The 138,880-nt window shown below is 39.6% G+C and overlaps 2 protein-coding genes across 4 annotated transcripts; both read right to left on the bottom strand.

Annotated features, from left to right (window-relative positions):
- Positions 1 to 716: 716 nt before the first annotated feature.
- PHKA2 (phosphorylase kinase regulatory subunit alpha 2) lies at positions 717 to 44,284 on the bottom strand. Of its 3 annotated transcripts, XM_049834835.1 has the most exons (32): positions 44,190 to 44,284; positions 40,604 to 40,762; positions 39,202 to 39,249; positions 38,553 to 38,721; positions 37,619 to 37,701; positions 36,767 to 36,847; positions 33,795 to 33,893; positions 33,320 to 33,466; positions 33,033 to 33,086; positions 32,358 to 32,480; positions 30,249 to 30,344; positions 28,730 to 28,837; positions 27,946 to 28,024; positions 25,732 to 25,866; positions 24,242 to 24,351; positions 21,381 to 21,525; positions 20,854 to 20,932; positions 19,404 to 19,567; positions 18,583 to 18,756; positions 17,390 to 17,478; positions 16,114 to 16,247; positions 14,440 to 14,596; positions 12,922 to 13,001; positions 12,595 to 12,673; positions 12,340 to 12,469; positions 10,546 to 10,647; positions 9,783 to 9,901; positions 7,199 to 7,246; positions 5,140 to 5,307; positions 3,477 to 3,530; positions 1,909 to 2,109; positions 717 to 1,387 (listed from the first exon to the last, which is right to left on the bottom strand). In XM_049834835.1, the coding sequence occupies exons 1-32, from the start codon at positions 44,265 to 44,267 to the stop codon at positions 1,214 to 1,216; spliced, it is 3,666 nt and encodes a 1,221-aa protein (XP_049690792.1). In that variant the 5' UTR covers positions 44,268 to 44,284; the 3' UTR covers positions 717 to 1,213. The 3 variants fall into 3 exon arrangements, with proteins under 3 accessions (XP_049690792.1, XP_049690794.1, XP_049690795.1); XM_049834837.1 differs by lacking the exon at positions 7,199 to 7,246; XM_049834838.1 differs by lacking the exon at positions 32,358 to 32,480.
- Positions 44,285 to 46,287: 2,003 nt separating this feature from the next.
- ADGRG2 (adhesion G protein-coupled receptor G2) lies at positions 46,288 to 105,475 on the bottom strand. The gene is made up of 28 exons (XM_049834833.1): positions 105,319 to 105,475; positions 93,390 to 93,508; positions 87,910 to 88,527; positions 77,686 to 77,727; positions 77,236 to 77,274; positions 74,722 to 74,754; positions 73,735 to 73,776; positions 71,808 to 71,864; positions 70,493 to 70,560; positions 68,359 to 68,432; positions 67,274 to 67,313; positions 67,107 to 67,141; positions 65,617 to 65,699; positions 64,879 to 64,939; positions 63,647 to 64,383; positions 62,636 to 62,834; positions 62,077 to 62,233; positions 59,816 to 59,965; positions 59,468 to 59,590; positions 58,260 to 58,305; positions 58,051 to 58,154; positions 57,353 to 57,477; positions 56,221 to 56,489; positions 55,325 to 55,424; positions 54,737 to 55,011; positions 53,886 to 53,987; positions 52,991 to 53,143; positions 46,288 to 48,151 (listed from the first exon to the last, which is right to left on the bottom strand). The coding sequence occupies exons 2-28, from the start codon at positions 93,505 to 93,507 to the stop codon at positions 47,967 to 47,969; spliced, it is 4,035 nt and encodes a 1,344-aa protein (XP_049690790.1). The 5' UTR covers position 93,508; positions 105,319 to 105,475; the 3' UTR covers positions 46,288 to 47,966.
- Between the last annotated feature and the right edge of the window lie 33,405 nt (positions 105,476 to 138,880).

Genomic DNA, 138,880 nt, shown 5'->3' with positions numbered 1-138,880 from the left:
GTTGGCAAAACCAGCAGCACCAGCGCAAAGGAAACCACAGCTGACACCTGGGGTACCTTCCAGAGGTAGCCTACCTCTATTTTCAGTTTAAATGGCTACCCAGCCATTTCCCTGCAGTACACACCTATTCTCCTTGCAGCAGCTGGGAGCAGCTACAGAAACGGGTTTCCAGTGGAAAGATTCAAGGTGCAGGCACTAAGCTGGGAGCTGTCTGAAGGGAGGCTTCCAGGCAGCCCATTCCTAACAACATGTGACAAATGTGTCTTCAAAAAAAAAAAAAAAAAAAAAAAAAAAAAGAAAAAAGGAAAAGGAAAAAAAAAAAGTTAAAGAAAAACATCAAAGCCTTCCATAAACTCACACGGTACTGGAAGGGTGACAATTACACAGTACTTAACTCTGAGGCTATTTGCAAGGGAAAGGATCGGAAGACTTGGAAAGGGTGCTCTGGTGGAAGAGGTCGATCTTGCTCCATTCAGAGGAAAGGATTACAGGCATAAAACTGTCTATCACCCTGAGGAAGCTGGAGTCTTGAGATTTTTGCCTCCAAAGCCCTGGGGAGGCAGGGAAGGAAGCTATTTTGTTCAGATTAAAGACAGATGCAGCTTCCTGAGGGAGGCTATCCTCTCAAATTAGTGGATATTGTATGACATTTGTCTCTAGTGGCATTAGCCCTGCACTGACTAGGTGCGAATGAGATGAGAATCAGGATAAACATGTATGAGAAATATCACCTGGTTATTTCAAGTTATTCCTATTCCTCTAATTTACATTTCCCTGGATGTCTCACACTGTGCATTAGTGATTCACAATGATACACATTCACACACAGCAGGAGAAAAATTAATGAATTCCATCACTTCCCTTATTTGGGAGGCTTTATGTCTGAGATACAGCTCCCTTGTTTTATTATGCCTTTTGATCTCCACAGAGTAATCTGTTTTCCCCTTGGCAGAACTGTATAATTCTTGCTAATTTAATATGAATTACATTTACGCACTTTGGGCAGAATAAGCCTCATTATTTGTTATTGCTCACACAGTCTTAAAACCAAACCAAACTCCACCTACCTGTGCCCCACATGCACGTAGCATGACTACTGTAAAATGCTGAGGTAGTGCACAGCACACATACATGCAGCAACTAAACAAGAGGTTCATGACAGGGAAATCGGGAGAAAGAGCTTCTGAGCCTTCCCTCCTGCATGAGGCATCGCTTATTGCATTGCACAGCCTGTGCTAGGCAGGAAATCATGTAAATAAATAATTATGGCTTTTGTTAGGTACGTCATGGTGCCATAGGCCCCACTTGGAGCACTGTCATAAAAAAAGTGGCAAATTCCTGTGGCTACGTCTTTCTCCAAGATACTACCAGTAGCTCCGAATGATTTCTGAAAAGACACAAAGAAAGAAATAGGGAAAGTTAGGTGTGCATGCTTATTTATTGGAAAAACCCCGCCACGTTATGCTTTTGCATTTGTGCTGAATACTGAAGCCAGTTCTCCTTTTCCTCATGAAAACCTTAATCAGGATTATCATAGGACCCACATGACTTAGTTGGATCAGTGCAAGTAAATGAGGAACATATGAATTCACAGATGTTTGTCCTTTGGGACGGGCGGGTGGGATTACTCAAATATTAGTAATTCTAATGCCTCGGTAAAGCAAAACTTCACTTCAGTCTACCCGCTTACTTCAGAGCTTGTTAGCCACTACAATTTTATTCCCTTTAGATCTCTCGCAATTCTTAGATTAGTTTTCCAAATATATTTCCAGAAGATACTCAAGTGATTTGGTCTGTCTTTGTAGGGGAAAGAATAAGGATAAGATCAAGATCATCACACATATTAAAAAAGGAGCAGGGCACCATTTTCAAATGTGGAAGCTTCCCACCACTGCCCTTTGAACTCACCAGCTCCTGCAGAAACAGGTCATTGGCCATGTGCACGATTCGATCCACATGGATGATGCCCCCGATGCTGTTCACCTCGATGTCAGAGAGGAATGTGAGAACGAGAATAGCTTCCACCAAGAGCTGCCTGTACTCAGGCTGGGGTACGTGGTTCAGCACCGACTCCACGTGCACAGCAAACTTGATTTCGCACGGGGTCATCTGGCAAGTTTGAGTGGAAATGGAGACAAAAACTGACACATCCAAAAGACTAGTTCCCCACATCCTGCAAGCACTTACACATATGCTCCTCTCTGTACGTGGGGGTAGACTGACTGAAGCGAACAAAATGCTTGCGCAGCTTTAGCACTTACAGAAACTTTCTGTGTAGCTAGGCCCTGATCCTGCAAACAGTTACACAACTTCCAGAAGACCGCTCCAGCCCTGCAACCCATCACACACACATTTTGGTTACATACAGGACTGCTGATGCTTAGCTGACAAATTAACTCTTTGCTTCTTATGGTGCAGTCTCACACACTCTGCCTTTTAAGTATCTTTCTGGCATCGCAGTTAGTTGCAAAGCCAAAATTACTGTCAAGTTTTAAAAATAACCACCTTCTTAGAGTGAATGCTTTTCCACACAGGAGATATAGCTATTTTGTTTGTAGAGCAGCCTAATTTGCACTGGCATAGTTCTGTGGATGTTATGTGAAAGGCTGCTTCCTTGGGAGGTTTGCACTTAACTTTGTTTGAGTCCTTTTAACAGCAAAATTAGACACTGTCTAGGTCTGACAGGCTAAAAATATAAGCCTGTTTATCTACACAATAGGAAAAAATAAAGCTTTCTATTCTGAAAACAAAAGGTTTAAATTTGGCAGAAGATTCCAGCTCTTCTCTTCAGCTGCTGCCACCATCCCTCAGGAGAGAAGGAAGCCAGAGACAAATCTGAAGGCACCAGACAGGAAAACAGACTCAGGCACACAAGCAACTCTCTTGTGCTGATGCATTACTGTTCAGGAGAGTTTGTTTTATAGATGTGAATTCAAAACTTGTCAGAGTGCCTAAAGACAGAGTGGCAATCCAGCTAAGGAAAAAAAAAATTAAGGAAAAGTTATGGATTTAAAGAGTCAAAGCTTTGGTTAGAAACAATCATCCTTAATTGGTATTTACTTTTGAGACTGTGACGCCAAAATACACTGGCTGCTGTTGCAGCATACTAAAAATATAAGTAGCAAGCAACACGTCTGCTTTATTCCAACAAGGCCGTACTTTCTTCTCACCCTGCCTGAAGGACTTCCATCAACCACCCTCTGTCAAGCGCTGCTCCGTGGGTGCGTGGGGTCAGTGAAGGTGTGCAGAGGGCAAGCTCGGCAAAGGGGAAACCCTGCCACAAACCTGCGCCCAGGCCTGCCTGGCAGGAACTCATCCGCACAGCCCCAGGGAAGCTGGTGGAGGTGCTGGGGGAAGGTCCAGATCTTCTACCCTTCTTAAAATGAAGGATCTGCAACAGCAGCCCCGCTGCATCGTACACTGTCAAACCAAACATTCAATCATGGGGCTAGAAAATTGTTGGCATTTTACTGTACCTCTCTGGTGGTTGAAGAAGGAAGGACATACCCATCAATGGACAGACCATGGCACTGAAACAACAACATATTGACAATAAACAGAAATTACAATTCTTGCAAGTAAATCTGAGGGTTCGCTGTTCTAAGCCAATATATAACAACTTTCAGTTAAAAAACCCCAAACAAACACAAAACACACACCACCACCACCGCCCCCCCCAAACAAAACCAACAAAACCTGTTGAAAATATTACTTCACCTTTGCTGAATAAGTTATTATATAACCTGGCAAATGTTAGAAATAGCCTGACATGACACGTAGAGAGTGTGCTGTGTTTCAGTCCAGCTACGGAAGGTGAGGAAAGTACTTAAGAGAGCCACTACAGCAAGAGGCACACAAAGGAGGAAAACAAATCAATGAGCACATTCTGTGGGAAAGCATGTAGAAATAACAGATAACGCAAAAGTACAACAGACCATAGAAGCGAGAACCTTTATTTTTCATTTTTGCTAAAACAACATTTAGTTAAGTGTTTCAGATCCAGGGCACCACAACTCAAGGATGTCAACATGTTGCAGTGCTTGGACGTCGGCCACCAGCAGTGGGGGAGAGGTAGTGTTACAAATACCAAGTGGTATACACGAAAAGAGTGACAAAACCTAAATGGTAAGAAGGCAGGCTAAGGAATGACACATCTAGGTACCTGAGGTACAAAAATGCACCAAGAAGAGAGAGATTTTACAAGTAGTCCAAAGAGAGTTTAAGAATGAAACGTTGAAGACAACTTAAATAAGCACAATTGATTTTAATTGCCAGAAAAACCCATTCAAATACTCTCAGCTATTACGTTAGGTCAGGACAGAAGTGACACTCACTCTACTGAAAGATCCCATTAATAAATAGCCACAAGGTCACATATGACTCGTTTTGGCTGACATCAACACTAACAGCTTCAGTGTAAGTGATTTTAGAAGGACAACCAAAATCAACCTAAGCTGGTGATGCACATTTTTCCCAACTGTGAAGGCATGAACAGCTCAGTGCTGCAAGGTGTCGAATGCTGGCTTTCGTCCAGCAAAGCAGAAGAATAGGTGCATAATCACTTTGAAATGAGTAAAAATTCATAAATCCCCTCTCCTCCTTCCTGGAGAGCTGCTTCAAACACATTTCCATACCCCTGATCTCCAAGGTGCTGGCAAGGACTTACTTTTCACATAAAAACAAACCAAAAAAATGTTTAGAATGCCATAAAGCTCAGAAGAGCCAGCATTTGAAGACATTTTGGAAGAGTCAGTGCAGTTTCCCACTTCATTCCTCACAGACCTTCTGAACTGAAGTACATGAACATGCCCTGCCTCACAGTGCCCCACAGCAGCACTGACCACAACCTGCATTAGGCCACGGGTGATGCAGAATGGACAGCGATGGAACAGAATTGTTCAGCTGAAATTCAGCGCCGATGGTTTCAGAGAAAAATACACTTTCAAACAAACACGTGAACTTGTATTAATGGAGCCCTTTTATGTTCACGAGACACACTCCTACTAATGACTCTAGTTTCCACCAGTCTTCCAGCTGAAGAGAACTTCAACTCCCAGTGACACACCACCACTGGACCACCACCTCCCCAAGTTACTGCACAGCTTTCTTGCTTCCTGCCCTCCACAGCTGTCAACTTACCTTCTGAAGGATTTTCCAGACTTTCTCATAGAAGCCAACAGGGACTCTGTTAATAGCACCATCAAGCCTCCTTCTGCGCAGCCACTGTCCTTTTCGGTCACCCCAGCTGGTGTCTCCACTGGAGCCAGTTGGAGAAGTACTAGTGGGAGACGATGGAGTACTGCCCTTCTGTAAGAAACATTAAAGCCTTGGTTAGTTGCTTTCTACCACCCCAAGTGCTACTCCTGGTGAATACATCGTTCTGTTACAATGCTACCTCAGAACCAGCGGAAAAATACAGGCCATGATGTCATACAAGATGATGGAGCAGGATTGATCCCTTTCTCTCCACCTTCAGTTCTCCAGTACAATCATTTCTCACAAAACAGGCAAGCAGTTCAACAGGGCGTAACCAAGTAAACTTCACCGCTCAGTTCAACACAAGGCTTGACTATTTTAACAAGCAGGAGTTGACTGCGAGGGCAGTGTCACTGGTGTGCAAGATGGTGGGATTTGCAGGTAGGTCTGGGCTTAGTATCATAAGAGAGCCAAATGGCCCGTGACTCCAGCAAGAGAGGTCCTCCATGCAGAAAGCTCCATTAAAGTAAGTAGATTAAAAATTGACTTCACATGGTCATGTAATCATCATGCCTGCCTCTCTGTAAGTATCAGTCATCTTTCCTTTATTGTCACTACTGCTCTATTATTTTATTCTACCAGACTTGGAGACTAGAGTAGGCAGCAAATCATCTTCAAAGTTGTGGCGCTACCACCAAATTCTCATTTCCATTTCCATGCATGCAGCCTGCCTACTGTTTGCACTCCCAAAGATCATGTGCTCTTCTGTTTTCTTGTTCCTTTTTGCACACCTATTACTTTCAACCCAGAAAGGACTACACTGACAGCCCCATCTCAAATCCTATCATCTCTGAATAAGAAACCGCCTGAGCAAATACTGGGGAAGGAGGAAAACAAGACCAAAAATTGTACATTTGCAAAGGGTAGGCTCACTGATTCTACACAACCAAGCTCTGCAAAAAGACCAGCAAATGAAAACAGTCCATTTCCACTCCTACTGGTATCAGTGAGGCATAGGTGGTGTTCCCTTGATGTTTTGACACTTGCTATTCCTTTCCACTGCACGCTGACCAAGACAGACAGAACTTCCTCCATCCTGTTGAGCAGAGCTAGGGGATGCAGGTCAGCAGGAAGGTCGGTGCCAAAGTAGAGAAATCCATCTGCATACGATAATTAATCTGGCTACTTGGGTGGTTCAGAGAAGCAAAGATCTCATTGAACAATTCTGTGCACTTGACTCAAACCCACAATTGAGGCCTGCCTTGCTGCGCTGCTATGTGGAAGGAGAGAGGCAACAGCAAACTGGCAGTTGTCAGGCCAGGCCACAGGGCTCATGGTGCTCTGCAGTTGTGTATTTAGGACACCTGGGAGGTGTGCCATCCCAGCAAGCCTGCAGATGCGGAGAACCATGAAACACAACTGCCAGTTCAAAGTGCACATGTAGCTGCAAACTTTCCACATCTTCATGACAGATCTGGAGCCTCAGACTTACTTTAAATTGTTGAGGTTTCTGTTGGTAAACTATTTAAACAATTATCTTCCTCCTTAACAGCAAGAGCTTAAGAAGAGCTACAGTTCTCTGCCTTGAAAGAAGGTGACTGCTTGAGGAGAGACCCATGACCATAAAGTCCCTGTCTCAGCAACCTGAAGCTATTCTGAGTTCATGACTATCCAGGGACTGCCAACGTTTATCAATGCTACATTACTTTTAAATACTGATGACACCTGTAACATAATCTACCATCATGTAGCTAAATCTGCTATAGTGCTTTATCTACAACTACTTAAGCTTCAGAAGAACTAAGTGGATCTAAATGCGAGACTCAGCTTCTATTAAAAGATTACTAATCAGAATTGGTTGCCAATGAAGATGAGTAAGACAAAGAGGTAGGGTTTGAAACAAGTTTTTACACAGAAGTCACAGGAGGTGTCTAGAGCTAAGACATGCACACACACACACACAGGTTGAAGAGCAGGTGCAGGGCTGCAGACGGTGTTTTACCATGGAAGTGAACATGCTGCTGGACATGGAGTGGCTCTCATGAAAGAACTACAAAAGAAAAACAGACACCAACACGTCAGACAGACAGCCATGACAGAACAGGGCGCAAACACAGTCAAGTAACTTGTCCATGCGAAGGCAAGAAACATGGAATAAGCTCAGGTACTCGGGGGGAAAACTGCAACAGCCCCTGGCCTCTTGCAGTGCTGCACTTCAGCTGACCTGGGGGCAGCTGCTGCCGATTCCCAGGGTCAGCACGAGGCAGACCCCACCATACCAGGAGCCTATTTGGCAGCCACAAGCTGCTCGCGCCATCCACTGAGCTCCAAGCATCACCAACACAAACTGCCACAGTTTAAAATGCATGCAAAAGCTTCCCTGTGACTCAGGGCTGCGAAAAACCCCAAGCTCCCCACTTCCATTCCCCATTTGTTGCAACATCAGCAGCTTCTCTTTGCATGAGAAGGTCACCTTGCTGCAGAAAGTCTGTGGGCTGCCAACTGGGTGGGCAGTGCTAAACAAACAGCTGCAAGGCAAAATTTTTGCTGAAATGTGGATGAAGCACCTCAGACTTACAGCACTTTTCTCTAACTGTCCACCCCAAGCCATGCCTCCTAATTAAGTGTTCATGGTTCAGACCAGGCAAAAGCTTGATGTTCAGACTCAAGAAACGACATCAGCAAATGAGGAAGCTGCAGTTGCTCAACGGCTGAACACTGGTGCAAAGAGATGTTAGTACAAGTACTTGAAATGTTCCTTGTAACACAAAGATGATCCCCCCGCAAATGACATTGAATTAGTATCTAGTGAATTATTCAGAGAATGCAGCGAGATGCAGCAGGAAGCAGCACCAATGGCAAGGTGGAGGGAACAAAAATAAAACCAGCCAAGTCCTTCTCTGTGAAAAATACCAAGTTTCCACCTAATGCAAAAGCAGTGCAGGAAATAACACTTCCAACCTCAACAGAAGTCCAAGTGTTTCAGGTCAGGCCCACCTCTGTACTTAAAATAACGCTGCCACCTAGTGCCTAGTCCCTCTCCTTTCCTGGAAGGGTCCTGAAGCCAGCCACCCACCACACCTCGGGCTGAACCCCAAAGTTGCGTCAGGGCAGTGGAAAGCAGCTATCAGCACCTTCAGAGGCACAGCCACACCACGAGGCTCAGCCAGGATGATGCTTTGGCAGTGGCATGGCTCAAACACGGCAAGCAGGTCTCATGAGATGGACGCCATGCGTTTCACAGGTGCCTTTGCTTCCCTGCCTGATCGTGTCCTATGAAGGATCATTAACTGATCCTTACTGTCGTCTTCAAATGCTCCACATCAAGACCATGCAGAAACGCCACTCCTTTCTGAAGGCTTACTCAGCAAATCTGGCTCACACAATCAAAGGAAAACATCAAATGCTTCCTTAGAAACTTACAGAAATGGCCTCAGATTAAATGAAACAGGTTTGCTTGTTAAGAAGGTCTTTAAAAAACAGGTTTCTAATATAGAATCATAACATGGTTTGCGTTGGAAGCGACCTTTAAAGATCATCTAGTCTGTGACATGGGCAGGAACACCTTCCACTAGACCAGGTTGCTCAAAGCCCCGTCCAACCTGGCCTTGAACACTGCCAGGGATGGGGCATCCACCACTTCTCTGGACAACTTGTTCCAGTGGCTCACCATCCACATCGTAAAAAATTTCTTCCTCATGTCTAACCTAAACCCACCCTCTTTCAGTTGAAAACCATTGCCCCTTGTCCTGTCACTACAGGCCTTGGTAAAAAGCACCTCTACATCTTTCTCATAAGAACCTTTATATATTGAAAGGCTCCAATAAGGTCTCTGTGGAGCCTTCTCTTCTCCAGGCTGAATAACCCAGCCTGAAAAATATAGAACCATTCTTATAAATGTATTTTATTTGACTACTACCTTCCTATTTATCTAGAGCAAAAGAAAATTACTAATAATGACACAAAATAGAGAAACAAAAACCATAACAAAACCATCAGTCACATTCATTCAGAATATATTGGTTGTTTTCTGTGATATCTCTCCACGTACCCAGTTACTGTGTAATTTAAAGTACTTTGAACTTACATACATATATGCATACATACATACATACATATATATACATATATATATATATATTCTAGCAGCAATCATCCTCCATCCCTGAAGAAACAAAACAGGAAGAAAACAAACCAAGATTTCTTTTCCCAGTGTACCTTTTCCAAAAGGCATGTGGACCACTTCAGCAATTTGGGCAGAGTACAAGAATGAACAATTTACATGAAAGCTTCACTTTGTACAGCTGACTTCTCCTTAGCTAAAGATGATAAAAGAGCTGTTTTAAAGTTGCTGCCATGAATGCATTAGAGATTGTTCCAAGTTCTTCTATATTCAGCATGTGAAACAAGAATAAAAAAGGAAACACATTTTTGGAGGAAACATCGCCTTGCTGCCTTCTATTTAGTGACCAGCTTTAAATCAAAGGATCTTTGGAAACTTCTGTCATTTACCAAGAATAAAACCTAACATAACACAGTTCTGGAACAGCTGGATTTTCTGATTAGTATTGACAGAAAACCCTCACCTGCTTCATCTCACTCTTCAATTTAGTAATACCACTTCTTTCTGTTTTCGTTGCTCCAGAATGCCCCATTTCATGAATAGAAATCGCAGGGCTAGATGAAGAGGAATCTACAGGTCGCACTAAAGGAAGCAAATGGACATTTTTTAAATTCTAGGGGTAGAAAAACAGGCAAAATTGTATCTAGAAGTTGAAGATAGACACATATCCTCTCAGAATTGAACAATGCTCTTGGTGACAGCATCCTTTCAAATCACGTCAATAGTTCAAGCCTGACTGCATCAAGTAAGGGGCCTAGATCTGTACTTAGATATCGGGGCCTGATTTTCCAACACACTGAGCAATCATAGCTTTAAAAAGAGGTCAGGGGTGCCATGAGTCTGTGAGGGCCTAAGAATAAATGCAGGAGACAGTTGACGTGCCAGTTGGGAATATCTGGGCATCACAGACATGGTCCTTGAAGGCAGGTTAGATATGACCTTTTTATGATTTTCATTCTGGTCACATAAAATTTCTTCATTTTAAAAGTTTGCCTTCATATCACTGAAAACTTGATACAATCTTATTTCAATGCAGGACAGTTTCCATTATATTTGTTTTGTTTATTCCACAGCAGACATACACATGTACTGGCCACCCATGATTAATACATCACCTATAGCTCTAATTTACATGCTGAGAGAGCAGATTCCTACTTACAAGACAATCTAACTTGGTATTTGTAGTTCTCACTTAACATATAAAAGTAACCAAGTGGACAACTTACAGCTTCTTTCCACTCCAAACTCTTTTCCACTGAGAATATGGTGTAGGAGATTTTTCATATCAAAGGGGCTTAGATTCATCAAACTCTCCGAAGCTTCTTCACCTAGTTAAAAAAAAAAAAAAAAAGACAAACATCACTATAGGTGGCTTTATAGCTTTATTCCTAAGTAAGCTGCTGATGAATGAAGTTCAGTCACATTTACCTTTGTGGCTAATGCTTCCTTGAAAAAAATACGTAGAGTCACATTTCAAAGAAAATACGTTTCAGGACTAAACAACAAACACTGCATGGAAATAACACTATGTGCATTAGTGAATATTATGCTGTAGCTTGTGCAAAATCTTACTGAAGCTGATGATGAGAAAGCAGTTGCTCCTTTGTAAAGCAAGATCACTTGGAAAGGCATTACAGCCATCTCCCAACAGCACCTAGATCTAAATTACAGAGCCAGAGTTATTACATAAAGAAATGCATGCATGTGGAAGGCTTGTGTTTTATTTGATTAAAGGGTCATGCTTGTAAGTGAGAGGGAGAAAAAGCACATACGTACACAGGAGCACACGTGTGCACAGACAAGTCTCCCATAGGAGAACATGGAAAAGGCAGCAGTGAAGCCAAGGGCAGTGTACAAAGCAGCTGTCGTTTAAGGCTAAGGAATTACAAAAGGGACCCCAGGAAAGACAGGCTTTGCACTGTGAACAAAGCAGCTTCTGCTATTCAGCTACAGGTTTGGGGGAAACAGGGCGTTTTGTACACTCTTCACAGAGAAAGAGAATTATCCCATAAAATTACTTCATTCCTTTTGTCAACTTCTCCTAAGGAAGAAACTTGCTACCCCACACTGGCAACTAACCACTGAAGTTAGAAAGCAGCAGTGTCCGAAGTGGGCTCCATCTAACCAACTACCAGGGACCCTCCTCTGCACTCCACAAGCGAGAAAACTGGGGAGACCAGAAAATATGCTTCCACAAAGTCATCCTCCTTTAGGACATGCTAGGGCATTAGAAATGGTAACAAGAGCTGAGTTCCACATAAAATGGAACAAAAATATGGCCCAGATCATGCTCCTAAGTATCAGCATTTGACTATATGGTTGTCACATTAACTTGATTACTTTTCATGACTGCTCCTTCTTAGACTTCTAATACCTTTCAATAGGGAAAATTCTTCAGATCTCTCTTCAGTCATGATTTCCCTTTAGTTTCGCTTTTCTCTTCCAAAATGAGTTTTAAAGTATTTTTGCCTTGCACCACTTGTTACTTACTTCTTGGGTTTTTGTAGGACATATGCAACATCTTGGGGGCCTGTAAGAATTTTTACTCACCTCCTGGCAAAACAACATATCACTAGCTGAAATCTAAACAGCAAATACTTTTCAACTAAGCACATTCGAGGGGAGAAGGCTTATACATCACAAGTTACTTTGAATAAAAACTACAGATCTACAAATTAAAGCTCAAATATTCAGAAGAAACCTAGGGTCCTAATTCTCATTGATGTTAGTGGCATTAGGTCCCTAAATACACACACGTGCAATTTGATGACCTGGACCTCAAACACTTACTGAAAGTCAGGGGACTTACTTATTTAAAATCCACTCCAGTTTGAATAACTGGGAGATGGGGGGACAGGAATCTTTTGTTAAGTCAAAAAGGGAAGTTATTTTCAAAGTTTGTAACTGCGTGCTGAATGAAGAAGTTAATAAAAGGATTTAACACATATAAATGAAAAATCAACCACTGAGGTGAAGCAGAAATAATGTCATAAGTACCCTTATCATAAAATTGCTCTTACCTGAGCATTTCAGACTTCGAGCCAGCTCAGTGGCCATCACCTGAATTATCAGACCAATGCGGAGCCTGAGCATCTCCACAAAAAGACTAGGCTGTGACCGGACGTACATCGCCAAGTACATAATTATTTCCTGTAAGGACAAATCCGTAAGGGCACCCATTCAGAGTGGGTCCTCTTGGCTTTCCCAGTCACAGAGCAAACACTGGTGCCACACTGGGCACCACTGAAAGAAACTGTCTTATGCATGCTGTATACCTGTGTCAGGACTGCAATACTGATGTCTTGGCCGCTGGCTTCATAAATAAGATCTGTGAGCTCCTCAGGCGGTAGTGGGCTGCAAGAAGGCACACCACAGTTAGCAGTGACTCAGGCACCTGCGATTAACCTCTTGAACAAGCACTGGAACCAAGCCACCCAGAAATATCTTTGTACCACAAAGGCACCTACGATTCTGCCTGGGTGGCTGCAATTCCTTCTGAAGGTAAGGAATAAATTTTAAAACCAGATAATAGCAGCAGAACAGTACTGGCAAGAACATGAAGGGCAGGCTGCTTCTGTAACCGAGGCAGAGCTCCAACTTACGTGGTAATAATTTTCTCGCGGGGTTCTGGTGGCAGGCCCACTGTAAGTTGCTTGTGGTGTGACAGAAGGTCTGTGCATGCCTATCACAATGGGACAGAAAGCAAGAGACCTTTCTCTGAGTCATGTGGAAGTGATACAGCTTTTAATTCCTGAAAATGAAGCATTTCTTTAGCAATATTTAAGTGCATTTCTATTAACTATGAGACATGCAGAGCCAGCAGAATGCTGTTAACTAGTTGCCAGTTGTTAATTGAGGTCAACAGGGCTATGAGAGTCTGTCGAGGCTGAAAGCCTGCTTTTCACTCAGTGAAATCAGCAGCATAATGATTAGGGACTCCAGTGGGGCTGGCAGATCAATAAAGGACTTTATCCTTCATCATAAGATAAAAGTTTGTTCTTTATGCAAGACAACAAACATTTTTAATCATTGAAAAACTTGGCAGTATTAGCTTAAAGAAGTCCTGCATACTAATATATCTCTTAAAAGAAACAAACACCAAACATACTGCATCACATTCCTGAATTAGGCACCTTGATACATTCTGAAATAGGTGCTTCCCCCAGTACCACAGCATTTACCCACAGCATTTACTCTTTTATATCAACCTTTAAAAGTGGGTGTTCAGTTGACCTGTTTTAGCATCCTGAATCAAAGACCTCACAGAGCAATGTTCCTCTGATTTTGAAGAGCCTATCTTCCTTCCCTTAATGTGGAACAAACCAGATCATCTCTACTCTCTTCCTCCCCAATTCTTTGTCGGTACCTTCTCAATTTAATACACAGGGCTTTCTTTGAGCATGTCTGTACTGCTCATCCATCGTATCTTGAGGATGGAAAAGGTTATGTGCTTAATGTAGTACCATGGAAGGCGATTATCACAAATTGCTCCCTGCAGATATGACTGTCACTAAATTAGGGCATCCTAGGTGTGACAGTCAAAGCTTTGAAAATGGCCACAAATTAGAGAAAGAGCTCTTCAGAAATACACAGGGATAAGTAGGAAATTAAACAAATACTTTAGAGTACTTGAGAGGAAACATTTTCGTAATGTTCAAAAATCAAATCTGTACCCTTACAGGAGATCTTTCTTGTTACCAATGGGACGGAAGTCAGCAGAACATGTTTTTGCATCATTGCTAGCACCTTGACGTACTGGTGCTCCAAAAGTGTTCATGCTATCACAATAGCAATAGACCATTACCAATGACAACTACAGCTTTCAAAGCACATAATTAAGCTTCTCTGATTAACAGAGATGAAATGAAGCCTTCACATTTATAGCGTGACATTCTCAGTCCATGCCAATATTAGCACAGTTTGCAGCACAGATGAAAGGTAAAGGTGTCATAATAAGATTTTAGATCAGAAAAGCAACCAATGTTTACTGAAAAATGCTCCACTATGTATGTTGGGAAGTAAGACCAGAAGAAGGGCAAGCACAAGCCTCAGCAGCAAACTGGTAGTTTTATCTCTGTTTCCAGACAGGAAACTGAACCAACACTATTTGTATTTCATACCTCAGCCAGGACTTCCACTCTCTTTTTGAGCATGCCGGAAATATAACGGATTAAGCCCCATTCTTGATTGAGGCCTGCCTTTCTGTAGAGCTCATTGAGTAGGCAATGAACAGTGACACCGTACTGTCCATCCAGCTCTGTGTCCCAGTCAGCACCTCTGCCAGAAAAGTCACATAAGGTAACTGTCATCAGGTAAAATGCCACACTGCTTAACCTTACCACACAATAAGCAGCCTGATTTTGATTGCATTGCTCATTTTGGTGACAGAATTAAGTAGTACATGGGACATGTGGGCCTTCACCAGGCATTGGTTATACATGGACAAAACCCTCTTGATACCAGGAACTTTCATATTAATTTAAGCACTCAGCCACAAGCCTGTGACTTCAAAGCAACCACCCAAAGGGTTTCCCACCAGACTTTAAACTGAGCGTTCACGCAGAGAGTCTGCTGGAGGAACGCTCCATGCAGTGCTTTTTCAGAACAGAATTCAGCAACATCTTCAGTACTGCTGAAGACTGCACCTGTTTTTCAAATGCCTCAGAGAACCCTTAAGTTTTTTTGCCCTGCCTCTTTCTTAGCTATTAACTAAGCTTCCACGCTACTTATGCCATTACTGAAAAATCAAAGGAGATTTCTGTTCCTCTCCTGGTTTTGAAATTCACTGCATTATGGCTTCTCTTTGACAATGTTTTAAAGCATCACAGAATGACCTTTCAACTCCTGCTGGAGGGGCAGAGTCCGCCACAAGTCCACCTGCCTGCCCAACAGAGACTCCCATGGTGAAACAAGTGCAGAACAGGAAATTAAGGGAGTTATGTGTAGTTAAACAACAAAATGGTATTTTTTCAGGATTTCCTTTGCTCTTTAAGAGAGGCTGCTAAACATTTTGCTTGGGAAATCAAGAAGATCAAAGAAGAGGTCTTCACAGGAGAAAGACTAAAATAAACAAAAATACAATCTTTGTAGCAGTTAGAAAGTCCATCTTTGATTAACACATGCTTGCACCCAAAGCCAACTTCCTGACAGGTTCCAGCAGTATTCTCCTGCACAGGAAAAAAAGCCCAGTAAATGCACTCCAGAAGGTGATTCCTTTGGTTTGTATTTGCATTTGCTCCCATGAAACCTATTTAAATAGCAGCTGTTTACTAACCCCAGCAACTGGGGTTAGATTGTTTTGAAGAACGTTTTGAAGAGCACCGAGTTTTAGCCAGTGGTGCACTTGAACATGCACAGGGATTAGAGGAAAAATAGTGACTACTCATTAAAATTGCATTTTGCTTTTAGTTAGAAAACAAGAAGATGAAGTTTCCCTCCGCTTCCCTTCTTGTGTATAAAAATCATGCCAAATCTTTGTCAACTATTAAGTGCCACAAATATAGCAAGGTGTGGTCTCATTCATGGAAAGGATTTGTGTGTCTCACTTGTGAGCCTTGGAGCCTGTATGTATTCGTAACTGTGTGCCAATCAACTCTGAAATTTGCACAAGAATTTTTTTGTATCCAAATTATTTATGTAATCAAGCTAACTGAAAAAAAGCTTGTTAAAGCACAAAATATCCTAACCTCTCCCCTCAAAACACAACCCTGAACAGTGAAAAGCTTTTGCACAACAATAATCAGATAGTTGTGACCAAACTTAAAGATGCTGAAGTTTATACTCAGACAACTCACTTTAGTATAAGCAAGATATATAAGATATCTGCTTGATCATGGAGCGTTGGACATTCCTTCAGCTGCTCAACAAGCTTCCTGCAATCCAAATCACCGTGAGCATCTTTAGGTAAGTGCAAAACATTTTCACGGTCCTGATAACAAAGATGGATAAAAAAAAAAAATCAACAAAATGGTCTTAAAAAAAGTAGCAGATCAAATTCAAACTGTAACTTCCCACTAAACAATACAACAAACTTGCAACATAACTCTGCACTTGAAATACAGACACATCACACAGTTCTTGCCAGACTACTGCAAACATGAAAAGAAGACTAATCCCAGGAAACACAACACCCAGAATGGAACTTTGTCTCTAGTTTTGGTTCAATCAACAAGGAAAGCCGTTTTTTGGACAAAACAAAGAAATATTTTGTCAAAGAAGGAAACCAAATTATTTGCATGCTTTTCTCATCATTTGCTGTCACTTGTAAAGAGAAAAGCAGAAGGGTACTACATTTTTTTAGCTGAAATAATTCACAGCTTTCTGAGTTCCATCTCTAACCTGTATATATGTGGTGCTTTATGAATGCAGATGTTGCCATGATAAACTTTCCAAGCTTATGAAACTAACATATTAACTAATCAGATGATGCAATCCTGTGGCGAATTCTTGGATGAAGTGTACTTTTGCTTAATAAGCTATTCAGCAATTTATATGGTCCTAAAATACCATTTCCACAAACAGAGCCTGTAGAGCAGAATCCTTCGGGAGGCTGGATACAACCTCCTGCAACCATTCTCAGCTGCTGGTCCCATATACTAAGACAAAACAATTGCCCAGCACAACCCCATCTTCATGCCTTGCAGTGGGATTTGGCTGGCGCCTTAAGGACACCAGTCCTTTCACACACTCCCCTCCTGCCCAGACATTACTGTAAGCAGCATTTCTTGGAGACCATCTCTAAAGGCTGTGAACATCCTGTCCTTCCCTTTGTGTGTTCAGTTAGAACTAAAGACAATGACTTAACTTTTGGCCTTTAAAAATAAGCACCTATTACCTTATTTTCTTTGCACATACAATTAAATACTTTCCACTCGATAATGTTTATTAATTATAATATTTAACCAAAAAACCTTCACCCAGCCAAAAAATAAATTTGAAACCAAGGGAGTAGACAATGGCTTGTCTGTGAAAGAAAATGAGAATCAGCATAGGGTTTGGCTGGGAAACACAGGAAAGGCCATGGTGTTGCATCCTAAAAACACAAACAGCATAAAAATTCCCACAGCTTACCTTTGTCTCAAAGAAATGGGGATTATCAACAAGATTCAAAGACTTCCGGTGCGTGTTTAGAACTTTAGTGGGAAGAGACATAGACACAGCTGGAAAACAAAGCCACCAGAAAAAAAGGAAAAAAAAGAAATGAAAACTGAAAATACCCATATGGAGCAACTGTACTAGGCAAAACCAACAGAAATGCCTCCAAGAGCCAAAATACAGAGGCAACGCTTCTGAGATGCTGTGCATAGAACTCAGAGACAAGCTCACATTCTGAACCTTATCTCCTTGCAGGCTTGCTCCAAGAGCTTCTGAGATCAGCATGTCAAAGGCTCAGGCGCTACACACTCAGATGATACCTCTTACGATGGCCCATGCCTCAGAAATCCTACAGCCCCCCAATGACTTGACTCTGCTAAGCGTTTTAAACATTTTAACAGGATGTATGTGAAGAAAATGGTCTAACTAATGGTAAGACATCATAATTAAAATGATAATAGTAAATACAGGCTAATGCTCTGTTAACTTCATATGTTGAATTCAATAGAGGATCAGATGATGTGGGATGTGAAATATGGGAGAAAAGACTAACAAAAAAGCTTAAGTTATCAATTTACACTGAAGATAAGGGAAGCCTTCCCGTAACCAGGGCATTGAATACTACACACCTACATATAAAACAATGCATATCTTGGAATCTATTTACAAATTCAGTCAAAGCATTATTTTGGTGTAAATCCTCCAGTCTATTAGAAACGTAGCATAATTAGGAATACTGTCCTCCCTCTCTACTCTGTCTGTTCTTACAAATTTAGAAAGTACGTGTACATACTTACGTTCTTCTGGGATTGAAACATTTAATTCCACAACAACTTTATTAAAATAATAAATATTTTGTATAAACAAAGACAAAAAAAATGAATTCGCTGCCTCAGGTTCTAAAATTCTACCCAACTGAGAAGCTGTAGCAGCTTCCATAACATTAACTTTGAATGTTAAGTTTCATAGCAGGTTATTTATGTATACACCAAGACATGGGATACTGTGGGAACACGAGAGTAACAGTTTCACAGTCATTCTTATTTCTTGATAACTACAACATACTCATGCCACTAGTTCTTTTTAAATGGCAAAATTTTGCAATACCTGAACTTATCCAAAAACAGGTTTTCTATTATTATCACTAAATAAATAATAGGGAGAAATACCTGGAACCTCCAAGCCCTTTGTCTTCGCCATTATTGACAGTATCTCTTTCGTGGAATGGTTTGCACTGAACACAGGTGGTTGATTTGCGGTCTTTGAAGTTGGAGGCAGGTATGACTTCAGTGCTGTACTCTGCAGGACATCATTTATATACTGATCCAGCTCATCCTGGCTTTCTAGTGCGACATACATAAAAGAAAAGGTTTATTAAAGGTAAAAATCATAATTTATCAGTGATTTTTTTCAAACATACCACTCTATTCTTGCTTATATAGAAGGGCACACAAAAATAGAAGACTACCATAAGCAAGAGATTTTTTAAGCTGAACAAATTGGAAAGGAAAAAAAAAATAATCTGTTTTTGACACTTTGAAAACAGTTACATTAAGAAGTTGTTCTTCCCTTTGAAAGGAAGCAAAAGGATTTTTATCTTGCTGATATTCCACAGATAATGGTTGGACTCGATGATCTTAAAGGTTTTTTCCAAACTAAATTATTCTATGATTCTATCAGGTCTTCCACACAAGCTCTTGTCTACAACTCGTCAGAGACTCTTCTTCTCTCCAGCCTCTTCCACACACACACACTCATCTGCTGACTCTTCAGACTCAGCTTTACTGCAGCAGTTGCTAGTCAATGCCATACTATGAACATAGAAATAATATGCACAAATTCCCTCTCCAACTTAAGTCATGCAGGTCCTGTCCTCGGACTGATGCATGAGAAACCTGAATGACTGTCAACTGTGCACAACTGTAGGTAAACCCAGGCTCTGCTGATAGAACTTGACAGAGAAAAAAACTGAAGCATGAAAAAACACTACCGCTTTCACAGAAATCTGCTGGATAGCCTCCATATTCACTGTCAGGACTATTACGGCCTTCCTTAGGGTCATCAAACAGTTTTACATCACAGTCTGGATCCAGGAAGCTCAGATATGTATGAAAAGAGGTGGTAAGAAATTCTGATAGCTTGCCTATCTTCACCCTGCAAACAGGAACATGTGCCAAACAGTGTTAACATCCACCATTTTGATACTGATTAATGCTCACTGAGCTTTCAGCGACTCCTCCAAAATTTACAAGACCTACTGTTAAATCCACCTTTGGTAACTACAAAAGAGCAGATACTGATAACTGAGAAAAAAAAAATATAACTCCCTGGGGAGTTGGCCAGGGGACACCGTGGCTCAGGGATTGGCTGGGCACTGGTCAGTGGGTGGTGAGCAATTGTATTTTGCATCACTTGTTTTGCATATTCTATGAATTATTATTTTCCCCTTCTTCTCTGTCTTATTAAACTGTCTTTATCTCAACCCACAAGTTTTACCCCCAACCCTTCTATCCCCCATCCCAGTGGGGTGGGGCGGGGGGAGTGAGGGGTTCAGATAAAGACAGTTTAATAGGACAGAAAAGGAAATTATTATTATTATGTGGTCATCACCTGCTGACCAGTGCCCAGCCAGTCTCTGAGCCACAGTGTCCCCTGGCCAACTCCCCCCAGTTTATATACTGGGCATGACGTCACATGGTATGGAATACCCCTTTGGCCAGTTTGGGTCAGCTGTCCTTGCTCTGTCCCTTCCCAGTTTCTTGTGCCCCTCCAGCCTCCACTGGCAGGGCAGTACAAGAAGCCGAAAAGTCCTTGATTTAATATAAACACTGCTTAGCAACAACTAAAATGTCAGTGTGTTACCAACATTATTCTCATCCTAAATCCAGAACACAGCACTATACCACTTACTAGGAATAAAATTACCTTTATTCCAGCCAAAACCAGGACAAACAGAAAGCACATCAGATTGTCAGAGGAAGGTACTGATTGAGGGTGGGCAAGCAGAAAGGGAGTTACTGTAGCATCATATTAAATTGCTTTTGTATGTAGATAAATGGAACGCATAAGCTTAAGTACTACATGAATTACATGTTTAAAACATGTCCAATAACTGTGAAAGATAATTACTTCTTAAAAACAGAAGCCCAGCCAAGACCAAATTTTTGTATTTCCAGAGGTCTGACATTTGTTTTTCCTTATTCATTAATGGCAGTCAGAGTTGGTACACCTCTTGGGAGACAGATCTTTCACATTGCATCTGAGGTCCAGCTACCATCTCATTGCCACATAATAAAGCTGAAACTTCTCTCTCTGCAGAGTTCCAGTACAAGATCTGTGCACTATCACAAGTTCAAAACTGAGGCTTGTATAGGATTTAATTAAAAAAAAAATAAAAAATAAAAATCATGGAGAGACCCATCTGAGGGTTCTGACATTACCTTGCACCTCCAAAATAACCATCCTCTAATTTTCTTATGGTGGCAAGAACTGCTGGATGAATGTCAGTACCATCATCAACTAAAAAAGAATAATGGAAGAGTTGAAGCTTACCGACATGTTCTTAAATTATCATGTCCAAATAAACTGTATCACTGGGTGTTCTCTACAAAGAAAATTAGACAGATCTAAAACAGAACCCACAACTACTATCAATACTAGCTTATTCAAAAAACCCAAACAAACAAACAAAACCCAACCCACCCGACAAGTTTCAAAGGGTTTTCTATCAAATTTCTTTGGACAGAAATAGTATGGAGACAATGGGGAGATGCAAGGATATAAAGGGGGAGTAAAACCAAAATGAAGTAGTACCAATTCAGCATATACTTGAGAAAGTTACACTGTAGTTTTGGTGTTAAAACTCAGATGTGGAAACAGTCATGCCACCTGCCTCCTCTCAAACCGAGTTCCATCCTACTCCTCTGCAGTAAGCTACTCCGCTTGAAACAGAGAAAATTACGTTTACCAAGCATTGTGTGGGTGATGGGAAATGTCAGAGTTGGTCTCCCTGTCATCCTCCAACAAGAAGTTAGGTAAGCCAGCTCTGTCTTAAGCATCTCCACAATCATCTGATTGTCTAGAGCCAGATAGAAGTGATGCTGGTCAGTAAACTAGAGAACAGAGAAATATGGCATGTGAGTAGCTGTCGGTGCTCTCCTTACGTTTTCCTATTTCCTCCCTTAAATCATTCACCAAAGCCATATGAGCTATTCTTGACCACAAAACAAACTGCATGAATTAATCTAACAAGGCTTGAGACTGTGAAAAAGAAACCCATGCTTGTGCAGAGTCCATTTCCTTACACTTGTACGCTGACCATGAAAGAAGCAAGCCACGCAAAAAAAGCAGACAATCACACCCATGAAGTAGAATCTTCCCAATGATGAAATACAGTAACCTATGATCTGGGAGATGGAAGCACTCTAGAGGTGGAAGAGAAAACTAATGACAGCAACAAAAACAATGATTAGTCTTAAGTGCATGCTGGGGACTGGGAACTAGTAACTGTATGTCTCTTGGGAACAATCTGAAAGTCAAGCAGAATACAGAAAAGCTGGCAGTTACTGTGGAAAAAAGGTACATAAAATGTACAATTGTAAAATGTGCTGTTCCCACTACAGAGGAAAGCCAAGAACCACAGTAAGAGACTATTCTGGATGCTTCAGGAGCTAAAAACCAAAAAAGCTGGACAAACAATAGAAAGTATGTCAAAGCAGCCACAACAAAAGTTAAGGAATCACATAAGTCTTGGGGAGGGGTGGAAAAAGGAGGCTGGGATATAGAATAAACATCAATTAGCAAGACACATAGTGGTCAAGGAGAAAACATCCTGTGAACACATCAGAAGTAATAGAGAAACACAGAAACTGTAGGTCTGTTAATAAAGAAAGAAAGGAGGTAGGAAGAGAGGATACAGACAAGCTGAAGCATTCTATGCTGGTTTTATTGACAGAAGAAAAGTAGTAAATTATGACCTGTAATGTAAAGCGATACGAGTCCAGCCTCAGTATGGGAAGAAAAGGTTAAAGAGCACATAAATTCAAGCTGGAAAAGTCCAGAGAAATTACTTCATAGAACTTAAGGAACTAGCCAAAACAATCCCTGAGCCACTTGCAATTAGTTTTGATAATTCAGGAAGAAGTCCCAGAAATCCAGAGAGAAGCAAACACACAGCCTGTCTTTAAAAAGGAAGAGCCAGGATCACATAGACCAGTCAAGCAAATTTTAGTGCCTGAAAGCACAGGAAAACAAAGCCAGTTTGAGACTGCCAAGATGACTACAAAATGATAAAGCAAGATGGCCCAACAGTCATATCAAAAAACAATCTCAGAAAACAAGTCCAATTTCCTTCTTTGGGGGCAACTAGGTGATAGGTACAAGAAGGTGGCTGACACCTCTCAACTTTTGCAAATTTTCACACTAGTGAGCCAAAGAAAAAACACCCAAGGAGGCAGAGCTGCTTGAAAAATTGTTCTCAAAAGGTAGTTATTAACCATTTTTTTAGAATGAGAGGGTATCTAAAAGGGGTCAGCGTTTGCCCCACACCTCATTGATGTTTTCATTAGATAACAAGATGAAATACAAATGACAAAACCACAAAATTTGTGGACATTAGTCAAGATCAACACAGATGATTTAACAGCTAACATCAGGAAGGTCAAATTAACATTAATTCCAGCCCCCTCAGAAAAAAGTCAGGGGGAAATGTCTGGCTACAAAGTACAACAGAAAATGTTATGGATGTTTTAGTCAAACACGGAATAAACAGGAACTGCCAGTGTGTTGCTAATGCAAAGACAAATGACATTTTGGAATACATTAATACATACTTGATACATGGCAAGATTTCAGCTGGAATATTGGGTCCTACTTACATAGTAAGATATGGACAAAGAGATATTTTGAAAAAAAATCACCACTAAGGAATTTTTCCCTAATTTGCAAAGTCAAAATTGGTGTGGGGGAACAACACAACAAATAATCTGTTATAAAGCTGCTTGTGATCAATTGATATGGGGAAGAATGGGAAGGGATCCACATTTTTTTGCAGCATATCTCATATTGTTTGGATATTATGAAGCACTACAGAAGCCACCTATGAAGTCCACTGAATGTCTTCCACTGGAATTTAAAGACTACATTAGTCAAACATCTATTTAGGAGGGTATGAGCATTCTTTATCCTGCTTCAGTTGCACATGTTTAGAGTAGGTGACCCCTTGGCCTTCTAGTACCAACTGTTAGAATAAGTCTACAGGAACAAGTGAGTTGTATTTCATTAAATGTATAAATAACAGCCATTAATTCTGGCAGGATCCAAACTTTCAGCTACATTGAAAAAGGCACTAAACAGAAAACAAAAGAACATCCCTTTCTCAGCACTATTGATCCTTTCAACAATATAATGAAAAGATTACAACTGAATTGCTTGGGGGTTACAGTACTTGGCACGCTTAGGTGAAACTAAATTTTTCATCAAAGCAATCAGTAGAAAGGTATATTAAGTGACCTATTTCTGGAGAAACTATTTCATTAGTTAGAATGTTGGTTCAGGCAGAGATCAGTAACAACTTTGTACTATTGATTTTCTGTGTTCTCCTAAGCCAGAAGCCAAAGCCAGCAGACTCTGTATGATAGAAGAGAGATTTATCAGCACTCCTACCATGCTGATCATCCAACACTCTGGAAAATCCCACAAAGCAAACCACATCTGCTTTATCAGCCCTGCTCTACCTAAAGTAGAGTGACAGCACATTAAAGCAAAGTGCGTCACTAATGATTAGCCATTAACTAAGCAGCGATTTCCCTGCCAGCTTCACACGCTCACCTGAGGGGTAAAAGCAAATATTTGATTTCTTATCACATACAGCTTGGACGTGCCTAACACTCCAATGTGCCGGTGTGGCCGTCCACTTAATTTCATGTTCTTGTTCCGGCCTGTAAAGAAAAGAGAAAGAATAAAATGTCTCACCTAACATTTCCTGTGTGGTTTTCTACAACAACCATTTTAGACAAGGAGATCTACTTCATTGATATCAGCAAGGCAGAAGACAGATGACAGAGTAAGATGCTACAGACTGGTCCATTGTAGCAACCAGTTCTTCAAAGGTCTGATTAAAAATAAAAATTTTGGCTTCACTGACCATGGGATTGGGTCTTTTAATTATAGTCATTGCTCAGCACCCAAAGCTTCACCACCAAGGACAGGCATATGCCCTTTCAGACACAAGGCCATCAATGTGAAACAGAAAACTGCAGTGCTTTCACTGCAGAACCGTAAAAATTCTTGCCCACAGAAGGCTAAATCCAAATACAAAGTACATCCAAATACAAACACAAATTTTCATTCTTTTCACCAGGCTGATAAGCTCCACTTTTCTCAGTAGAGCTTATTAGCAGATGATCTGCACTGCACCCTTTGTTCTATCTTGACTTCAATCTGTCTGACAAGGAACATGAGCCAAACAACCATGTGCCTGAAAAAATACGACTGTGAACGTTCCCAAAGAAGTCACTGTTAAAAACAATACACCAATGTGTCAAATCATCCTACTCACCCCCCCCCCACTAGTGAGAGAAAGCTATTATGAATTATAATGAAATAAATGTAAGCTTCAGCAAAGCCCTCCAAATGTTTTATTCGTTAAAAGTTCTTTGTGGTAAAGAGACAGATTCTTTCCCAAAAGCAGCACATGCAATTTCCCTTCTCCATATACAGGGCGCACTTTATAAGACTTATTTGAAGGCTTAGCAGCGCAGCTCAGCTCAGGGTTGGAAGGAACATTAGCAAGAACCTGACAGCCCAAAGATGTCCGATAGCAGCACGGCTTCCCTGATTTGGAGCAGAAAACTTCCCAGGCTGTCTGCTGGTAGAATGGCAACCACATTACTGAGCTTCCAGTCTTAAACCAGAAGTACTCTGACTTCTGAAAGGAAAAACATTTGACTTTTTTCTGTGTTTTTCCAGGAATTTTTTCTAAAGCCGATTTCTCTGTGGAATTTTTTCCTGCAGGACAAGAAAAGAATCAGCTCTTGCCTAACTCCAAGGGCACAGGGAAACTTTTATTTTGGCCACCTTTTCTAATGAGGCAATTTTTTTTTTCCCCTGTTGGAGTCCCTTATTTAAGACATAAGTTCTAATTTTGTTAAGCTTCTTTGCACAAATGCATTTTAAATCAAAGAAATTGATTTAAATAAAAGAAATTAGATCAAAGAAATTGAGACAGTGTGAAGCAAGAAAAAACAAACCCCAAAACACCATCCTTAAAAAATACCTTGCACAGCAGTTGAGCAAGGCTTCCATGTTCGAATACCTACCCAGCATGGTGTAGAGGTTACTCAGGATGCGAGCTGGCTGCACTCTGAGCGGATGGATATCAGCGATGCTCTGAACATTGATTCCATGTTCTTGCAAGAGATTCTTAACTTGATTAGATTCTGCCAAAACAGTTACTGCGTAACAGAAAGCAAAAACACTAGTAAGAAGCAATGTTATACTCCTTTTAACTGACTGTCTCTACTGTCACCTCTCAACTAACGCATTTAGTTGACTAAAAAGGCACAAAGACCTCACTTCTTTCTTAACTTATGAGCCCATGAGATCAAAAGGTATACCAAGAGGGCATCAAACAGATTTTGGCTCTCTGCTTCTCAACATGTCTTGCCATCCTTGTCCACTTTGGACCACAGGGTAATTCAAGTTGGAAGGGTCCTCACGAGGTCTCTACTCCAACCTCCTGCTCAAAGCAGGGTCAGCTCTGAGGTTAGACCAGGTTCTCTGGGGCTTTATCAGTTTCTTCCAATTTCTTTCAGTACCACTAGTTTGGATCATGCAGTCTCTGCTAGCAGATGGGGCTTTTCACCCATAAAACAAGGGGAAACACCGATAGAAAATCTTTGTTGTTTTAATACAGCACACTATAACGCCACACCTGAGTCAACGGGGAACAGGTGCTGTTACTTGTAGAGCAATAAATGTTAGAGAGACCGTAAAATGGCAGGGGGGAGGGGGGAGAGAGAGGGGGGGAGCAGAGAAGAGGGAGAAGTCCCCACATCAGTGGAATTTACAATCCATGCCCTAATCCCACCTCTTGTCCTGCTTGAGGTTTTGCCCATGTTAGGTGGCTTACCGGTTTGGGACTAATAATTCAGAATTCTTCTCTGCATTACAAATACTTGTCAAAGAATGCTAAAAATAAGCAAGCATTTCTACTTCTACTAGAAATTAAGTGCTTCAGAATAAGAAAATGCCACCCCCATGAGACACTAACAGGGTGTCAACAAGCACCTGCCCAGGTCACAATACCATTGACAAAGGCTGCTCCTGATAAACGAGCTGGCTGCTTCTCCAGAGCGGTACAGGTCCTTGAAAAGCCTTTAAGCTCTGATCAGATGGTGTTTGCCCTCTGCTGAATTTTCTGATTTTGGCTGTTCCTGCACTGACTAACGAAGCCACTCCCTGCAGCACCCAAAAGACAGCCATAAGTCTGGCTGCCTCACCTCTGCATACAGAGATCCTCCACACTCGTTGGTCCCCGGTTCCTCCGAAAAGGGGCTGCACAGAAACCTAACTAAACCGACCTGTCTCCTGTTGATACAAGATGCTTTACATCTCGTGTTGAGAGAAGAACAGAGTGGCCTTGTTATGCTGACTAGTGGTGGATAAGAAAACCTGTATGTTGCAAAACATATAAGATACTAGAGGAAATTGCTTTTGGGCAACCTTGCAATTTCCTGGGAAGATGAGAACTTTAGGCCCTTTTAGATAATTTAGCTTAAGAGCGTCAATATGGCTTGTGTTAAAAGAATGAAAATCAAGAAAAGACAGATATTAGAGTTACTAATGAACATTCTTTAGTGTCCCACTGCACAGAATCACTAGAAGAGGGTGAACTAGCAGACAAATGAGGAAGACTATCGAAGACCACTGGATGGCCTTGAAGACACCATAGATCTTGAGCACGCCTGCACCAAGGACATTTACCTATGTTAATGGGTTCCTGGAATTCAGATGAATATGTTAGTTACTTCCAGGAAAAATAATGAATACGTACATCCATTTTGTATATAATCACAACTGTTGAAAGAATTGGTGTGCATGACAGGTGGAGCAATCTCCCATGCACCCAGTGCTGCAATAAAGAATGCCTGCTTTCTAAACTTCCAAAATCAAGTCTTAGAGTTTCTGAAGTACCAACTTATGGTAACACTGTCAGTCCTGCTCTTTCTTGCTAGAATCCACCAAGATATTCCTTGTCACTACAAGATTAAGTTTGCCACTCTCCAGTCCCTGACAGGTCTTAAAATTTTAAGAAATACTGTTTAAAAAAAGTTTGTTAAACCTGATCTTCCCTCCTGGAAAAAGGCAGCTAGGCAAACAACCCCTTTCTCCTTCTCACAGTATCATCAAAGCATCTACGTCCCATGCAAAAATCCACATTACTTTTCAACATGTCTTTTTTCTCTCCTGTACATAGGGACTTTGCCATCACATAATCCAATTCACCCGGAATGATCCAAAAACTCCCTCACCTTGTACCACAACATCAGGTTTAAATCCAGTGGAAAATCTCCTGTTTAAGGGATCAATTTCACCTGCAGCAAGAAATCCCTAGAATAAATGCAAAAGAAAGAAAAAAAAAGAAAGGAAGCAAACAAAAATTAAGTAAAAGGCTTCTGATGACATCTAGAAGAAACTTTAACCCATTTTCATATTTTATCAGGACTTAAAGCCTGGTTTATTTACTCCGTCCATTAAGTAGTACATTCAATTAAAAAAAATGGCTGCAATATTTTTTGGAACAACAAGAAAATGGTTATGACTGACAAAATCTGCATGCTCAGATTTCCTATTTTAGAGTTGCAGCAACTGACACAATTTCACTAGGCCAGTGAATTTTTTTGTAGCTCCACAGAGATATTCAGTGGTTCCTTTAACAAGTCCATGGCTAATACGGGACAACTCTGTAGGCATTGTATGCCACAGATCAAGGCGTAGCCTAGTGGAGCTGAAACAGTGCAAAATCCTAGCTCTGGGACAGCCAGGTCAGCCTGGGCATATTCCTTTAGCCTAACCGTATATCCAGCCCATTTGACAACTTATTCAGCTTGATTAGAAACAGACAAACGCGTATCTATATACAAAAAAAACCCCAAACCACTCCTGAAGGCTCAGGCTCACCCCTCCATCGTTCATGTACATGTTTCTACTGGAAAACACATTGTCCCCCGCCTGTCAACCAAATTGTACTTAAAGGTGAAGCCATCTCAAAACAAAATGAAATATAAGCTCACCTATTATACAAGAAACAATTACCTCTGCTAATAGGCAGCTAAGGACATACAATGACTGGCCCCAAAGATGAGGTAACTTTCCCACTGGGACACGATCCACTGAGTGAGGATTTTCATACTCCTCATCGACCTGAAAACAAACACATAAGCAAGAAAAATTACCCTAAAGTTGTGAAGAACAATCAATAACATGGAAGTATTTGAAAAAAATACCATCTATCATCTACCCTTTCTAACCTGCCATTATTACTACATCGAGATCTCTTGATTTTACTTTTAAGGCTGCACGTTTTCTGGGACAAGAACTATGCTTACTTTTCATACGCTGCCCCACCCTTTGAAGCTGGAGGTTGAATGGGGACTCTGCATGCAAGTACAGCTTTGGTGTTAGCACTTCCCCTTTCTTCTCACCACAACTTTGCTGCCTTCCCTCTGGGCAGCTTGTAGGTAATTGTGTGTCTGCTTTCCAACCCCTTGCAAGATGACACTTCACTGATGTCTACCTAGCTTCCTAAAGTAAAGGTGCTTTCCAAAAATGAAGGCTATTCCATCTTTCCTGTGTTAGCAAGAATGGTCAATGGAAAAATTAAGAGTAGACTCATCAGTTTAGAAAAACTGCCTTGGTTTTGCAGTATACAGATCTATTGAGGGCGGAGGAAAAACCCTCCTAGATAACATCTTTACCATAGCCATTTTAAAATTTATAGATGACAGGCAAAATCTACCCTGTTTATTTGGCATGTTCATCAGATCATCATCATCGTATCAAAATTCACAAGAAGGCTCTGAACTCTTACACACTTGTTCCCACTAGGAAGGCAATTTGGAGCTTCCACCCCAGATCTGCGAGCAAGACATCAGCTGTCAACGCTCCCTGCCCAAACTTGGACCAGCCCAGCAGGCTCCACACCCTTAGCAAGTAAGGGCTGTAAAGTCTGGAGTGGGAGAAGTTGGCGGGGAGGGATACAAAGGCACATAGCGTGGAAGAGCACATAAGCTCATCAGCTCATCTGAAGTTCTCAGTCACAATGGGAGAATCAGGTAAACAGTAACAGCAGTGATGGCGGGGGGGGGACCAAACATAACAAGCAAAAAACCCAGCCCAAACCATAATCCATCTGAAACCTGTTTCTCTCTCACATACGAGCTCTGGAGAAGAATGAGCACAATCAATCAATAGACTAGACAGGCAGGGCAGTCCATGCTTTATTTCTTCTGTGAGCTTCAGTTCCTAAGTCAGCATCCACACTTCTTAAATATATGTCTTGCTATAAGGATTTAAAACTTTAGACCTGCTCTAATACTTCTGCAGGCACCCAGATTCCCAAGTAAAAAATGTGACCATCTGGAAGCCTGAAGTTTACCATTTCTCAGCAGGAGCTGTGAGACATCTCTTTAGTTTTCAGATAATGGGCAGTACTCTTTTTTTTATTGCTGGTTTAGATTGATCAGCTACAGGAAAACTAGAAAACTATAAACCCAACATTCATGTTGGCATCTATACTTTGCGTGCTGAACTGGATGCTGCATTTTCACAATACCTTTTCTGGAGGGACTGCATACAGTTCAGGCATTAGAACTATTCCATTCTTCTCTCTAATAAGTATTCCTTCCAGAGCCTCTCTATACTCTTGTACCTGGAAATATTTTTAAAAGACAATGAGAATTCACATTACAGTCAGCAAAACCAAAACAGTAAAGTTCTAGTACTTTTCCAATGAAAGTTCATTTAAAAAAGACAAAGGGGAGGGGCGGGGGGGCGGAAATCATGACTTGCTGATGGAAGATCAGGGTTCAAGTTCTCAGAGACTGTTCCAGCATCTCAGTATTATCAGCCTCAGAGACATGAGCACCCATCTTTCATCTGTAACACACTGCTGCAGTACAAAAATTCTGACATATTCCTATCAAGAAGTCACTGGAACAAATCCTACATGAAATTTGCAACAGATGACAGTGCAGTGACATGCACGTCAGGACTGCCAATATCCACAAAAGCATAAGGTGTATAAATTGTTAGCTTTCTACCATGCACATTTGTCTATGATTTTCTGAATTCTGCTTTGCAGGACTGGTAAATCAGTTTCTCTTAACTGATTCACTTAAAAATTTGCCCCATGGAAAACTTAAAATAGATTTAAACTGTTTAAAAATATCTGAGTTAACTGAGCAGAAAATCTTCTTGTTCTTATGTTGTTAGACAACATATTATGAACAGGAATACCAGACTGGTACAAAACATAGAACATTTAATATTCTTTTTACCAGATCCCTTATTTTGTTCCATTTCTTAACTACCCCATTCCAAGTTTTTACTTACAGGGAAGCTGTTTTCAGGCACTACCAGCACCTGCCTCTGAAATCCTACTTCTGCTATCCCTTTCTGAGTACAGTGGAACTTGTGCAAAATAAGGTACCCACAGGTTCATATTATGGTACACTGATATTTTCAGTATCCTGTCTTTCTCCACTCTTTTTGAGTCCTCAGGGTCCTTATTTTTTCCAACAGTTGCTGCCATTGTCTTCCCCAATTACTGCTGCAAACAAGTGGTTACTAGACACTCACCTGCATGTCTCAGTGACTCATTCAGCTACATTTAAACAGTGGGAACCAAGAGCAATTGCCTGGTCTCACCATACCCTAGCACAGCCTGTCTGCACACCATAAAGGCAACCAGGAACATACCGTCCCAGATAATCTAAGTTCTAGATACTACTTTGTGAAGTGGTATTTTATTGACATGACTGAAATTTCAGTAAACTTCCTGATTTTTCCCCCTCATGAAATAATGCAGTTTCTCTCTCCACCAGACTATTTTTACTGCATTCAGGAAAGCGACTTATATTTCTAGTGTCATTAAGTATTTCACTTGATTTACAACATCTGCTACAGAAGGAGGGCTTTTTGATCAGAAATTCTGTTTTGTTTCTGATGCCATTTTATTTATTAAGGCGTCAAGTTTAGCAATCTCCTGTCCCTCTGCATACTAGGCAATTTTAAATCACATGTATTTACTTCCTTCAAGCCACCAACCTACAGAAGTCCTGGTATGAATACATTTAGTCCCAGCTCCTTGTCGCTCTTTAATTCACCAATACCCTCCAAGTGCCACTATAACCTTTGGAGGGCTACAATCAATTTAGCTCCCCTGACCACTGGATGCTTGACACAGTAAAGGCATGAAGTAACTTAGGGAATTACTGAAAATGGAATGGCTCCTCATAATCCAACCCCAAATCTTCCTGAATGTACAAAAGGACTGAAAGTACTATGAATCTTGTTCTCAGCAGCCAAGCCACAGAGGTCGATGGAAAAAGAAGTTGGTCTTATCCTGAAGTAATTGGGAAAGCGGCATCACAGTTGGTGGCAAGAGAACCAGGCAAATAAACCCCGTTCAGCCCAGTTTCACCACACCAGCTAACGGAGCCACTCAACCTGGTACAGAGGGCAAAGAGGTCCCAGTGTGCACAACGCTGCAGCCTCTACCAACGCCACGAACTCCCCAGAAAGGTGAGATTGGCTGAAGACTACTCCCACCCTGCTGGTGGGGTATCCAACTGATATTCAAAATAAACATGGAGCAAAGCCACAAAATACTACAGGTAAATGGCTTTGCATCTCCATTGAAAGTAATTTCTTCTTTCCTCACCTGAATTTTGTCCTCATTAAATACTCCATCAATTAGCAAGTATGTCCAGAATACCGGCCACTCACATTCAATATTCTCAAAGAGCTTGAGCTCAGCAGGATCATAGTGCAGCCTGCTTGGATCCTAGAAATTCAATCATACTCATTTAGTCACAGTGCTAAATTAGTCACTCGTATTCCAATCATAACAGCAGCCCATTTTATACAAGTGATTAAAACCAAGAAACCAATAAAACCACCAGAAATAGTTCCCACACAGTCTCTTGACTTCTTTTTCACATTGTCTCAAACTCATTTAATCATTCCCTAGACAAATCAACCCTTCCTAGTCTCAGACTCTAGGTGTCACCCAAATAATCTTGGCTCTGCTTCAGTTCAAAGACATTTTGGGACACCTCAGAGACACTGCTTCCGCTTAGGCACTATAAGCCTATTTAAGGGTTAATTTCTTACAGAATTATGAATTAAGTTCTCTCCTTAATAATTGTTTTTCAAACCCTTAGCCTCCTTCAGATAGGTGTCATTTCTAGTGTGGATACTGGGACTACCTTCAAATCCACTAAGATGTCTTAACAGCGATACAGAACTTTGCCCCTTCATGTAAATGAGACCAAAAAAGTCTATAAACAAGAGAAAATTCTTCCTAGTGCCTACTGAAAATATGCATCAGAAGTACCTCTCTGGGTGTCTTGTAACCATCTCGGAGAAAACGACAGCAGCCATAGCGGCCCTGTAAAAACAGACAAAATTACAGAAATCTTCACATGCTGTTCTTCCTCACAGACTAACATCAGCATAAAAGTACATGCTGAGTTTTAAGTGTCACTTAGGGATTTTCCTCCCTCTCTTCCGCACACAGACAAACCAAGTCTGGCAACCCTTGTTTAATCAGGATTTTTGGTTGAGAAAGGGAGGTTCTATTTTCCAAAGGGAAAGAGAAGGAGAAATAAAGGAAATCCTTACCTGCAATTTGGATATGATTTCACTCTTGGTTACATTAACAAGGTTTAGATCCTCCACTGCAAAAGCTGGGTAAGAAATAATAGAGAGAAGGCCAGCATCTATCTCCTTTGACGTGGATGCCCTCGGCAACATGGAGTATAGAATAGACTGAGCAAAGCAGGAACAGAAGAGAGGGATGTAAAACAATTTGCCTACTTCAAGACTATGTCAAGTGCAAATGTAATAGACTATACTATTTGCAAACTGACAGGGAACTCATTGCATAATTATTTTTAACTGAGAATGAGAATGCTTCACACCACTCACTTCCACATGATCTACTAGAAACTGGGTGAACAGCATGGCTGAAGCATGGCAGATGGCTGAAGTCATCCTTATTACGTTAAGTTCTTGGTTCAGTTAACCAATATTTCATTTAAAAACAAAAGGGTGCTGGGGTTTTCCCTAGCAAAGGAAACAGAATGCTAATTTTTACCTGACAGTGTTCTACTTCATCAGGCAGAACATGAATCACCGATTTGTGTCCTCCATGAGCTCCAAAAAGATCTAGTTCATCAATTGCTTCCAAAGCAGCCTTCAAAAAAAAAAACATCAGACAACAATCCCAAATCATTAAATACCTTTTAAGCTAAGTACCTTTACACCCTAGCACCTGCACTTACCCTCTGAAGCAAATTATTTAAGACAGAAGTTTGCTCCACAGATATTTTTTCATCTTTAAAGGGAAGCTTGGCAATATTTTAGAAAAAGTAACTATTTCTGTCTTTCTGCTAGTAGGATACAGGACTGATGTGCTGGTGATCCTTCTTACAATTTAAAGGCAATGCAAAACAATGGGGAGCTGAGCTTCCACTGAGATAATATCTAAATATTAAAGTATTTAGTAATAAATGCTTCTTCTGTCCTATATTCCAAAATAACCCCCATTCAGTGGCCTTTCACTCCTCCTGCCTGAAGGGCTGTTTGAAGAGGAAGACTTGCTCACAGCACCCCAGAATCAGCAGAGGCCAGTGCCCCAAGAAGAAAGCATCGCCGTCTCTCTCACACTATCGCTTCCCAAGGGACAGAGAAACGAGACGTCTGCTCTCTGCACAGCCACCCGAGGCACGCCACACTCCACGTCAGCAGGTGAATCACATCCCACGCCTCTCAGCCGTAACTCATTTGCCTAGTGAAGACATCAGCAGCCCATCCGCTGACTCCATTTGGGCACTCCTACTTTAACCTAGCAGGCTACAAAGCCTGGCTTTGCAGAAGGAGGGTGTGCAGCACCGTGCAGGGAATGCAGCAGGAGGAGAGCAAGGACCGGATACCCGGAGTCAGGCTAGCAGAGCTTTCCCCTGAAACGCAGATTCACAGGGTTGCAGTAGCACCGAACGTTGCTCCGTGCCCATTTTTGTCCTGCAGGTTCACGGTGATGTCAATCTCTGATAAAGGAAGGATCGCACAGTGCCCTTGCCTTATTCTCTATTTTTCTTCTTCCTTCAGAAACATGGGTTTACTGGCTCTGCAGAGCCTCTCTCTAGCTGACAGTCTTAATGGTGAAGATCAACTCAAAGGCACACGCTCTGTGCTGTACTGCTGCCACAGGTAGCCACACAAAGCAGATATGGGAGAGAAATGTTAAGAGGGAGAATTCCAGAGGCAGATTAAAAAAAAATAAAAAATATAACACCTACCTCACCCTCTGCAGCAGGGCCTCCAGCATGCCTCCTGGTCCCCACCCCAAACAGCACTTTTATTGAACCCAGAGCCACAGAGACGCAAAGCTGTGCAGCAAGTCCCACAGGTTGTCCTGACATCAATGCACCCAGAAGTCGTGCAGGGAACGCAGCAACCCACATCAGGCTGTTCAGCACAAAAAAATTCATACTGGACAGCTAAGGAATAATCTTCCCCACAAACGCTGCCCCACCACTGTTCGACTGAACCGTGGCCAAGACCTGCAGTTTCTCCCTCTTGCGGCCACACAAGATCTTGGTAACTAATAAATCCTTCTGAAATGCAACTACACCTTTGACCTTAATGATATTTGTCTTCTGTCAGTCCCCCAGATTCCATGTAAAAAGGCAGCTGTCAATTACACATTTACATTTACAGCCTTCTGAGTGTCATTTAGTATCTCTGTGACCTTGTGCTATGGGGGAAACAGAAATACCCACTTTCTTTTAAGGACGTCTTTACTCATTTTTCTCTCCAAATTATATGTGAGTTATTTCGTAGACTGATATTTTGCTGTTTTCCAGAATTTACATCCAGAGGGACCTTGGCAAGCTAGAGAGATGGGCCCGTGTGAACCTCAGGAAGTTCAACAAGGCCAAGCGCAAGGTCCTGCGCATGGGTCGGGGCAATCCCCAGCACGGATACAGGCTGGATGGAGAATGGATTGAGAGCAGCTCTGCAGAGAAGGACTTGGGGATGCTGGTTGACGAGAAGCTCAACGTGATCCGGCAATGTGCATTTGCAGCCCAGAAAGCCAACATATCCTGGGCTGCATCAAAAGAAGAGTGGCCAGCAGGTTGAGGGAGGGGATTCTCCCCCTCTACTCTGCTCTCAAGACACCCCACCTGCAGTACTGCATTCACCTCTGGGGCCCCCAACATAAGAAGGACATGGACCTGTTGGAGCGAGTTCAGAGGAGGGCTGTGAAGGTGATCAGAGGGCTGGAGCACCTCTCCTGCAAAGACAGGCTGAGAGAGTTGGGATTGTTCAGCCTGGAGAAGAGAAGGCTCCATGGAGACCTTGTAGCAGCCTTCCAGTACCTAAAGGGGGCCTGTGGGAAAGCTGGAGAGGGACTTTTTACAAGTGTCTGTAGTGATAGGACAAGGGGTAATGGCTTTAAACTGAAGAAGGGTAGATTTGGATTAGACATAGGGAAGAAGCTCTTCACTGTGAGGGTGGTGAGGCACTGGCACAGGTTGCCCCGAGAGGCTGTGGATGCCCCATCCCTGGCAGTGTTCAAGGCCAGGTTGGATGGGGCTTTGAGCAGCCTGGGCTAGTGGAAGGTGTCCCCGCCCATGGCAGGGAGGTTGGAACTACATGATCTTTAAGCTCCCTTCCAACCCAAACCGTTCTATGATTCTATGACTTAAGCTTACCATGAAAACATCACATATAATATTGGGGCTACAGGATTAAGATAAAGGGACAGAATATCAGAGGCCACTTTATGAGACTACTCCTCACTTAATCTATCAGATTCATGACTCAATGAATCTGGTACCCTTCTTGCAATCCTTGGAACAACTGTGCTGAAGTCCTTCAATGAAAGCCATCATCACAAGGATTTCACACTGAAAAATACTCACTCACACCCAAACAAAAATTCTTATACAATCAGTTAACTATCGCAATGGCCAAGAAGACTATGCAAAGGAAGCAATCAGGTTTGTCAGAGCCCTTCAGCATGACAGAACAGCCATGAAGGTGTCAGGAAGACATTCTTACTTTGGCCATCCCTACGGAGCTTGCGTTCAGTTCAGGGATGCCCTGGTTTGTCTTATCACCACGTTCCCAAATTCCATAATCCTGCAACAACAACATAATCAAGAAAAAATTGGCATGGTCACATACAAACCCAATGGTTTCCCCCCTCATCCCACAACAAAACCAGAGCCCTGCATGGAATTAGTTTATTTGCCTGGGGGGAAAAATAAAATAAAATAAAAAATTTTAAAAAATAAAAAATTAACAATTAAAAATTTAAAAATTAAAATTTAAAAATTTTAAAAATTAAAAAATTTAAAAACTAAAAATTTAAAAATTAAAAAATTAATTTAAAAAAAATTAATAATAAAAAAAAGGCTCTAAGTCTCCAAAGAGCCCCTTCTCATATTTAAAGAGCAGCACAAAAAAATATACCCCAACAGGATCAGGTCTACAATCATGAATCACTGTCTTCACAGAACACAGAAAGCCCTTTATACTTCTCCCTGTGCATGCCTCTCCCCATGTCCCTTCAACTTGTCACTTTCCAAAAAGCTTGTTAATGCTTTGCTCTTTTTAGAAACATCCACGAGATTTTAATGAGACATCAGGATATACTATTAAGTATCAATAAAGAAAAACTATTATTATGATGGAACAAATATACCTCACCCAGGCAGCCATAAATCCTCCACAGCCCTCCCACCATCTCCAAAGATGCTGCTCGCAATGTAAAGTACTGACAGGTTCTGCTATCTTTCATGGAAAAAGAAGTCTGTATTTTCCTTCTCCATCAATAAATACTTTTCCACCCACATCTGAGCAGCGTTATAGTAGTATGGTGTAAGTTAAGTAGTATAAATAACTACTTACAGCGACTTTGTAAGCAGCTTCTATGTAAAAAACAAGATTCTGAACAAAGGTAACTTCATCGAGGGTGAAGATAATACGTAACCCTGATTAAAAGAAGGGAAGAGAGTAATTATACTGTATCAGAACTGAAATACTTACTCCTCAGTGGGTTTCATGCTTTTGTTTATGTGCTACCAACTACTGCCCACTGAAATCAATGGAAAAACTCAAGCTGATTTCAAGAGATCAAGCAGCAAGCCTCAATACTTGCTGCTGATAAAACAGTTCAAATACCACCAACCCACACCATTTCAAAGAACAACCAAAAACCACCCTTGGGAGGGTGGCATTCAGACACAGTGGGTACAAAGCAGGTAGGTCTGAGCCAGCTCTGGCTCTCAAGAGCAGCGCATCCCAATTCCCACAGCTCCCCACTCCTCCACCTGCTTAGTGCTTTACCGAGGGACCACCAGGCGCCCGCTCTGCAGGGGTCAATGGCAAGGGGCTCTGAGGACAGAAGACCACATAAGGAAACAAATCCTATCCTCACAGGAGCACAGCTGAGAAGAGCACAAAACAAAACAGTGCCAGCAAGAAGAGGAACACAGATGGCACTAGTGGCACCTGACTTGATGTCCCCACTCTCTGAAGAAACCCTGTTGTCCATTAGGATGCCCTGCATTGTTTTCAAACACAAAACTCTTCTCTGACGTGACTCTGAATAGCCCACGTATTTCTATGCCAGCAAACATTAAGGGAATGAACGCTGCCAGTTACTATAAACATGAAACCCTAACTAACCCGCATCTCTTTTCCAGATAAATATTATTTTCTTCTGAGTAACAACTATGTGAAGGTCTTTGTAGTTAGTTACTTTTTTTTTTTCCTTTTTAAAAGATAATCAGAATAGAAAAAGACTGCGACAATAGTCAAAGCTAAAATATATTCTGCTTACCTGAAGCAGTCATCTGTGCCAAGAAGAGCAGGTAAAGCGAAGTTGCATCCACTTGTAGATGCCCCCACTGGTCGTCCCCAACCACTGTGGCACAGGTTGCAGAGTTATACTTGGCATGTAGGCAGTCTTTGGTACTCTGTGTGCGTTTGAACTTCTCTACCTTATCTACCTAAAAAATAAGATCCAGAAATCTCAAATCTGAAACATTTTGGAAGAAATTCTCCAAACTATTTCAAAATTAACAACTTTTCTTAGGTGAGGAGAAACTTGAGGTTTTAATTTTTGTTACCCCACTTCAGTGTGTTTTGATTGATCAGAGCGCTTAAACACAACTCTAACTTTAGGCTCCAGCTAAATCCACATCTCTTTGGGAAAGAATAAGATGAAATTACCTTGTTGAGTTCAGATCTTGGTTACAGGCATGCCTCTTGGTGAAAATCACTTTGCAAAGACAAAACTGAGATTTGCTACGAGCACAATCTCAAAAAGGTGCAAGTTAAGATCAGAGTTTTGCTCAAGAGTTTTTTTTAAAACTCCACACAACACCATCTACATGCATGCAAAAAACTCACTCTACAGAAAAGACACAAGGAATACACACTTCAGATGAAATGCTTTGTAAATGCAACACGTACTAGTTAACTCATACCTGTCTCATCATGCACTGTAGGAGTCCCCGCATCAGCTTCACAACGTTCTGCAGGAACAAAACAGACCAGTGACACTCTCACAGGGCCAGCCTCATCAGCTGTAACAAACAACATTCAAACGTGATAAAGTTCACACCCCCTACTAATAACGTCCTGCCAAAGGTAAAAACATGTGTATTTGCCTGAAATGCTTTACCTGCCTTTTCTTTTAATATATATACTGGTTGCTTTTTATTCCCATGTCCCTATCTAGGAGAACAAATCTTTCCCCAAAGGCCCTCTCTAAACAGTGGAGCAACTCTCTGTTGTTCTTCTATCCAGCTAAGGAAGCAAGAGGAATGCTACATCTTGTAAGATTAATGTTGATGATGATGACTTTTAGAGTGACGGATCCAGGGAACACCGGTAGGTGACTGCAAGACACTGACATGACTGGAAAACTTGTGGAGTTCTTCCCCTCTTTACAACAGAAAGCAGATGACTAAGAAGTGGCCTTTAGTGCATACAAAGAGAAGCTCAAGATTTTGTCGTAAATGAAAAAATCAACCCCATCTTTTTATCCAAAAATTATTATAGCCTCAACATATGATCATGCAAACTGAGTCAAGGTTATTTTGTCACCACAGATCTCCCTGGTTTGAGCAGTACATGTCAGCATCAAATTTGCCTTCAAAACAACAGCAGGGCACCGACACTAAGACTCCCTCACTTCCCAACTAATCCACCTCTACCCTCTCACTTCTGATACCCACTTTCCCAGCTGCAGATTATAGAAATTAACTGTGTGAGTTACCTACCCTTCCAATTCTCCAGCACATAAGTCTTACCGGTTTGGAGATCACTGCCTTGTCTGGTTTGATCAAATGCGTCTATACACCATGTACGAGTTCCGTGAGATGACACAAGTGCACATTTCAAAGACTGCTACTTTAAATAGCATGCTCTTCCTTATGGGGAAGAACGGTCTAGCAGATCAATTGCTACCTGAGGATCCAGGCAACCTAGGCTTGATTTTCTGCTCCATAATACACCTCATGTGGGATCTCAAGGTTTAATCAGAGGCTTGTAAATCTGGGCATAAAATCTCTCAGAAGCCTAATTTTCAATGATCAGCCAACTGATGGAAGTTTGATTCCTATATGTATTTGTTTCATTTATATTTTAATTCAGGTGTCGTCTCTCTGCCACAGTTCTCTAAAACTTGCTTGCCAGAAGGCTGCCAGGAACACTGTACACCCCGTGATGCACAGATACTGATGTGATAGGAACAAGACACATACCCCAAGATGGGAAAACCCTGCCAGATCCTAGACAGAGCAGCAATGCTAACACACCATTTGAAACCACTACCATATGAAAAAAACAAACAGTGTAACTGGATTGCACTGAACTTTGACATACCTGCTCGAGCTCGTAGGCTTTGGCCTTATCCTCATCCCGGTCTGCGTTCTTCCGATAAGCCATCCCCAGCCCCCACACGGCCAGGATGCTGTAGATGTTGTCCCGTACCCAAGCATCCTTATGGTCCTTACTGGCTGAAAGTAGCCCCGTAACTGGATTCTAATCACGGCAGAAGGAATAAAGAACAAACATTACTACCTGAAATCCCATCTTTCCAGGTCAAAGGGTAATAAAACAAAAGAGAGCGCCAAAGATTATTTCACACTGATTGCACACTGCGACTGCTCACAATTTTGCCACAGAAGTGAGGTCCCATCTTTCTTTCCCAAACTCAAGTGAAATGCAAAATTTCTTTGAACACTTAAAGATATAAAGCTTATGCCCTCCAGCTGGGCATCCTCATCCCCACAAGATTATTACCAAAGTCATTGAGTGAAACTTGAAACACCTTGAGGAAACAGGAATTTAAATGTTACACATCTGTAAGGAAAAGAGGGTACCGAGTTAACATTAGAAACTGAGCCTGGGATCTACTCTTCTCTATGCAACTGGTCTGTGGCAGTAAAAATCCTGAGGAAGTAAAAAAACCACTACTTCCCTTCTAGGAAATTAAAAAGGTATTTCTATATTTTTACCTGCTTGGTTTATGACAGCTAAAGCATGAATGCATGCAAAGCCTTTTTATATCCTCCTTTGGAAAATGTACAGAAAGACAAATTCTGATGGTGTTGAAAAGCAGCAGTGTCTGAAAACCAGCACACTGAGTAGTCTCCCACATCCCAAATACTCCATTAATTTTTTCATTGCATCATTAATTCCCATCATTTCATTATCATTCATTTTCAAGACAGTCTCTCTCAACTGTATGTTCTTCACTACCAAAAAAATGAGGGAGAGAGGCAAAAGGTCTATAGAGCTTTCAGTCGAGCCTTTACAGCAAATTTCAGTGAACAAAGAGCAGTTGCCATGGCTGGTGTGACAAGGGGCAAAGATTACAATAGTAAAGGTAAGTAAAACTAAAAAGAATACGTATACCAGTTTCTCATTTCTGCCACACACCAGTTCACTCAATCCCTTCCGTAGTTATTTTTAAGAAAGAAGTTTCAAGGGGGAAGAACTTCAATTACTATTTCCTGGGCTTTGCATGTGACAACTGAACAAGACATGGGTGACAGCCTGACACACACGACTGGGCACAATCAGTGCTATTGTTACGGTTTAAATACAGCTATGTCCAGTGGCTCGCTGAGAGCAGAAACACGTAGTTCTGCTGGAAGTCCCTCAGCACGGTCTTTACAAACCGGGTAACAACAGCAGGAACACCTACTCATCTATTTGCTGGGGAAAGTAGCACAGACGAACCCAAGGAGCTTAAAAAACTTCCTTCTGAACTTGAAAAGTCAAACCAAGAAGTAGCAGAAGAAGAACAAGTACGCAAGCAAAGAAAGTAGACCCTGCTTCCAGCTCAGCGCTGCACCTGCGTGGCAAAAACCAGGACCTCGAAAGGCAGAATGCATATTCACAGTATTTTAAATTTTACTTTGCTTCCCTCCTCCCATGCAGCACAACAAATTTCTACGTACCTGCAGCCCTGGCTTGACAGAGATAACCCTGCTGCCTGAGAAACGATCATTTTGGTTTGTTTTTCCCCACCAAGATGGAAATCCTGGAAAAATGGCCCACGCAAGCCTTTAAAAGACCATTCAGTCCCCAGGGAGGGACCTGCCTACCTTCAAGAGACTGCATTAAACACATCCAACCCTCCTAATTTGCCCAAGTAAGCACTGCATCTCTTCACCAGCTGAGCAGGACATTTTCAATCTATTGCAGTGGAAAACCATAAAGAGTATAGATACAGAAAACAAATCTAGAAACCCGCCTTGCAGTATCTCTCAGAGACTCTTGGGAGATCACCATCCCTCTGCCTTTCTGCTAGCCTGTGACTTGCCTTCCACACACAGAAGAAAACTTATTTATCTCCTTCCCCCACCTCTGAACTCTCCCCAGAATTGAGCACTTAGCAGAAAAGGCAGCACTAAGTCATGAACATGTGTCCAAGCACTGTAAATAGCAATTACAAAATTCCAGGTCACTGGTATAAACTCCCATATTACCATTAAGCTACCCTTTTTATTATTGTTAACTATTAATATCATTAAGGCACAGCTTTCACAGGGCACGTTTGGTCTCTGGCTCTCAGAGGCTCCATCTTGCCTCTAATGGAGGCTGCTACTGGCATCCTCATCCTATAAACATGGAAATCAAGGCAGGCACTGGAAGCCAAAGTGTTTTGTCCAAGGTCATCCCACAGACAAAAGGCAGAGACAGGAGCACAACTCAAAGCACATCCTGCACCCCAGCACAACGAGAGAGCAAAGTCATCTTCTCACACCACTTATACCATGTTCTTGCATTTGTTTCTAATGAGATTACAATAATTAGCACACAAACATTAATTCACAGGCATCTGGACCCCATGCCCACAACAGCAGTCAGTGACAAAAATCTTACCGACCTAAGCGGTTTGGGTCCTAACCTCTTCCTTCACTGCTTTCCAGTTCCTTGTAACTCTCAGCAACTAAGTATATCTGGGACCTTATTTGTGCAAAAACCGCTGTTCTCTCATCTTTATGTACTGGACTGTTTTAACCAACGCACTGCAGAGCACACCGAGTCCTCAGAGCCCACCTGGGTGAAGCGAGCACATCAAGCAGAGTACTATGCTACACGCTTACACATATGTGTTGGCCAAAACCCACATTTTTTTCCCTACCAGCCCTGACATCTTCATAGAACAGTCTGGGTTGGAAGGGAGCTTAAAGATCATGTAGTTCCAACCTCCCTGCCATGGGCGGGGACACCTTCCACTAGCCCAGGCTGCTCAAAGCCCCATCCAACCTGGCCTTGAACACTGCCTGGGATGGGGCATCCACAGCCTCTCGGGGCAACCTGTGCCAGTGCCTCACCACCCTCACAGTGAAGAGCTTCTTCCCTATGTCTAATCCAAATCTACCCTTCTTCAGTTTAAAGCCATTACCCCTTGTCCTAACACTACAGACACTTGTAAAAAGTCCCTCTCCAGCTTTCCCACAGGCCCCCTTTAGGTACTGGCAGGCTGCTACAAGGTCTCCATGGAGCCTTCCCTTCTCCGGGCTGAACAACGCCGACTCCCTCAGCCTGTCCTCAGAGCAGAGGTGCTCCAGCCCTTCGTTCTTCCGAGCAAGCGTCACCCACGTCCGCGCAGGACGCCCGCCCGCAGGCTGAGGCTCGCCGCCTTCTCCACACACCTTCCCGCGCGCGTTTATGTAAGCGGCGAGCGCGCGCCCCCGGGGACCCGCAACCGCCTCAGCCCTCCCCGCGCTCCTCCTCAGGCGGGCGGAGGAGGACGTGCCCAGAGGAGGAGGAGGGGGAGGAAGGAGATCCTTTCTCCCACCGGCCCCTCGTGCAGCCAGGCTGCGGTCAGCGGCCCCGGGCAGCTCCAGCCGCCGCGCCGGAGGTCCGCCCCGCCCCCACCCCTCCTCCCCGGCCCCATCGCGCCGGGCGCCCGCAGCCCCGGCCCGGCGTCCCAGCGGCGGGCTGCCCTCACCTGGTGGCGGAGGATGGTCCGCTGGACCAGGCGGGCGTAGCCGTCCAGCCGTACCCCCGAGTTGCTGCGGCTCCTCATCGCCTCACGGCCGGCCCGCGCGCTCCCGCCTCGGCCGGCCCGGCTGCCAGGCCCGGCCCGCTCCCTCCCAACACCCGCCGCGGCGCGGCGGCAGCCGGAGATGGCGGCGGCTGCAGCGGCCTCCTCTCTCCCTACCCACCCGCCTGCCTGCCTGCCTCCCTCCCGCCGGCCGGCCAGCCCGCCCTCCTTCCCTCCCGCCGGCGGGGCGGAGCGGGGCGGGGCGGACGGCTTCCTCCCTCGGGGCGGCGAGGGCGAGCGGAGCGGGAGCGCGGGGCTGCCGACCCGAGCAGCAAAGGTCAGGCTAAATGGTCAAAAATAAAGGCCATTTTATACATCCTCTTCCTGAGATCGCCAGACAAAACGCAGAAGGGCGGAACATGTGTTGGAAGCCTTTTTTTTCGGCCTTAGGAAATGCCCTTCTGAGATCCCATAGAACGAAAGGCAAAAAAATGCAAAACTTCATCCCAGCCTTGGCTTTCCAACTTAAGAAACAAACAAGATTTAGAGGTGTCTGATGGAAAAGAACCCGCTATTCCCACAGGCACTCCCGAGGGGCGTTAGGCAATGTGCACTTTTGACTCCATTTGCCCTTCCACGAGTCGGGCTTCCACGCTGTAGTTCGTCAACACGGATGGGACAGGAGCCAGCAGGAAGGGAAGTCAGGCAAAGAGAACCAAGACTTAGACACCTGACAGAGACTTAAAAGGAAAAAAAAAAAAAAAAAGACACGTGTGACATACGGTGGCAAAATCTTCAGTGAGTTCCCTCTGTGCTCCTGGGCGACAGAAGAAAAATACCACTAAGAGCGGATGGGTGCTGCAGAGCCGCTGGAGGTGTGGGACTGACTCAGCCTTCAGAAAGGATTTTTTTTTTTCTGTTGTCTTTTTTTCTCTCATGTAAAATTGTAACACTAACAGAGTTAATTTTGTAACTTTTTTTTTTTTTTTGGCTGTGCTTACTTCGTTGGCTGTAACTGATAGCCACAGCTGAGTCTTAAAAGCAGACCGTCTCTTTGTTCAGTGGTGGCCGTCGGACAGCATTTCTGCGCAGCAGGAAGGGGACCAGGCACTGCTCGGAGGTTCAGAACTCCATCAGCCAGAGCCCTGCAGCTGCTGTTCAGCGAAGGCTGCGCAGTCCCAGACCACGGGCCAGTTCACTCTCCCCTAAATTCTGTACGAACTTCCCGCTTCAGGGCACTACTTTTTACAAAGATGGCACAGGCCTAGGGAACAGGTTTGCTGAGCAAGGTAGTGCCAGCTGTACGCAGCATGTTGCTGTTTATCTATGACTAAGCTTAAAACCTCCTTACGGATGTCCCCGAGTTAGCTTTGCAGCCACAACTAGGTGCGCAGAATTTTACTTTGTGCTCTGGGAAGGGGTTCCAGCTTTCACCGAGCTCTGCGCTGCCACGGCTAAACTGCTAGCAGCGCACAGGAGACCAAGGACCAAAAGGATACTACGACACCCAATGTGCAAACGCTTTTTCAGCTAGTTTAATGATGATAATTATTTAGTGAGCTAAAATGATACGCTGCTGTGGGTGCAGAATTTTACTACAGCTTGTGCAAAGTCAGAAAAGACTCCCCACCCCCAGGAATGTATCAAATAAAAACAATAAAAAGAATCCTAACATATGTTAGTATACAAAAAGAAAACCAAAGACTGCAAGCAGGTCAGTGACAGTGGAATATGCATTTTCATAGGGAATTGAACTACTGAAGCCAAACTCGGCTATGTGCTTTTGCTGATAGTGTTCTTTTCGAAAAGCTTCAGCAGACGTGAGGGTCTAATGTCAGGGTTTTCTCTGCTAAAAACCAGATCTGCTAGAACCATGAAGGGTTAAATACGTGGAAGACAATGTAAGGACTAGGTCAGCATTTTCTCCAAGAGGTTACATACTAAGTAAGGCTCATGTAATCTGAAGAATTGTAACACAGCCCTGTGAAACGACACATTTATCGAACAAAGTTATTATATTTTAAGTGTTGTACTTGCTGTAAATTTATTACTTTTTTAACAGTTGAAAATATAAATACAAGAATATTAAATAAATTTACAAGAAACAGTGCAAAGGCAATTAGCCAAATGTTAAAGCATTCACAGAAATGCATTCCGGCTACTAGCATTCCAGTATGGTCTTTTATTAACATGCAGTTAAAACCTTGTGGATAAAGACAACAAATACTTTGAATTCTCACTTTAAAAGCATATTTAGAGTAGTCTTGGACATAGGTGACCAAAAGAACCCATGTGTTGCATGCAGCCCCTTACAGGGTCTGGCACTCCACAGTGCAGCGCCAGTTTGTCCTAGCTCTTGCTCCAGGAGCATCCAACCTTTGCCCAAGAACACAAGGGAAAAAAGTGATGGCCACAGCTGCACACCTGTGTGAGGAAGAAGAGGCACAACCAGGGTTCAGCAAGAATCTTCACAACGTTGTATGGGCTTTCAGCTGTTGTGCATGAAGAGCCAAAATCCAGCCTTTTCAGACAAATACCACAAAGAAAATGGAATTTTCCTTCAGGAATTACTGAGCTAGGGCCTCAGGGTTTGGCTTGCCAACCAAGGGCCAAAGTACAAGCAGAAATACTCATTAGAATAGCTCAAGAGCTGCCCCTTAAAAACCAGCCACACAGTGAAACAAACAGTTTCTCAGCTACTAAATATAGCAGCTAGCATTTATTCTCTGTATTTTTTCTTCAAAAAATAACACTTCTTTATTTTTCTTTATCATTGCAACTGAGAAATGGCAGTGTGTTTCATCTCTGGAACCACCACTCAAGATAAAATAATGACCCTGTTGAAATCAATGGCAAAAGCTCCCACTGATTTACTCAAGCCACAAACATAACTTACTTGTATTTAATAACCTACTGACTACTTTATTTATCACTCCCTCATTCATGGCACTCTACTTTGATGATACCCAGTTTCTATCCCTCTGTGGTGTACTAAGAGGTCGCTAAAGGTTCAAGACTGATAGTGTTTGTATTTACAGGTCTGTACTTAAGTGAATATACTTAAACCACTCTAAGTGACTTTGCTTACTGAACAAATTATCTTCCATATCATTCTATGTTAAAGTTAATTATCTCAATTGAGAAAAATGCAAACTTACAATAAAAGTTAAAACAAAATACCAATTATTTTTCTATACATAGGACTATTTATATTACAGGAAATAAATATAAAAGTATCATTAAGATGCTTAAAGGTTGATATTTTTATGTACATCACTATAGTTTGCTACTACAACATACAAAAAGTTGAAGACGGTGTAGCTTAACATTTTTACAGGTAAAATCATTTGTACGCACAAGTTGTAACTTCCTACATTTATACAATACTACTATGCATTATATCCAGATAAACTTAGTTGTAATGAAAAAAGTCTAAACAAAACTTTCCTTAAAATGTAAAAAACAACCTCAAAAAACCCTCTAATGAAGAATCAAAATGGAAGTGTGCCAGCTGTAATTTGACAACCAAGATATTTTGTCAAAATAGCAGCTTCCTTTTCTTTTTTTTTTCTTTTTTTTTTTTTTTAAATAATTGTCCTTGTCAATCCATTGCATGGCTGCCTTGAAGTTCCAGTACCATATATTAAATAAAATCAGTTCTTGGTCTGCTCACATTATGTAAAACTGTTAAAGTAAATCTCTACTTCACACTGTAAAACAATGTGCTGTTTTAAAAGGAAATCACATTTTCTCAATAAAAGTTAAGCTTCCCCTCTTTGAAGTCCTTCTGAGCGAGATATGGCTTTTTTGGCTGCCTGTATCATCCTTTTCTTGAAATACAAGTTGCTTGCCTGAAAAGTCATGGAGACACACATCACCATTCTGTACACTGAAAGAAACACCATTCTTCTCACTGGAAAGATGGCCTGTTGAAACAAAAAAAGTGCATCCCCTATCAGAAATGTTCAGAATCACGTCTCCCAATGCTTTTTCAGTCACTGCTGAGTTCATGCACTCTTTTCAAACAATTTCAAAATGTGGGTTTTTTTCTGTATGTATTCTGTATGTATTTCTTCTCTTGTGTGAAATCAGTAAGAGATGTGAGAGATGTTAATATATTTATGCACAATAGGATTCCATATTTTAAGCAGTGAAGGTCACAATACTCAGAATGTAGACTTTGACTTGGAATAATTATCACTAGGTAAGATGCAAAATACTTCTCATTCTAGTTTTGCTTTAATAAGGTAAGTTTAAAAGGTTTCTCAGGCTTGCCATGCATCTAAACAAAGTGTTTGAGAAAACAAGGATTTTTTTTTTTTTTTTTTTTTTTTTTTTCCTTTGAAAAGCACCCAACTTGCAGCATTTATTTCTGGAGGACAATCAGAATATGGCCTAGGTCTAGTCATGGGTCTAAGCCATATTTAGACTACAAATCTTACACATTTAGGTGAGTCTACCATGAACATGTGTAATACCACTGCTGATTGAAGCTTATTAATGAAAAGCTCCACAAATGCTCAGTTCACCAGATAGAATCTCCTACCTCTGTGCATCACGTTCTAGATAATTTTGATGAGAACTAGGATCTTTTTATTGAAAGTATTTGTGCAAATGCTTCTGGTTGGATTTTTTTTCTTTCTTTTTTTCTTTCTTTTTTTTGTTTGTTTGGTTTTTTTTTTTGCAAAGCAGTCAAGTTTAAAAGATCTGCCAGGATCCTGATATCTTATGTATAATATGAGTAGGAGTAAATTATAAGGAATACCATAATGGGGAAACCAAAACCACAACTACTGTTTGTTTTGGGAGGGGATCATTTTGTTAAACACTGAGAAATGAGTTCACAAACACAGATGCAGTGCTGTCATTTATACCAGAAACAGAATTAATAAAAGACATAAAACATCCAGGTTTGCTATTTGTGTTAATATTCACAACACTTCATATACAAACATCATCATGATTCAGTAGATTTCAGTAAATCTACTGAAAAGGCACAACAGTGAAGGTAGAAAGTGCTTGTGGTTTATGGTTTTAGGAGGAGGAAAAACACTGGTGAGAAACCTCTAGGCAGTGAAAGATGACTCTATTACAGGGATCAAAATCTGAGCCCCTCTAGTATGCCTGGTCCATCAAATACCTCAAATATCCTGGAGCAGAATTCTGCTTTGGCTCTGTCCTCCCCTTTCACTCTCACTACCTCAAGCTTCTGAACCCTTCCAGAAGGGGCAGGGCCACATTACAGGGTGTTCTTCAAGTATTTATTGTTGGGGTCACCAGAGGGATAAGTATTTGCTGACACCCCTCGCCTGCATTTAATCCCTCCCTCAGAAAGGAATCCGCTGCTTGAGTGACTGGGCTGGACTGCTTTTCTCTATTCTGCTTGGGCCAGGGCCCCCAAGCACACAGGTTTAGTATCGGTCTACCCAAACACTTCCTCTAGAAACTAATCCTTGACTTTAGGCAGACTACATATGCTTCAGCAGTTATTCTACTGATTCAAGCAGATGTCAGCACCAAAGTCTCACTGGCAAACTTTTCTTTGGAATGACAGATGGCACTTTTTAAATAAGATGTGAACGTATTTCTCGCTGATAAAGCCTACTACCAGTTTGAAAATGTAATGCATGTAACTTATTTTAAACACTTCAAGATTGAGTGGGTTTGTGGTGATGGCTGTCAAAAATTACAAATTCCATGCCAAACTACTTAGCTGCCACTGGACACACGAAATGGAAGCAATGGACCAACAGATTATGCAAAACCTCTTAAATATAAAGTCTAATATTTAATTATTAATGTAAAAGGCCATCAAGCACTTAAACAGGCACAAATGTAAACAGGGTAAGATAAGCAGAAGAGAGTCAATCAATTCAAATCAGTTAAAGACTGAAATGACAGAGAATAACCATACTTGCTGACACTGTAATTGTGCATATATAGTTGTTTAACCCCATGCCTGACTACAACTGTTTTATTTTAGAAGAAGCACTCAAAATAGCTGTGCCCTAATGTTAGGGAAAAATCTGAGAGGAAAATAAAGCTATTCTGTGAAAAAATTCAGAAAGGTGGTTTCTGTTCCTCAGTAAGGAAATCTGCAGGTTCAGCCAAGTGATACCTAATGGCAGTTTCCCAAACATGCAAACCTGTAAGAGAAAAACTGAAAACAAGGAAATATTAGTGTGCCATGAAAAGATGAAGTTACACAGTCCAGTAGGCAAGCAAAGCCACAGGCTGTATAGACACACACAAAACCATTAAGTGTTTACAGCTCAGTACATTCATGACATAAGTCTTAATTTCTAGAATGTTTTCTTTTTGGAGCTCATTTTTTTAAATGAAGCCTTGCAACGTTATTTTGAAGTTCTAGCTATGGCAGCAGGGAAATCGCGTACAGCAAATTAGAAGGTCCCATGTCCTAACACCAGTCAACTACCTTTTGGAGGCATTTGCCCAGCTCTTCTGAGATACAACTGCCCCATGTTTGGAAGATTAAGTGTAAGGAATTGCCTCAAAGAGCTTTGCTGGGAGGACCAGCTCTATCCAAGCATAAATTTAGCCTCTTCTTGTGGAAGTCCCAAAGACTCAGAAGAATTATTTAGTCAAATAAACTATGCAGGCAAGGTATCGTACAACCCTTTTGATATGAATGGAGGATGTGGTTCACAAGGTTCACAGCATTCAAAACATATAATAAAATACAAGAAGAGATGAGATGGGTCATCTGAGACATCTGTGTTTGTGAGTGTATAGGAACAAATTTCTATCAAAGTTCTTTCAGCTGCTTTGTCTGAGAAGTTGTTGGCACAGGACATACAGACTCTCACACTGGAAAGTTCTAATTATGTCAATAAACTAGGACAAAACTGGAGCACATCCCACAGAATTGGCATCACTCAATGGTTTAGACCAGCAATTTTGCATCTCATTCTAAAATACTACCCAAATCAACAAAAACTTGTTCCAGAAAGCCACAACAGGACCATTCACTCAGCTGCTACAACAAACAAGTTCAGTAAAACATTTCTGTTATCTTTCTTTCTGTTGAGAAAAGTAGCCAAAATGCTTTTGTAGCTGTGTATAAGCATGTCAAATGATGCAGGGAGAGGTGGCATCTTTCATCAGAATAACTAACATGGCTGGAAAAAAATCCCTACAAGACATGCAAGCTTTTGTGCCTGAAAATTTCTCTCTCTTTGAAAGGTATTACATATACCTAAAAATATTGCCTTGCTTTGTATTTGATGACAGTGAGAGTTACTGGATTCTGGTTCTCAACTGACCTGTTAGGTACAAAGTAAGTTAATTGCATTGTGTGGTATCAAAAAGGAGAGGTTTTATAAAGGAATGACAAAAAAAAAAAGAACTAATTTTAGAAGCTCAAATTGGAAAGCTTTTCAGGACTTGTCCAAATCCCATTTCCTGAAGTGTTGTGGTTTCTTTACAGTATACAGCTAGTACATCCAAATGAACAATAACCTATTAAGGGGGCAGCACATATGAATTCCACAGCTTTTACTCCATACATCTGAGAGAATATCTGCTGAGATTATCCCACTGATTATCTGCTGTGTTCTGACAGCATATGCCAGGAAACGAGGACAACACAGCCTCTGTGAGCGTGCTCTACAACATCATACTAACCAGTTTAGCTGATGGCACAACTTCTTAGCCTCAACTCTTGATCAGTTGGGAAAAATACCTCAGGCACGCAGGAGTAATGTCCTGTAAGTTTTGGTCAACTTAGGCTTTTATACATTACAGATTTGTAAGTTATTTTTCTCGTTGAAGAATTGATTGTCTTTACTGAGAGCTCAAATCAGCAAGAGTGTGAAAAACTAGATTATGTCCACTGAAAAAAATAATTTTTCAGGAAGTACATTCAGTGCAGATTCATATCTAGTTTTCTCAAAAGACAAATAAACCATGCCCATTTGCAAGTGAAATGGATTGGAGTGCTACATGCACCTGCATTTCAACTTCTCAGGAACAGAGCAGAAGGCAACAGTTCAGAGGATAGTACTGTGTTAGAACAGGAAGGATAGAGAATTTTACTTCTGAAGAATTGTTTTCTGCAACAAAGATATATATCTGTTAGGCAAAAACATCCTTAAAAACCCCACAGAGGAAATAAAGAGCTATAGAGAAATTCAGTTTCAATACTTACTCAGTAGCCAACAGTGAGGCAGCCCTCTCAACAGTGCTGTCTTCACTGAGGTGGTTTTATAAGTTACTCTCCATTTTCTCTTACTTCACCTCTCATAAGCAGCTTCCATGTAAGCATTCCATTAATGTTCTTCCTCATATTACCTCCTACATGATTTCTTTCATACTTTCAAGTTATATTATTAACCTAAATTTCTTTCTTCTTCAGGCAATGTTTGTTTTAATAAGGTTTAAAATATGAACTGTTTTAAAACATGCTTGAAGTTTATTGTCATATATTAAGGTGTCAAGAAAAGTGTTAACAGCAGCTACTGGTAAGTAATTGCTCTAGTAATGACTATTACCTGCTATTTGATATATAAATCAAGACAACCCACTGGAACTCTTGAATGAAATGGATATTTTAAAACTTTGTCTATAGTTCCCTAAAACAGATGTGTGGTATTATTTGTGAAGACATCCTGAAATATTCTGACCCTATACTTAGGGGTAATATTTTCTCAGCACTTCACTTTACATTAGCATGAGAGAGCATAGCACTTCTGTTTTAAGACAAGAAAAAAAATAGCTTGAGAAATACTATTTTTCATTATACATACCATTTCCATTCCCGTGCACTGAATAATCATTATTCATTAGCAGAGTTGTAGAGTTAGTGGAGTTACTGTTTGATTGTAAGGAATTGGAAGAACTGGATACTCCTTGATTTACAGTCTGCTTCTTTAAACCATTAGTAGCAGTTCGACTCCAGTCTACAATAGATATATGTCACAGAAAATAGCATAACTCATACAAGCAATATAAAAAAATATAGTTAATAATGCAACTGAATTAAAATAAAAACAAGGCTTTACCCACTGTCCTCACAGTATTCTAGACAGAATGATATTCTCCTAAGAATTTTATGATTCTTGATGTTTGAAATTATTTAAATCTAGTTGCTTTTTCTCATGTCCCTTTTTTAATACAAGCAGCGTCATAGTTTCACGACTGCAGACCAGATCAGAAAAATAACTAAAATACAGTTGATCCTCCAAGTTAAAGTGTATGAAAACTATACAGCTTCATGAGAAGTCAACTACTGAGTAACATAATAACATAAAATCATTTCTAGTTTTCTTGGTTTAAACTATGCTTCACTTTGTTTTTGTGGAAGTTGCTGGTAAAACTACAGCTGATTCAGAAGCTGGAACAAATCTTACAGTTTCTAACTGATAAAAGTCTACTGCAAAGACATGCCTTTATATTGCAGTGGAAGAGATCAACTGCAGTTAATAGCTTAATACAACAGCATGTAAGCATGTAAGAACGGCATCCACTACCACCTTTAAAGAGCATAATTTTGGAGGTTTATTATACCGTGGATAATAAATTAGAACTGCAACTGCAGCAACATGATTTATTGAGGTTTTTTTAAGAAGTATTGCAAAATACTAGGAACTTAACACTGAGTATAAGTATTCAGAAGTAAATAAAAGAGAAATATTCATATACCAGAGTTTTCAGCCAGCCTGAATTTCCCACAACAGAGATATCTTCTCCACTGTTTACGGACATTCTCCTTTGCTACACAATAGAAGATAAAAATGAAGAACCCTGCAAAGCAATAACATTAGAGAATGTTGCAAAATTGACGTTTACTATTTCTTAATGAACGATGTTTTAGTTTTCTTTCATTTCTTTGAAATTTCTAATCAAAGGTAATGACACCCTTCTTTGGTGAAAAAGTTTACAACTCTAAACACTGAAGAGTACTTTTCCCTTACATAGATGAGGGAAAGCATACACACAAATGCAAGAACAACAAATATAACGAAATCCACAAAGTGCATAAATTTTCCTTCTATCAAAAAGGGAAAAGGCCATGCTTAAAAGTTAGACCACTAACTTCTAGATGTTGCAGCCTTGCCCGTCTCAACAGCCCTTTGTTGAATGCCATGCCTCACTCCTAAGCCTTACAGGTAAGTGGAGAAATGATGCAGTTTTCACTACATTAATTGCATTACTATGTGAACACTTACAGCAACTGAGTATTTATAATTGATCTGTTGACTAGAGAAATACAGTCACTTCCAGTGGTGTCTGGTTTGCATATATTTTTAAAGTAACAGTATTTATAGATATGAATACACTATACCAATAAATAGTAGCTAGCTTTCCTGTACCTTACTGTAACATAACTGTAACTTAAGATTGCAGTAAAGCAGTATCATCTCTAACTTAATTAACATATTACAGCATGTATCAGAATTATATCTTTATTGCTGAATCAAGAAGATGCCATTTCCAAATGTTTTGTTCATTATACTGTACACAATGTGCTGTCGCATGAAGGACAAACTTACCTTGCAAAGTGTTGAAAATGGTAAAGAGGTAAGTAAATACCTCATTTACTGTGAAGAAAGCAAATCCCCAAGTAATTCCCAACAAGAATGTGAGGCCAGCAACACTCCTAAGGTCTTGAATACTGGTTTTTCTTTGAGCACCAAGTTGTTTTTTCTTTTTGATACGACAGAGCTGGATCAGCACAACAATGAACATGCTGATATTGATCAGGAATATCAGGCAAAAGTATCCCACAGCAGTAATATAGAAGACAATTCTATTTTTAATCCAGCAGCTAGAACACAAGAACAATCTGTCAACCACTATCAGAAACAGAAATTAAGTAAAATAAACATGAGATAAAGCTGTAGTTTGTTGCACAAACCATTTTTGCTTCTTTAGTAAAATATTTTTTTGGCCAAAGGGTAAGAGCTTTTATATAGGCAATAACCACAAAACGCATGACGTACCATAAAGCTATACTGTTTCAAAGCTCTCCCATTGCTTTCTTCCCTTCCCCACTTTTCCTGTAAAGAAAAGCAATTTCGTACGACCTCCCCCCCTCCTCCCCTCCCCCCCCCCAAAAAAAGCACCTGTCTTTAACTCACAATTCATCAGGTCTATTTATTGAAACCTTTCCAGTGGTTATAAGTCCATAATTGTCTGGTGATACTGCCAACACAATGGACACAACTACTGCTGGTAACCCTAAAAAAGTATAAGCAAACATGTAAGTGAAAATCATGACAAAGACAGTATTATTATGAGGACTTGAAATTATTATATTTTTCTGTGAAATCTACAACTTGTGTCTGAAATTTGTCTGTTGAATTCTAGTTGGCTACTAGCTGTCTGAAAGAATCTAAAAACTGGAGCATTCATACAGCTCAGGAGTGTAACTTGCAAAGAAACAAGAGTTCTTCTCCACAGCTAGCTCCAAATGTTTCTGAATAAGGCAACAAATACCATCCCTCATCAAACCGATTTAAAATATCAAATAGAGGATACCTGATTTTCTTTCTTATGTATTTTAAGAAAACAATTCTATTGATTTTAGTGCCTTCACTCATGTTTACTTAAGTGGCCAGAGAGGATAATCAGGTCCAGAATCTCTTCATCCTTTATCCAGTTAGATCTGTTTTGCTGCTTTTTGTTAGCAACAGTGCCATCCCAGAAATGGAATATATATATTTATTGACATTTATTTTAATAACGCAACTGATGCTATCTGTTATGCGCATTCCAAATTGGTTCTATTGTACTTGCACAAGGAAAATTTATTACCAGTTTGCATTGCAGCAGTCTCAGTTCTGCAGTTAGTGGGGAGTTCCCTACCTCATAAAGGTGGAATACATAAGATCACGTTTACTGATAAGGAATACCTGGTCACTGCAAGATCATAACATTTAATGACTGCTTCACCTTCACTTCTGAACACATTCACTGAAATACTTGCTAAGAGGATTCATCTATTTAGCATCTAAAAGGAAAAAAAAATACATACCCCAACCAACAATGCAAAATTTAAGAATGTATTTCCGTACATAGGTATTAAAGACTTTCACAAGTGCCAGATACATGTGGAAAGCTTCTAGGCCCATCCAGGTGAAAGAAACCAAGAGGAAATAGTGAAGAAATACTGCAACTGCAATGCACAGGCCTCGTGTATCATACAGTGCAATCCATGAGTCAAGGAGGAAAACTAAGTTGAGTAGAAGTAATGCAGAACACAGTTGAATTAGGATTTTGGAAGGGTAGTCTCTCCGGATTTTCCTAAAAAAAAAAGCAAATTAGTGAGATGACATCAGTTGTCCACGGACCCCTAGCTTACTTCCTCTTTTGTATTCCTTAGTGCACAAATGCCAAGAAAAAAAAGTATATATTTTCATTCATATGTCATGCTTCATATATTGCATTTATACATGGAGAGAGTAATTTACAAGAGGTTTCCAAATTAATGGTCTGTATGGATAAAGTTTGTTATAATAAGATTACATCAATACAAACAATAACTTGAATTCTTAGAGTTTAGTACCATTTTTTTTTTTACATTGTATGTTGGACTTCTCCTTGCTACAGTACTTACAAAAAACCAAAACGTGACTGTTCCTTATTGCTAAACTAGATTAGGCTTTTGACTGGGCTTCTAAGGCCTTGATAGCAACAAGTAAGTCCTTGATGACAGGATAATGAATGACAGAATAAAGGTGTGCTGAATAACTTCAAGGAGGATTTCCAAAACATAGTATGGAGGGTTCAATAGTTAAGGCTCAAATGTAAGAAAATGTTCCAACAAACAACAAAGAATACAAATGCATTAAAAATGCTATCATTCTGCACTGCTTTATATACCTTGTATCTTTAACACATTCCTTCACCCTTCTATTACGGTAATACATTACAAAATATTTAAGAGCGCTACTTCTTCACTTCTTACTGCATAGACCCTCATGATTAATTCACTTGTCCACAAGATTAACAATTCTGAAGATTGAATCAACACCTTCTTGGTAAACTGGACAAACTTGTGCATTATTAATGGAGACAGAAGCCATAACTATTGGAAAGGACTGCAGTGAAGAATACAAGCAACCATAATGGAATAATAATGGGAGCTTAGTTGAACAGGTACTTACTCAAAGGCGATGTAGGTCACAAGAGTAATAGAAAGAAAGATTGCAGAGAGACCACAGCCTATATAGGATATAAAAGTCAGTACCAATTCTTGTGTGGGATTCAACGGAGTATTTCCATACAAGTTCTAAAACGGAAACAGAAGTTAATTTCACAGAACATGTTTATTAAATGGAAAAAGAAAAAAAAAACCCCAAATGGACCTTTCCCTCTGCAATTAAAAAAAAGGAAACAGTTCTTTTCATCATGGATCTTATAAAAGGTTAACTGAAAAAAAGAAAAGCCAGTCTAGTGTTGTGAGGAGCAGGGAGTTGGACTTGATGATCCTTTTGGGTCCCTTGCAACTTGAGATATTCTCTGATTCTATGATTCTATTTGTGAAATCCCATTTGATTAAAAAGCTGTTTTAAATTTGATGTATTCTATTTTTTATTTCCTACAATATATACAACTGCCTAAACATAAAAGCTGCAGTTTAATAAGCACTTAAGGAATTTTTTACTCCAGTGGAACTTTTGGGCCCCCATTCAACAAGCAGCTTAAGCATGTGACTGATTGTATGGCTATATGTACTAACACCAAAGTGAACAGGACCCGAGTAGTATTTCATAGGTGGTATCTGCTTCGTGAATATTCATTTGCTTAAGATAACAAGTGTTCTTGAATCAGGTTAAGATTGCATAATTTTTTAAATAATTACCATCAAAACTGCAAAGCTTGTGAGGTGGTTGCATGAACAGACTGTTTCATTTACTCTACTTTCTTTAACTATGCAACCTTCGTATGACCAGCCTCCATGTCCACCTGTTAAAGAAAACAGCTTTGTTATTCATAAAAGCCTTTATTTACATTAACATGAGTTAACATAGCTAAAACAGCATGATACCTTGGGTGATATCAAGTACTTACCATTTTTATTAAAGTCCCAAAAAACACATCTAACTGTTGAATTATCCTGTTTAGGAGGTTAAAAAAAAAAAAAAAAAAAAAAAAAGATGTTTTACTAAACTATGAGTTTATGATCAAGTAATTTATGAATTATCTACCAAATGCAGGCAAGAATAAATACTGTGTACAGCAAATATACCTATTTTACATGAACGCAAGATTAATTTAGGTGCACAGAATGGATTAATATTGCAGTATGCATGTGAAAATAAGCTGAACAAATTTGAAGTCACCATACAGGAACTAGCTCTCATGCTTAAGATTCTGTTCCTGGTAGAACATTATGAATGCTCTTTCATTGTCTTCCCACACTATACAAATCCTTGGGATTTCTCATCCTTCCTGATTTTTTAAGTATCAAGAACGTGACCCATAGAAAACAAAAATTTTTTTCATTTGCAAATATTTAATCACTCTATATTATCATGATGTTAAAGGTTTACATAAAGATTTCACACACACACACAAGAAAATCCTAAAAATAGTAACAGTAATACACTATACTGCTATGAACACTAATATTTCTGAAGTTGTATCTCAAAATTCAGTATTATATCAATACAAGTCAAGACTACACTAAGCCAGCTCTTGAAAAAAGCTTCAGGTACATTAATGGAATCTCTACATTTTTCAGTTTATAGTATCTTAGCATTTTAAATTCTTTTAAGATATGGGATAGAAGATTTTAATCCTTGATGGTCATTTAGGAAAGAGATGCTGTATATGAGCCCTAATACTTCCAGATGGTACAATCCTATGTTTCACTGTAAGGAACAACATTCCCCCTAAGAAAAAAGACTTATATTGCTTTCTGGCCATGTAGCGCCTACAATGTCATGATTGCAGCATCTCTGTAGCAACCCCCACTGTCAAGCTTTCATCTAAGAGTTTTTATTCTTTGGAGTATAAAACAGAAGGGTAGGTAGGAAAGATAAAAACTGGATGGGTAAGTGGTAAAGCAACATTACCTGAAACCATTTGAGAACATAAATTTATACCAGTGATAAATAAGCAAAGATGAGTGATTTTGAAAGTTCAGATGAGATTAAATGTCCACACTAGTAAAGCAGAACCAACCAGTCTGCATTCTTAGTACAGCATTTCTTCTACAACAACTCCAATGGAGGCAACAAAATTGTACTTTAAGTCTGTCAAAATGTAAATCATACCTGATTAGGTTTGATATTCTGTAAAGTGACAGTAACATTTGCCTTTAAGTTGCTAATTGTGAGGTTAGCAACACTTGATGATATAACATTGCTGATTAAAGATGCATTCTTCAGGGACAGATCCTGGAATGACAAAAAAGAATCTGATTTTAAAATGTTAAAGGAAACAATAGTAGAGTACAGCACCCACAAGCTCAGTTATTATGTAAAGAGAACACTGGACAAAAACAATTACTTTTTAAATCAGCAAGTTTTGAAATGTGTTTTGTGGGAAAAAAGTCCATTCATATTTCATTTTGCTCTAGGCTGGAGTTTAAAACACTCATGAACAGAGGATCAAAAAGATACCTGGAACACAGTGGTCTTTTTAAAGAAGTTGAATATAATTCTAGAAGCCACGTCCAACTCTTCAGGGGGTAAATTTGTCAGCAATGATGAAGGAAGTGTAATTGATCCAAGATTATTTAAATCATGAATTGCATTAATGCCTAGAGAGATCTGAAAAATAAATGCAAGCATTATGCTTCATTTCAGTCACTAAAGAAAAATTAAATTATGACTAATTTTCAGTTTGGAACTTTGAAATACATATCGCTGTAATCACTGTCAGGAACTCACTGCTGCTCTCTCATTTCTCTCCTGCTCCAACGAATAAATAGCATCTGCAGGCTGAAAAGGATGCAACTCATTTCAGGTCTGCCTACCATTGAAAATACTCTGGCCTTACCCATTTGCTTACAGCAACACAGTACATCACTGTGGTGTATAATATTGATTTGAAAAAGGTGAAGAGCAACAACCTCCGTAGGTCTATCTAACTTGTAACTATGTAGGGAGATTAACATTTCACAGCATGGAAGCCTGCAAAGGCAAAGAATTTTTATACACCATAGGAAGTATGTCAGAATTCAGAAGAACTGTAAATAGCCATTATTTGTCAATAGGTTTTTAAGTACAGTAGGCTAAGCAGAATCTAAGAACATAAACCCTAACTTTATGATCATCTGGCAAAAATGACAAAAATAAACTGGATAAGGTACAATTGAGATATCTCAAGAGCTTAGTGATCTAACATTAAAAAAAAAATATCTGAACTTTCACCCAGTTTTCTGTGCTGTACTTACAAGACAGAGAGCTTTGTTTAGTACAAAATCTCTAAAATTCTCTTGTTGCACATTAGTCACTTTACATACAATTATCATCGTCTCAGAGTTCCTGAGAGATGTGAAACATCAGCAGAACTGAAGAAAGGAATTATCTGTGTATTCAAAGAATGGCTGTAATAGGAATAACAGTGTGAGCTCCCCACAGTGCCCTAACAATATGGTTTAACTCTTCTGTTTAGACCAGTGGTCTCCAAACTTTTTTGATCATACACCCCCTACAAATTTTTTGAGCATGCAGCTCAAAATATCTATTTACAAGTTATATGCATGTACAACTGTACTAATATATTATGCATGTTATAAATCATACACAAACCCAGACATTTCAAAAAGATGAGATAAAGATTAAACATTTTTTAAAAAATGTATTTTTAATTTATTAATCATATAAAAAAATATTTTCTTCCTGCACCCCAATGGACAGACTGTCATGTACATGCCCTGGGGTACTCACACCCCACTTTGGAGATCACTGGTTTAGTTGGCTGACAAAGAAATCCCAAATCAATTCCACAAAAGCATTCCTGTTGCTCCAGTTTGAACTAGACACTTGTTGAAAATTCTCTGTATTTCACTGCCAGTGCCATGACATTTCCAGAAAGTTATTACTTGGCAAATATCTGTTTTTCAGCACTACCACCTCCTAGTCACCTCACGTGCATGCACTACATATTGCTAAGAAAATAGAAAAGAACTCAAATGTTAACATTCCTTATAATTTTCAGTATCATGGAACAGTTCCAGTACTACTTATGGCTGATGCTACATTAAGCTATTTCCTTCTCTGACAGGATAGAATCTGCCAAGATTTGTCCAGAACTTCCAACTCTCCTTGCTTAAGCCTCCAAGGCTGGTATTGTCCAAATTATTATTTCCTCAACCAGGAGGGAGTTTTTGAGTGAGTCAAAGTGGATCCAAACTTTCTAAGCACTTCTTTCTTGGCAACACCAACTAGTCATGAGTGGCAAATGTATGAATGTCATTATCCAAGCAACATAATAGTTCCTTCCTGGAACCCTCTGCAATTAATCTCCTTCTAACAGATGAAGCCATCTGGCAACACTCCTTGACAAATTTGAGCACTGTCATGGTGGGTGATTAAGTGACTCATGATTCAGGGGTTTTGAGGCAAAGTTATTTCGCCAAGCACTCTGTCCATTCCGGTGTTCTGGCTGTACCATCTCTAACAGCTTATTAGTCAAATGCCAGTTTCTGCTAAGTCTGTTGCTTATTTACGCTTATTTACACAATAGAAAATGAAAGAAAAAACTATGGAGGGCTTCAAAAACAAAGTATTTTTTCTCTGAAACTACATGAACAAAAGAACCTGAAATTCTGACATAAACACAGAAAAAACTCCTGTTACCTATAAATATAAAACCACAAATACTTAAAAATAAATGTTTGAGAATTTGTACATATTTAGTATTATCAGTGTTTAACCTGGAGATCAGCTGAGTCCTGGACAGCAAAAGACATTTGATTGGAGTGGATGCTATTGGTTTTGACAACTGCCAGAGCCAAGGAAGGGGAGGCAAAATCAACAGAGGTTGCTGAAAAGTTCAGTTTTAAGCCAATATAATCCACCAGTTTTATAATTCTGTTAAGAGAAAGAGATACGTAGTATTACCAAGCACATAAACCCAAAATTCTCAGGCAAGTTGTGGTTATGGAGCAGCAATCCAAGTGTACTGTAAAATACAAACCCAAAATTCTCATCAAGTTGTGGTTATGGAGCAGCAATCGACGTGTAGTGTAAAATACATCTGACTCTGCTCACTTACTGTGGTGTTAACACAAAAAAAATACACTATCTTCCACGGCATTATATTATAGTAGAGCTGGTAACGTTAGAATGATACTCCTTCCGTTTTGTGTAAGTACATTAAAGAACAAGAAATATTCTTTTGGATTATGATTATCAAAAAATGAAACTTGCTGAAGCCAATTTATCAGGAGAGTCAATACAACACACCTTTAATCTATTGCCAGAATGACTTACCTGTTAGAAATTCGGGGTGGTAATGGTTGGGAAGCAGTCAGGACTTTGCTAACCTCACTAACCATCCTTTCTACATCTTTTGGCTCTACTGTTCCAGCTGCTAAATCGTTTTCTATTTTGGACACAATTTGCTCAGCTGTGGTGATACTAATGGTGGTATATACAGAAGTTGTGTATGTGGTAGCTGACAGTATCTTTCCTGTGACAAAAGAAAAGTTGTGTCTTTATTTAAACATTGTGTTCAACAAATGAACTAAGCTTTGAGACGCAGAAAAATTAAGCAGTTCTCTTGACCAACAAACCTTATCAGAACTTGTAAGGTCTCTCATTATGTTATGTGAGACAGAATCCCTTTTTCTCCCTATCAGCTACTTTGCAGATAGCAATACCTTAAATCTTATGAAAACATAAAGCAAGGTTTCAAATGGCCAGCATTAATTCCACTTTTTATCGATTACAAAGTTCCTCACATCAGACCATTAGTGATGTTAAATAATCTATTATTTTGGATTTTTAGCCACTGGATGACTGAAAGTCCAATAAAGTCAAGATAAGATCACCAATTTGAAAAGAAGCTTGTGAAGATGCATACAATCTTCATAGGAAAATACATAGCAACTAAGAATATTCCCAATCAATAACAATATTTTAAGGAAGATCCAACACTGATTTGCAATATTTTAAATACTAGCTTAGCAAAAAAAATAGCTACCTGGCTCTGTGACTTAATTTTTTCTGCCAAAGGTACCTGTTGGGAACTTATCACAGTACTTATCTATCACAGTTGTGATAGATAGTTGTAGGGTGAGGTATCACTCATCATGGCCAAAGGCATCAGAATGTATTTTAAAATAAGTATACACCTCGTGAGAATTGTCTCAGGTTTTTCACAGTAATTGGAAGGTCACAGCTCAGACATATAATCTTGTTTAATGAAGTTTAAAAGCAAATTCAGTATATGGCATTCAAATTTAAAAAAAAATTCATAATCATTTTACTTGTCATATTTACCTGTGCTCCCATTAGGCAGGCTACCATGGCCATCAGCAGTAGAATGAGGATGAGAAGCTGAGACAGACTGGTTGATAGGACTAACAGTAGGGGTCAAAGTTATTGTGAAAGGAGTAAGCGGAAAAATAGGTGCTGTAGTAACGTTTTTGTTGCCAGAGATAGGTTGGGTGGAATCTGTAGCAGGATGAATTTGTGCAACAGATTTGGTAGTAGTCTCAAAGGGGGGAATTGCTATTGAAGGTTTGGGGGGAAGCTCAGAAGAGGAAACTGCAGAATGTTTAGTAAAACCTACAGAAGGAGAAATTATTGTAACAGGCTTGCTAAGATATGCGGCATCAGATTTAATTGAGAAAGCAGCATTAGTGACAGATTTTGTTGCAGGCATGGAAATAGTGACAGGTTTATCAGAAGCTATGGAAGAAAAAGTTGCCATGGTAGGTTGAGCAAGAGACTCAGAAGAGGAAAGTGTAGTGGTAACACTGGTAGAAGACACAGAAGTTTCAGTAGCAGATGTGGTAGAACTTTCAGAGAGAAGGTTGGTAGTGGGAGATGGGGAGAGAGTTCCAGAAAAAGAAATTTCTGTGAATGGTGGGATCAGTGGTCTAATTGTGGGGCTTTGTTTGGTAGAAAGCATGGTAGGGGAAATAAAAGTATTAGATTTGGGGGAAGTCTTTTTAGGGAGAGAAGGAGAACGAGGGAACGGAACCCATACAGAATGAGGTGGCACTTGTATAGTACTGTAAAAAAAAAAAAAAAAAAAAGGTATAGAAATGCATGTTAAATTTAACATTGTTTATGTTTTAAAGAAAACAAGTTCTAACAGAGGATATGGACATACTACTCATAATGTATATTTTAAAATCAAATCAGATTGGATGTTTCATGCTCTAGTAATGAATATGAATTCTGTAACATTTTTAGGGTTCTTACATTCTGTTTTGCTTTAGTTGTTGACTAGCAAGCCCATAAATACTACTACTGCCTTTGCTGCCTGTTCTGAGGTGACCTGATGCTGAACACAAAATCTATCTGCATCAGGGGGAAGGTGGGGGGGGGGGTGGGGGGGGGGGGGGGAAGAGGGAGGAATGGGGAGGGAGCTATATAGGAAAATGCCTGTCAGGTTGTTCTTGTGGAGACCTTCCTGGCTATTCCACCGCAACATGGAAGTTGACTGTATTAAGGCATCAGGAAATTTAAGAAATAAGCAAGTCGAATTTTGTATTTATACTTACTACATTTGTAATTCTTCAGCAGTCAAGGAACAATACTTCAGTGATGAACAGCAGCACTGTTCTGAGATGACAAAGAAGCATTAACCTAGTTTATCCTGAAGCATAAAAATTGCTAATACTGTTAAGTAGGATATTCAAATAAGCATGTGTTTTATGTTTTTTAAACAATAATGCATATTGCAAAATTGATTTTGAGTTTTCTTCTGAAATTACATTTGCAAAATAGATCTTGACCAGTCAGAATACTGCAATACCCCCACATTTTTGCTCAATGCCTCACAAGGACAGATTTCTCTTTTTGTTATTGTAAACAAACCAAAAAAGCAAAGCTACATCTTTTGAAACAGAGAGACAAACAGTATGAGTCACCACTCCATACTATCACAATATCACTAAGAAAGCTTGGCTACTTTGTGAACTTTTCAATTCAGATTGCCGTTTCAGTAACACATTTATGTTCTCAAGTAATTTTACACTTAATCCTTTCGAAGTCTGCTTTATTAATGTAGTCAGCAATTTTATACCAAAGGTTTTTTTAAAGATATTTCTATCTTCTGCCTCCCCACCCAAAAGTCAGAAGGCTGCATTTTTGATATATTGATATTATTCAACAAAAAATTATTTTTATCTAAAAATACTTAAAAATCTTTTCTTTTAGCTACTTGGAGGTCACATGTAAACACATGAAATTTAATCTGAAAGGGTAACTGATGAGATTGTGTTTAGAGCATAACTTACTAATTTGGCTTATTTCTGCTTCGTCTGTTAAAGTGCTTATATTCTCTCTCTCAGCCAGCTTCATTATGAAATTGCAGTGTATACTATAATGAGAAGAAAGAGCTTTAGACTCAAGAAACAGATCTGCCTCATTTTTACAACGCATGAAACTAACATCAAATCCTAAGTGAAAGCACATTAGCACAAATGCTAAGTGTGAAAGCACATTCTTCCTAGGCTCTTTCAGATTGGGGGATATTTTTAATGCAGATAAAACACTATGCCAGGCTAAACAGAAGAGTAATACATCAGTTTGTGGCAGCTTATTTTCTCTACAGATACTGTTGATTCTTAAATGGCGTCCTCCCTAATTAACATTAGCCATTAAAGCGTTGATAATTTTGTAAAGATAACAATGTAATCTCCACTGTTACTGTAAAGAGACTCCAGAGAGGAACTAGCAAGTGTCCTAGGCAGCTATGTCAGTGCATATGAAAACTCCGTCACCAGGGGAAGACCAGTGTTCTCTCTCCTGACTTTAGAGAGAACTTAAATGACCTACTTAAGCATGTAACTACATAGTTATGGTTCGATGACCTGAAGCCCTGCCTAAACTAGCAAACCTACAATAATAATTCTTCATGTTCAGCAAACTCAAACACACAGGTGAATGAAAAGGAAACACATAAAAGATGAAGTGAAGCTTCCTTCCAGCTAACAAGAATGAAAACAGTACCCTAACTACTGCCAGTATATGATGTGAAGGTGTGATCTGACTTTCTGTCTATTACTATTTAAGTGTTTTGGACTTTTCTTTCATCCTAACCCAGGCAGATAAACCCCACATTCAAGTATTTGGGAAAATGAAGTTCCACATTTTATTTTAGAATATAGCATTTCCAAACTGATCAGTTTAAAGGACCAGCAATTTAGTGATGAGTAACAATTAAATTAATAGACATTATCTACATTTCAGGGTTTCCAGGATCACCTCTGTGGAGCAGCTGTGCCATTCTGATACCCCATGGCTTCCAAACTCTGAACTGGTTACCTTCTCAGGCTTCCCATACCCTGAGGACAGCTGATTTCCCAAGCTAGAGGACAGCAACTTGGGATGTCTGAAGCAATTCTCTCAAAGACTGCATTGTATTCACAAGCTCTGTAAATTTGATGGTTCCAAATCCCACAGCGTTAGTCACTAAGTTGCTATGTGACTTAGCTAATACAAAGACGCAGATAAATATGGCAGGCAAGCCTGTGCTTCACCAGAAGATTAATGAAAAGCAATACAGTTTGGTTTAAAAAAAACAACAAAACTTAAAAATCACTAATGTGAGGAGAATAATGGGATCAGAATGTCAGCCTACATATATTTCTACAGCCTGTTTCTCAAACTTAACTTCCGAGAAAGTTTGTTTTTTCTTCTGTTACATAGCCATTCATACTTGATAGATCCCAAGACAATATATAAGCTTTTAAATATATGAGCATTTAAAAAATTAACAACAAACCTCTGGTTTTCTGCACTGCATTCCATAACAGAGGACTGTAATGACAAATGAAAATAGAAAAAAGTTGTTTTGTCATGAGAAAACAGGACTGATATTTAGATAATGACATTATCAGAAAGAAGTTGGAAAAAAGTTGTCCAAACAGTAGCAACAAACAGTAATCTTACCTCACTTACTGCTTGCAAGGTTTTGTTGAACTCTGAAATTCTTTAAAATAAAAAGTTACCATTATGGAGGATTTCTAGTTATGTTCCTAAAGACAATTACAACAATATAATGAAAAGAACAAGCAATTACTGAGAAAGAAAAACATTTTTCCAGTTGATCAGTGATTTTTTTAAATTATGCCAGTTCTAATATTGTAAAACCACTTTTCAAAGGATTAAACATTTTAAAAGTTGCCTTTTATTAGTCACTGCACAAACTAAATTTGAACCTCTGTCATCACATATTTTAATATCAATCCACTTATTTAAAAGTTATTTAAAAGAGCAAAAGATAAATCTTAATGTTGCCTTTTGGCAAGCAAGCATTTGGAACAGAATTCTAAATTTATACTCAAAACCACAGAAGTAGAATAAGTAAGAAATACGGATTTCTTCTATAAACAAGACCTGTTGGCCAATTACATCTTTCTGATTTTCAGGGTAAGTTTTGGGAATAGCAATAAATATTCACTCAGTCACACCTCTCCTTACAAAGACTGTGAAAGAAAAAACTACACCAAAATAAAAATATAGATATGACTGCAAGAATATGTATTAAAAAACATGCAGCTGTAAAAGTTCTCTTAGTAATTTCCTATGAGACAGAACGAATCCCTGAAATTACAAAAACCATTTATTCATGAAGAGCAGCAGCCAGACTGGCATTCTCAACAATCCACAACTCATGTCCTCAGGTGGTATTGTTATTACTACTACTACTACTACTATTATTATTAAGATCATCAGCATATAAACAACTAAGCCTTCAGGCCTTGTTGAGCCCCAAGGAAACTGAAGGGCCTAACAGGAAATCAGCAAGTGTACCATTTCTTAAAGCAAACTCCAGTGGTACATAAAACAAAACTAAGACTATTTTAACCAATGTGAACTTTATGTTAAAGAACAGTAACTTACAACTCCTGAAATTTTTAATTTATAAAGTGCAGGAATAATGCAAAGTGAAGAGTCTGCTAACCACATGGAAGGTCTCACGTCATCTTTTTCAAACATAACAAAGATTTCAATCCTTATTAAAAATTACTTACCTCAATTCTTGTGGGGTAGGTGCTGGAATTGCAAGTAATTTTGTTACTTGATTGTTGATGGTTATATTATTAATCTGTTAGAAACAAAGATTCCACAGCTAAGTAAACCCAGTAACTTTTAGCCTCAGAAGAAACATGTTTACTTCACACATTTTAACAGTCTGAAATTCCAAAGATAAGAAGCACATTTTCTCATGACTACACTTCAACGAATATTTACCATGATGCTGTTGTCACAACTTATGGAAGGAATTGGCTCATCTAGTATAAACTGAATAACTGGATCTGATTTGTGAAAGATATGGGCAAGAGGATAGTGACCTCACCATATCTCATGTTGGAAAAAGGGGAATTTGGCTTAGTTTGCAACAAAGACAGCTTAGACCAGACACTGAACAAACTTTCTAACTGTAAGTGGAGCAATGGGACAAGCTCCATAATAGACATAAGTAACAGACAGCATAGAATCCTGGGAGTAAGAAGTCAAAACTGAGGTAAAAGACACGGTAGGAATGATCTAAATATATAAGATCTAGCCTTAGGGCCAGGGGATACACTAAGGTTTATCTAAAGGCCCTTTATAGAACTGCATTCTTCTGGTTGCCACCATTGCCACTTATTTTTACATTTCATGCAAGCAGCAAGCACCATGATGAAAACATCTAACATATATAGTATTGACATTATCTTAGAAATATTCTGCTAAAAAGTAAAAGAGTTTAAGAGACAGGAAACCCATTTTTTCCAGTAGCTGTAGGCATAATGTTAATATGCTAGGACAGTTTCAGCAGGCATTATCACCACTGAAATGCAACACAATGCAGAGGTGGCTTGCTTTTGCCTGAACTCAATGCTCCATGTGTACCCGTGCAGTAGCTCTCTGCAGTGATTTTGCTGACTGCTCTCATGCTTGCAGAGATTGCATGTAAAATCTCAGCCTGAGCGCAGACAGGGATGTGTAGGAGAAAGTTACAAGGTTCTTTACAAGCTAATGATCTTTTTTTTGTACTCCCTTCAGTTTTCCATTTATAATGACTAAACATTCTCATCCTCATAGTATTATCTTGATACTGAATGACCTGTGTGGTCCTTGCTTTGCATGGTATCATTCTCTTAAACCTCTGTTGTGTTGTATAAGTGGACACACTTGTGTCACATAGGCCTATTGCAAAATTAATAACTGATTAACCACATATCAAAAAGCATAGAACAATAACCTATTTATGACAGTGTCAACATGAATTATTCCCAGGATGCAATCCAACTTAATTTATGCCCACACTGTTGCCATCTAATGATGCTCACCTTCTAAACTAAAGTGCCTAAATTAATCTCCAAAGGAATCATAGAATAGTTTAGGTTGGAAAAGACTTTTAAGATCATCCAGTCCAACCATCAACCCAACACCACCATGCCCACTAAACCATGTCCTGAAGTGCCACATCTACATGTATTTTGAACACCTCCAGGGATGGTGATTCCACCACTTCCCTGGGCAGCTTGTTCCAATGCCTGACAACCCTTTCAGGAAAGAAATTGTTCCTAATATCCACCCTAAACCTCCTCTGGAGCAACTTGAGGCCATTTCCTCTCATCCCATCACTTGTTACTTCGGGGAAGAAACCGACTCTCACCTTGCTACAGCCTCCTTTCAGGTAGTTGTAGAGAGCAATAAGGTCTCTCCTCACCCTCCTTTTCTCCAGGCTAAACAACCCCAGTTCCCTCAGCTGCTCCTTGTAAGACTTGTGCTCCAGTCCCTTCACCAGCTTTGTTGCCCTTCTCAAGGAAAATCCTGTATGCCTAAATGTAAATTCTTAATTACGCAGTTCCCCTCTCCAGACTTCCCAGAGCTTCCCCCTCCTTTCAGTGGCTATATAGATAATATAGGCCCTTAATGTAGGAAGTTTACTTAGCTGGAACACTAAAATTTAGGTGCAAAGCAGCTGTTTAAGAGAGAGAGAGAGTAAATCCACCCACTGCAAATATTAACTTGTACTGCAAACTGTATTTGAAATAAAATAGAACTACAGAAAACATAATAAGAATCATGTTAGGGTATCAGTATTTTAAGTGTAGACAAAGAAACTCATTTCAACCTTCCTTACAATAAAGTTTTAAAAGAGAAAACACTTACTATTTCTACATTTAGTGACGTGTTACTTTCTTCACTTGCCTGAAGTTTTACCTTGCCCACATAGAACACTAAAACCAAAAGACAAAAAAGTTAAGAAAATCAACACTAAACCACATGATGTAAAATTATTTGAGAATTTAAAAATTCACTGTCTTGTGTTACAATAGAAGGGAAGTAAGAACACTTATACTAGCTTTTCTGGTAATTCACTATTTTTGCAATTGTTCTTCCACCTCTTCACTTACTATTTCCACAAATGAACTAGTCCAATAGCTTCTTTATTTTCTTTATATTTATTTTTGTTGGCTGTCTCTAAATTCCTTCTAGTCTTTTTTTTTTTTAATCCCAAAACAGAAAAACTGCACTGCACATTACTATTAATACAACCCCAACTCCCACAATAATAAAACATGTGGGTATAGGCAAAGCAATATTCTGAAAATTATTCCCTTGGGGATTAAAGAACTTTCAGGATACCGTAATTCAGAGCATCATTCAACAGTCCTTGATTGCTGGTAGGCCCACTTTGGAGACAAAAGGAACTTCTATGATAATTCTCTTCCTGCAGCCACACATTCAGTGCAGGCTACAGAGAAAGACCCATACAGGAATGCATACATGACATCACCCAAATCACTAGCAATTTACTGTGTCAACCAGCAGGGAAACTGTATAGACAGGGGGTGGGGCAGATATTTATTCTGCCTCTTCCTAATCCATAAAGTACTCAGCACATGGCTACTCAGCAGAAGTGACTTAATTTTCTTAAGTATTCTCACAGAAGCCATTTATCAAAGCATTTTGGAAGGCAGCAATGTATCAACAAAATCTTTTACTATGTTTTTGTTAACGCACATAAAGGGAGTATCACTGCCCTTTCCATTTTCCTTTGTCTGTCTGTTCTGTCACATTATGCTTTTAAAATACATGCAGGCTTTTACAGTAATTCTCCTAAACACTATTTCAACTTCTATTCCTGATACAGAAGTAGGCTCAATATGGCAGGCATTAGCATCTACCATAGCATACTAATTTCTTGTTTTTTCAGGTTTGTAATTCTTATCTGCAACTGTGTATCCTTTGATAAGAAACCAAAGATCAAAACTACAATAGACTAAACACAACTTTTAAATTAAAACCCCCATACTTTATATTAATTTTTTAGAAGTTATACAAAATCTCTCTAAATTTGCAAAAAAAAAAATTATTACTGAGCTAGCTTTTATATAGCAACTAAACATTGCCTCATTACTTAGAATAGAAAATAGTTGTACATGTTTTTTGTAAGAAAAAAAGGAAAAAGAAAACCACTAACCTGAAAAATTACAGACAGGTGTTATGTTGCATAAAATAGTTTCTCCTGCAATAATTTCTTTGGGGAAAAAAAAAATCTAGTGAGTAAAAGAGTTGAACTTGAACCCAGTACTAACAAACATGCATATTTACAATCATTTCAATGTTTTAAATGTAAAGGTCTTCACCTTTTAGAAATAGTTCACATACTGTCTAGGCTTTATTTCCCTAGGGCACTTACCATGACATTTTCCAAGACTTAATATTCAGAGTGAAACATTCTGGTTTTGATTAATTAATTTTGAATAATTTTCTGTAACAGTTTCCACAGAAGACCTACCTACAAGTAGTCTCTATTTTTTCTTTCTTTTTTTTTTTAAATCCAAATAAAACAGAAATCAGCATACCCTAAATAAACTTTTCAAATATCACAGTATTCAGTCACTAAGTAGCACATTATCTGCTTCTGAGGATCCTACTACAGCTACTTAGGATAGCATGAGACTAAAACTCTTCTACCCGATAGAATTCAAACTATGATGATAGCAAATGTATACTCTCTTCTAGTAGAACAAGTCTTTACTTAGTTACAGCAAGCTTTTGGCTGCTCCCATATTTTTAATACTACCTACACTGCACAGAAAGTCTCAAATTAATCCCAATCCCAAATTAAGATGGCTCTGTTGCATAAAATCAAAATAAAGGACCGGAAAGATATTTGCATCCAAGACAAAACTCCTACACTTGTTCATAAAAACAGTGTGGCAGCACAACTTTCCTTACTTAAGCAGATAGATTGGCATCCATTAATGGAAAAACAAATGCTATTTTCTCTGCTGTTATCATTAGCTAGTAGCGAATGAGATGGGAATTTTTTTTACTTTTTTACTTTTTCTGTGGTACAAATATTTGCCTGTTACAGCTTGATGCTTCATCAATTTTATCACCATCAACAAACAGCCATCACAAGGGTACAGATCATGAGCTGGTGGCAGTATTCAAATTATTAGAAAAAAAATATTTTTTCAGACAGCAATTTAGATTTGAATAAATTTGCCTTCCCTTTTGTGTTGGCACTTGTCAGTGAAATAGTTAGGAAAATTGCAGTAGCACTTTTTCTTTTTTTTTTAAACAATTGTTAAAGAAATAACATGTTTATAAATAACTGAACTTGTCCAAATTATTAACTACATAAAAAACCCAACACTTATAAAAACCTAACACAAAATCCAGGAGTGACACAAAGTAAAGAGTAACATCAGCCTCTTTTTCTTTACAGAGTATCTATTTGTGTGCCACCTAGTCTTCCTTATGATCTCTGCATGCCACCAAAACGCACAAAATAGATAAACAGTGTGGAGGATAAAAGAGTGATCAAAAATCACTAATGCTTCCAGCCCCCAAAGATCATCAGATAACATAGCTGCAAACTTCCTGCAGGTCACATTCACACAGTCAAATTACACTAGCCAGTATGGCTCCAAGGCAGTTCCACCACTCACACTAATTCAGTGCAAATACATTCTAATCAGTCTTCCAGGCTCCTACATGGATAATAAAAAAAATTAAATTCAGCCTACTCCTACAGACTAGACCTGCCCAGAGAACATTGTGACTGGCTTCGATCTACTAAAAAGCATGAGAATTTTTTTTTTTTTTAAGTAAACATGGTCCCTGAGATTGTTTTTCTTACATCTTTGTGGTAACCTGCTGCTCTGACTTAGAAAATACCCAAACTCTTCTATAGGTGGCCATCTAGACAAGCATTGCAGAATTAGACCTTCTACCAGACTGGAGATCAATGCGAAGTAAGGCAGACTGCTAATATGACACACCATAATACCATGAAAAAAGATCCTATTAAAAATATTTGGGAGCAGACCTCCTGAACAAACACATACTTAAATTTTGAGGGGCATAAAAGATTAGTGGTGACATATGAATCCTACCTGGTGTTATGGTGGAGTAATAATCAGTGATGTTAAGAGCTTCTGTTACAAAAAAAAAAAAGTTTTAAAATTAAGTTTTCACTTTTTCACTTAAAAAGCCTATGAAATACATGTCACAAAAATAAGTTTCCTAATTTCTACTTCAGACCCTGTCTTCCCAGGAGAAGCGTGAACACATGACCATTTGGGAATTAAGTTACTTTCAGCAAGGGAAATGAAAAAGCAGCATTCGGAGTGAGATCCATCCAATCAAATGTTTATATCCCAATATGAGCCAGTTACCTTAGGGTCCCTATTATTCAGTGGAGAAAGTGGTGCTTTTAAGGTGTGAGTCATTCCCATTTAACCTATTCTACATGGGCACTTCAGCATAAGATGTCCTAAAAATGTGTCTTTCTCTCCACCAACTATGAAAAGTAGCAGGATGTCTAGCTCATATACAGACATGTAGGTATCTGTACTGATGTGGGATGAACCTACTCCTTGTTTTCAAATGCAAACGTCAGGAAAAAAAAGGGGGTAGCAAGTTCTTCTGATGGAGTCTTCACTGATCCTATTTGGCAGCTCACTGCAAGAACATATATCATCTAAGTGTCTTCAAGGAATGGGGTGTACGTTTTAGTTCTGTAAAATACTTTAAACAGTATCAGAAAGTACAGAAAACATTCTATCTACAGATATACCAAAAAACTACGTACTTGTTAAACATAAATATGCCCAGTTTGGGCTTTGGTAAGCAATGTAATATTTTGAATAAAAAAGCAAGGTTAACAGCTCAGTGTCAGCTAAATGCACTTCAAAACCGTACCCATGCAGATTTAAAATACACACTGGACATAAATACAAATTTTAAGTTCACATAAATACAAATTTTAAGTTCACATTTGGACTAAACAAATCCCAGTTATTAAAAAAACAAACAACAAACTTTCATGAATGCAACAAACATCTCCCTTCAGACCTTACTCTCTTCATGGTAATTCTCACCTGCAGTTTGTGTAGTCTCCTCTGAAGTCATATCTAAGGAAGAAAAATTAATAACAGTAAAAACAATAAAAATAAAATAAAAATCTAAAAAATCTAAGAAAATCTAAATCTAACTAAATCTAAATAAGAAAAACATTAATAAAATCTTGCCTGAAGGATTAATAGGATAGATGATAAAAGTAACAATAGAGGATTCTGGCAGGAAAAAAAAAAAAAGACAAAAGAAGTAAAAACTGTATTAATATAGTATTTTATTTCTATGAATTTTGGAGAAAAAGGATCAAGCATGCAAAATGTTGAACAGGAACTGAATATTATTTATCTAAGTTCCATTTTAAGAACAACTGCAGTACTTGTTAATGTTCACATTATTTCAATATAAATATTTGAAATAGTGTTCATATTATTTTAAAAATCTGAGCATCTGAACACAAACAACTGGTAATCGAGTTCCTTCAGATAAGTTCCTTTTACTGATTTCATTCTTTTAGAAGATGCAGATGAATTTGGCATATCCGATAGCAGTAACTGCATAGCCCCAAGGACCTTTTCCTGCATGAAACCACAATACTCATGAGCAGAGATGGCACACTGGCTTTGGCAAACTGTCTCTCTAAAAAAAACTGGTTTTGCCAATAACCATATATAAATAAAACAGTGTGAGGATGCAATTTTTTTCAGCTACATCAAAAAAAAAAAAAGAAAATTACATTAAGACAACAGAAGAAAATTTAAAGATTGCTAAGGAAGGATGTGCTTAGTAAGTATATTTTAGGTGTCAGTGCAGGAATACAAAGTAGTTAGAGGACCACTTTATAGCACTCCAACATGACAACTTAGTGACTTTTTTAAAATGGGCCAGAGCAGCTTCATAACAGAGGAACACTATGCTTTCCAAACTTCTCTACTAAAAGCATCACTGTCATTAGTAGAAGCAATATCCAAAGCATAATAAAGAAAAGTTGGTGGGTCTGCAAAAAGATAGTTGCATATCAAGGAAAAAAAAAAGCAATCTACTTCATTACATGGAAAGGGAGCTTGTCTTTCTGATATATTTATTTCAACTAGACGAGTCATTTTGAGCCTTTTTAAAAGCACCCTCTTAATTCCATACTCGGAATAAAAGCTAAGCATATTTCGTTCTTAAGTAATGTCCTGGTTTCAGCTGGGATAGAGTTAATTTGCTTTTAGTAGCTGGTATAGTGTTACATTTTGGGTTTAGTATGAGAAGGATGTTGATAACACACTGATGTTTTCACTTGTTGCTAAGTAGTGTTTAGACTAAGTCAAGGATTTTTCAGCTTCTCATGCCCAGCCAGCAAGAAGGCTGGAGGGGCACAAGAAGTTGGGAGGGGACACAGCCAGGGCAGTTGACCCAAACTGGCCAAAGGGATATTCTATACCACATGATGTCATGACCAGTATATAAACTGGGAGGAGTTGGCCAGGGAGGCGGATCACTGCTCGGGAACCAACTGGGCATCCATCAGCGAGTGGTGAGCAACTGCATTGTGCGTCACTTGTTTTGTATATTCTAATTGTTTTATTGTTATATTATTATCATCATCATAATTATTATTTTCATTTTCTGTCCTATTAAACTGTCTTCACTCCACCCACGAGTTTGGGTTTTTTTCCAATTCTCTCCCCCATCCCACTGGATGAGGAGGAAGTGAGCGAAGCGGCTGCCTGGTGCTTAGTTGCTGGCTGGGGTTAAACCACAAGTAACAATCCTGAAGACAACTGATTTTCTAAGACAACTAACAAACAGCCAAAATATGAGGAATCAGAGTGAAAACTAAAGTGCTGACTTCATCTGTATTATTTGGCTTGGTATAAACTACAACAAATAGTGAATTGGCTGCAGTGTTAAAGATGAACCATTCGCAGAGAAAGATTGTATCTGGAAAAGAACAAAAGCATGTGTATTTGCATCTGTATTATTTCTTTTCTCCAGAGCACAATATGTCAGTATACATTAAGCAAGAAACCAACTGGCTTTCACACAGCTAATTCTGTGTGTCTACATTCTTTATTTTTTAAAAATGCTTTCATAGATGATGTTCATCACCTCTGGTCCCAGGAGTTACTAGTCTCGCGTGTGTGCATGTGTGTGTGTGCAGTATACCACACTGCATGAAATGATGTATGCACATCTGCTAGGGTGGGAGGAGATGTAAGGGAGCTCTCTCACTACAGTCATCCTCCTCTGCCACCTCGGCAAACTGTTCGCTGTTTAGGTTACTGGGCAAAAGGCTCCTGATCAAGCAACTTGTACCTGCTTCATCCCCAAGCATCACTGCCACAAACCATGAGCGATCCTATGAGGTAAGCCATTTCATTACAAAGCAGAAAGAAGAAATTATTTTTCTCTTAAAAAAATAAGCAATGAAAACATTAAATGTGAGAACTCATTTACATTACAACTTTTCTGCATTACCTCAGATAAAAGCAGATTTACCTAACAGGAAATAAAAAACATTGCAGTATGCAGTAAAGTCCTGATTTTCTTACCAGAAATGGTTGTTGCAGCTGATTCTCTTGAATTTTCAGCTTTTGTTTGAGACATTAAAAAAAAAAGAGGGGAAAAAAAGAACCATAATGAAGTTTCAGACACATACATAACCTCCCTTTTCTTATATTAGCAAAAGTTTACTGCATTCACCAGAAGAGGGCAACACCTGCTTATCAGAAGAAAAATTCCAGGTTGTCCAAAAAGGCAGATGTAACAACCTCTAATTAAAAAAATTACAATTTTAATGAATTCAAATAGAATTCAACTGAAGACAACTTCTTTTCAACAAATACTGGACATTTTGTTAAGAAAACAAAAATCATTGACCCAAGATATGTGCCACACTAGCCTGAAAGCCACATGCCTACCATGAGTGTCTTGCTAATCTTCCTACGACCTTTCTAAAATAGAGAACAATGGGGAAAAAATTACACAGAACACCCATATACCTGTTAGCGGTTTTCTGCCAGGCAACATAGCAGCAGTTTCAACTACAAAGGAAGAAGATTTTTTAGGAGCAGAATTTTTTATATATATTTGTACACACGCATATATACACACACTTTTTTAAACGCAACCATTTTAGATGTGCTACTCACCTCAAGTCAACCTGGTTTGCAAAACTACTTTGCATCCATTGAGAAACACGTGTCAAGTCTTTTTGAAAGCTGAAGTTGCAACTCTATTGAGTTCAACTTTTTACTCAGTTTATCACTTCTACAGTCATGGAAGACACAAATTAGGCTGTGAGCTTTCCCACTGCCCTTCCATTGCCAATGTCTTCAGAAACCCTTTCAGCATGTTTGCTTGAGTGAAAATGAAGTAGACTAAAGAGCAGCAACCAAAATTGTAACAGGCATACACAGCTATGCTTTCATGCAGCTATTTTTGCAAAAATGTAGAAAAGAAATGCTGATGAATTATTCAAGAAGTGAAATTTTATTAACGCAAAGAGAAACAAAGAAATCAAACAAACAAACGAACAAAAAAGCAGGGGGCAGGAGAGTTGGGTAAGACAGGGATGCTTTATTCCATACATATTTACAAATCAATAAGGTATGCTTTGAGAATACCTCTACATCATGATGTGCATATACATCATGTAGATGCTCACATGCCCAAGAGCTGCACCACCAAAGATTATTTAAACAATAAGCAGACAGATCAGGCTGCCAGAAATGAAGTGGTTCAGATGGACCTGGACTGGGAATGAAAAGGTGAGCTATTATTTCTAGCTCAATGGGCCCATGAAACATGTCTCTAAAGACACCTTGGGAGAGATGCAGCATACAGGTGGGCTCTTGATCAAGTTGTGGATGTGACAATTTAAGCTACTGCACAGGCTACCCATGAATGTGAAACGTGTTAATATCAATATGAGGAGGCCCAGCAGATCGATTACATCAGACCACCACTGTGAACCTGCCACCAGGCCAAGTGCTATGTGCTTCCCGTGGCGGAGGCAACTAGGAGTGGCTAGAAATGTACGCTGCAGCCTATGCCACCACCCAAAACATCATCCTGGGCCTTGAAAAACAAGTGGCAACACAGCACGACATACAGTTAAGGCACTGGCACCTACTTCAGCACCCTTGAGAGCTGAGACGCTGGCTGTTGGGGCAAGGAAGAAAAGATACCCTCTTCAAGTCACCGAACCTGGTGGGACACTCTAGCCACAGCCAAGATGCAGGCCCACAGGGTTGCGGAGGAAGAGAGATTCTCTGAATTGCTGGAGCTAGTGGGACAGTTACTACACAGTTGATATCCGGACAGTCCATCACGGCCAAGGTGTTGGCATACTACACTGGTGCGTACTGTACTAACCTCTGCCACATGGCCCATGTGCAGTGGACATCAGCCAGATCTTTGGTTGCTGTAGACCACCTCCACCACTGCTAATTCCCTCAGATAATGGACACTCTCCTTTTTCCATCAATGGTGGTCCACTTGCCTTAGTAGTCTACAAGTAGTACTAGTAGTCTACAAGACCATCCTCAGACTCTGAATCCAGTGATCCAAGTTCAAATCTCTGTGGGACCTCCAGTAACCAACCAGTTGGGGATGACACACAGGAGAGTGCTCTGAGGCAGGAAATTCCTGGGTAGGAAGGTGTGTGGGAGAATTTGGGAAGTTGCCTAGAGCAATTTTCACCTCTGGTGGCCTGGGAGTTTACACATGAACAAGCACGGAATCCTGCTGAAATGGCAGACTGAAGGAAGGATGTCTTGCTTACACCAAAGACACCGAGACTTTGGTGCTGTGTTGGGGCCTGGCCTATGACTACCAGGCCTGTGTCCAACACCCTGGAAGGAGCATGAGCATCTCTGGATCTAAGGACATACAAATGGATGCTGTGGCTAAACCAGAGACACAACCCTAACCATAACAGACACTCCTGCAGTCAAGAGGAAACAACGGAAGTGGGGGTTGACCCAGTTGGTGAAGGAAGCAGCAGCTCCTCTTGAGGGGATGCAGGAGGAAAACTCAGAAGAGGCAGCCTGTTCTGCAGCAGGACAGCCACAAGAATAGGAGGGGGAAGTCACAGAAAACATAAAAGAGGCAGAAACCACCTAGTCCCTATTCCTGAGCGAGCTGCGAGATATGCATAAAGATTACAGCTGCCAGCCAGATAAACAGATTGCTGTCTGGTTGCTCCAATGCTGGGATACTGGGGCCAATGATCAGGAGTAAGAGAGTGCATGAGAGCTTGGCAAGATGTAAAGAAATGTCAGTTCATTTTTCCTGAATGTCATACACTGCATGAAGCTAAAAGCTGCAACTCTGAAATATGGCAGGATGAATACATGGAAATCAGATTAATTGTACTATGTTTAATTTTTTAGGAGTTTTCCTTGAAATTAACTGTTAGTTTTAGTTGATTTGCATCCTGGGTAGAAATTTTCTCATGTAAAAGCAGGGGAGGGGAGGGAGAGAGAGTGCCAATATTCTGAGTAAAATAATACACAACCATTAAGTTAAAAGTATAAGTAAAAAATTATACCTTCATACATATCAGCCTACTGAATGTAAACTATTTCAGTAAAGACAAAATCAAGTTACATCAAACATCTCATTTGAGACAACTAGGATTCTGCCTGCAGAGAAATACAATTGGTCTTTTAAACATCTAGCACTGTATGAACTTCACAGATCATGAAAATTTGACTATAACTTTAAATTTTACAGTCAATCTTCAGGAAAGTTAGGACTTCTCACTACATGGTAAGTCTGGTTAAAATACATGATCCTATAAGGTATGTGTTCTAGAGCTCTTATGTAGAAGTGTTGTTTCTTTAACATTGTACAGTGATTAGGTATTGTGGCACCTGTAAAATTATTTTCTTAATACTTAGTGTGGGTTTACGGAAGACCCTTAAGATACCATAGTGACTTTAAATAATATGCAGAACCGAAGCAGTAGTCAGATAAAACTGTTCTGTATTGTTTAAACAGTAAATAGTTTTTTAAGGTAAATGGGTGAATAAAAATAATTGAGTCAGTTCTACATAAAATAAAGTGGACTTTCGGTTAGAGAAGAAAGTATCCTTCCATATGAGGGCAAACTGGCTTTCCTACCACAGGGAGTGAATTCCATCTCCAAAAATTTACCTGCCACTGGTCTGTCCTAGTAAGAGGTTAGCACCTTGTGCAAAAGCCCTTGTCTCCAACCAAAAGGCCCTGGAGGAAGTTAAATTCTCAGAAGAAACCCACCTTTTGAAGTATGCAGCATCTCACAGAAAAGACCACCACACTGCTGCTTTTACCTACTAAAAAAATAAAAAAAATCTGCCTGGGGAATCTGACCTTAAGGTCTTCTCACATACTCTTGAGGAGTCAGTCTAGCATAGTTACTGTAGACAATCTGCATTTCCCATCCTCCATATCCCTTCAACCTGCTTTGTGAATTTTTGAGAATACAGGTAATATCCTGAGGTAGGTAGGAAAATTGTCCACTAACATGTTTAGTACTGTAGGTTAGTAAGAAGATAGTGAACTCTAAAAATGCCAAATGTTTTTAATAACAAATCCAGCAGTACAGGGAGCAAAATAAGCTGAACACAAGCCATGAATATAGAGCTGGCAAGTGCAGCAAGTGATGATGGCATGCATAATCTCAGGGGCACTTTTTTCTGGACACTAATCTAACCATGACTTCCATTCACATATTCACATGCCTACATGTGAATAGCACATAGCACAATATTCACGTGCCTACAGTTGCTCGAAACAATCTGTGAGAATGAGACTTGTCACTGATAAGGTGCAGCACTAAGTTCACTAACCAAGTCTTTCATCAGAATCACCTTTGCATACAGAAACGGGGAAGGAGGACAGGCTGTCATACTTTAATTTCACTTATGTTTGTCAACCTTCCTCCTCTGCTGTGTTTAAGAATTAGAAAAGAAAGTGAATAAGGTTTATTTGGAGAAGGATTAAAGTCCAATCTAAAACACCCCTAAAGTAAAGGGAGGTAAAATAACTCAAGGTGTGCTAGTTACAAGCTAACAGAAAATTTATTTCCCTTAGGTTGTTTACTATCGATAAGAGCAAGAAAATCCTTACGTATATGAAATTTCATTTTATTTGCTCCATGCATTTTTATTTGCAACACTGTTAGTTTAGGATCATCAAGTCAAAATACCTGATATCCTATTCCAAAACATTTTATATTGCAGTAATAGTTTTCTACATTTTCTCTCACAGAGAACACTCCTGAGGATCCAAACAGCAAAGAAATCGGCAAATAACATTATTCAGTGTTATTCTTTGCTTCTCCTGCAAGGGAGACAATAGGTCCCCACAAGAGCTGGTTTTTTCTGAAGGAAAAGGCAACTCCATTAAATAAGCGCCAGTTTCTCTCACTAACATGCATCACTAGAAACAAAAGCAGCAAGTCCCTTATTGTCTTCATATCACTTTGTACTGTTCCGACAAATAGCTAGCTAAGCCAAGACTTGAGAATCCCATCTGCATAGGCAGAGGAAACTGTTCCACTGGTATGAAACCCGTCTAGCAACTCCTGCCATCGCTCCATACCACAGCCGCAAAAAGCTTACCTGGGAACCAGTATTTCCATTGTGACAACCTTCGTTTCCCATAACAGCTTTGTATGACAATGGGAACCAGTGTAACTTTAGCAGCTCCAGTCTGGTAGGAGATTAAATCCATTAATAACAGTACTTAAGGCTAGGTCCACAAACTGATGTAGCTCTGGGAGAGACCAGTGCCTGGCCCTGTGTACAAAATAGCCTTGTGCTTACACATTCCCTAGCATGACAGATCTTAACTATCAGTCCACTGGCTCTTTTAGGATGGGACAGTCTCCACATGTCCTGCTGAAGCTGTTCTACCAAGCAAAGCAGAATTCAAAAGTCAGTTTGGTCAAAGGGAAAAAAAGGGAGAAGGAGGCTTTGTAACACAGTGGTCAAGATGGGATGGATGGTTCTGGTCCCTGCACCAGAGGCATTGTCACTCATAGCATGCCTTTTGTTCAGTAACTTAGATGCAGGATGCAGAAAAAACACTTAAATCATGAACAGTGTACAATGTTCTATCTCCAACTGAAAAATGAAAAATATCTTTTTCTTCTCCCTACCTCCAATCTAATTTATGATCAGTATGCTCTTTCTTAAAATTTTTGGAAAGGCAACACCCTCTCTGATTCACCTGTCTTCAGGCAACCCACTCTGCCAGAAGCAGTTCAGTTTTTCCAGGGTGGAGGAGTGAGAAGCAGCTAGAACCTGGCTGCAAATACCAACATCATGCAAGAACTAAGTTACTGGCAGTTTCTTGCTCCCCTGTCCCTTGGGAACAGTGTTGCTGCTGACTAATATGTTTTACCTAACACTTCATGACTGCCTTTAAACTTTTGCAGAAAGCATCCTTCGAGCAAGCCTGAGACAGCAACTAGAGTGCTTTCTTAGGAGAAGGAGAAAAAAAGCTTGACCTGTAGGCAACTAGAGCCTCCACATGGATACCCATGCTGCCCAGTCTGTGCAGCACGGAGGGGCAGGGGATGGCACAGCGGGGCAGGGGATGGCACAGCGAGAAGGGCTGTGCCTGCTGGCCTCTGCCTCTCAGGAAACACAGGGAGAGAATGCAAAGGGCAGTTCGCACTGAAGGAGCAGCTACAGCCCTGACATTCTGTAGAAGGACAGACAACATTACTGGCAGAAAAACATAATTTATGGACTTACATGTTTGGAGGTCTAGATGACAGGTTTATGAAAGGAAGTGCCTAAAATTTTACTTATATTAATTGAAAAATGTGCCAAAAATGAGAATCGTTTGTATTATCACCCAGGACTATTCTTTCAAACTAAAGGTACCCTGAACCACGTCAGCTCTCACAAGTAGATCAACAGCAGAATCCGAATGGAAGAATCCGAAGGGACACCTTGGTGGCTACGTAATATGGTCTTCCCATGCCACAGTACTTGGCTGACAGCACAGAATGGCATTAGATAACCACGACTGTGTATTGCTGATAAGATCAGTTTTGAGTTACAAATACACACAAAAATACCAGGAATTAATAAAAAAATAGATGTTCTAAATAAGATGTGATAGCAAACTTAGCGCTGAAAGTTTTTTCACCAAAAATTCAACTGATTCAGGAAGGGGAATTGATTTGCATTAGAAAATTCCATCAGAAACACCAAAGTGGAAGTTTTCATTCCAAATAGATATATAATATCATTTTCTGGCTTAAAAAAAAAATAATTAAAACCATTTTATATCGAAAAATTGATTCCACACTGCATTTTTAGTCTATACAAATTCTGTTCTAAACATTCTCACAGGCAACAGTTATCAGTATGTATTACATCAGTTACCAGTACTGTGCAGCAACTACCATCCATTTGTATTCGATGTTACTAGGATATAGCCATATGAAAATGCCTGGGATTAATATTTGACAGGACTGGCTCATGAACAAAACTGAGTAGCCCAAACAGCAAAATTTCAAAATGGTACTGTTCTAAAATCCATCTATTTACAGAAATAGGCACCAAAAATAAGACATTCAATTCTCATATTCATATTAAATCCCTATATTCTATTAAGAGATTGGGTCCCTTTAACATTTGATAAACCTTTCAGCTGGATAAACATTCTGCCAAAATGAACCATCCTGTCACACAAGGCATTAATAACAGTAACACGCAAAAATCCTTCCCAGTTGTTCCACTGTAGATATTAGCCCATATCGACTTTTTATGTAAGTTAGATTTTGATGCACATTGTATAAATTTATAGGATAAAACTAAGTGCAATCCTAATTTTATATTTTGGTGCCTCTCATGACACCTCATGTCTGCTCTGACTCTTAGCAGTGGCACCATGGAAGAAAGTATGAATTATCACTGGCTATTGGACAGAAGCAAATGTAAGAAAACGATACAAGTGCTTGTTCACATCAGGCTCTGTCACTTTGGCCAGTTCATTTTAGTATCCTTAACAGAAAATTTAAGTGCAATATTTTAAGTCAGCTTTGATGTTACACAGGTTTTTAGGAAATTAGGTTATAGAGTTTTTATCTGTTTGTATATAGCTCTGTCTGTATAAAGCTGTACATTAGATACTGAGGTGAATAAAATCACCTCTTCTCTGGCAAGCCTATTTCCAAAAAAGCTGCTTCCTCTGATATCACAGAAGAGAGAGGCAAGGAGAGCAAGGAAGGGGCAGGTCAAACATACATTCTGTTAGTAGGTACAAAGTGAAGTGGTGCATGACTCATCAAATAGGCACTCCAGAGTTAGGTATTTTTTCCCTGTCACATTTACTTCCTTTAAGAGCTTCTAGAGGTTTCTGTAGTATTCTGTCCTTACAGTTTTAGAAAGAAAATGGTATTGGGGCAAATAATTTATTTTTTCACCTCCAGCTTTTATGATCTGCTCAGTAAACATAACAATACAGCCCAAACTTTGGTACCCAACAGACTGGGATGCAGACTGGATGAGTGGCAGCTACATTTCCACCTTCTGCCTGAGGAAGTAAAGCCTTGGGACTCCACCCTCCCTTCCAGAAAAGCTGATGCTGTCATCAAAAGTGCACACAGCTCAGGAAATCTTTAAAAGGGATTACATGAGCCTAAATCATACCTCCTATTGCCCACACCTGCAAACTAGAACAACAGCCCAAACTGAAGTTTTCCTCTTCCCTGAGCATGCAAAGGCAAAATAGTCACACAAGGCAGCAGTCACTTCGCATTTCTCCCATCAGCATTAAACTGCTTTGTTCCCAGAAACCTGGAAACCTCCTCCAGCAACACCAATAGCAGGCTCAGCAATATTGGGAATGAAAAAGAATACATGGAAAAGAGTGGGCAACGCCTTAATCTTGAACGTCAGACAGGTCAGTTTAGAAAAATCTAAAATGCCACAATATAAACACTGAATTGTATTTATGCAAGAAAATGCAACCAAAAGCAACAGGTACTGGACTCCTGCTAAAAGTTAGGGCACAGATACCACAAAAGAGATTACAGTGCTTTACTGCCAGTGATACTAATTTACAGTTACACCATAAATCATTTATTTTATATATTCATTGACATTTGTAAAATATATCCCGTCATCTCTGTGCTCCTTGCGTAAATGCACACTGTAACAGTTTGGATATTTATATTTGGATTAAGAATGTTACTGCTTAATGTGTAACTGAAATGATTAATATTTAAACAGTACATTTCATCTAGTTGTCAAGTTATTATTAAAGGCAACTTGCAAATATCCCATGTAAAAGTGACAACTGAAGAGCTGGTGCTCACAGATGACTAAAATTTCTTTTCAAGCACTTTGCATTTTAAAATCAGCTATTTTCTTCTGGTTTTGTATTCTCTTAAATCACCCAGAGCTTTATATTACTTAGTGCACTTTTTTTCTTGGATTATGCAGAGACAATAGTGATACCATTCATATGGTCCACATTAAAGTATGTATCTAAACAGGCATCATTCATCAAGGAACAAGATAAAGAAATTTTCCAAAGTTGGCACTTGGAACAGTAACCACATCTGTCTTCACGTACGTATTTTTAAATACCAGGAGATGATCTTTAAAGTGAGATACATTCAATCTGTGGCACTCTTTCTCCATATCACAGTTGTTATGCTACTTCTCATTCTCAGCAAAAAGGGAATTATCAAAGGAACCTGAGGAATGTAAGTGGAAGGTTAGTGACGCACAATGTGTGGGGCCTCCTTCCCTCTTTGGCCCTTCCTGCAGTATTTACACCTGCTCAGCATACAATGGCTACACCAAGCAGAGGAGAAACAGAAGACTGTGTGACTGGAAGAACCAAGAGTTGCATCTTTAACTCAGATCTAAAAGTTTGCCATGGCTAAGTTCCATTAGTTCAAGAAATGTGATCAACCCTAATCACAAACTGGGAAGCAGTCAGATATGTCCTTTCTTACAAATCTTCAGATGCATAAAATAAGTAGCTACTGCAAAGGTAATCCCATCCACTTCTGGGGAGTGAACTACTTGGTTGAATTTGAGCATGGCCTTTAAACGCTAAGCATGTGTGTAAATCTTACCAGAATCGGGATTCTGGTCCTTATCGGGCCTCACATGGTTAAGAAACAAACTAAATACGTTTCTGGTAATCTGAAAAATTATTATAAAAATAAATAATAAAACCAAAAGAAAAAGAATCTGAAGAGTCAACAAAAAGAAAGGTGGAAAAGGGAGGTAAGGAAACATAAGCTAATAATGTGACATTAAGTGCCTAAGATATGGAGTGCCTATGAGACACCAGTTAATGGCTTACACTGCAAAAAAGATTTTGAGTGGTTAAGCAAAGGAGAAATCACAGAAATCATGGTAATCTTTGACCGAACATTTTACCAATTGTTGTTTTATGTAGGCACAAAATGCCAAACAGGTCATAAAAAAATTCTGAAACTTGTCCTCTGGCACAATTATGACTGTAATGAACCACTTCCTTTTCACCTTTTGTGCCTACACAGGAGGCATAGACCTTTCCCAAGCTTTAGCCCTTTGCCAGTTATGCTCTTTGTGGATGCAAAATCACATCTTTCTCAAGGCTTACTACTCAACGTCCTTCTGTTTTAACAAAAGCAGATAAGCCCCCACAATTAGGCCAAAACCATTTGGACATTTTAATAAAGGAAAACATTACTGATACAGAAACAAGAAGAAATCAGAGCCTCCAGTAATCTTTACAGACGTAGACCATACCAGCTAAAGATGGTGTAATGTGCCAGTGAAGCAGCGAAAAGTTGCACTCATTAAAGTTCTGGCACAGTGAATATGCAGAATGAGGACCAGCAATGCTTTCCTGTATATTTATTCCCTGAACAGAAGGTGTGTAAATTAATTATTTTAAGATGACATTGATAGAAAGCCCTAATACTCCAAGAAGTTTTGGTTGGATGCATCCTGCTCCCACTACCATTACATGGACAGCAGACAGACACAAATGTTGAAGCAAGTTGAAAGTCTTTGAAGAACTGCTGCTATGCTTTTTACATTTGGATAAAAGCTGGTGAAAGCTGCAGATCCTCACATGATCTCATTAAGCATTTAGCTAGAAATGACTAATAGACAAAGACTTTGTAAAATCTGGAAAAGAAATGTTAGACACGTTCATATCAACTTTTGACAAAAATACTATTTTAAAAACAGGGGTGCAATGGTACTTACCACATGGCAAAGAGTTATCCTCTTCTACCGTCTTATTATAGACCCAATCCTCCTTTCTCCAGCGTATAACACCACTATCTTCACAGTTCTGAGATTGCTTTATATTTGCTTTATCCCACATTCTGAACATGTACAGCTCCCCAGTCATACCCAGGTTAGGTGACGTAGCTGTACCTGGCAGCTTTGAACAACCAAGTAAGAACTGGCCTTTTCCAGGGAAAATAAGTTTCCCAGTTAGTTTTTTGTTTACTTTTTTTGTTCCATTTATGAATAGTTTCATCTCCTCATCTTCACTTTTCCACTGGATACATATTTGGTTCCAAGTGTTTTCATGAAGTCTTGCTGTTGTATTTATTTGATTTCCAAACAACCATATCCTCAATTTACCATGATCTCCTGTAAGTCCAAGAATATACTTATTTCCAGAGAGATTCATGTGAGGTGTTTCTTGATTGTATACATATGCTGTCCAGGAACTATTTGAGGAATATAGCTTGAGGTGCACACAGACAATGAACTCCTTCAAGGGATGCAGAGAAATTCTTGGTGACATAATCCAAGGATCTTCACATGGAGTCTTAAAGATGGCTTTATACTGTCCTAGGAAATCCTCCTGATCTAAATAAAGAAAAGATGATTTGTAAAATTATTTTGTTTTTAAAAGGATCTTCTACATGAATGTTATTCTTCCATATAGTACTGTTCCTAAGCATTTGCCTAGGAGTTTTCAAAACAACACATTAAGAATCAACCTTGTATCCTTCTCTTTTCCTTTTTTTGTGGTGGGGAAGGGGCAAATTTGGAGGCAGTCAATAAATCCTAACTGCTCATGAAAGCTTTGAAGTAAAACTCATACACAAGATGAAGGACGACCATGTAGCTTTCTACGGTAGCACTCAAATGACAAGTGGGAAGCAAAAAGAATCAGGCAAAAATCACAGATCCTGGTTTCTATTCCTAGGACTGCACAGGTATTTTGCATTTAATAGATACTGCATAAAATACAGAAACAGAGCTAGAAGAAGGGACTGTAGCCTTTACTGCCTTCTCATGTCCCAGCCTTGCATCCTCCTTCTCTGAAAAAGATCATGCTTCTCCATGCCATTTTTTTCCAACCCCGAGATTTTTAAATCCTCTGCTGCATACTGGCAGAGTTTCAGCAAGAAAGGTAGAAAACAGCCATATTCTAGAAGAGAATGAGTTTAGGTAACTTTCAGGAAATGTGCTTTGGAGCCACTGGTTTATTTTAAAGTTAATCCCATCCAGCCCCCATTCCCTGTTCTCTACCAGTGCATTTACTTGCAGAGACATCTGGTCTGCGCATCTCAAATCTACTTGAGCTGGTGACAACTCAGAGTTCAGCTGTGACAGTAAGTAGAATTTTAGGTGCTAACAGTAAATTTACTGGTGTAAACAAGGTATCAGGCTCTGCCAGTTTTGGTAAAACAAGTAGTGCCAGGGAACACCCCAAAGACTGGAACTTGATCCTAACTGTTAAGTTCTTATTGTCCCAATACAGGGAAGTACAGGCTTTTGTGGCTGTAGATGTAAGCTCTTTGGAGCCGACTCTTATTTTGTGGAAAAATGCACATTCCAATCACACAATCATTATCACAATTGCTTGCTTTACAGTGCACCCGTCAGGAACAAAAGAAATCCAAACTAAGGAAGACTCCTATGGGACATGAAATGGAACTACAGAAAAATGAAACAGCCTGCTAGATGTTCACCCACCTTTCAGGAGGCTTTTATTTATTAATATATACAGAACTTTTATGTACCCTCCAGAGCAGGTATGTCATTAATCCTGATTGGTCAGGGCTGGATAGCAGGAAAAGATCAGTCAATATAGGAAGAAAGCTTTTTCCATTAGCTCCCCCATGAAGAGACCAATTTCCAGGCAACTTGGATCAGGTTTTTTTCCCCAAGGTAGGTTACATTCATAGTCCTAGTTAGCTGTCAAGATCACAGCTAGCTCTTCTGTGGTCTTCTCAACCAACCAGAGCACAAGCTTTCATCAGGCCAATTCTGAATAAGGAATGTTCAACTTTTCTGTCTCTTGACCACAGGGCTCTCAAATTTCTTTTTCATCAGCAGCAAATGAAAAACCAGAGGAAGTTCCTAACTTCCAAGTGCAGCTTGATAGGTACAAGCTACCAGAAAAAGTTCGTAACACAAAATATATCAATCCAGTTTCATGGAAAGTCATTGATAACTATTCTTGTTGCATACTATAGCTTTGAGACGTCCATTCCTGACCAAAAATGTTAATCAAACTTGAGGTACCATCAGCAGACTTGGTTTTGGAAGTCAACAAATTCTGACAAAGCTTTGATTTCATGTTAAGCATTAAATCAGCATTCATGTGCCAATAGTGAATTAATCCTGTTACGTTCTTTAGGGGAACTGACAATACAAAGTTGTCAAAGGAGCCAGAGTGGACATAAATGTGCAAATGAAAACAGTCTTAAGGCAGGTAACCAACAGAAATTATGCAAAATGTGATCAATCCTGCTGATGATTCTCCTAGTCTGGTTTGTGTCATTCGAAAAGACTGCTGTTGATCAGTACACAAGGCCTGACGAATTAATTTAAACTAACAAAAGAGTTTACTTAGAGACATTCGCCCTTCTGGAACTGGAAGGTCTGGCCCACTTTGCCCTAAACAGCTCAAAAAAAAAAAGGTGCCAAAAAGTGGTGCCAAAGTTAAGAGAGTAGATACCAATACTATCTGAATTATCACAAGAAAGGCTTGGAAAATTTTGTATGGTTTGTCTACCCGAAGAATGCTGAAAAAGCACAAAGGAAATCATAACCATAGTCAGAAAATGCCCTTCACTGTTCCAAGTGGAACACATGCAGTACAGTATGAAATTAATTATCAACATCATCTTGGTTATGTCTGTTTGATATGTGGGTGGATGCAATGTAAGTAGGAGATGACATTATGTTAAAGCTTTTGGAAGTTCTATTAATCATCACTCATTTTCTCTAGCAATGGCACTTGTGGGCTGTGGCCTACCCTCAACCATAGCACCAAGGAGCTGGAATTGGCTGTGGCATTCCAGGCTTACAATTAGTTCCTTTGGATCCAGACAATACAAATCACATTCAGAAACCTAGCCACGAACATACCTTTATCACCACAGCACAGAAAAGGTAGTATAGTAGAAAGAATGCTCAAAATATCTCCAGAGTAAGAAAAATAAGCAAAAATCACCATCTGTAGTCAAGGAAAATTCCATGCAATAGTAATTGTGGGCTGACTTTTCAATGTCATTTGCTGTGCTCAGGCACTCAACGTCTTTCAGAAATGCGATTTGTTCCTTCTTAATATATTTATCTCTAGTAGATGCAAGAACTGGGGTTTTTACCCTCACTAAACTAAGAGCATCCACTTAATAAGCATGTTGTCTTAAGCCCTAAAAGAAATCCCAAAATGTATGCACGTACTTCCAAACGTTTAAAATAAACATTCTGAGAATGACAAGGTAATGCAAACATAAACCAAAAATGTAATCTCTTTTTCCAAACATTTTCAGATAGTAATAATTGATATCTTTACAAGAGATAGCCAGCCATAGGTAGTAAGAATTAGACATATAGGAGCAGATCCTCTCAGTACGTAAGCACCAGTGTTATTTTCCTTACGTTACTAATAGCTACTGTATCAGTATAGTTGAGCATTCATACAGCTGAGTATTCTCAAATAAAAATAGTCACAAGTTGATGTGTTTGCACAATCTGGCTTTTAAACAGTAACAACAATAGTCATTAATTTCTATGTAAGTGTTTGCCACCTTTAACACATCTGGCTTGCTACAGTCCATCAAAATGACATCACAAGAACCTTGTACCCTAATGTATTCTGCCTAGAGCTCATAACTGTTGTTTATAAAAAGTTTAAAACCCCAAACTTTCTACATTCAGGTCGCTTGATTCTGCTGAACGTTTTGGAAATCTGAAGCTAAGAACTGTTTCCTCACAATTCATTTCATGCCTCCTTTTCATTCACAGTTGTATTTGGATAATATGCCACATTATCCAGAGTGCTCTAGACATCGGAAAGAACACAGGCAGCTCTTTTCATATTTCGTGGAGAACACAAACATACTTTGGCACCTTAGATGAGGAGAGAACTGAGTAGAGTTGCTGCTGACAGTGCTAACAGCCTAAAAAACAAACAAACAAACAAACAAATAGGGTGGAACCATAAATAAACCCTTGCATCCGTTTAGCTTTTCTTGAATGATTACTGACACTTGCAAGTGATAATGTAGGTGAAGGCCGAAATCCCTCTTTGCTTGCTTCCTCAGAACTCTAGATGCAGTTGAATTTTCCTTGGAAAAACTCTTGTACAACATCCGCACATCTGCTGAGCAGCCCTGTCCTTTTTACTATTCAAAGTACATGAGGTTAAAATATCACCATTTTAGTTTTATCACCTGAATCTCAAATTCTGTCTCAATAAAAGCTTTATTTTATGAAAATTACTACATTTGGAGAATTAGAATCAGAATTAGTCTAGTCTGTAAACCTATGAAAGTTCATTGCTAGTACAATGTCATTAAGTAGGCATACTTACTAAGTACATTTGAACTGCAAGAAACTCTGATCTTCTAGAGTAAAATAACATGCCACAACACAGGAAGCAGTTTCCAAAACTAGCCATTAAGTACATAGTGAAAAACACTTTTAATTTTTTAATATTCCATGCACATTACTAACATGATGAATGTATTACACACTATTGATATAAGGAAGTTTTATGAATGACAAGCACCGTTATCTATGTCAATTGAGGTCCAGATTAGTGACAGACTTGTATCTGCCAGCTTACAGAATAGCCATGAATAAAACACAAATTGCTGATGCTACTGTACCTCATACAAAAGCATCACAATGTCAGTTACCCAATTTGTACAAGAACCTTATGAATTTATTTTTCATTTACAGTTATATAAAGAGTATAGAATGTAAAATTCAAATACATAATTTCTGTTACATGTTTTAGACCTTACTACCTTTTCCCTAGCCATATTCAGATCCACAACCAAGAGCAATGCAGATGTTCTATGCTTGTACATGCACTGAATGAAGCTCAAAGGTGTTTGTGTAAGAGCAGTGTAAAAGATTTAACAACACATTCTGAAAATGGTAACACTTTCAGTTCAAAAAAATAGCAAGCAACTAATTTGTCTTGTTATTACATATTGTGTTTATGTTCTCTCCTCATCCATAGACAAAAAGCAGTTACTACTGATGATTTTTTATGAAAACAAATACTGTAAACATAGGGTTTGTATACCAAAGTGCTAAGCACCAATTGTTTCATTTCTTGTTAATGGCAGCTTTTCCTCTTAATTTCAAGAGGGCAGAAACTTGCCTGTTCTGAGTATATTCAAAAGTCCTATTCATCAAGACTAATGCTATTTATTTGGAATACCAACACTAGATAAATCAGGAAAATACTGTCTTACCTTTGCCTGCTGTAGCCAGGAACAAATGAAGTAAAAGGACTGCTAGAACAATCCTGAATCTCAAGAAAATGTCCTGTATTCTGCCAACACAGCAGTGCTGTTTTCCCCAGGCAACCATCCTAGAATAAAAAAAAAAATAAATAAAACATATTGACTAGAAAAAGTGCAGGTGTGCAAATATTATGAAAAATTACGTTTCCAACCCAAGAGTGTAAATCTTTTCAATCCTGTTATACTATTAGATATATATCATACAGAAATCCACAAATACTCTGTATATTGCCAAGTCACCAAGAAAGAAAGAGCTGTTTGCTGAAAGTAAAAAAAACAAACCAAACCAAAACCCACTCAAGCTTTAATTCTCCAGAGACTCACAAATACATCAGAGCATGGCCATGAGTCCTTGCACAAATAAGTCTTTCAACATTTGAAAAACAAACAAATGACAACAAAAAACCCCACACATGCACAAAAAAAAACCCCAAACCAAAAGCAGCCAGTGAGCAAGCTTGGAGAGCTTATCCAAAAGCTTTGTTAATATCAGTAAGTATATAGAAAGCATCTCTTCAGCCCCCTACCCACAGGTTCTATCATCTGACATTTTAATAGCAACACTGTGAATTCCTAAGGAAGAAGCAAGAGTTTGATTACTGATCCTCATCTCATTCTCAAGGCAAGAAGCTACTGCAAAGAAATGAGAAATGCCACAAGACACTGTGGGCAGCAAGTTCATGGAGAGTATCATGAAAACTTGGTTTGTCCACATTTCTTCCTAGTGATGGCTGCCCAATATGAACAATAGGACATGGTGGTGGAAAAAGAACATGTCTCCAACTGTAAGAGATAACATTCTATGAAATGATACACTTTTTAAAAAAGAGATCTTTTTAAAAAAGATACATCTTCTGAATATTTTGCATGCTGAAAGAAACAGTGAAACATTCATGTGCTTTTTGCGTGCATCATTTCTTAAATAAAAAGGTTTAGAGATACATAGTTACAAGTGATTCTATAATTGCTTCTTGAAACAAATGCAAAGCAGTAAACTTTGCATACTGTTTATCTTTAATATATCAGCTTTACGGTAGACCAGAGCATTCTTCATGGCATTAGAAGTTTAACTTCACCATCACAAGTTTGTGCATGTGTGAGTGTATTAGTTAGCCCTCATACTGCTCACAGACTATTTTTGTACATGCTGTATCAGGCTGCAATAGGTTGCCTTCTTTTCAGGGACTGTAAATTGTGAACTCTTTCAGGAGCTGTAAATTCCTGTTAAGGTTAAAATGTATTTTTTGCAAGCATTCACATTAATGTAAATATTTATTAGCATAAACCAGTTACTATGGTCTGAACTCTCCAAGAGAAGTGCTAGAGGAATAAACTGAGAAACAGTGAAGTTACTACGTAATTGCCATTTTGGAAACTGATTAAATGTACATGCAAATAAATTATACACATATAATAACATAACACAGAAAACAAAGTAAAGGCTTTTTAAAAATTAGAGCACTGCAACATTCCTGCCAGTGTTTTCAATAATTACACAGTATGTGATATTTCTAGCAGAAAAATAAGATCATACAGATTGCATTGAAACAGACCAATCTGGATGATGACACTTACTGCTTCCACTTTGCAGATTCTGGATGCTACACTTAAAATTGAAATACACTAAGGAAATAATAGTCAAATTGTGGTAACATCATGAATAACATCTGCATGGGTGCTGCAGATATTAACCAGCAGGAAGAAAGGCTATTGATAAAAGGAATACAAAAATCAAGCATACTAAAGCTGAGAGAAAATAAATGGTATGCTAGAATGGTAGAGCTAGCTAATACACACAATCCCATGCAGGAACAGACCAAAACCAAACAAAGTAAACAAGTGGAAAAAGCAACAAATGTCAAAGGCAGGCTAGCTTTCTAAAGATTCACAGGAAACTTGTGCAAACCTGTCTTCAGCTTGCTTCTCTCGAATGCCTAAAAATCATGTATTAATAAAGTTGTTCAGGCAGCAAACTAAGTAGCAGAATTACATTAATTATGCTAAGAACCTGGTAATTAAAACTGCCATCCTTAAATGTATTTGACAACTTCAAGGATTGTGCATCTACAATGTAATTTACTACAGTTAGAGAAGAGATGCCCATACAAAAGCTGTGTTTCCTTTCTTTGCTTACTGTGCTTCCAATTCTAGTCTCAAATTAGGTCACTTCAGAACAAAACCAAGTGGCACATCTATTTCTCCATTTTAAGGGGAAGTCTCTTCTTTTGTACAGTAAACCATCTACCCATAGTGATGTATTTAGACAACAAATCGAACACAAATTCTAGCATCCCTTGCCTCATCAAAGAGTTGAAATGCGAATGGGATGGAGCCCAAAAATACTCAGTGGCACCCCCAAGTTTAGCCATTGATGCTGGTAAGTATTGAAGCAAACTGCTTGCTCTGTGATTCAGAATGCTCCTACATTCCCTGCATTTACTTTCCTCCTACAGCCTCAGTTCTGCAAAGAGATAGACATGAAATGAGCTGACTAGGAGAAACGTTTATTACTGTACCATCAAGCGTGCCTCCTATTTGGTCTGGCAGACCTCATTACAGTCACATTAGTGCGCCATCCACCAGAAATAACAACTGCATTCCAAGAGTCTAAATTTAAGGGCAGAAGCCAATAAATTCCTAGTTCTGAGTCCAGCTCTGCCTGAGTGCTATGTAGCCCTGAGGAGTCTGAATAGATCTTCCTCTAACTCAGGCCTTCCAAGAGTGAGCTTTGCTAGTATTTGTCCAGTGTTTAAATGAAAGGCTGTAATAAATGCTTTCAGCACATTTAGGTTTTTATCCCCTCTGTTTTTTCTGACATTGTTCTCGCTTCCTGAGATGGGCCCAGCAAGGACAAATGGGGACAGAGGCACAGCTTCTTGTTGACAGAATACAGTCACATCAAGAACTCTGAAGCTATTGAAAGCTATGAATGCAGATTAATGGTCCCAGGGACAGCAATAAAATCCAGATAGCAGGAAAGTGAGTAAATGTGTAAAGCGAAATCCTGACATGGTCAACAGCTCAGTTGACTTTTTGCAACACTTTGGACATCTATGCTAACTCAAGATTTGTTCCAATGTCCAGATAAAAAAATACAATTAAAGGAGTTAGGAAAATAACAACAGTGTTTCTTTCTTTTTGCAACAATGCTGTTTAGACACTACCAAAGAAAAAGATGCTGCTAGCTTTGACAGATACTTTAGATTTTTTAAAGAAAAAGCAAGATGTAGAACATGATTTCACTGTATCTACTGAAATAAAGATCATATGATACATTATAAAACATTTGGACATTCTATTTCTCTAAACTTATTTAAGCCCTTCTTTGTATTGGAATTCTAAAGCTCTGCTCTTAATAATGATGCTGAAAAGTAATGTAATTGTAAATATACAGTTGTGGACATTATAGAATTAGGCATAAGTGATTTTTTTCATTATTCATTTTGTTCATTCGTTCAAATGAACATTTTTATTGTTCATTATAATAGATGAATATAGCAGGACTCAAGCCCAGAATGAATCCACATAGTTTTTGTAATAGGATGAAAAATTTTCACTTGTAAATCAAGCAAATCTAATCAAGTACAACAGTTACTGGGCACAACTACAGAGCCACCCAAGTGGGGGAAAGAATTCTATGCACAGACTACAGGTAAAGATATAAATGGCTGTCTTTACTTTCTCACTTACTATTCTCAAATAACAATGAAGTCACTTTTACTTACAAAGAGCTAACTGCCTGAAGTGGAAGAGAATACAGTCAATTACTTTTCTTTATGGTCAGTGGATAAAATGGAAATTCAGAAAACAGAAGGTAAGGGCTCAGGCATAAATCTGTTCCCTGTTGTTTGGTCTCCATGAAAAGTGCTCTATTTTGACCACTGACAATCTTGTAGCATTGGTACCCAGGTTTCACAACATTACATACCATGTCATTAATATGAAAGTGAAACTAGAATTGATTGAACTTTTCTTAAAACAAATGAACAAACATACTTTGAAAAATTAGATTGTTGCTTTGTATGTTGTGTTATACATGTTGCAGTTCTGCATTTTATCACATTCTCTGGAAAGTAAAGAGGTTACTGGACACAAAGACAGGAAGATGGTATAAAGAGGAGTCTGTGTTCTTATCATTAGTATTAATTAGCTTATGTCATGCTATTTTACTATTTTTTGATGGAATTGTCCTTCAACACAATGGGAGTTTTACCTGCCTCAAGAGCACAGAGCTTCTGCAGGAGAAGCTACTGCAATCTAACAGGTTGACCAAGACAAACACTGTGACAGGGAGCCTTCTGCAGAAGGATAGACAGAATAGAGGGATGAAGGTCAGTTACTTGACAGCAAGTTACAAGAGCAGGCAAAGAAAACTGTTAAAACCAAGGCCTGTCAGGCTTTTACCGTGTTTAGTCAGATGTACCCAGCTTTGTACATCTGAACGATGAGTAACACTATTTGAAGTGGATATTATTAAAGCCTTTCAGCTAGCTATTCTGTCACAGGTATCCACAGCAAAACGACTCTGAGGTGCCCCAGGCAACCAGGCTTGTGTTACAAATCCAACTGGAAGGCAGAGGAGATGGGAGTCTGCGCCTCCACAACCAGGCTCAAGGGGGACTGCATGGTGCAGCTCCACTCGAAGTGCAGCCTGAGAAACTTGGACTGCTTTCCAAGGCTGCACCCACAGGTGACATATCGAGAGAGAGAGGACTTACCTTAAGCCACTGCTTGTCTTATATTACAGCAGATATATTTTCAATAGGCTTAAAGCCAAAGAAAGTGCAAAACATAAAGGTAGCTGTTCTGTGCTGTAGTGCACTTTGTTAAATCACTTTCTGAAAAATACATTCAAATTTTGCAGTTCCTGTTGAATATATATACTTCCTGGTGGTCTTTAAAATTTAAAAAGCTACTAGTTCTCTTATGCCAAGTTTTAGCCAGAGCAGGTTCTCATTGCCAATACATAAACTGTTGGTAGCAGAAACTTCCACTGGAAATCATGACCTGAAGCAATCAATCATTTACTTCTAACCATGCTGTCTACTGCTGCACTTCAAGCTGTTTTGTTCAAGTCACAGTTATGTCATCCATAGTTTTTGGGGCTCATTCTGCCTACTTTTGTAGTTATCACCTACTAAAATCTTGCATTTTAATAAAAATATTTCCCAAATCTATAGAATTTACTGCTGAGGAGGAGGGTAATAATGAATAGTAAGCTTCTGGCTGTTGTTCTTCTGTGACAGTCTGCATTATTCAAATCTATACCAGGTGATAAAAGGCAGAAAAGAGCAAGAGCAACATCATACTGGCCAGGTGTGAGAACTTGATGCCTTTAATTACTTCCAGAAACATAAGACTGTAGACTTCTTCCATCAACCCCTTATATTTTCCAGACTGGAACCAAAACGTAGTAAGGTTTTTGTTATTTTTATATTTTCACTGAAGCAAGTTAGATGTAATAGGGTGGACACTTATGTTGGAAAGTCTTACGTCACTGTGAATTTTGGCACATACAGTATTCACTGACTTAACAGCAGAAGTAGCACCATTGATTTTAAAATGTTGTTCCATGGGGGTTTTCTTAATGTGTTTTTCCAGAAGACAGTAATTCCAGAAGACATTGTCTTATAATGGCTTATTTTTCATTAATTTTCTCCAGTGTTTATCAAAGGCTGTAAAAACAGGCATATTGTGTTCTACACATAGTCACTTTATGTAGAACACCAGCTTTTTCTAAGACTGCAATGGTGATGTGTGGAGCCACTTCAAGGACTTTCCAAACATATCCTCCTGACATAAACCTTTACTGTTTTCAAAGATATTAAATGTTGTACTTTTTAATAAGATGGCTTACAGAGAGCAACAAGCCACTTAGTTACAGACATCAGTCTTCTGCAAAACTCAGAGCTCTTTGGTTCAGTTCTTAACAGAAATAAACAGGAGGAAATTTCTCTGAGAAATCCATTCTTTTGTTTACTCATTCAACTGCTGCAGGATACTGGTATTAGAAAGATTTTTTTTGGTTAAGAAATACCAATCTGTGCAAGCCAAGGTTCGCCCTCAGTTCAACTCATAGATCTCCCCTTAGATTCATGTAAAAGTGTAAGCTTAATGATTTAAGGTTTGTATAAGTCGATTAATGAGTGTAATATGCCATTGGATGTCTCTCCACTACAATTTCAAGCAAGTTTTTGTTCCCTCATACCCAGTTTGGCAATGTTTCACTTCTCATATCCAGCTGTCACCTGGGAGATGAGCAAGAAGCCTCTTTCTAGCTCTTATGAAAGTTCTTCACTATCCAGGAAATCCTCTTCTGCATTGTGTATTCCCTTGAGACAACAGTATTATCCACGCTCTCTAATAAATCTTCTAAAGCAAACTAAAAAGCCTTTCAGTGACAATACCCGAGCAGGCTTCCACTTCAAAGAGTTTACAAAGTACTGATGAAGCATAAGAAGCAGAGAGGTAATAAAGTAGTTATGTTTGTCACAAGTCTGGTTACTTCAACTACAGGGAGGTTATTTATATTTTCATTAATAACACTTCGGGGTATAGAGGTATATAGGTTTCAGGGTGGGGGGAATAACAAAAAAAGTGTTCTGCAGAGTAGAAAAGAATTACAACAAAGACTACATTGAGTTGACACATAGCAAAAGGTTAAAGGAACGCTAGACCTGCACCTTGAGCCATGTAAAAGGGATGAGGAAAGGTGTACAAAGATATAAGCACAGAGAAGAAGACAAATACAAAGTTTTGCAAAACCATTATATTCGGCAACAGGACTTGAATTTGATGCAGAGAGAAAGAGGGAAGGACAAAGACTTTTCTGAAGCTGGAATATTCAAACCAGTGAACAATGTAAGCAGGCTGTAAGGAATCAAGTGAGGGCCAGGCACACCAGAAAGACGACTGTTCAGCTCATGCTTTCAATTTCCCTGCTTTTCAAAAATGAGACCTGAAAGTTTATTTTATCTTACTTAAGGGGGGGGGGGGAGAACAGTTGTTTCTACTTAGTTTACACTCTCCTTTCCCCACTCCCCTTTCCATACTCTCTTGGCTTGAACAGCAGCACCCTAAAAAAAGAAATTATATTGCGATTTCATCCTAAACTTCTCTTTATGGACTTAACAGGTCTCTTGGATCTTGCTCTTGGAGCTGTTAAAATTTCTCTGGAAGCTACGAAGCACAATACTTGGTGAAGGTTTTTTGTTTGGTAGGGTTTTTTGTTTTGTTTTGTTTTTTTCTTTTAAACAATCCCTCAGGCTGTTTTAATCAACATCCCAATGACCAAAACTAATAGTTTGTACCAAAGAAATAAAGCTCATCAGTTTTGACAGATGGATGCACTGAAGCAAGCATCTTCCAGAGTCCCACTACAACTCTGATTAAGAATATGGCATCACTACCCTACACAGCCTAAGAAAATACAGTGGCACCTCAGTCTTCACATGGGGTAAATATTTAGAGGTCCTCTATTAAGACATTCTAGGAAACAGCATTATGCCAGAACAGTGTTCTGAGCCTCTTTAGCACTGCTCCTTCTTAGGGTGCAAGTCTATGGAGCACAAGGGAAAGGAGATAGTATCACTGCCAGAACAAGCCCCATAATCAGTTGTTAGGAAAAGAAGGGGAGGCAAAGTTCCAACTGGACCCCACGTTAGACTAATACAACTGCAACAAGTCAGTCAATAGCAATCATTCTTAAATACTTGGAGGTCATCACACAAGACAGTAGGTGACTTCAAAGCAACTTTGGAGTAATTTATTTAAACCAGCACCATTTCTGCGTGCAGCCCCATGAATGTATGAGCTCAGAAAATCTAGTCTGTACAACTACACTCCACATGGCTTCTTTCACCATTGCCACCTCTATAAAAAAAGCAATTAGCCTTCTTACAAATAAACCACCCTAACTACAACGCTGACTTGCTGAAACATAGATAAGGGTGAAAAAAACCCCACATTTTTTAATTCAAGTTATGTGAATACTTGGACTATGCTATGAATAAGTAATGATGGAACAAAATCCCCCAGACTTCAAAACATGAAGTGACAAGTATTATAAGAAACCCATTCAGTCAGCTTATGCCCATAATTAATTTGGTGCAAAAGAAACAAAGATATTCAAAGTCTGGTTGGGAACTCAGAAATTAAATGTGCAATTTGGCAACATTCACAATCAGGCATGCCCAGATGTCTAGTAAATCCAGGCAGAGCGCCACAGTAATTTTTTCTCTAAAGAACAGAAAAAGAATTTTTAAGGGAATATTTAAAACACCAAAAGCATCAGTAAAAAGATGTTAAGTTTTGTTATGTGTGCACAATGTTTCCATAATCAGCATACTCACATTACTCATTTTCTTGCTAGTTCTACAATTTCTAAATGCGTCACATCTTGTCAAACATAACAAGTCCTGGCAAACCCACTGATGGATCTCTTAGGCCTTAACTATTCCATGTTTCCTTTAAGGAATACCATAAATGAGAACATACACAGTGCTTAATTTGTGAATGGTTGATCTTTTGTGGCAACTAAGGTATCACCTGAGGTACTCATCTCATGCAAATTTCAGAAAACAGAAATAATGTGATAAATTCTAGTAACTTCCTCTAAATTCCACAGAGTGAAAAAGTATTTATGTAGATTGGGGAACTTTATAAAACTATTTATTTTCCATACACTGTCTCGTCTAGTAAAATTGTCATTTTACAGTTTTCTTTTAAAGCAAACAAAAATAAGTAAATCATGTTACAAACTAGTTTTTCTCTGAGATATTAAGAGCACTGTGTTTCAGTAGCCAGCAGAAGAGGACCTAGAACGGAAGAACAAAATCACTGTTTTACTAAGGCACTAGCTGAAAAGCAGCTGTTGTGTCAAATAATGAGATTTCTGGGCTACGGCACTCATAGATAGAAGAAAAACAGAAAATGCTGAGGCTGGGACTTCAGCTGCCAAATACACTTCTAAAATCTTTTATCAGTTCCATTACATATTACTTGCATTAAAACTGTCCTGAAGCCAGTGTAAATAACACTTACAGGTTGAGCACCTGTGGTATGGAAGAACTTCAGCTCACAGCTAGAGACAAATCCATGTGACTCATGCAGGGAGGATTTTGAGATCCATTTTTTTGTCTTTGATTTAATGTCAACTACAAAGGATCCATTGTCCACCCTGAACAACAATAAATTTCAAAGGTATTTTGACACAAAAGGAATGCAAGACTCCCAAATAATTAAGTCCTATTAATTACTGTACAGTTACACAAACCTATCTTTTCATAGAGCAAGTACAGATCCTTTCTGAATTGTAAATCCACCAGGAGTTTATGACTGGAAAGAATAAGACTCTCATAATCATGAGCACCTACCTAATAAACATGAACTTACTCACTCTGCTCCTTTCTTGTTCACAAGCTCAGTAGCACCTACCAGTGTCCTGCAATGAATTAATATTCTCTAAATCCATGCATCTAAAAAAAGAGAAAAGCTTTTAACGGAACCTAGATACAATAATACCACTAAACTTACTATTTATCAGAAAGCTACCATTTCAGGCCAAACAGCATGCCTTATTCATGCCAAACCTTCCATTGAAGTCAACGAGATTAACTATATGAGCTACCCTAATTTTGGCCTTCAAATAATCTAATCTACTATTCCACTGAAAACATAAAATTCCAAACTCAGGTCTAGTGATCAGTTTTAGAGCTATACTGTGTCTGCCAAGGCCACTGATCATGTTACATATTAAGAACTAAAAATTGTCCAAATTTAACAACAGTTATTCTCTCATGAAGTCCTAAACTTTCTCAGTCTGCTAACATTCTACAGTTATTAGTGGAAGACCTGACTAAAAACATTCCCTGCACAAAAACTGTATAAATTGAGCAATTAACTTGAGAATGGGAATTTAGTCCTTTATCTCTCCAGCAGGCTCTTATTGGAGCCAAATTCTGTTGAAGTATTGGAAATAGAAGTTTAACATTAAATTTGGAAGGCACTGAAGAGAAAAAACATGCTCACAAACTCCTTCTGATCTATAGAACTATCTTAAGATACTAAAGTAATTTTAATATAAGATACTAATAACATTAGTAGCACTTGGTGCCTGACTGCCACAGCAGAAATAACATACTAGGCTGCAGTGTAAGCAGAAAATTTTGTGGCCCCAATTCATATCTGAGCAAACCTTGTTTACACACAATTTCTTTCCTGCATCTTCTTTCAAAGCATTTCACTTTAGAGATTGTCTTTACCAATTTTATAAGTGTGCTTCCTCAGTGAAGAAAAGTACTTGGAGACCTTCCTAAGAAAAGACACGTTTTCTGTTCTTTAGTTTAATTCTATGAACACATTTCTGGTCACACAGCAGAGGACCAAATCCTGCTTGTTTCCCCCATGCAAACAGTTACAGAACTCTACTTTCCAGTTTAGGAAGGAAGGGCTAAAGCCGTAAGCTTAAACCTTGAGAACAGGAGTATCAACTTGTGCAGCTCTCTTCTAATGATGGTGTAGACTGTTAGCCCATGCAAGCAAAAGGATGAAATGTGTTTTGAGTAGGGACATGTAACGCCAGCTTTACCTTTTCAGGGCAAGTGACACAGCTGAAGACCCAACTAATTTGCTTTGGGGCTGAATAACACTTAGATCTGCATGCCTGAGGTTGTAAACTCTATTTTGTCTCATGTCAAAGCTCGTTCTATCATGTCTTCAGCATTGCTGTAACTGATTTCATGTAAGTCAAAACCAGCCTGGGCTTGTACAATCACGTTTCATTTGCATGCCTTTAGAAGGCTAGTAAACTAGCTTACAAACATTTCTTCAACATTTCCGCATAAAGCAATGCAAGACAACCACACAGTAAAAGCAACAGAGTTCAGTACTTTTATAAATACTACCTATAAATTACAAAACCTATGTATTTGCAAAGCAAAGCAAAAATAAACGCAGCCAGGAAAGGATGCTTCCAGTAGACTTAGCCAGTGTAAAGGGACAAGACAAAAAACAGACAAAAAACCCCTCAAAAACAATTATTGTGCACAACAGGTGAATCTAAAGACATTTTACTTTTTCGGTGATATAGGTTACCTTGGAGAATGTACGAGAAACAAGCAGCAAAAACTTCTGAGCTGAATATATTCTCGGCACCCATTCCCAGAGAAAACGCGTGTGAGAGCAAAACCTGACCCAGCCTGGAAATACAATCGAACGGGATGCTGCCCTAGCTCTTCATTGCAAACCGCATTCAAACCCCACCGACGCCGTCAGTCAAAATCATTCCCTTTTTAAACCGATTTAAATACGTTACTGATTTTTTTATTATTATTACCGTTGATGAAGCGCTTAAAATAAGGCTGCAAACCAGAAGGAAACCCTTCCACCCGCAGCACCGAGAAACGTACCTGATAAGAAGAGCAGTCCCCCTCAAGACAAACTCCTTTGGACGTGTCCCCCACAGCCCCTTCCCGCGGCCTCACACCCCGCACCGGCCCGGCCGCGAGTCCCAACGGCCACCAACGGTCACCACCAACGGTCACCCCCAACGGCCGCCGCCCCGGTCCCACAGCACGCTCCGCGCTCGCAGGCGGGATCTCCCCTCAGCACACACACACCCCCCCCCCGGAGCCCTGCTTCCCTCAGCCAGGCAAGTGCCACTCGAGGGGAGGGATCCGCGGGGGGGACGGGGACGACGGGACGGGACTAAGGGGGAGCCGCGGGGCTGGGCTGCGGAGGTCGAAGCTGCCCGACCTGCCCGCCTCAGCCCGCCACCACCGGCCTCGCTGGCAGCTTCCCGCCGGACCCTTCTGCCCTCACGCCGGCCGTCCCTCCGGGGAGGGTCGGCGGGAAAGCCCATCCCCCGGCAGTCGCTCACCTCAGCCCGGCAGCGCGGGGCGACTCCCGCCTTCGCAGCCCGCGTTGCGTTGCCGGTCCCTCCTGGCCCTGGACAGCCCGCCGCCTCCGGCCGCCCCTGCCCCCGCGAGCCGAGCACCGGCTCACCTGGCCCCGGGAGACAGCCCGGCACGGCACGGCACGGCCCGCGCCGCCGCCCCACCGCCCTGCCCGCTCGGCACTGGGCGCAGGAGACGCGGCGGGCGGCCCCGACAGCTGGGGCAGCCGCTGGACGCGGCCGGGGGGCGGAGGCAGGCGAGGGAGGTGCTCTGAGGAGCCGAGAGGGAACCCGGCGAGGCGCCTGCGGGCGCCTCCCCGGCCGGCGGCCCCGTGGGTGCGGGCGTCGTCCCGGGCCGCCGTGGGGAGTGCGGGCCCGGCGGGGGCAGGTTGAAGGCAGCGAGCAGTCCCGGCTAGGTGGAGAGAAAACGGGGGCGGGAGGGCACTTTGTAGCTGGATACAACAGAGTCGGGGGCGGGGGGGGGGGGTGGGGAGAGGAGGAGTTGCCGCTCTGAGGAAACTGTTTTGAGTTCCTCGGTGGACAACGTGTTCGGTGTTAGAACGGCCTTTTTTCTTGGATGGCTTACTTCACCCTTAAAACAGACCTAACTACATTAAGCCCGAATGTAAACGTAGTTCTTCAGAATTAGCGGCCTTCATTCGATTTGGTTGGAGATCTGTACCTTCAGTCCCTTCAGGTTATTGGCGGTGTAAATGAATGTCACGTAGCCACCAGGACAGCAGTAAGCTGCAGCTGTGGCCCTCCTCTCTTTTTAATTGCTTGCGATGAAACATATTCTGAAAATGCAGCGTTTTCAGTGACTTTTTAATTGCTTATTTACCAAAATGTTTAGGAACTGCTCTCTGCGTGTGGGCAGTGTGCCTTCGTCACTAGGCACTGCTGAGAGGAGCCTGGCTCCAGGGCACAGCTGGGGAAGGCAGCTCACACTGCATGTCCTGAGGGAAAGGCTGGAGCTTTAGGCAGCAACTCTTCTCAGTGTTACTGAACATAAGACAGGGACAAATTCTACAAACTCCACAGACAGCAAGTCTTCCTGAGGCTGCAGGGTGTGATGAGTCCATGTGATGAGCAGGATTTCATAGAGGAATACTTGTAAGGAAGAGCTGGCGTTATGATGAAGAGGCTTGTTTCACTTTGCTTAGATCAATGGTGTCTTTGGATGCGTTGGAGCGGGCATGTAGTGGAACACGAGGCCAGTGCTTTTGCAGTTCCTCATACAGGAGAAAACAGGAGGCATTTATCTTTCTCTGCTTTGCTTAGTGGAATATCTTATAACTTACTTGAATGTTTAAGTACCACAAATGGTGTTCTCTTCCTAGCGTATACCACCTGTGAGAATCATGTCTCCTTCACTTCTGATCTGGATGTCTGAGGTCGATAAGGAAGAAGAGAAAAATTGTCCTGAAGTTAAGGCTAGGGATGTGATATATGAGAATATTGTTTGTCCATGAAAAGACTTGCCTAGTGGTTCTACATTAGTGTTCTTTTGATGCATCCATAGTGTGCTTTACCAATGTGGCTTAGCGATGTCTCAACAGAAAGGCTACAAAGTTGAATGAGGTTGGAAACTGAAGCCCGACTTACCCCTGCGCACGTTACACGTTGGCAGTGCAGGGTTAGTAAGCTTACTGTGTTGCTTGTTGTGTGAATAGTTACCAGTGTACAGATAAATGGAAGTCTGCCTCTGTCCACCCAACGTGTCTGACAAATGACACGTTCTTTTGGATAAAAATTGACCAGTTGCTGAATTTTCAAGCACTGAAATGTAACTGCAGGCAGAGGAATTGCCTCAAAATACCTATTCCCTTTCCACTCAGACCAAGTTCATTTACTAGGAGAAAATACTGTGTAATTTACAAAAGGAAGACACTACTTAATTTATATCTGTAATTGTTCATTTAAACTGTGTATTAGGTACAACTGGGTAGTGTCCAGTAAGTACAGGGAAACTAAACAAAATTTACTGGTAATGACCTAAAAACCAGGACTAAGTAAAGAACTTAATTCCCAAAGTGCATTTTTATAGCTGTGCTTAGCCAGAAAAGTCTCTGAAAGCTATGTATATTCACTGAGATACCAGTACATCAGCTATACAGTTCTAGGACTACACTGGATCTGGCCAGTGTCGCACAGAAGCCAAAGGCAAAGTCCTATGCACTTACATAGACGATAGCAGCTCTGAGGAACAGGTCTGGATAACTAAAAAGTAAAGAACTTTTCAGTCCCATTAGTTTTGTCATGTTTTTAAGAAAATGCAAAAAAAAGTGTTGTCTTAATTCAGATTCCTCAATGCCTCCTTAGTTGTATGCTTGTGCAATACATAACACTGGTTTAGTAGGAACAGCAGGTGACATATGCAGGTTTAAGAGAATGATACTCCCTTAGAGAGAAGGAGGCAAATCTTCTCTCCCCAGGCAAAATGATTGTATTAATAATATCTTGAATAAAGCTAATAGTCCCTTGAGCTGCAAGACTCTCCAGAAATTTGCTGATTAAAAGGTGACTAACTTGAAAATGGGAGCACAGATACCATCAACTGGTGTTAATATAAGTTTGGCCATGCATCCTCCTAGTAAAGAAATACTGGATTTCAAGGGTTTGACAATTCAAGCATTTTATTTTTACCTGTGTTCAACAAGATTGAATGTAGAAACTCCCAACACTGACTCCAACAAAGCCAGTGCCTAAATTCCCATTAACTTCACCTTAACCAAAATTTCATATTATGCTTTCTAATTGGTTTGGGATTTATTATTGTTTTTTCTTTAAACTCTTTGTCTCTTTAGTTATGTGTGTGTGTATACGTTTCCTAGGGAGATAAGACATTACTGTGACATACTGCAGCATTCATTTCATGTTTATAATTTTTGTATCCAAATGGGACTTGTTCTAATGATGTAATTCATGTCTCAATAGGAAAAAACATAATCATTGACAAGAAAAAGGGGAGATGAGAGGTGGTGTGTCTGTTTGCCTTTTCATTTATGCTGTGAAGGTATGATGCTGTTGTTTCACAAAGCTGCTTGACAGGACAGACTTGTCCTGTGCTTGCTTCTTCCTACTCCTTCCCTGTTCCTAGTGCACAGGATTGAAGGTTGCTTTGCCCTGTGATATGTATATGGTCAACCCCAGGGAGCTTAAGTAGGTTAGTCTTTTAAAAAGAACTAAGCATAAAGTTAGGGGAATGACTGTTTCAGTGAATCATGTTAACATAACACCATTTATGTCAAATCTACTCAATTTAAAAACAAAGCAAAAAGACTTTCTGATAATTTGCATGGTTCTTGATTTTGTGGGGTTTTGTCATCATCTTTGCCACATTACAGATTTCTGTGAACACCAGAAACTGACTGGAGGTACAAAGAAGCAGTTTAAATGGTTACATTTCTCTGTTTAATATATAAATATAGCTCCCACCCCCTAAATCACTCATATTCTGTTTTATAATCTCATGTACTAGTTATGAGTCATGTAAATTACAGATTGTTAGGTAAAAAATAGGTTAGGTGTTTTTTTAAACTGATGGTAGCACTGAAGACTAAATAAAATCAAGTCTTTCAGTCTATTTTCTGCTTTCAGCATTGCAAAGATGTAAACAACGAGTGAGCCGTTTTAGGATAAGAAAATTATACGGACTAGCTGTGATGCTGAAAGGAGTTAAACATATCAAGGGAGGAGGATCTTAAGTCTAATCTTAAAACTGCATATATTTAGCACAAAGTTGAGAGCTCAGTTTGTGAAAAAGAGGCTGCCTCTGTTCAAAATTTGTGCCTGATCAACAAATCCATATCTTAAAACAGAGTCTTTGGAGTAGATATATCTTTCTAAGATTCTAATAGAATAACTACTTATTAATATTCTTTTGACAGAAAGTAGCATATAGGCGTGGACACCACGAGCGCAGTGTTTGCTGAATGTTAACTGAACCAATATGTAAAAGAAATCTCTTAGATATGTAATCATTAAATAAAGAGGTTTAGTCTATCCAGCTGTGATTTTACACATGTTGTCAAATACTAAGTACAACATCCAGGGTAAGATTTTCTTTTTGACCATTGCAGTTTCTTCATAAAAAATAGAAATATGTAATATCTTCTCTACTGAATGTTCTGGGAAGAGTAGGAAAATAATAATAACAATAATAACAATAACAACTATATCTCTGTGGTTAACTTCTAAGCCTCAACTCACCAAAGAAATATACATTTCACTAGTTTTTTAAAAGAATACACATTTAGAGAGTTGTGTCTGTCTTGCATCATTACTGATGACAAGTGGTATTTATGTTCACCATGTTGTCTGGCCCTATTGAATTCCATATTGAGGGTCCTCCTGCTTACAGACACACAGCCATATCATATTGGACTGTGTTCCAACTCAGTGTCCCCATTACATTTACATTCCAAAATGGGATAAAGGCAGGAGGCAATTTGTTAGGTACCCAGTCCAAAAGAAAAGAGAAATTTTTGATGCTGTTTTGTTTAGCAAAATTTCATACTACTTATACAAAGAGTAAGTGGTTATATGTAGCAGCAGGATGACATTCCTGCTCTGCTGGGTGATTGGCCCTTCAATACTTCACCCTCTGCGTATGTCTTCATGCAACACTCCATTTTGTGGAGTTGAGAGCCTTCATTATTACCTGTTGGAGTTAAAAGTGAACAGAGCACAAACTGAAATGCAAGAAATTCCATTTAAACATAAGAAAAAAACTTTTTTATGGTGAGAGTGATCAAACACGGAAGCAGGTTGCCCAGAGAGGTTGTGGAGTCTCCACCCTTGGAGATGTTCAAAAGACGTCTGGGTAGGGTCCTGGGCAACCTGCTGCAGTGGCCCTGGCTCTGAGCAGGAGGTTGGACTAGATGATCTCCAGAGGTGCCCTCCAGCCTCAGCTGGCTTGTGACACTGTGTGAAGAACTGCTGCTAACACTCTGCTTTCCCTCAGTACAAAAATACACTTTTGGCCAAGCAAAGGACAATGATCCTCAAATTGCAAAAAACTTGATGGTGACGAAAGGCTCACATACCCAAAAGCCCAGACCAAGGTGCTAATTGATATTATGGGAAACTGCAAAGAAGAGTCGCCAAGGAAAGCAATTCTGAAGAGAACACCTGGAAAGGACTATAAAACCTTTCAATTCTCTATTCACAGCACTCAGTCTCTTAAAATTGTAGCAACATTTGTATTTCCATTAAAAAACATTTTAAAGGAGTTGTAATGTGTCCATAAAAAATAAGTCTGTGTGGATCTTGGCAGGCAAATTCTCATTCTGGGAACATTTCACATTTTGCTTTTCTTTTTTTAAAACTTAATTTGCAAAAAAGCTGTGTTAACCTCTGAAAGTTTACACCGACTGTAGTGATTCCACATTAAATGGTCTTGTGTAGTAAGACCTTGATCATAGCATGAACTGTTATAATAAAGCCAAGGAAGTTACTATACCCCCGTTGATTCCCAGGTCTATATAACTTGTAAAGCAACAGAGAAGGATCTTTTTTTATCAGGGAACACTTTTCCAATGTATGGTCTGCCATGTGTATCTTTCACGTACTAGGGAAAGGATTTCAGCTTTCATGCCAAGTCCTTTCCTTCCTGACAGCTTTTTTCTTCTTTTCTTGAGAGGAAAACTTGCGTTCATAGTTGTCCTGTCTAAACTCTGTTCTTGGCTTTGCTGTATCTTTTAAACAAAGTATGTGCATCTCAGCTGTAAAATAAGAGGTAGATGGTAGCAGGCAGAGTAAAATGTGAGATGCCATCATGTTTTGAGGGTCAGCGAGGAAGGCAACCTGCTTTGGATGTGTCAAAGGATAGGAGATTTCCTTCCCTTAGTTTAATTCTATAATTTATGCCCCTGTTTTGCAGTGTTGAACTCTGCCCAAACTTTACAGCAAGTGATCAAATCAGGGAGTGGGGGGAGACCTTAGCAAACTGTTGCAGTACTTCTGGAAGACCTTTCTGCTGAAGTTTCAACACCTACGATTTTAATACCACTGACCATATTCCTTTTTCAACCTCATCCATTTTTCAATCTTTTACTTGTTTGGAAGTGAGGAGAGTAGTTCCTAAAAGGTCAGCTAATCCATGCTGCCTCTGTATTTTACACCAGCATAAACTTGTTTCACAAAGTTTCTTATTAATCACACTAGAACATTTGAGAGGAAAACCAGAGTTTGAAAATTCTTCATCTCAGATGAGACCTTCCTCCATGGCTTTGTCTGGGGTGCAGGAGTATATACATACGGAAGTCACAAAACCAGCTGGTAGTACTGGTGTTCTGTAGGAGGATTAAGGCAAAGGAATATCTAGGTTTCCAAAGAGTTCGGCGTATGTAGACTTTACAATACATGATTTCTGAGGCAAAGACTGGAATTTCAAGTGCTATTCAAGTGGCACCTCCTGAGACAGGCTATGTGCAGCTAGACAACCTACTACAGGTCAACTATGTTTCAACAACCCTTACATCTGGTTGGAAGCAGATACTATGCATGGTAAGGGCCATAAGACATGGGTAGTTATCTTCAACTGGGATGCATTGAAACCACTAGTGTCATGTCTGTTGTCTGATAGAAAAGGACAATAAAATCGTGGACAGCAATTTGGTTGTTCATCTATAGACCAGAGATAATATTTAAAGATTTTTCTGTATACATCAGTTGCTTTATACTAAATATCTTTTTATTTAATCTTTTAAAATGTTAACAGCAATGCTAATATGTCATTCCTGGTGGTGCCAGAAAGCTCTTTGGCTAAGTGAACCACAGGAGTTTTAATAAACCTCAGCACTGCCATTAGTTGTAATTTGACTGACGTTCTGAATGCTCTGTGCAGAAAATCCACTTCTTGTTTCTACCTAGGTCAAATAACTTGCAATATTAAATATTAAACAACTTATAATACTGGATGATTGAGATAAAAAAAGAAGCACATAAAGCCTCAAGTGCCAGGAAATTAATGTTTTCTTTTACCCTTATGTGCCTGTCTCCTCAAATAGTTTGGAATGTCTTCTTAAAAGTTCTAGATCTTTTACAGAACTTGATTTTATTTAAAAAAAATAGTTTTTCCAACTGGAATGACTCAACTGAATGAAGTGTTTTTATAATAGAAGCTATTACATTTTGTGTTATGGCAGCAGGGGGGAACCCTTTTTAATTTAAAGAATTACAACTTTTTGGCTGCAGAGCTTTTCTGTATTCAATCCCTTAACACTTATTTTTGATCTTGACACTTCTTCTTCCAGGCTTCTTTGCTATTTGCCCTGTTTTTCAGATATTGTATGTATTTATCTAGATGAAAGCCTCCATTGGGATAAGCACGGTGAAGCTCCGCGGAGCTTAAGGGAGTAAAACGTTTGAAAGAAAACTGTCAGCCTGATTCTAGACCACTGTATCTTTTCTACAAATGTTTTTCTACTCCTGAAGCCTGCCTTACTCCCATTGCTTGTTTACATTACTTATTATATTGTATTGTTAACCACTTTTTATAACTCCAGTTCACCATTCTATTCCCTCTTAACTACCCACCCTATTTTGATGTTCACTTAAATGCAGTAATTTGGCCAGCCAGGAAAACACCGGATTGTACTCCCCTAAATCCAGCTTTGCATAAATAGAACTTACTTTAATGCTGAATTTGATCCACATCCTAATTATTGTACTGAAATCAAATGTTCATTTTACTGACCATACAGGTCCTTACTTCTGTATCTTTTACACTTGGGGGAATGCTTTCCCTCTCTTTCACAGCACCTTTAAACTCTTAGCAAAATTCTCCTTGAAGCAAGGATTCATATACTATATATCACATTACAAAAAAGATAGTATTGGTGTATTTCTTTATAGTGAAGAGCAACTTTAAGCTTTCAGTTTAGGTTAGCTTTATTTTACAAGCAGAGAAAATAATACGATGCTCAGGAGAAAGTAATGTTTGTGTCTTACAGTCCAACTTGCCACAGTGGCAAACAAACTTGTGGACAAACTAGTATTGTCTCTTCATGTAAAGTTACTGGAACATACAGATTTAGAGAAAACAAAGCCAGAATTTTCCATAACATTATGCAACTCCAAATTTTGCTCCAAAGCTCTCCAATTTTGTTTTGTTTCAAAGTTCTGTATACATTTCTGTGCTTTATATTTAAAGTCCTTGCTCAGTCTGGTAGCTTTGAGACCAGGCAACTGAAACATGGAGAAGAGTAGTGGCATTGGACCTGCAGTGCAGAAAAGTAAAACTGAAACCACTGTAACTGATATGTCAATATGATATGTTAACTATCTCTTATAAATTTTGTTTTGCCAAGGATCCCTTTTTGTAGTCCCTAAACTTGTTTGGGAGTTTCTGGGTGGTGGCAGGTGTTTTCTTTTGTTTTCTCGGGGTTTTTTTCCTGTGAATTATCACCTTCAAACTTAGCCTGGCTCTGACACAAATTTGGATGTCATGTAATTTTCTGAAATACGTTACCTCCAACATTAAATTAAAATTTATCAAGGTCCTGAATCTTTATATTATTCTGGGTAAACAAATTCCAAATGATAGCATATGTATTTCAAGTATAATTCATTCCTGTTCAAAAGGCCAGGAGAAAGTCTACACATAGTTTGTGGAGTTAAATGTCTGTTTTGAGGACTTAGGTGTTATTTAAGTGATTACTAGGTCTTATGCAAATCTTCTAAACATAAGTAAAATTCATTCTTTGTGTTTGCATTTTGGATGTAGAATTGGTCCTAGTTCTGTCTTTTGGAAAGGAGGTACACATTGCTTAGGATAGTATTGGATGATTACTTTGGGTACTTTTCATGTTCAATGGCATCTGAATCTGACTTTTAACCTGACATACATGGCAAAACTGAAGAACTGTATGATTCTTCTTCATGAAAAAAAAAGACATTTCCACAGAAAACCAACCTATACATGACTTTATTTTTAGGATCTTTTCGGTATGATAAATTATTTTCTCTAAATTATCTCATTCTTTGGTTACTGTACTGATTATAGATTAATTTTTGCGAAGATGCAAAATACCTCTCACTAATGTTGACAGAACTTAGTTCTGCCTTTCAGGAAAGGCCCAATGTTGGTCCCTTGTACCTCCAGCAAAGTATTGAGCAGAGAATTCTTTATGCCACTTTGTATAATCTCTTTGGTTTGCCAAAGAATCACTAAGGTCTTAGGAGGAGATTTTTTTAGTCCTCCTTATTCAGAAAGGTCCATTCAAATGGAAATGGGCCTGGAAAGGTAGTTGATTGTGCTAGGTTCCTGGGTCAGCAAAATGCCCATGGCTGTGGCCACAAAAGCAAATAAATAAATAAAAGGGACAAAATACAACTGTGTTACATGTCTGAAAATAATATTGCCAAAGTTAATGACCAGCTGAGGTCATCATGTAAGATACACTTTTGCTGAGCTTGACGTAAGGATAGTTGCTTGGAGCAGACCAGAATGTAAATAACAATGGTCTTCACTTTTCCAAGAATACTGTGGAATAAAAGAATAGTATAATGTAAAAATAAGCAAGAATATGGATGTTTGTACTCAGACAGTAGAATCTAAAATTTTTTTCTCAGTAGTTGTGTTTGGCCTTACATTCCTAATTATTCTTAAGCTTGTCACACACTGAGATTCATATATGATCTTTAGGGACCATATATGACATTTCATGATCTGTTCTTGGCAGAAGTTTTCCACTACTAATATAAGTGCTAACCTTATACCTTCTGGTAACTTCAGGAAAATCATATTTGCAAAGTCTTCTACCAAAACAGTCTTGGGTACCTTGCATCTTTTTTATCTGCTAAGTTTTTACTTGGGCACATATTAGTTGTGGTTTCTTTGCTTGCTGTTAAGTACATTCTTCATTTTATTCAATGGTTTAGTACATTAAAATCTTGCCCCCCAGAAATATTTCCATTTCAAAATAATTAGTCATACTAAATTAATGATTGGCTCTTTAAAATATTAACTTTATGATATCTTCAAAGAGTTGTCTTCAAGATTTGTCTTTCATGATATTAAAATATTTGAAGCTGAATAATTTGATTTCAAATTTATGACATTCACAAGGTAATTTCTGGGGTCTGTTGGTTCCATTGACTGTATTGGGCATAGTAAGTGTAAGAATGATTAATGTCACCAAGGGCAAGATAAGTCAGAAATCATGGTGAGCATCTGGCATGTGTTCCTCTCTGCTGTATCTGCGCAGTTCTCAACTTCCATATTTTGCAGCAATGTGAAATGAGAATGTGGTCCAAGCTGCACTAAAAATGCTTAAGAAGTGGCAGTATACTGTAAAAGAAAACAGATATTGTGGCTTATAAAAGGGAACAGAAACTATCATAGAGCATGTGGTGGGTTGGCCTCCTCCAGCCGCTGGGCACCCACCCAGCTGGTCTCTCATTCCCCCTCCTCAGCAGGATGGGGGAGAAAATATGATGAAAAATCTCGTGGTCGAGATAAAGGCAAGGACATCAGTTACAATTACCATCACGGGCAAAACAAACTTGACTCAACCTGGGGAAAATTAGTTTGTTGCCAAGTAACAGAGTTGGGTGGTGAGAAACAAAGGAAAAAACTAAACCACCTTCCCTCCACCCCATTTTTCCTAGGGTCAAATTTGCTTCTTCATTCCCAACTTCTCTCCCTCCTCCCTCCAAGCGGCACAGGGGGATGGGGCATGGGGCTTGCGGTCAGTTCAGGACAGTTCTTCTCTGTTGCTCCATCCTCCTCACACTTTTCCCTGCTCCAGCATAGGTCCTCTCCATGGGCTACAGTCCTTCAAGATAAACCTGCTCCAGCATGGGTCCACCACGGGACGCAGTTCCTGTCAGGAGAACCTGCTCCAGTGTGGGCTCTCTGTGGGCTGCCACACCTTCAGGATATATCTGTTCCGTGGGTGGCATTGTGGATGTCTCCTCCACCAGGACCCTCTCCATGGGCTGCAGGGAAATACCTGCTCCACTGGGGCCTCCTCCAGGGGCTGCAGGGCAATCTCTGCTCCAGCGCCTGGAGCACCTCCTCCCCTCCTCCTTCGCTGGCCTTGGTGTCTGCAGGGCTCTTACTCTCCCTGGTTTTCCTCACTCCTCATGCTGCCGTGTGGCGGTTTGCCCTTCCTGAAATACTCTTGCCCAGAGGTGCTGCCGTCTTGGCTGTGGGGCTTGGCCATGCCCAGCGGTGGGTGGGTTGGAGCCGTCTGGAACCGGCTGTGTCCAGCACAGGGCAGCACCCGCCTCTCCTCACAGAGGGCTCTCCTCACAGAGGCTGCCCTGCAGCCCCTGCTGCCAGCAAAACCTCACCACCAACACCCAAGGCATCGTGTTAAAGTCCAGTATTGCTTTTAAGACAATTTTAAATCAGTTATTTTTCTGAGCTCCATGGAGTTAAGTCATGTCAGTTTAAGAGTAGCTCTGAATGAGAAGAGGATGGACACCCAGACATCCTCTAGTGAGAGACTGACACTTTGCAGTACAGGCTGTTGCCATAATGCCACAAGACATGGCTGAAACAACAGATCTGTTATGGTTCATGTGGCACTCACACACAGGTATGGCAAAAAAATTCTGCCATAGACTAATGAAGTATTTTTGCAAATTACCTAAGTTGAAAAGCATGATTCGCGCATCCTAACTTGATCATTTTGCCAAGAAAACATTTCAAAGTCCAGTAATTAGATTTTGCATGAAAAAATGGCCCTTTGTTGGCCATTTATTTGCTCTTTGTTGATTAAAAATCTGCCACCATTCTATGCCAAAATTTGACATATATTGAATCAGAAGTTTGGCAGCCTTCACTGATCTGTCCTCATGAATATTCCCCCCATCATTGAATTATTTGAGCAGTAATAAAATAGAGAGCTGGGAGCTAATACTGCTGCTTTCAACTACTACTTTGACCAAGAATGACAGATAATGACATTTTTACAGATGAATGAATGAAGATTAATAGAGACATAGCTGTGAGGATTAAATAATCTAGAATCTCAACTGGATGGAGAAAACTCTTATGAAATGTGCTGGGAAAATTTAATAAGCATTTTAAAGAATGATTGTCATAGATAAAGCATGTTTTTAACTACAAAGCCTGGAAATTCATCCAGGTTTATCTTAAGTAATAAGTTTGATTTTTAGCTTCAGAAATTATTGTGAGTTATTCCATATACACAACTTAGATACTGCTGTCTTCCATAGGAGCAGTCAGTAGGTATAAAGGGTGAGGAAGTCCTCGCAAAGTTTTCTACAGGGAAAAGTAAGCAATGAAAGGCCATTACATTTAAGGACTGTATAGACGGTCTCTGTGGGTATTCATTAAGAAAGGCAAGTGTAAATTGGCCAGGCATACCCGCTCCCTATTCATGGATTTTCAGGCTGGCCATAATTGCTGCAGAGTGCAGGATCAAGAGATCTGCTGATACCTCTTGAATCATTATTCTTTGTGAAAGGATGCTAACCACAAACTACAGGTTTTACAGATATAAAATTGCATTTTGAATTGTACTAATGTTATTGTTCCATAATAAATAACCGTGAAATTGCCAAATATACCTAAGCTTCCTCAGCAATAAATAGAGATATCTGATTATAAAGAAGGCAATTATAAAGAAATTCAGTCCCTGTACGTGTGTGAAGCAGGAGTCAATGTTTGCTGCTGCAGTTTCATGTAACATCCAAGACAGGCTAAGCCAGTGCACCACGTCTTCTGCTTTTCTCCAGTTGCCCATCCCCATGGCTCCTTCTCCCCTTTTCACATCATGTCCTGCTTTGCACTAGCACCGCTACTGGCATGCCCACCCAGTGAGCTAGGGTTGCTTGCAAGGGTGGCTCTCATCTGGGCTTGCGCCTTGGCCTGGGGATGAGGGACCCCAGGGGATGCTTTCACCTGGAGAGCAGAGGATGGATGGCTCTGGGGCAGGAGCAGGGAGCAGCAGGGGTAGGGGTGAGGCACAGTCACTCCTTCCAGTGGCAGTCTCAGCCTGAAGCGCTCATGGGACTCCTGTCAGTTAATGCAATCATTTCCTGTTCTAAATTTAGTGAAAGTGGTAAAGCCAGATATCGCTGTGTGGTAACTCCTGGAAAATCCCTCCCTTTTGAAATAATGAGCACCAAATGTGCAGCAGTTAGATGTTTGTTGTTATGTATTCAAATTATGTTGAGGGCTCAGTCACAGAAGCAGGCACGTTCTTAACAAGCCCATGGCATTTATTTTCATTTCATTTTTGGTGATGAAACTGTGTTACATCTTTCTCAGGACATAGTGCTCATGTCCCAGTATTTAGTATGCAGGCTTTTTGTAAGGAGATTCACTTTAGAAGGCACAAGATATCCCTTCAAAAAAGGTGTACAAATAGAACCCTCCATTCAATTAATCTATGCATGAGTGATTGGAAAGTGACTAAATTCCCAGTCTCATCTGTATGCCACATATATACACCCCAAAGAAACAGTGCCTAAATTGCAAACCCTGTAAAACACTCCTGGGTGCTGAGAAACTTTGTGATCTGCATGGGAGGAGAATTCAGGCAGGACCTGATGCCTGCATAGAACAAGTTTACTAATTTCTGGACATCCAAAATGCCAGAAAAAAAGGTATATTTTTTCTATAAGACACTGTGGTCTAGTTCACAGGTGGTAGAAAAAAAATGCTTACAATATCACAGTTTTTCACATCTCTTTCTATTTAACTTTTCTTTTTTTTTCTGTGAAAGGGCGGGATTTGAGTGTGTTTTCATTCATCTGACTTTAGTAAAACAGAAGTGAAAGGAGAAAACGCATGTTGTTCTAGGCTTCCTGTCTGAAGACATTTGGGCCTTTATTTGATTGCTTAAGTCAGGGGTTCCCAAAGTGAGGTTACAGATCAGTGAAGGCTTACCAGGCCATAATAAGAGGCTGGAAGATACATATTGCTAGGTTAATAGGTAGAATAGATAGATTTTTAAATTAAAATATTTGTGATAAAAGTATGTGAAGATTAATGATAATCTGAGCCTGTCTTTCAGTTTGTGGACAGAGACATAAGAAAAATGCTTATAGGAGACAATAGTTTCTTAGGGAGCTATTGAAAATGTTTTAATTAATCCACAGTAAAATCACCTCACTGTATGTAGACTATACATTTCAAGGGCCTCTTCTCTTCTCTTCTCTTCTCTTCTCTTCTCTTCTCTTCTCTTCTCTTCTCTTCTCTTCTCTTCTCTTCTCCTCTCCTCTCCTCTCCTCTCCTCTCCTCTCCTCTCCTCTCCTCTCCTCTCCTCTCTTCTCTTCTCTCTGAACATCACAATGCCTGAGCCATGACTGAGACCTTTACCAGACAGAGACTGTTTCCAGGAGCTCATCGTGTTTGGTGATAGCCTGAGTCCTGGTAATTCTGCTCCATACCCAGAGAACTTTACCCCACTGTATTTGGGTAGATTGTGATTCTGTGTGGATCTGCTTCTTGCTAAAGTGAGAAGTGATTCATTGGGAAACTTCTGTAAAGCCTATTTTTATATATTTGAATCATCACATGTTCCTGGGAAGGTAAAGAGCAATGTTAGTAATGTATTTGCTCCTGCACAGCCCTGCCCATGCAGCATGCACACAAGAAATCAAAAGCAGAAAGGCTTGAAGACAAGGAGCCATTGGGATAAGAAAAACAGGTTAGGGCTAATCAGAGGCAAGGAGGCTACCCGAGATAAGAAGGCTCTGGAGGAAACTTCCCCTTTACTCCCATGTCTGTAGTCCACAAAGTACTGAATATGGTGTGGGGAGAGAAGCTATTGCAACCTACTGTTTTTACCACAGACATCTATTGGCTGTGTAAGTAGAAACACAGTAGTGGGAAGCCAGTCAGTCTCCTCTGAGAAGAGGTACACTTCCCAGATGAGGTAGTCAGTGTATAGATTGATGCCAAACGCCAGAAGAAAGCATAGTCCTATTGCCGCAGGCAGACGAAAAGGTGTGTGCTGAGGCATACTCGTGCTCTCGAAGTTTAAGACCGTGGTCTAGTGTGGCAGGCCTGAACACAGTAATCTAACATAGTTGCTGTAGGACTGGAACAATTACCGAAGTTTTATAAAACTTGTATCAAACTTCAGCATAAGGCTCTGTAAATACCTAGAATTCCTACACAGAAGATCTACAGTCAGTATAAACTGCCCTAGTTTTTTCTTAAATAATGGGATCTTTATGTTTTGATGTCCTCCTTGTTTCCTAAATTAGAGTTTTTAACAAGTGAATTTGGCAAGTTTTCTTCTTAATAACTGATGACAATTCCAAAGGGTATTGTGAAACTAACTTGGGATCTGCACAAAATACAAGTTAGTTTATTTCCAGTGTATTCCAGTTATGACATCTTCTTGGCTCAGTGATATCTTATGGTGCCAAGATAACTGCTAACATTTTTTGAATAATTGGATGATTTCACAATAGTATCTAAAGTCATCTGATTTTTCTTGGACAACTGCCCAAGATTTTTCAACTGACAGAATAATGACCTAACTGCAGATGTAATGTATATTGCTTGGTTAGAAACTGTATTCAAAACCTTGCTAAAAACCCCTCCATCTCCAATTAGTTATGGAGTTTTTAGGAGACTGGGGAAATTGTGTTACACAGAGGGTAAGGTCCACCCCTTAGTAGAATTCATTTCTCCAGCAACAATAGGTCCCCAGGTATTTCTATTAGTCAAGGGAAAGTACTGTCAATCTGATCCAAAGATGAAGCAGAACTGATTTTCAGTGTAAGAGCCACAAGAATGTTAAACGAGTCAAGTCCTTTTGGCACTTCCACTTGGTAAACCATGCACTCTACCTTCTAAAATAAAACATGCAAGGTAACCACCATGGCAGTTTTTGCAGGGGCTACTAACATACTCTGCTGCACACTGATCTGGCTTGTCAACTGTGCATGCCTGTTGTTAGACATCTAAACAAAGGTGGATCTCTGAAATGGCACATGCCCACTCTTGTCATTGACATTCTCCCATGCAGAACAGAGGCTGTTTGACTTAGGCACTAAATCCAGATGTGGATGCCTAAATCTATTTTGTTATAGGAAGATGACTTTGAAAATTCTAGCCACAGCCTGAAAATCACTTCAGGATTCTTTTCTATTTTAGGATTTTGACGATTTAAGGCTGAGAGGGGTTAAAACATCCAGCCCACAGAAGGATATTGCAGTTCCATCAGCTCATCAGGTACACACAAAAGGGAGATAACAAATCATGTGAGCTAGATGAACATTATTGAAAACCAACAATAAATAATGGTGTAACCACTAGATATGTTTTAAAGGCCTCTATTTAATGTGGACAATGTAAAGAAAGCCTTAGGAAAAAGATCGGACCCTAAGATGTCGTGCTCTGAAATAATTGTTTCAGTTACCTAACTACACATACACATTGTTTAGTAAATCAATCATCTTAAAATTCAAAGCATATGTTCATAATCTTACTCTTAATTTGGTTTGCTATTTCAAAAAAACTCACCCAATGGTCAAAATGTTTAAAATGCTTTTTAGGCACATTAATTGTATTTCGATTTTTCTCTAAACACACCTTGACATAAATCAACATTAACGAAAATACCAACTAGCACAGAAGAAATGTGTCATAGAAGATTAGTGGTAGTTTCTCTTCTGTGCACCACCAGCAGTTCTGACTGCAGAGGGGGCTACTAAGGTTGGGGGCAGTTCAGAACAGGGGATTACTTTACAGAGCTTTAAATGACAACTTTCCTTCCTCTAATCTAGAGATAATCATCATTACTTTCCATAATTCACATTTTGGTAAACTGAGAAGATTGTATAATTCCTTTTAGAAACATTACATGTACAGCTTCTTTGTTTATCTCTGCCAAAGTTCCCAAGAACATCCAAGAAGGAAAAGCGTTTCATGGCTTATTATAATCACATCAGCAAAAGTATTAGGGAAAGTGATTGTCTGATTTGGAAATTCAAAAATCCATGTGATTTAACCTAGGGCTTGGCACACGAGGATGCTGGAATTCTGAAGGCTGCAGCTTTCTACTAAATAAGACTGTAGTTGCTAAAATGCTCTGCATTTTGAACAATCTCTTCCTCGCTGTTTATTTCCTAGCAAGTTACCAGCAGCATCCATTATGTACAGTAAAAAGTTTATAAAAAGAACTTCCAATTCTAAAACTAAACAAATCAGTTTTGCAATGTGATTAGGTTAAAGAAGTAAAGCATCCCATAATTACTGGAGGAAAATATTTTCAGAGACTTTGTAGTGTTTTCTGGTTACATCAGAATATGTAAATAAAAGCTGTGAGCCAACATAATATATTGAAACAAAAATGTTGCAATATGAAGGAAAAACTATTACATGAGATCACAGACACTATAATTATCAAATTGTATTTACAATTTGAATGTGCCAACTTCAGTTCTTGTTTCTCTAAAGCTATTAAAATTTCTGTGTCACAGGCACAGCTGCAAAACTCCAGCCCTTCATTGATTTCAGGAGAGTGAGATTTCAGCCGCTGCATTAAACGGGATGTTTTACTCCATAACTCTGGAAATTAAATATATAGTCAATGCTCAACTTTCATGATCTTGTCAAGTCTGTTTCATTTGGAAAGATATGCACAAGACAAGTAGTATAAGAGCAGAGCCTCTGGCATTTTTAGTGTCGGTGTGTCAGTCTTTCCATTCTAAATCTTTACTTTGAGGTGGTTTTTAGTATACTGTAACATTTGGCAGAGAAGCTTTTAGCACCAGGGAGATTTTTTTTAAAAATAAATAAATATAAACCTAATGTGACTGTTCTATGTTACTGGACACAGAAAAAGAAATGAAGTCTGTGGTTCCTACCTCCCCCAGGCTGATTGCCTTTAAAAGACCCCTGCTTTTATCGTGTTACAAATCTCCCTGGCCTCTCATGTGGGCTAAGATAGGTAAGAGTTGGAGGCAACGGAAAAGGGTAAACGACAAGACTAAAAGTGAATTGCTTTTGTAATAAGCAGTGATTTCATATATTTGTAGTGAATAAATTAATGCACTTACTTAACGTGCATCCATGATTCAAAGTGAATCAACACTTGATAAGGGCCCAGAGTCAGTGTCTCATATCTGGGTTAGGTGCATGTTTTGGAAAGCCTGGGGAGCTTCGGCGGCCGCTGGGATGCCGTAGGGAGTGTCAGAGCAGAGCTCACTGCAGGACCCAGCAGCTGCAGCTCATTCCGTTTTCCTTGGACCGTGCAGCTGCTGCCTTCACAAAATCGAGCCCAAGGGTGTGGTGTCCCAGGCGGTGGAAATCGCAGCCAGCCCACACGCTCCCCCCACCAAATGAGGCCTTTTCGACACCTACTCAGCCTCGGCCGGAGCCCTCCCGGGTGGCCTTGTGGCCAGGATCCTGCGTGCTCCTTGAGTCTGTGCTTGACTTCTTCTGGGGGACTGCCCAAAAAGATGCGCCAGCCAGCCGGCGTCCAGCCACAGGGCGAGGTGGACCGGCTCATGGATGGAGCTGAAAACGAACCCACAAAAAAGCACATAGCTGTCAGAGGAGTGGCTTGAGCCAGTCAACCATGTGCTGCATGACTGCTGCTGCCAACACCGGCGTTATGGTAGGAAATGGTAGCCGGGGCGAAGGGCAAGGAAGGAACCGTCCCCATCGGCCACAGTGCAACCTCGGGTCAGCTGGCTGAATGAGGGAACTCAGCCTGGGGTGTTTCTCAACCAAGCTTTCCTAGCTTCCCACAGACATCCTTAGGGAAGAAACTCAGTGTACTTTTGTCTGCATTAACTGCAAAAATCAATTTTTAAAGTCCACTGAAATAAGCATGTAACAAAGCACCAGCAGTATTTGTCTGGTTGAAGAAATCCAAAGACTAGATTTTTTGCTTTTAAACCTTTTTAATTGTTATGCCCAAGTTACTATATGACATAGCATGGTTAGGAGCTTGTCATAAACATACAAATAATGAGATATCCTGTAGCTAAATAGACAGCAACAATAAATTACTGTAATAAAAAATTACTTGCAATAAAAAATCAGCAATAAGGCCCAAGCTTACCATGGTCAAAGGAGTTTTGAATGCATTAGGGATCAGAAACTGAGTGCTGGGAAAACTGTTTAAACAGTTTGTACCAAGGAGACCAAGGGAAAATCCTTTCTACAATTTTATTTTTTCTCTTTACCTGATCAGCCAAATATGGAAACAGGATGGCCCACAAAAATGTATAAACAAGTTCCTCCAGTGTTTCTTCAAGAGCATACATAAATGTGACAGTTCAGGAAGAAATATTGTAGGGAAGCCAATACTCCAGCCTAAAAATACCCCAAGCCGACAATGCTTTTATTCCATTAAGACATACATTAAACTAACAATCTGAAAGAAAATAATCATCTTTTCTCCATGTTTTTAGGCCAACACAAGGAAATGACAAGCTAACACGCTGTAATGGAGTTGGGGATACATGAAATTAAATACCAGTCTGGTTCCAGGAGAACCCAAATATCATTCAGGCTTATGTACTCTTTAGGACTGGCAGATTTATTTTCAAAATCTCTGGAAAGGGAGTGGGAAATCTTTGCACCTTGGGCGAGCCACCCAGTAACATATATATAGCTTTGTGCTATCATTGGTCTTATCGTATGACCTTAGCCTATATGGGTTCTGGTCTTTCTTTGCCATTTTTGCTTACCTTTCATGCTTACTTATCTCAAGTTATAGCTCAGGTGTTTCCCTGGGGCAGTTCTCATTCACTGGACAGGATCTCTAACTCTTGTTAAGCACTACTTAAACTGAAGGTAGGTGGCCATCGGCTGATACTTGAGCTGGTGCTGGACCTGGGGATGCTGCTTGCTCCAGCAGATTTCAGGCAGGTCACCTGCACTCCTGGTCAGATCAGGCTGCAGCTCTCTGCCCAGCTGGGATTGCTCACGCTCCCACTAAGGTAATTGAAGTTATTTGAGATAGCTGCTGGACGCCCAGGGTACTGCTGCTACTGTCAGTTCCAGCTAGGAGGTTCCTGTGCTTATGAGGCTGGGTTTCTTGCAAAAAGATCTTCTTCCTACCTGTGAATAATTCACACAGGTAGGAAGGTTCCTGTGAATAATTCACAGGTTCACCATGATCACTGTAAACATATTTTGCTTTCCTTAAGCTTGTGCCAAAGAGCTTAGGAAATAAATTTCAGGTTGGGTTGGTTTTTTTTTTCCCCAAAGAGTAATTTCATTTGACTATTGGCTCTTCGCTATTAATGGTATGTGATTAGTCACATATATCTAACAATATTTTCCAGTTGACTGCCTAGGTGCCTGAGAGCTTTAAAACAGGAGAAAAAGGAAGGATGATTATCAAATACTGAATAATCGACAAAAGTAGCATTCTTGAAAGAGTTTCTTATTGCTGTATATTAGAGTATATTAGAATATGTTCTCTGTAAAACAAGACACTGTTTGTGCATCAGAACATATCTAAAGTTACCTTCCACTGTAAAAGAAGTTTAAGTTACAGCTGAAGTTACTTAATATTTTCATCATTTTACTCTAGGTGAAAATTGGATTGTGTATGTTTTATAACACACCAATAGCCATGCTCTTTGTCTTTCAATCTGAGTGTGCACAGCCAATTTGGGTGTTCCCAATTTTGACTCAATGGCTTGCTCATGTTGATTATATAATGACACATATTTCCAAGTCTGTGGCTGGGTGCAGGTGCTAAGATCAACTTCTTGGTGTTTTGATTCTTGGGAGGATCTTCAGAAAATGAAGCATCTGTGGTTACATTTATAATTATAAATCATGCAATGAGATCATCTTAAGTCTCGTTGTTTTCATAACAACAGCATGTAACATTTTAAAGCACATAGATTGTATACTGGAAAAAGCATTTAACAGGAAACATCCTAAGGTAAAGTGCCCTGAACATTTCTGAAGCACTAATTTTTATATACTTGGAGATAGTTTTAAAGTCCTCTCGCCTCTTTTTTTTTTAAGGCAACTCCTTCACAGATTGTTTCCAATACTTTTCAAAGAAAGTCTACAAACTGTACTACAAACAAAGGCGATACCTATACTATGCACTAATGGAAGAATCTTCGTTTAACAAGTGAAGTTAAAGTGTGAAAAATCTGTAACCACTTTACTATTCTGTAATAAAAATCACCTTTTATTGGCATTACTACCTTTTTTTCTTATTAAGGAAGTGGCAGTTTGTACACAGTACTGTGTGCTCTACATGATACAAGTGGAAATAAGCTAGTGGCTAAATATTTGCTTATTACATTCTTCCCCTATATGCTATTCACTAAGTCATGCGACTTGCAGTTTTACATAGGAAGATGATCAATGATTAACCACAGGTTACATCAAATTCCCTGGACAATCTGATAGATATTTCTGAAAAAAGGCTAATGTTTATTAGAGGCGGGTACACACACAAAGATTATGTCCTCTTTTTTAGGTGAATTCCTTCTGTGTCAAGCATATTGTTTTCTTCCATATTTTTTCTGTTCTACAGTATTTGGTAGATACTAGAAGAGAAAATTGGTAGTCCATATGTCAGACAAAAATATTCACAAAATCTTTTTAAAAGTAGAAATACATTATCATAAACCCCAAATATTTTCAGTAAAAATAATTAATTGTTTAGGCTTGCAGTAGCCTGAAAATTTTCTGTTTTTCTTAAGGGTGGCAAATGTTTTCCACAAGATGCTTTGCTCATCCATACTATTTTCTATGAAAAACAAACAAACAAACAAACAACAGTTTTAATGAATAATTCATGCCCTAGAGGGTATGAACAGCTGATAAAGGAGAAGGTGTACCTCTGCAGCATGATTCACCAGGCCTAGACTCCTGTGGGCCAGGCAATGCTCACCTGGATTAAGTTTCTGTATGCAAGGACTGTTCTGCCATGAACCCTACCACTGGGAGGCATGGTGGTGGCGAGGGCAAAGGGAAATGACAGAAACATCTTAGGATAACTTGGAGAGAAATGGAAGTCCAGCACAGGCAGGTGACAGTGTTGTGCAGAACCAGGCAGGAATTTACTCCATCATATGCCAGCTGGCTCCACTGTGCCACTTGGGTGGAAAAACTTAATGTGCTTCACATCATGAGGTAGGGAAAAGGCTGAGCCAGAAGGGAATACAGTCTCACAGAATTAGTCTCACCAGAGAACATCAGCCCTGCAGAGCTTCTTGAGGAGCTTGGCCCATCCGTCCCTGAGTACATCCTCTCAGGGACTTCATTTGCCTTTAAGGATGTGCATGCCAAAAATTTGTCACTGTGCATCTTTCAGCTACCCGAGCACGCTGCCAGGCACTTCATGATCTGTTGACCACTTTCCCTTGCTGAATCGAGGAGCAAATCATCATCATCTTCTTTTTGATGGAGTGATCTGTGGGAAAGCTGAAACTTGCATTTGCTTAATTTCCTGGTCTGGGTGCATGCTTCACTTGGTGATGCCTGTCTAGCTCTTCATACTGCTGTACTGTACCATGTACTCCACAGAAAGTTTCTTCCGAAACCCAACTAACGCTTATTCTCTTAATTTTGGCCTCATTTAAAAGTCAAGGCAAAATGTAGAGTAGCAGGAACATTTTTACAGACTTATATGAAAATAAAACACCTTTCGTATACTGCCGTACGTGCACACACCTTTTAATATACCACACTAAAACACCTCTAATCTTATTCCTAAAGAGATCACACCACATCTACTTTCATCACAGCAGTCTCCGTGCCACAACTGCAAATGAACTAGTGGATGGCAAAGGCGAAGCTGAAGTGAGTATGTTGCCTCCTCAGTGATTTCTACATTATATATTCTGTCACGTCACTCCAAGGAGAGAAAGGCTGCTAAAAATACCTGGAGTTAAAAATAATAAGTGACAAATATAAATTCAAATTATTTTAGAGGCTACAGGAGGAAAGCAGGAAGTCACAAACTGTTGTGTACTAGATATTTATCTGAAAGATTCACTGAGTCACAGTGTTAATGGACTTAAAAGATGGCTCATCACTTCCATGCCACTGCTAGTGTGGAATTATTTCTTATATTACTTTATCCAATGCTTTAATCCACTCCTATATTAATATTTTCTATTTATACTTTTTTTCCTTAAGTGCGTTGCATTGATTTTGCATTTCAGCACACCACAAAGGCTCCTATCATCATTAGGGTATAAACTAAGCATGAAAAAAATCCCCATAATCCCAAGTTGAGAGGTTACAAAGTAAAGGCACAAAATGCCATGTAGATTTCTAGATATTTATCTGAGATGCACTGAGTCACAAACGCATTAAGGCAGCTGGTAACTTTATGTGTGTGAGTAGTCCCCCTGAATGTAAGGAGAATGCTCACCTTCATTATAGAAAGTGTTGGTGTTTAAAACAGTTTTCTGTTCTTTGCCATATGTCTAATCTCTCTTGCTCAGCAGCATCCCGAAATGGGAAATATATACAGGTAAACAGTCAAGACATGATGTTTTAAGAGAGTTTCAATGCTGCATTATAAATGTTTTCAAAAAAAAACCAAACGCCAAAAAAACAGAAAAAATCAGAAAGAAATTTCCTTCTCCCATACAGAGAGAAATTCACCCTGAGTGGAAAGCTAGCACAAAAGTTGTGCCCTCCATGAATTCAATTTACATAAATGTGTCCATTACTTAAATGGAGTGTAATATTGGGGATTTCACTTCTAAGGCAAACAACATGCAGGTTTCTCAATTCTTTCATGTAACAGTATAGATCATTTCATTGCACTGGATTCTGAAATCACACAAAACATCCTCCCTTCTGGCAATCAGGATCTACGGTCTCCTGTGGAATACCTGCATTTTCATATTATGAAACTGCTGCCATGGATTTACTAGTAAGCTTCAATTCTAACAACTTAATTTGTATTATGAGTAGCATATTGAGAATAATAAGGATATGCACTCTATGCGGTGTTTTTAATGTTTACATTGAATGATTCCTAAAACAGTTGACAGGTTACTCAGCACCAACATAAATGTTAGGCCCAAAAGATGACTGAGTTTGTAACCACAACTGATTAGTAAGATTCCAGAGAGACAAACAACCATAGGAATATACCTGTGTGCCCACCCTAAAATTTTCAACTTGAACACCTCAAATTTTAACAGTGTTTTGCAGAAGGGCTCCTAAAAAGCTCCTAAAGCTTCCTGTTGACAGCTCCAGCCTTTACCAGGGTGCGTTATACTCTTACTGTGCTATTCTAAATAGAAACCACCATAGTTTGTCAAGACTAAACTTTTCATTTTAATTCACATTAAATCCATATCTCTTTTTTTTTACTAAAAGCATCAGGTTCATAATCTCACAGTGGCTAGTTGAACATCTGAGCTGATTTCCTGCAACGCCTGACTTAGTATAATTATGCAATTTATTTGAAGCTGATGTACAGTGCACCGGATTTAGCTAATGAAAAATAGGATTGGCACTTTTCTGGAGTTTGGTTAGTCTATAATTTTCCCGTATAAAATTAGATTTTCCTTAGTTCTTCCATTTCTTTGCAAAGAATTAAGCCCCACAGAAATCACTGGAGGAACTCATGTCTTCCCGTAATGAACAAGAGGCTCAGTCTATCAGAAAGGTGACTTTCGCTTCATCGTTCTCGTTATAACTACCAGGAGAAGAGGCACGAGACTGAAGGACAAGCATGCAGTGTGCTTATCCAGGGAATAAGTGCACCTTTGAATGACCTAGTCTCTAGGTAAAACTTATGCTTGCAAAGATTATGCCATCTTCTTATGATGTGGAGGTGTCCCTGGCACGTGCATCTGTTGTAGAAGCTGGCAGAAAAGACTTGCAGGTGTGCATTTCCGCTGGAAACAGGTAAGTTATTTGGGAATGGAGCAGAGGAAGACCAGTAAAGAGGTAAGCTCAGGGTCTTCTCCTCTTTACTTATTCCCCCTTTCTGCAGTCCAAGGCCCTGTGAACAATGAAAGGGATATCCCATCTTCCTGGAAGGACTTCCCATCTTCTGTGGCTTGTCTTCCTGGAGAAGTCTCCAATGGTCAGCAAAGGTATGTGTACTTGCAGCTCACAGATGCACATCCTTACACCTAGGATATATTTACGCATTGATGCCTCTTCTTGGGAACTAGTAGAATAATGTATATTTTTTGCTCCATTTTCTACGTATTCCTAAACACAGAAATATAAATTAGTGTGTGTAATGATTTGTGAACAGGTTGGAATGTTAATTCTCTTCTTTTATTCTGTTTTTTAAACCTAGATTAAAAAACAATGTGAAACAAACCAGAATGAGTAGCATTTACAAGACAACTGGGAAAATCTGTAAATACTGATAGGTTGTCATTGTCAAATACAGTCTACCATTTGGTCAATAGCTGCTGCTACTTAGTTTTAGCGATAGCACCTTTAAATCAATAGCTCCTTTTTAATATTTAATGTCCTTATACCATTAGCCTGTTCTTGTGTCCCTTTTTTATTGCTAATCAAAGCTATTGGCAATGACCTTGACATTTTTCTAGGTTTTTAGTGGCTCAGGTTTCACTTAAATTAGAAAGCACAGGAAGAGCTTTTTGTTGATTTAAAATTCACCTACATTTTAAGAACTTTGATTGCACTTCGTTATTTCACCAGCCAGCAATTCTATCATTTTTATATGAAAGATAAGGACTAAATTAAAATGCTTTGGACTTTTCTGTTTTCATTGTATATAGTAGCCAGATACAATCAAAGTGACTTCTTACATATATATAATTATGTGTTATGGCTGCAGGATACAAAAAAATTTCAATCTTCCATTGTCATTATCCAGAGAAGCCATAGTCAGTTTGGGTTCACAGTTTGGGTTTGTGGTTTGTTTGAAAGGATATTTGGGACATTTTCTTATTTCATGGTTATTGTGTAGCTGCGGTGGAAGGTATTCAAATTCAGTGATGAGATTTTCTGTGTTTTATTAAGTGTGGAACATACTTCTAGCTTAAAAATTCTTATTTGTACTAGTAGAGGTACTGTGTAGTCAACTGCATCTCAAGCATTTCATTGTATATTGAGGACAGCATACAATAATGTTCTCTGTGACAAAGAAAAGCACACAGCATCGTATTATTTAAATTAGGCAGGGAAGAATAAGGAACAAGGTTTCAGAACTGAAATCACACAGCAATTAAATAAGCATCGATCCAGCACTGCTTTTTCACACAGACTGCTTTCCTGTTAATGGTGTTTTAGCAATTATCTTATCAGTTGCTACTAGCCCAATAGTGATTTACATAATTCTGCCTGTGTAGTTAGACTGGTGTTAGATTATATCCATTGAAATTAACATAGCAGTTGTATTAAATAGCTCATTTACTTTTCAGTGAGTCACAGGAAATACTTAAACCAGTTTACTTTGTACTTGCAAAAGCTTTGTACTAAAAGTTACCAAAAAAAAAGTAGGATCTGATCCAAAGCTTGTTGAAGTCATTAAAATCTTTCCACTAACTGCAGTCAGCCTCTTACATACATGCATAACATTTAAAACCCAGTGTTCATCTCTCCTGTAATTTCCCCTGTCTACAATAACTCCTGCAGGTTTTTTAGCGTCTATCTCTCACTGAAGTTACTCAGATCCCTACACAAAGCTAGGCTGAGAGCAAGCAAAGTCCAGAGGGGTCTTCCAAAGTAGGCTTGGCTGGAGGCAAACTCGACAGATTTCCTAGTGTTATGCAGTGCTTCAGCAGGCCGCTGAACAGATCAGAGGGAAATGTAGATCCTATTTGCTTAGAGCATAATTGCACTTCTTGTGTGGGAAGGTGCCCAAGAAGCACGGAAGTTGAATGCCAAGGTCATGACTTTGTCCCACAAACTGCTGTTTATATGGGCCAGCCTTACATGTGTGACTCCACTGAAAGAGGCGTATTCATTGCCCAAAGACATACAGAAGTGTTGTTAGCAACACTTCTTGCAGACCAGAGCCAAAGACAAAGCCTCCCACAAAAGTTAATGAAAATTTTGACAAGGAAACAATTGTGGAACAAATTCCATCATATATACTGGCATAAAAAAGACATTATATGCAACTGAACAATCCTTTTCACATAGAGATCTCAAGACGCTTCCTACACATGGATAAATATTTTCTTTCTCTGTGGGCAGGTGCGAAAATTAATTGCAAAACAGTGGCTTCCCACAAGTGACAGTGAGGATGGGTGGTAGACCAAAACAAAATTGCATTGAACTACCTTTTATGGAATCCTTACTGCAAACTTAATCCCATTTATTTTGTTACTTCTTCTATTATTGGTTTTCAGAAATATGCATACCCCCTTTTCACACTGATCCACACTGACGAGCATAGCTTCACCGACGTTACTTATGCAAGAAAATACCAGCAAGAGAGCTGTATAATACTGTCCTTTAACAAGAAAATTATTTCTGTGCCCGCAAGATTCTACATTTTTGTCTCCTTCTGCAAAAGGAAGCTTCTTCTGTTATGAACTCTATGCTATAAATGAATTTCTGGAAAGCATGCCAGTTTTAGAGGCACATTCTAAAGTCAGTGGCACCCTACAAGTGCTCTCTAATAAATCCTGTGAGTTAACTTTAAACAAGTAAAAGAATCAATATTTTTGCAGCATGGATCATGCTCTGTACCACCACAATCTGGTGACTAACATCACTATCATAAAATTAAAAGTGCTATGAAATTTCAGTGGTTTATTATATGATTCAAATGCCCAATGCAGGAAATGTCAGAAGGGCCTGATTATTGTATGCTCAGCATTTCTTGGACATCAGGCATTGTTTAGGTGTCTCACTCTCAAAATAAAGTATTACAAATTATAACTCAGCCTTGAAAATATTGGCTGATGTTTGTAGCTGCACTGGTCAATGGCTCAGTGCAAAGAGTTTTAAGGTTAGGTTTCTTTACTGTTGAAATGTGCAAAAGTTATGCTGAAGGCTCAGTTTCTGCTGGCTATTGGCACACTAATGACATACAAAGGAGCCAATGTATTTGTAAGGCCTGTTGCTGGTGTTGCAGTTGCTTAGTAATTTTCAAAATCCAGAATATAGAGACAATGGTGACATGGGGCTAGGTCTGAAAAATTGGAGCTGTTCTTAGATATGTAAATTAATTTATATACTTAGAACCAATATACATTATTCTCTTCTGGAATGAGGTATTTGCCTCTTGAGTATGATTTTATTCTAGGACTTCATGTTCAGGTAATGAGACATTTTGGTTATATTTTATATTAACATTCATTTTATAACAAAGACAAAGTGAGTAATAGATTCAGTAGTCAGATGTTATAGATTGTTACAAGCACCATATTGGAGGATATATAAACCAGCGAGTTAATATACTATGAAAATAAACAACATGTTTATCTGTTGAACACTTAACAATATGTTGTCATAAATCTCTAATTTTTTCAGCCATTTATTAGTTTTATATACACAAACCTTTACAGAAAGTGGCACTAAACTCACACGAAAGGAAAGTTAATAACACAGCAAATGTGCATCTGAAATATTCACGCTCTTCTCATGCCTCAATGTCTTCAGAAACGGTCACGAGATACCCACATCGGAGGCAGTTTTAGGAGTGCACAAGCACAGCAATTCCCTTTTATCCCATGCTACGGTGTGAACAAGGGACTGGAACAGGGCAGAGCACTCGCTCAGATAGCATGCAAGTCATCCGTATAACTAGGGGACAGGAAAAAAAGCAGCTTTTGAGGGCTCCTGCAACTCCCACTGCAAATCACAGTAAAAAACAGGATAACGCACCCAAACAGCAACTCAGTTTCTCAGTGTGTTGCTGAAGAGCATAGGTCAATAGGCTCATCTTCTCAGAACACAACTCCATTTCCTAGAAATGGCCCAGTGAGGAGCAGAAAGGACATGCTATTTCTATTACAGAATTGCCTCGTGCTCCTGGGACGCTTCATTCTAAGTATGGGCCAGTCCTAAGAAAGAGGCCAAAGACAGAAATGTTAATGCTCTTAATTAAAAGATGGCAGCAGAATTGAGTTTATTCCTTTAGCTCTTCTGTTGAATTTCAACACTAGCATGCACCCCTCTGATAGTGCCAGCGGAGTTTTATTTTGACTCTTGAAGTCGTCTTTCACTTCAGATATGCTGGGGGAGAGGAACACAATATTTCTGACAGTTCTTATTTAGAAATCCTGCATCTGAGCTACCTCAGGTTTCAGCTACATTTGGATCCAGATCAGGATCATGTAACTTGGATTCATCTCTGTTATTAATTGAGTCCTCAGAGGAATACTAGAAAAGCAAGTATTAAGGTTGCACTGAGTACAACAGGTTATGGTAGTCTGTATAACTTTTGCCCGGCTTTCTTGTGGGAAGTCACTGTGATAATGTATTTAACTAGATGCTCTCAGCTTTCTAAAAATAGCTGTCCCATGTAAAATTTTACAGCATTTTTCACTGAGAGTGCTTCACAAATATTAATTTGTTTTTAAAGTATCCCTTTGTGGTAAATGGGTACTATTACAGTCACATTAGGTTTATATAGATGAGTACTCAAAAAAAAATCAGTTCATCTATATACTCAAATGTGAGTGAAGTTGAGCTGCCCTGGTACTTCACAGCATAGCAGTTTCGAAGTCCTGATATTTCCTAGTATAATAACTGACAAGTATTGGTATGCAATGTATTCATCCTGCAGCCATACCAGAAAAGTGATCATACAGACTCTTTTAGGTGCCAGAGGGACATCATGAGTCAACAGCTATATGCAGGCATATACACCCATATACATTCTGCCCATTGTAGCATTGGAAGAGCTTGAGTCACTGGCTTTTTTCAGCACCACATGGGAACTCCATGTAGGTGCATGAAATTTATGTGGGTTCAGGAGGGACAGACCAAGTACCTGGAAGAGACATCCACCTGAGAGTTACTAAATAAGCCACAAAGGAAATCACTTGATTGCAAGTGATTTCAAGGCTCAGGGAAATCACTTGAGATGCAAATGAAGGCTAGGGGAGTACTGGGGCAGGGGAGAAAAGGGAATTTGCTTTGAGTTATTCTTCAAAGGGGTCTACTTCTGGTTCTCTCTCTTGAGAAAACTGAGCCATGTGGCTCATGGACTGAACCAGTACTTCCACTCTCACAGAAGCTGCCATATGGCAGCTACTTTCAGCATGAAACATATTTTCTCCTCTTGCAATTCCCTGCCTCAAAGCATAGTCTCCTTCATGTCAGAGCTCATCTGTTTCACTTCCATTGGAAAATGGGTGGAAGGATAAATAGCTCTGGGTAGTGCCTGACCAGGTGCAGCTATTGCAACCCAAAAGATAGAAGGGTTACATGGGTTACACAGCAGGAGAAGTGCCTGGACACTAATGGGGAGAGCCAGTTGTCTCCAAGGGCAGTAGCAAAATGAGGCAGCAATTGCTTGCCTGCCTGTGGTCTCCTGCACGTCAGACTGAGGAGCTCCTGAAGAAAAAGACAATGGAGAAGCTAGCAGCTAGAATATAGATGTGCAATACCTGGTCTGTACCTTAGTAATCAGACTGGCGGCAGCCCAGAAATGGTCCCACTGAGCGGGGTCAGACTGCCTACGCAATGCTCTCGGTGCAGCACGGGTGCTGAGGCAGGCGTGAGCAGCTAGGCTAGGTCGGCCATCTCGTACTTCAAAGAGATGAAGCACACTCTTTCTCTTTTTTCTTCACCTTTGTCTTTTGTAAGCCTTTTAAGCTGCACAATCTGCTTGGTTTCGGTGAATGAATGCTTTTATTTGCATCTGTGGTTAACTTGGTGTGCATTAAGAGTGATTTCAAGATGACTGAATAAAAACAAAGCATTCCCCACCCAAATACACAGTGAAAATATAAGCCGCAGCACTTCAACAGTGCTGTAATATGCACCTCCTGTGTATCAAAGAATAACAGGGTGTTCTTCACAGGGGCCGGGACAGTAAGAAATGCCTAGTGATCATTAGGTAACAGGGAAGGCTCTCTGCCAGACAGCGAGACGCTGGAAGCCATGGCTGATGCCAGAGAGCAATCGGGCAATCTCTTTCAGTGGCACTGCTGAGACAGGATTTGTGCCTGTTTCTAATTAACGGAAACCAGGATTTATCCTTGACATAAGCAATAAAAGTAGCAGTGTTATAAAGACACCTTGTTTCATGGAGGGCAGGAGGTGAGAGGTAGTTTTTGTTTGTTTGTTTGTTTGTTTAACTTGGGAAATACAAATTGGGGAACGAGGGACAGGATGTTTCAAGTGAATGTTTTTAGAGGCTGGGCTGCAATTTCATACTGACTGGAAAAATCACTGGTTTAGAAACCACTGATTGTAGGGGATGGGGGAATCACCTTTCTCTGGTGAGGTACTTTTGGCCTATTTCTATTGCATTTGAAGTTCAATGTATACATGGGTGTTTAGATCTTCCAGGGAAAGCTTCAAGAAATGCAAAAATATGTTAATTCAGCATTCTTAGGATCAGACAGGTAGAGCAAGGTTATTCCTGGAAGATCAGCACTGTTCTGGGATAATCAGGGGTACTCTCGAAGCTTAAGTACAACTACCCTTTGCTGAGACAACTGGGAGAGATGCTGAAGAAGAAGGGAGCTAGAAGAAAGGAAAAAGCAGCCTGAAGGGCTGCAGAGAATTGAAGGAAGAGGGACTTCATGGCCATGACATGGGAGTTTAGTGACCTAGAGACCCAGTGGGTCATTTGTCTTTGCCTCTAGGCTTCTATAAGGAAGGTTTGTGTTAAGGCATATCTTGCAGTCTTTGAAAGTTTATTGAAGAGCATAAAGTAGCAAAAGACCACTAGATGTCTGCTTTACTAATCAAGCTGGAGAGCGATGTCCTGTTTTCAACAGCATCATCAAGGATGAGCATCAGATTACAGCCAGCCTTAATAAGTATTATTTTAAAGGTTTTGAATCCAGACTTTCAAGGAAAGGAAGACTGATTTTTTCATGGATATGGTTGAACTGCTGGAAAACCTGCATTAGATTAACCACAGACTTTAAAAAAACTTACCCCAACTGGTTCACTTTTATTAGCATCAAATATGTGACTGTAAATAGGTCTTGTGAAGCTGTCTTCATAAAGAATGCAGACCTCAGGTCTGCCTTCAATATGCTTGGGTGTTTTATTCTGATTTACCCTGCAGCTGCAGACCTGCAGTGAGATTTCCCAGTGCTGTATTCCACTGTTCTCACTTTGTGAAAAACAACAGAATAGCACTTAGTTGCTTCATGTGAATGCTGAGATGGTTAAGTTGAGCAGTCTGAGACCCTTAAAAGAAGGATGTCACAAAAATTCTACTGTATTGGTAATGTTATTGTTGATGTTGAAATTTTCCTTGGATACTATAGCAATGGGCTCTACAGAACATGCTCCAGAAAAAGAAAGAAACTAAATATTTGCAAATGATGGAAAGAGAGTGAGTCAGCAATTGAGTGGGAACATTAATCAAAATTTAACAATGAGCAGCATTGTGATGGATATTGCTTCAAGCATGGGATTCACCAGAACATTCTCCTAAAATAAAGTTTTAAGGAACGGGCTTAGCTGAAAATTCTTTTGCACAAAAGAAGTGCAAAAAGAGATGGTGTAAATTTATTATTCTTTTAAACTGGGGGCATATTCAAAGGACTAGAAAGAAACAACTCCTCAGTCACTCCTGAGACCTCATTTGGCTGCATATAGGCTATAGAGAGAGGTTAATTGGCTAAAAAGGCTTGGGCCATGTAATAACTCCTGCCTGGAAAACCATGGCTGTCCAGACAAAAGGAAAGAAGGCAGTGAATGGAATCAGGGAGGGACAAGCTAGGAGAAATATTTTCTAAACCATTCCCAGAGTTTAGAATAGTCAAACAACTCAGTTTTCCCATTTGTCTTGGTTATCCAGATAGTTATTTTGATACCCTGCCACATTACACATGCAAGCTAGTAAAATGAATACATCCTGTTCACAAAATAAAGCCATCAGTCACAGAGCTGTGTCTCTAAAAACAGATAAACAGCATTGTTCAAAAATTAGCCAGTGTCAGAAATTATGCAGCCTTCTGTATCAATAGCATTCTGGAAGAAGTCCAGACCTGTCAACACCAGAACATGTAATATGATTTAATAACTATAGCAAAAAAGTTTGGGTCCAACCCATCCTTAATGAAGATGGAAAACTCTTGCTGTTCCCACACAGAATATAGCATGTTTAGTTTGCATGTGACTTTATCCTGAAAACATGAATTGTTATTGTGAAATCCATTAGCAAATGTTTGCTAAAGAAGGAGAACCTTGTTAAAGTTTTTTGTTGTGTATTCACTGAAAATTTCTGGACCATGGTCCTTCTTGACTAACCTGATCTCCTTTTATGACAAGGTGACCCACTTAGTGGATGAGGGAAAGGCTGTGCATGTTGTCTACCTAGACTTTAGTAAAGCCTTTGAGACCATTTCCCACAGCATTCTCCTGGAGAAACTGGCTGCTCATGGCTTGGGCAGGTGTACTCTTCACTGGGTAAAAAACTGGCTGGATGGCCGGGCCCAAAGAGTGGTGGTGAATGGAGTTAAATCCAGTTGGTGGCCGGTCACCAGTGGTGTTCCCAGGGCTCAGTATTGGGGC

The sequence above is a fragment of the Accipiter gentilis genome, chromosome 32, assembly GCF_929443795.1.
Source record: "Accipiter gentilis chromosome 32, bAccGen1.1, whole genome shotgun sequence".
Taxonomy (NCBI): Eukaryota; Metazoa; Chordata; class Aves; order Accipitriformes; family Accipitridae; genus Astur; species Astur gentilis.
Note: the sequence above shows the minus strand (reverse complement) of the source record. Positions and strands in the feature narration are given on the sequence as shown.

What these genes read in the sequence shown, in the direction of transcription:
- PHKA2 (XM_049834835.1), bottom strand. Translation starts at nt 44,267, where the DNA reads ATGAGGAGCCGCAGCAACTCGGGGGTACGGCTGGACGGCTACGCCCGC. An exon ending in GGACCATCCTCCGCCACCAG is followed by an intron (nt 40,763 to 44,189) that starts GTGAGGGCAGCC and finishes TGCCGTGATTAG; the next exon opens with AATCCAGTTACGGGGCTACT. An exon ending in GTATTGCAGTCCTGACACAG is followed by an intron (nt 12,470 to 12,594) that starts GTATACAGCATG and finishes TTGTCCTTACAG; the next exon opens with GAAATAATTATGTACTTGGC.
- ADGRG2 (XM_049834833.1), bottom strand. Translation starts at nt 93,507, where the DNA reads ATGGTTGCCTGGGGAAAACAGCACTGCTGTGTTGGCAGAATACAGGAC. An exon ending in ATTTTGCATTGTTGGTTGGG is followed by an intron (nt 55,425 to 56,220) that starts GTATGTATTTTT and finishes ATACTTTTTTAG; the next exon opens with GGTTACCAGCAGTAGTTGTG. An exon ending in CAGGCTGGCTGAAAACTCTG is followed by an intron (nt 53,144 to 53,885) that starts GTATATGAATAT and finishes TATCTATTGTAG; the next exon opens with ACTGGAGTCGAACTGCTACT.